This window comes from Eptesicus fuscus, chromosome 12, assembly GCF_027574615.1.
Source record: "Eptesicus fuscus isolate TK198812 chromosome 12, DD_ASM_mEF_20220401, whole genome shotgun sequence".
NCBI lineage: Eukaryota > Metazoa > Chordata > Mammalia > Chiroptera > Vespertilionidae > Eptesicus > Eptesicus fuscus.
The window spans coordinates 28,914,444-29,022,362 of NC_072484.1; the positions used below are offsets into that span (position 1 = coordinate 28,914,444).

General features: G+C 52.7%; 8 protein-coding genes and 2 pseudogenes across 17 annotated transcripts; 6 read left to right on the forward strand and 4 right to left on the reverse strand.

Moving 5' to 3' along the window:
* Positions 1-782: 782 nt before the first annotated feature.
* Positions 783-4,559, reverse strand: AP5S1 (adaptor related protein complex 5 subunit sigma 1). 3 transcript variants are annotated; one of them, XM_008141049.3, is made up of 3 exons: positions 4,483-4,559; positions 2,481-2,672; positions 783-1,930 (listed from the first exon to the last, which is right to left on the reverse strand). In XM_008141049.3, exons 2-3 carry the CDS (start codon positions 2,654-2,656, stop codon positions 1,504-1,506), a joined length of 603 nt encoding a protein of 200 aa, XP_008139271.1. In that variant the 5' UTR covers positions 2,657-2,672; positions 4,483-4,559; the 3' UTR covers positions 783-1,503. The 3 variants fall into 3 exon arrangements, with proteins under 3 accessions (XP_008139271.1, XP_054579889.1, XP_054579890.1); XM_054723914.1 differs by lacking the exon at positions 4,483-4,559 and adding an exon at positions 4,252-4,294; XM_054723915.1 differs by lacking the exon at positions 4,483-4,559 and adding an exon at positions 4,231-4,256.
* Positions 4,560-7,737: 3,178 nt separating this feature from the next.
* Positions 7,738-7,882, forward strand: LOC114231464 (small nucleolar RNA SNORA48; annotated as a pseudogene).
* An 8,504-nt stretch (positions 7,883-16,386) lies between these two features.
* On the reverse strand, positions 16,387-25,919 carry CDC25B (cell division cycle 25B). Of its 2 annotated transcripts, XM_008141044.3 has the most exons (16): positions 25,647-25,919; positions 24,665-24,774; positions 24,011-24,062; positions 21,793-21,834; positions 21,584-21,620; positions 21,274-21,396; positions 21,049-21,171; positions 20,729-20,860; positions 20,264-20,344; positions 19,995-20,171; positions 19,749-19,844; positions 19,173-19,235; positions 18,952-19,050; positions 18,627-18,760; positions 17,866-17,977; positions 16,387-17,715 (listed from the first exon to the last, which is right to left on the reverse strand). In XM_008141044.3, the coding sequence occupies exons 1-16, from the start codon at positions 25,847-25,849 to the stop codon at positions 17,575-17,577; spliced, it is 1,725 nt and encodes a 574-aa protein (XP_008139266.2). In that variant the 5' UTR covers positions 25,850-25,919; the 3' UTR covers positions 16,387-17,574. The 2 variants fall into 2 exon arrangements, with proteins under 2 accessions (XP_008139266.2, XP_054579824.1); XM_054723849.1 differs by having other exon boundaries at positions 21,049-21,396.
* Positions 25,920-28,897: 2,978 nt separating this feature from the next.
* Positions 28,898-29,290, forward strand: LOC103285843 (ubiquitin-40S ribosomal protein S27a-like; annotated as a pseudogene).
* Positions 29,291-36,109: 6,819 nt separating this feature from the next.
* CENPB (centromere protein B) lies at positions 36,110-39,033 on the forward strand. Its single transcript, XM_008141042.2, has one exon. The coding sequence runs from the start codon at positions 36,382-36,384 to the stop codon at positions 38,203-38,205; it is 1,824 nt and encodes a 607-aa protein (XP_008139264.2). The 5' UTR covers positions 36,110-36,381; the 3' UTR covers positions 38,206-39,033.
* Positions 39,034-42,448: 3,415 nt separating this feature from the next.
* Positions 42,449-46,683, forward strand: SPEF1 (sperm flagellar 1). 3 transcript variants are annotated; one of them, XM_054723862.1, is made up of 9 exons: positions 42,449-42,711; positions 43,800-43,911; positions 44,238-44,394; positions 44,597-44,636; positions 44,767-44,827; positions 44,972-45,095; positions 45,193-45,296; positions 45,562-45,608; positions 46,399-46,683. In XM_054723862.1, the coding sequence occupies exons 1-9, from the start codon at positions 42,603-42,605 to the stop codon at positions 46,401-46,403; spliced, it is 759 nt and encodes a 252-aa protein (XP_054579837.1). In that variant the 5' UTR covers positions 42,449-42,602; the 3' UTR covers positions 46,404-46,683. The 3 variants fall into 3 exon arrangements, with proteins under 3 accessions (XP_054579837.1, XP_028000536.1, XP_008139263.1); XM_028144735.2 differs by having other exon boundaries at positions 45,562-46,683; XM_008141041.3 differs by lacking the exon at positions 46,399-46,683 and having other exon boundaries at positions 45,193-45,622.
* Positions 46,684-48,860: 2,177 nt separating this feature from the next.
* Positions 48,861-49,058, reverse strand: LOC103285636 (40S ribosomal protein S29-like). The gene has a single exon (XM_054724453.1). The coding sequence runs from the start codon at positions 49,029-49,031 to the stop codon at positions 48,861-48,863; it is 171 nt and encodes a 56-aa protein (XP_054580428.1). The 5' UTR covers positions 49,032-49,058.
* A 5,315-nt stretch (positions 49,059-54,373) lies between these two features.
* On the forward strand, positions 54,374-67,944 carry ADISSP (adipose secreted signaling protein). 5 transcript variants are annotated; one of them, XM_028144733.2, is made up of 7 exons: positions 55,153-55,207; positions 59,837-59,858; positions 61,478-61,593; positions 62,923-63,065; positions 65,860-65,998; positions 66,868-66,990; positions 67,255-67,944. In XM_028144733.2, the coding sequence occupies exons 3-7, from the start codon at positions 61,575-61,577 to the stop codon at positions 67,353-67,355; spliced, it is 525 nt and encodes a 174-aa protein (XP_028000534.1). In that variant the 5' UTR covers positions 55,153-55,207; positions 59,837-59,858; positions 61,478-61,574; the 3' UTR covers positions 67,356-67,944. The 5 variants fall into 5 exon arrangements, with proteins under 5 accessions (XP_054580137.1, XP_008139262.1, XP_028000534.1 ...); XM_054724163.1 differs by lacking the exon at positions 59,837-59,858 and adding an exon at positions 56,338-56,400 and having other exon boundaries at positions 55,159-55,207; XM_054724162.1 differs by lacking the exons at positions 55,153-55,207; positions 59,837-59,858 and adding an exon at positions 54,374-54,438.
* Positions 67,945-69,212: 1,268 nt separating this feature from the next.
* Positions 69,213-88,655, reverse strand: HSPA12B (heat shock protein family A (Hsp70) member 12B). The gene is made up of 13 exons (XM_008141037.3): positions 88,546-88,655; positions 83,145-83,204; positions 80,598-80,695; positions 79,450-79,574; positions 76,751-76,937; positions 76,295-76,399; positions 75,902-76,018; positions 73,879-74,053; positions 72,952-73,038; positions 72,406-72,510; positions 72,042-72,300; positions 70,466-70,569; positions 69,213-69,874 (listed from the first exon to the last, which is right to left on the reverse strand). Exons 2-13 carry the CDS (start codon positions 83,185-83,187, stop codon positions 69,213-69,215), a joined length of 2,067 nt encoding a protein of 688 aa, XP_008139259.2. The 5' UTR covers positions 83,188-83,204; positions 88,546-88,655.
* Positions 88,656-103,651: 14,996 nt separating this feature from the next.
* On the forward strand, positions 103,652-103,983 carry LOC103285633 (40S ribosomal protein S21). Its single transcript, XM_008141035.3, has one exon. The coding sequence runs from the start codon at positions 103,652-103,654 to the stop codon at positions 103,973-103,975; it is 324 nt and encodes a 107-aa protein (XP_008139257.2). The 3' UTR covers positions 103,976-103,983.
* Positions 103,984-107,919: the final 3,936 nt, after the last annotated feature.

Here is a 107,919-nt window from a genome sequence, read left to right on the forward strand (position 1 = left end):
GGATATGCATTACTTCAATTCACAGGAATGGAGGGTGAAATTGTCACTGGGTTGTGCCACATTATTAATCTTTAAACTTCCATTAACTTTCTTGTATTCTCCCCAACATATCCTCTCACACAGGGAGGTTGAACTCTTCCAGAGAAGATAGCTAAGCCTGCAGCCTAGAACCAGATAAGGAACCCAAGGACCACAGCAAAGAAACTGGTCTGTGCCTTGGCCAGATGGCTCAGTTGGTTTGAACATCGTCCTATACACCACATTGATCATTGACGTTTCTCTTTTCTTTCTTTCTCTCTCTCTCTCTCAAAATCAATAAAAGCATATCCTTGGGTGAAGATTAAAAAAAACACTGGTAAGCGCCGGAAAATTTCAAGATGGCATCTGAAACCCCTTCCCACGTAACCTTTGACAAACTTTCCTTCATGCCAGGGATGGAAACCTAACATTAAAATGATACATGCAATGTATGGCTAGGCATGTTCCAAGCATGTTTGGGAACTGTGCATACTCCCTTGGCAATCCCAGAACCCTCCACCCTTCCTTGGGAATCTTTGTCCCTGAGCCTGCCTAACTACTCCCCCTCCCAAACCCTTTAAGACTGTCCTCGGGGAGGGAGGGAATAGAGGTGGAAGAGGGCATAGAGGAGATTAATGGTGATGGCAAAAATAAAAATAATAAAATAAAATAAAACTTTTCTAACTCTCCAGAATTGGGGAGAAGGGATCTTTTGAGCACAACTCGTCCTTCTCAATTCCTTGGCCAAAGAATAAACTCTCTGATCTACTTTACAGAACAGTTTCATTTTATTGGCGCAAGCAACACTGAGCAGAACCACCACGATCTTGGGTCCCTGACGCACAGGGGTCAGTGACAAAATCATATAGTTGGTGCTTTTAATTCAAAATGAGGAAGATAACATCATCCAGGCCAGATTTCTTGTACCCACCTGATGGCACCTTCTCTCCCTGCAGACGAGGGAAGCCCGTGATTATCTTGAGGCTGCTTGGCGAGCAGGGACTGAGCCCAAAAGGACCTACAGAGTCCCCCTCAATGACTGACATATTTGTGAAGTGTGGTGGAGCTGAGGCTCAGACTCCTTTGTATTGTGATGACATATTGTGGGTTTGGGAAAAGAACATGGGCCGAGTTCCAGGCCGCTGATCCTCACCACCCCAGCACTTGGAGCTGGTGCACTGTAGAGGACTGGCGGGTGGGGATGGGAGAAAGTGGAGTCAAGGACAAGAGGGGCTGACCTTGGTAGCAGTCTGAATAAGTCATGAGGCACCTCCAGGAACAGAATGTTCTGTGCTTCTTCCCCTCGACCTTCTGCCCTGCCCCCTTTTCTGCCAGCTTGTCCCATCCACTTGTCCTGGGTGTGGCAGCACACCAGAGCTGGGAGCAGGCTGGGTAGGAGGTAGATGCCAAGTTTTAACAGGTTGTGTGTCTCAACATCCTTGTCCTTCCTCAATGCCCTCTCGCAAAGTCCCATTCAGTGAGGGGTCAGCGGGGCAAGGCAGCACTGAATTCCTTCTCCAGACTCTGGACAAACTGGTCATTGAGGAAGAGCAGCTGACCATGGGGCAGGAAGCGGGTGAGGATGCCCTCGATTCGGTCAGCCCGCAGCAGGAGATTGGTGCCAGGGGTCAGCAGCCGGAGGTGGTCGAGGAGAAGGCGTGCCAGCAGCCGAAGTGTGTTCTCTGCCAGCAGCAGGTTCTCGTGGGCATCCAGCACCAGGGCGAAGCCTAAGGAGAGCACTCCCAGCCACACCACTGTCCGAGGCTCCCGGAAAGGGTCCCCTGCTTCCAGGCGGAAGGCCCCTCGTGGGGCCTCGTGCAGGGGCATCGGCTCATCTGAGGGCTGGGGCTGCAGGTCCGTGGGAGGCCTGCCGGACGCCTGCTGCTGCAGCCGGCACATGGACTCCACCTGCCTGGGGAGAGTGGGTGGGTCACCGACTTCTGTCATCCTCCTGACCATCCTTGGAGCTGGGAGCTGCCATTATCCCCATATCTCAGATGTAGAAACTGAGCCCCAAAGGTTCACTCAGGACTCTTGGGACTCTTGTTGCAGGGGATTTGCTCTCTTGGCTCCCCTGCATTTGCCCACATGGTTCACAGCCATGTGGACCCCACCCACAATGGACTAATGGACTGTAACTAGCCTAATGCTGCGCCGGACCCAGCTCCGCCATGGAACGGAAACTCTGGACACTGCCCTTGCTTCTAGCTCTGCTGAATCCCCAGCTGCCCCTCTTCCTGGACTGGATGAAGGGAAATGGGATCTTGGGAATGCAGGGATGTAATTCCACGTAAATGAAAATTACTCATTCTCCTGGGCGAGCCTCAGAAAATTATTTTTGTCAAGAGATCCTAAGGACCCGTCCCCCAGCACCCAGTGAGGAAAGGGATCCCCCACTTCCACCAGGATGGTGGACACTCCACTTCCACCAATAACAGAGCTATACTAGGTTGTGCAGTTACCTGGCCACGGCCAAAATCTGCTCCTTGCGGAGGAGCCTGTCCCTCTCAGCACCGTGTGGTCGTGGGTCATCAGGTGAATTCTCGGCACCGAAGACACAGGAGTAGAGCACTCGGCAAAGGCCCGAATCCTCTGCCTGTGGGGCCCTCAAGGTGTGGATGAGGAAAGCGTGGACCATGGCTCCAGGGTGGGTGCTACAGGGAAGCCAAACACCTCAGTGAGATGAGTGTGAAACCCCCGACAGGGGAGGCAACCACAGAAAGGGTCTGGCCTAGCAAGGTCTGGAAGTATGTATGGAGGCTGGTGTGGCTGGTCACTCGTCCTCCTCAGCCATCCAAGACACAGCCCCAGCCTCTGAGTAACAGTCTGGTCAGCACCACCTCTGCCCATAACAGCCTGGTGGTGAAGAAATCTGACAATCTCAAATTCAGTTCTGCAAAATAACTGGCCAGGAATCTGCAAAAGTGTCAAAGTCATGAGAGTCAAGGGAAGCTGGAGAGCTGCTCCAGACTGAAAGAGACTAAAGAGACTAAAGAGAAGGCAAAGTATGTTCCTGGATGGGATCCTGAGCCAAGAAAAAGGTAGTTTCAATAAAGGGCATTATTAGGACAACTGGAAGCATTTAAATATAGACTATATGTTAGATAATAGTTTTGATCAATATCTCTTGATTTTGAACACTGGGTAATGTCCTTCTTCTTAGAGAATACACACTTACACTTGGCCGGTATGGCTCAGTGATTTGAGCATGGATCAGTGAACCAGGAGGTCATGGTTGGATTCCTGGTTAGGGCACATGTCCAGGGTTGCAGGCCAGATCTCTAGTAGGGGGGTGTGCAGGAGACAGCCAATCAATGATTCTCTCTCATCACTGATGTTTTTAACTCTCCCTTCCTCTCTGAAATCAATAAAAATATGTTAAAAAGGAAAATACACACTGATATACCTCTAAACATAGAGGTAAAGGGGCATCACATCTGTAACTAACTTAATTATCACGGGGGATACAGGAGTTCTTTATTTTTTTAATCCTCACCTGAGGATATTTTTCCATTGCTTTTCAAAAAAAGTGAAAAGGAGGAAGGGAGGGGGAGGGAGACGGAGGGGAGAGAGATAAAACTTTGATGTGAGAGAGAAACATCAATTGGTTGCCTTCCCATGCGCCCTAGCAGGTGTGTGGGGGGCACAGAACCTGCACCTGGTACCTGCCCTTGGCCCGGAATGGAACCTGCGACCCTCCCATGGGCGGGTCCACACCACGGGGGCCGCTGAATCACACCAGCCAGGGCACGGGAGTGCTTTACTTAAAAATTCTTAAAATTTGAGATTATTTCAAAATAAAGACTAAATACTAATGATGATGATCATGGTTATGATGGTGTCTGACTGGCTCAATAGCCAGCCAGGGTTCAAAGGCAGTGGGTACACAGTATACAGATATTTGTAGATAAGTATAAATAGAACATCAAGTTATTTATTTTTCTTATTCTTACGATATGTTTATTATTTATTTGTTTTGTTTTAAGAGAGAGGAAGGGAGAGAGAAAAACATCCATGGGCTGCCTCCTGCACGCCCCTAACTGGGGATGGAGCCCACACCCCAGGCATGTGCCCTGACCGGAAACCAACCCGTGACCTCCTGGTTCATGGGTCAAAGCTCAACCACTGAGCAACACTGGCTGGGCAAGATCTCAAATTGGTCACACATTTAGAAGGTTCGCGAAGGCGCTCTCAGAACCGGAGCCCGCTGACCTGGTGCTGACCTCCACTGACCTTCTAACCAGAAGAAGAACGCGTCATCAACCCTCGCCATGGCGTTTCTCCCCTAGAGAAAAGGTAGCAGCCAAGACCCTTTACGTCACTGCCTCGCGCAACCCTGCAGCACAGTGCATTTTGGGGGTTGTAGTTCCTTGCTCCAGTCGGCCAGGGCTAAGCGGGGGCATCCTCCCGTGAGTATGCTACCCCTTCAGCCCCCTGCCGCTGTCCTCAAGGCGTCGCACTTACCCTTCTTTCTGCTGCCGCAGTCTTCTAACAGGCCGCTACGCTGGCGGGGGAGCAATGGCGGCTGCGCGGCCTGTAGGCGCCTGCGCACAAGAGTCGCGGGCGCGGGCGCGTGCACGAGGGTGACGGGCGTAGGGTGCGGCGCTCCCTACGCCAGGCGGGGGCGTTCCAGGCGTTCCCACTTCTGGACATCCGGCGCGGGTGACCTTCCTAATCCCACGTAAGACTCCGTGCTCCGAGCTCCCGGCGTTGCCCACGCCCGTCACTCCTGGACGGGCTGTGCAGGGATCGTCCACTGGCTCCGGTGGCCGCGAGGGGGCGCAGCAACCCGTCCTGTGGACCTTGAGGAAGAGGCTGGGTGGCCGAGTCATCGCCAGAGGGCGGGGTTCTCACTCCCAGGGTCTCTGCCCGCCCTGGGCTGTGAGGCTGGCGGGACCTGAACGTGGAGCCCGAGTTCTCAAACAGACCAATATGCGTGGGAATCACTGGGACGTCAGATAAAATGCAGATCAGTGGTTGAGCGTGGACCTATGAACCAGGAGGTCATGGTTCGATTCCCGGTTGGGGTGGGATGCAGCTGGATCTCCAGTGTGGGGCTTGCAGGAAGCAGCCAGTCAATGAATGATTCTCTTGTCATTGATATTTCTATCTCTCTCTCCCTCTCCCTTCCTCTCTGAAATCAATAAAAACAAATTTTTAAAAATGCAGATTCCTGCCGAAACCGGTTTGGCTCAGTGGATAGAGCGTGGGCCTGCGGACTGAAAGGTCCCAGGTTCGATTCCAGTCAAGGGCATGTACCTTGGTTACGGGCACATCCCCAGTAGGGGGTGTGCAAGAGGCAGCTGACTGATGTTTCTCTCTCATCGATGTTTCTGACTCTATCCCTCTCTCTTCCTCTCTGTAAAAAATCAATAAAATATATTAAAAAATAAAATAAAATGCAGATTCCTGGAAATTATGACTAGGGGGAAATACGCATATTTGTGCGGTTTAGGGTGTGGTTTTGGCTTGTGGTTCCTGCAGTGGGTTAAAACTAGGGTTCCGTTTGGAGTAGAATGATTCAAATTCTGGTCCCAGCTGTGTCACCAGCTGTGTGTCCCTGGCAGGTCAGTCACTTGGTTGGGCCCCAGTGAAGTCCATAGGATTTAGTAGGCTGACCAGTCTCCCTTTCACACTCCCACCTCTAACAAGCTCCCTCCTTGTCATCAAAGGCATCGTGAAGAGGCTTATACCTTAAACTTGAAAGGAACACAACCCAATGCCAGCTTCCAGAGCCCTGCGTGGAGTAAAAGCCCCCCTGGGGGCTTGGCGGAGAGGTGTGTGGGGCCCCACAAGGTGTCTTGGGTCTCAGTGCCAGCCTAGGGTACTCTCCCTACACAAATACACACTCCTTTTCTTTACCTCTTGGCATGTGAACTGCTGGCGCCTCCCCGGCTGTGTCCCAGTGTTCTATTTCTCAAAACCAACACACACCCCTCACCCCCCACGCTGGCTGTTCCCTCAGCCTGGAAGGCTCTTTCCTCTCCTTTTTATCCTTCAACATGTGCTCAGACCAAAACTTAGGGAAGCCTTCCTGTCCAAACAACCCATTGGCCTTCAGGTGTCCCTTTTGCACCCAGGGTCAGCCTATGGTCGTGAAGTCTCTGATGGGGATCCAGCCTGACTGTGGCACTCAGCTAGGGCCATGCACAAGGAAGGCCTGGAGCCAACCCAAACACAGTCCTTGACAACTGAAAAAATGAAGGACAGGGCGCCAGGGCCCTCCAAGGGCATGCACTCTGGGCCCTTCTGGCCATAGGCCTGGGCAGGGGCCACTGAAGGGAGTCTGGAGGGGTGAGCAGGGCATGTGGGCATTTTGACCACAAGTACAACACACAAACTTATTTGTGGATGGAGGGGCAGGCCCAGAGGGTGTGGGGCCTCAGCCATAAGGCTGGGGTGATGTTGGCTCCGTTCCTGATCCCAAGTCCCTATCACTCTCCGCCAGGACTCGTGTCTGCCAGCTGATTACAGCAGAGAGCTGGCAAAGGGCTCTGGTCACTGGGGGCCGCCTGGCATCTGGAATACAGTATATCGGCCTCTGTCTACTCCTCAGGCAGTGAGTCCAGTCCAAGTCCCAGGCCACTGGGGGGCCGGCCTGTGTGAGGTGCATGGAGGAAACCACAGGGAGAAGCTGGTCTGAACCACTATGCTTAAGTCAGCGGGGGACCCAGATGAGGTGGTGTCCAGATAAGTGGGGCAGTCTCAGGTGCCATTCCTGACTTTTTAACCCCTCAGCCAGCTTATGCCCCTGAGATCAAAAGCCATGTGCTCCCTGGCCAGTGTGGCTCAGCTGGTTGGAGTGTCATCCCATACACCAAAAGGTGGCATGTTCGATTCATGGTCAGGGCACATACCCAGGTTGAGAGTTTGATGCCTGGTCAGGGCAAGTGCAGGAGGCAACCAATGGATGTGGCAACGTTTCTCTTTCTCTCTCTCTTTCCTTCCTCCCTTCTTCTATCCATCCCTCCCCCCTTCCTTTCTCTAAAATCAATTAAAAACAAACAAACAAAAAAATAGCCACAGGGGCATAACTCCTTAAAAAAAAAAAGCCTCCCAGCTGGTGTGGCTCAGTGATTGAGCATCTACCCATGAACCAAGAGGTGACTGGTTCCATTCCTGATCAGGGCACATGCCTGGGTTGCAGGCTCCATCCCCAGTAGGGGACGTTTAGGAGGCAGCTGATTGATGATGTTTCTCTCTCATCAATGTTTCTGTCGCTCTATCCCTCCCCCTTCCTCTCTTTAAAAAAATCAATGAAAACATATCTATATATATAAGAGCCTAAGTGACCATTACGACTGAACGACCAGAACCGCCGGTCGGCCAGTCGCTATGATGCACACTGACCACCAGGGGGCAGACGCTCAATGCAGGAGCTGCCCCCTGGTGGTCAGTGTTCTCCCACAGGGGGCGCGCTGCTCAGCCAAAAGCCGGGCTCACGGCTGGCTAGTGCAGCTACGGCAGCGGGAGCCTCTCCCTCCTCCGTGGCAGCACTACTGAGCAGTGGTGGCAGGTGCAGCGGGCCGGGATGAACACGAGTGGCGCAGCGCCAGCTCGGGCCCCTCCCTGGCCGCCTGCTGCTTGGTGCACTGTTACATCCCCCAAGGGGTCCTGGATTGCGTGCGAGAGGGTGCAGGCCAGGCTGAGGGACCACTCCCCTTCCCGTGCATGAATCCGTGCACCGGGCCTCTAGCTTAAAAATAAAAAGCCATGTGCATCCCCTGGCAATGGGCAAGGAGACACCTGATTGCTGGTGTGGCTCTTATATCTGCCAGGGGCAGAGCAGATGTACAGTCCTTAGTTCCTCCTAGCTTGATGCCTCTGTTGGTGGCCAGAGCTGTTTCATGCCTGGGACACATTAAAAAAACACGAAACAAAAAGAGCCATGTGCTGAGGACAGTGAGGCAGGAAAGAGCCTGGGTCGCTGAGACACACAGAGCCTTCTTATTGTTTATTTTCATTGATTTCAGAAAGGAAGAGAGAGAGAGAGAAAGAGAGAGAGAGAGAGAGAGAGAGAGAGAGAGAGAGAGAGAAACATCCATGAGGAGAATCATGGATCAGCTGCCTCCTGCACGCCCCCTACTGGGGATCGAGCCCACAACCCGGGCATGTGCCCTTGACCAGGAATCGAACCCTGACCTCCTGGTTCACAGGTCGACGCTCAACCACTGAGCCACACCGGCCGGGCCACAGAGCCTTCTTGCTAAGTGAGGAACACATACTTCAGTTTCGTTCAACTGCTGTGTGGGGCTTCTATTATATGCAGCCTATCTCCTTCCCAAGTGAGGCAGCATGTGAAGTGGGCAGGATGAAGCTTGGCACTTAGTAAATCAATAAATTTTGGCAAATTTTTTTTAAAAATTGATTTCAGAGAGGAAGGGAGAGGGAGAGAGAAATATCTATGATGAAAGAATCATTGACCAGCTGCCTCCTGCACGCCCCCTACTGGGGATTGAGCCCGCAACCCGGTCATGTGCCCTGGCAGGGAATCGAACCCAGGGCCCTTCAGTCCGTAGGCCTGCACTCTATCCACTGAGCCAAACTGGCCAGGGCAAATTTTGGCAACGATTAATCCGAAGGCAGAACAGGAAAGCGGAGCTAAAGCAGGTGGGGCCTTCTGGTTTGGTGGCAGCCCAGAGCAGGGGGATGGATCGGCTGAACTTTCCAGTTCTTCGTGGGGTTACAAGACCTCTGAAGAAAAATGGAGCCGTCTGAGTGATGAGGGCAATGTGTGTGCATGTTTATGTGTGTGAGGCTTTTATAGTGATTACCCTAGAGACTGGGGTGGGGCCAGGCCCACAGTTAATAATAGAGATGTGGGTTTGTGGGATATGCATAGATGGGTGTGTGTGTGAGAGAGACAGACAGACAAGCGAAGGAAGAAAAGTAAAATTAAATAAAGCACAACAAAAAAGTTAAAGGAGCCTGCAGGAAGCAGACAGATGGCTGGATTTGAGGCCTGTGCCACCTGCCTAAATGTGACGGGGGGGGGGGAAGGGGGGGGCAGAGGGCGCGGGCACACCTTCCTGTCATTTTCCCTCCTCTCCCTCTGGCTGTGGGCAGAGGGGACTATAGCCTCACTCCCCAGCCCTGCTCTTCCCAGTGGTTTTCTGAGTTTGGCGGAGTGCCTGCAGCCCCTCACATTGGCCCCTTCCCCACACCCTGGCCCTCCTCTGTTCTCTACCCAGATCTCTACCCAGGCCTGCCCCATAGTGGCCGGCAGCCTGGTGTTTGCCTCTTCTGGTTCCCTTGGTGTCACCACTAGGATGACGGTCACTGACTCGATTTGGAAAGCAGGTTCTATCCCCCACCTACCCAAGCACAGCAGGGTCCTGCACCCCTGGTGGGCAGCCTGGCTTGGGAAGTTCTGCTGCTTCTCCCAGGCATGAGGACCAAGCCCAGGTCCCACTTACACATCTCCAGACGCAGGATATCCCTATTGGTTGTTGACAGCTGGAAACCCTTATCTTTGTAGACCCCAAGACTTCAGGCCATACCAGTCAAGCCACTGCCTACTTCTGGACGTGTGGAGAGCAATTAGGTGGAATCTGCCAGCCTCAGGCAATGGATTTTTGATTGATTTCCTGTTAAGGCTATTTAGGCATTTCTGGAAGGTAAAAGCAGGAAACTAGGAGGGAGACCGGGCCTGCTTTTTAGAGAATACAGGCTAGCTAAGACTTAGTGGATATGGTTGCCCTAGAATAAAGGGGACCAAAATTGGGCAAGACTTCTCCCTCATTCTCCTCCCACTCCCTGAACCAGCTCAGAGATGACATTGCCCTGTGTGAGCAGCCTCCCGTGGGCCACCCCGATGGCTTCTCCTCTGTCACCAACAAAACCCCCATTCACAGCCTTCTGTTATTCAGACTTGTGCAGTAGGCTTCCTGCCTTCTACTTACAGTGGCTGGATTTTTCTCCTGTAACCCATCACCCATGAGCTTTTCCACGTATAGAAAGGTGAGAAAACACCCAGGCTGTCCCCATTTTTAAAATTAAATGTTTTGGGATGCATCCTTTTACCTGTCTGATCCCCACATGCCCTTGTCAGTGGTCAGCAAACTCATTAGTCAACAGAGACAAATATCAACAGTACAACAATTGAAATTTCTTTTGAGAGCCAAATTTTTTTAAACTTAAACTTCTTCTAACGCCGCTTCTTCAAAATAGACTCGCCCAGGCCGTGGTATTTTGTGGAAGAGCCACACTCAAGGGGCCAAAGAGCCACATGTGGCTCGTGAGCCGCGGTTTGCCGACCACTGCCCTAAGTAATAACAGCCATAGCAGACTCTTATATGGCACTTGCTGTAGGAGACCCTGTTCTGAGTGTTTTGCACACACCAACTCATTTGATCTAACCCACAACCCTTTGAAGGAGGGGCTTTATTTATTTATTTTTTATAAATATATTTTTATTGATTTCAGAGAGGAAGGGAGAGGGAGAGATAGAAACATCAATGATGAGAGAGAATCATTGATTGGCTTCCTCCTGCACGCCCCCTACTGGGGTTTGAGCCTACAACCCGGACATGTGCCCTGACCAGGAATCGAACCGTGACCTCCCGGTTCATAGGTTGACACTCAACCACTGAGCCATGCTGGCTGGGCAGTCCGGGTTTTATTATCGCCATTTTACAGATGAGGAAACTGAGGCATAGCAAGATCAAGTAACTTTCACGATGTTACACATGTGCAGAGGCAGGTGTTCATGTCAAAAGAGATTGATTTTACTCTGTGCCTTCCCCTCCCTTTGGGTTTCCCCTTCTTCCCCTGTTCCCTCAGGGTCACCTTGGAGGCGGGCTTAGCTCCTGCTCCCAGCTCCTGGAGGCCATAAGCTTAGACTACTTACCCCCCACACCCCAAGCCTGGGAACTTCTTCCTGCCCAGATTGGTGACTTCCTTACCCAGTGCTCCCAGGCCCAACCCAGGAAGCTCCCTCCCAGCCCTCCCCTCCGTGAGCCCCGGCGCCTATGGAAGCAGTCTTGGCTGGGCCCCAGGAGGACTCGTCCAAGTGTGATTGGCCCTTTCAAACGGCCTCGTCTTGCTTCCTGCAGGGCTGAGAGCCAGGAGGCCCCACGAGGTGGCTCAGGCCCAGACATGTGAGGCCCATTCCCCTCCCGCTGCCCCAGGCATGCTGACTCAGAGCCTGGCAGCTGCCGTGGCCACCCCTCTCAGGGGTGTGTGTGCAGTGTGGGCTGGGTGGGGCAGAAGCAATCCCCGCAGCGATGCCTGACACCCACACACATTCCTGTGGGAGTTGGGTGGGATTGCTTCTTACCTTCTGTCCCGTCACCCACTGTCTTCTTTACACAATAGCCTGTGAATAATAACTTCCCATCATCCAACATTCTCTAGGCCTGACTCTCATGGCTGCAAAACAGCCACTTCTCCATCATTACTGAACTTCCCTCTCCTGATTGTTTCCAGATCCCACGTGGCCATGGACCTCCTTGTCTAAACACCCTTCTGCACCAACAGTTTATTGCCTCTGGAAAGTACGGTGCCTGTGTGTTCCGTTCCAGGGATAAAGACTTTTTAGAAAATCACAAGTTTTCTAGATGGTTGTGAACTGTCAGTGGATGGATACAAGCCAGTGACACACAGCCAATTAACTTCAGAGTCACTGTAGCTTTTTAAAAGACTCTGATGAGAAAAAAAAAAAAATCAAGGCTAACATTTCGATATAGGAGAGTCAGAAAACAGACTGGGCCTGTGATGCACCAGCCCCGCTTCTGCCAGGCCATGGCTTGTAGAGTCAGCCTTGACAACAGAGTTCTTTGCTGTGTGCAACAATTAAATTCTCTGGTTAAGAGAGAGAGATTAAAAGTCATAAGTTTTTATGAGAATGTGAAGCAGCAGAACTCTCAGACACTGCAGGTGAGTATAGTAACCCTGGAGAACTGTGTGGAAAATACTACAGCTGAACATACACACTATAACCCAGCAATTCCACTCCTGGGTATATTTTCAGTACAATTGAAATAGTCCCAAATAATCCATGGAGGGCAGAATGAAAATGACCTATATTTCGATTGTGGTGAGGTTACACAACGGTGTGCATTGGTCAGAACTCATAGAACTGTACACTCAAAAGGGTGAATTTGACTGCATATAAATTATATCCTAATTAAAAAAAATTACTGCCTGGCCGGCATGGCTCAGTGGTTGAACATCAACCTATGTACCAGGAGGCCGCAGTTTGATTCCTGGTCAGGGGACATGCCTGGGTTGCAGGCTCGATCTCTGGGGGCATGCAGGAGGCAGCCAATCAATGGTTTTCTCTCATCATTGATGTTTCTATCTCTCCCTCTCTTCCTCTCTGAAATCAATAAAATATATTTTTTAAAATGTATTGATTGATTTTAGAGAGAGAGGGAGAGAAACATTAGTATGTTGTTCCACTTATTTATGCATTCATTGGTTGATTCTTGTATGTGCCCTGACCAGGGATTAAACCCACAACCTTGAAATATTGGGATGCCATTCTTATCAACTGAGCTACCCGGCTTAGTGCTGTATCTTAATTTTTTAATTTAAAAGTCATAAAAGAAAAGTAGAATGAATTCAATTTAGGAGTATCCTATATAATAAAAGGCTAATATGCAAATTGACCCAACAGCAGAATGACTGGTCACTATGATGCGCACTGACCACCAGGGGGCAGACGCTTAACACAGGAGCTGCCCCCTGGTGGTCAGTGTGCTCCCACAGGGGAAGCGCTGCTCAGCCAGAAGCCAGGCTCATGGCTGGCGAGTGCAGTGGTGATGGCAGGAACCTCTCCCACCTCTGGTGCAGGCGGGCAGTAAGGAGCGAGAGGTTCCGGACTGTGAGAACCCCGGACTGCGAAAGGGATGTCTGACTGCTGGCTTAGGCCTGATCCCTGGGATCGGGGCTAAGTTAGCAGGTGGACATCCCCTGAGGGGTCCTGGACTGCGAGAGGGTGCAAGCCGGGCTGAGGGACCCGCCACCCAGTGCACAAATCTCGTGCACTGGGCCTCTAGTATTCATATAATGGAATACTACACAGTGATGAATAAAGTACTGCTAAAGGAAACATGGATGGGTCTCAAAATTATTATGCTGAGTGAAAAAGAGTAAGACACAAAAGAGTAAGAACTCTATGATTTCACATATATGAACAGGTGAAACTTAGTGAACTCTATACGATTTCACAGCTCTAGAACAGGTGAAACTAACCTGTCATAGCAGTCAGAATAGTGGTGACCTCAGAATTCAGGTAACTGGGAGGGACCATGAAGAAACCTGGGATTGGAGACACTCCTGTACCTTGAGCTGTGTGGTGGTTCTTCAGGTCTCTGCTCTATGCTTAACATGTGTGCCCTCGAGGAAATGTTGACTATTCAACTCACACATACACACACACACACACACACACACACACACACACGAGAAAAAAACATTATTATTATTTTTAAAATATATTTTATTGATTTTCTACAGAGAGGAAGAGAGAGGGATAGAGAGTTAGAAACATCGATGAGAGAGAAACATCGATCAGCTGCCTCCTGCACACCCCCCACTGGGGATGTGCCCGCAACCAAGGTACATGCCCCTGACCGGAATCGAACCTGGGACCCTTGAGTCCGCAGGCCGACGCTCTATCCACTGAGCCAAACCGGCTTCGGCGAGAAAAAACATTATTTTGTCCTGGCCGGTGTGGGTGTGGCTAAGTTGGTTGTGCGTCGTCCTTTGCATCAGAAGGTGGTTGTGAACTGTCAGTGGATGGATACACAGGGAGGGTATCCAATCATTCAATACTGGGTTCTATTCCTGGGCAGGGCAAATGCCTGGCTTCCTGTCTGGATCCCCAGTAAAGGATGTGCAGGAAGCAGCTGATGGATGTTTCTCTCTCACATTGATGTTCCTATCTCTCTCTCCCGCTCCCTTCCCTTCTCTCTAAAATCAATTAAAAAACAACAACATTATTTTAATTTTATTATTTTTTTAGTATGAGTGTATGTGTATTAAAGCTGGGGACAGTGAAACAAGGGCTTAGCATAGAAGAAGCAACAGGAGAGCCGAGGCTGGGCTGCTTTAGCTCACTGGGAAGTCAGAGAAAAGGGAGTCTTGGAGACAGGTTCAGGGGGTTAGCCCAGGTCAAGCTGCCATTGCCCACCGCTTCCCAGTGTCCCTTAGAGTTTAGGCGATGCATGCCTCGGGGGAGAGGAGAGAAGGAAGGGAATGGCACAGGCACATTCCCCAGCGGGAGAGCGCACTGAAAACCTTATTTTTTAAAATTGCCATTGCAAGTTACCTGGAGAGCAATTCAGATGATGCCCAGACCCTGGGCCTGCCCACTGACTTGGCTAGGCCTGGCACAGGCCAGATTTCCACTTGCGCCCAACCGCATGCAGCTCTTTAACCACGTGAACCGGCCGCACAAGGTTCCTTGCAGACTAGAATTCCTGCCCCACCCTGGCCCAAGCAAAACAGCCTTTAAAATTGGCCAGCAGCCCAGGATTTAAACCACTTCCTTGTCTGATCCTCTTCCCTTTATGAGCGTCCGGGAAGAAAGTTAAAGCTTCTCTTGCTGGAGGGTTGGGGGATTGGGCACCTCTGCTTCATCCCTTGAACTTCCCAGAATCAGAAAGGACCCTGGCCTGATTTGGAAAGGTGAACCCCGCCCCCAGGCTCAGGCCTGCACGGTCCTCAGGGTAGATGCCAGCACCAGGGCCTTCTCTTGTGGAAGTTTTGTCTCCTGGCTTGCCCCAACCCCCTCCCTGCCCTCCTCGTCTGTTTCCCCTGGAAAATGAACTGAAAACTGACCTGGTGAGCTTGAGATAATATATAAGAGTGTCTGGAGCAGACTAAATGCCCCGTGACTGCAGTTATGACTCCGATGGTGGATTATGAGGGCAGACATGGCTGTGCATGTCAGCACCTGGCACACAGCCTGGGCTTTGTTAGACACTCAGTGCCCGTTGCTCCCTCCTCCCCATGTGGTCTGATCCAGACTGATGGAGTGGGAAGAGTACACTCAGAGCAGAAGCCAGGCAGCCCAGCCCCACCCCCCTGACTGCTCTGGGACCAAGGCAGGAAGTGAGGAGACCGTCCTGGATTGCTGGAACACCTACTTTGCTTATATCTGCTGTGTGACCTGGAGCAAGTGAGTGCCTTCTCTGGGCAACGTTGCCTTCCTCCTCTGTAAAACCAGAGAGGGGGAATCAGGAGACCATCTGAGCACTTAGGGTGGGGCAGAAAATTCTCAGCAGGATAATGCTCAGGGCTCACTCTTTTTCTCAGGGGCCTGCACAGCTGTTTCTCCGTTTCTGGGGCAAGCCCCCTCACCCAGATAAATGTTGGCCTTTGTGTCAGCTGCCTGCTTGGTGGATAGGGGGGCATTCTGGAGTCTTCATGGCCCCACACTCCCTGAGCAGAGGCCCAGTCTCCAGGTACCTACACACACACCTGTTGTGTCCTTGCAGGGGGATCTGGAGCAGGAGTAAAAACCAATCCTTTAGGTATAACAAACTTGGAGGTCAAGCCGAAGACAGGGCAAGTGTCCTTTAGACTCAGCCTTGGAACCTGGAGTCCCTTCTAATTGCTAGAAATAGCCTCCATTTACCCATCCGCAAAACAGAGTGAATAATCATCCCACCACCTACTTCAGGAGGTAGATGAACTTCCACAGAAAGTGGTAATGACTCCTGCCCTGTGTATACTCTGTATCAGACAACATCTTATGTGTACATTTGCAAAGGAGTCCCTGCAATCACCAACAGCTCACATTGTGGTGGTGGTGAGGGGTGGGGGTTGGGGGGAGGAGGGAGAGTTAACAGAGCAGTGGTATTCCCAGAGGATTTCCTGAGACACCAGGTTTGGGCCTGGGACCGATTCTACCAGATTGCGGCTTTCCCCATTTGCTGATCTTGAACTTAACATCTCCTGGGTGGTGGAAGCTCTGTTGGGCACTGGGGATACTGAGGAAATCCATTTCCCTGACAGGGCAATGGATGGGTAAGTTGGTAGGCTTCTGGGAGTGACAATTGGAATTGAGTCTTACAAGAGGAATAACAGATAAGGGAGAGCCTTTCTGAGGGTGGTGCAACAGAACCAAAGGCAAGGAACTGTGAAGAGCAAGGTATGGAGCGTTTTGTCAGAGGGGAGCAATGAGACTGGTGAGTAATGAGTTCTAGAGGAGTGATGGGTTTACTCTTGCCTTCTTGGTTCTAAGTTTAGGAAGGCTGCCTGAGTAGCCAGATGAGGGGAAAAGTCTCAGCAAGACTTGGGAAGACAGCATGAGGCAGCCTCCCCAGTAGTCTTCCAGCTCCAATCTGCCCATCTGCCTCTGCCCTATCCCACCATCAGCACCTGCCATGATCTTGTCAAGGGCTCCACAGAACAGAAAGCTGGTTGCTCAACTTGTTCAGCGCTTTATTGAAACAAGGCCCTAACAGATGACTCATCAGGGCCTTCAAGCACAGCCCTCCCCACATCCTGAGATTAAAAAGTCAGAGGTGGTTCTGTCCTTGGTTTAGCTGCTACCTCAACATTTCCTCTTGAATATTTTCCAACCTTAAAATGTAAAGATTTTGTCCAGAAAGACACGTACATACGCCTGCCGAAGGCTGTCAGGCTCACTGAAATGCTTCCACCCAGTGGTTTATGTGCAAGGCATCGTGCATCTATAGGTCTCCATCCATTTGTCCATCCATCTGTTCCTTCATGACAAGACAGCAGCAAGTTCTCACAAGTCAGGCCCCAGGGTTCACAGCAGTGGGGGCTGGGCTTCCAGTGAGGTTAAGGTCGCAGGCCTTAGCCCTCACCCAGGGGCCCCTGCATATAACATCCCTTTCCGAGGCAACAGAAGACAGGCCAAGTGGGTAATTAAGGTTTGAGTCTATAACCTCAACTGGAACCGGGAGAGCCTAATGGGTAACTTCTAGTGGGTCAGCCCTCCCTTCAGGTGACCGCTTGACTGCCTGTGGACGTCCTGAGATGGGCAAAGAAATCAGACAGACAAATCAAGCACGCAGGTAACACTGAAACAGGAAGAGGAAGAGCTTATGTCTGTGCTGGAGGTGCACGTAAGGAGGGACAGGAAAGAGGGAACACGCAGACACACGTAGGAGTGCTACTGGGGGCCAGGGCACAGTGCTGCTCCCAGGGCAGGGAGGAGTGCGGCTCTGACCCACCTTGGGGCTGTGGTTTCCCTCAGCCTCGAACATACAAAGCCCCTAGAGGAAAGGGGACTTTTCTGGACACAGGAAGACAAAGTGTTAACCCAAACAAGCAAGAAAAAAATGCAAAAAGGTTCCTGTTGGACACAAAATACTTCCTTCGAGCTGGACATAGCCCAATTTCACTGTCAGCGGGCTGGGGTTCTTCCAGGGGCTGGGGTGTTGGTAGAGGGGTGGCACCAGGATATGGAGTATGGTTGGAGTGAGACAAGGGGATCAGGACTGGGGCGGATGGACAGGACACCCTCACTGTCCTGGGGCCTCCAGCAGATCCTCAGTATTACAGGCCTCTGGGTAGCTGATGCCCAGGCCACTCGGGGCAACGAAGTGGGTGGGTGAGTCCGTGGCTGGCCTCTCACTGGTCCTGCAGGCGGCTGCAGAGCTCCCTCCGGCTCCGCTCCCCAGCCCAGCTGCGCGTCTTGAGGCGGAAGGTCCTCAGCTTGTCCTTGAAGGCCTCGTGGTTCATGGGCCGATAGTCCTGGGGTTCACAGAAGGTCTAGGGCAGGATGGGAGAGGTCAATCAATATGGGGGAATGGGCCATGGGGGGGCAGCCCTCCCTTCTTCTCTTAGGGTGTTGCCTGGCCAAGCCCTTTCCTTGTAGTCCCACCCTCCCCCAGAGGCTGTGGCCAGCCCTGCCTGCGGTACCGGGTGCTGTGGGAAGAACTCCTTGTAGCCGCCTTTGAGGATGTACATCTCAGGATAGTAGAGGCTGGGGTAGTCATTGATGGTTCGATCTCGCTCCCTGATGAAACGGCACCTGGGACCAATGGGAGTCAGAGCTGGGCATGCGGTAGGGTGGACCTCAGGGAACCTGTTCCCTGCCCACTCCTTTGAGCGCCGTGGAGAACCACAAAAGGCACTTTTCGGTCAGTCTGGCTACTGGGCCCTGAAGAGGCTGCGAGACGGGAGGGAGAAGGAACGCCAAGGCAGCCTCTCTGTTTCCAGAAGGCAGCTGCAGAAGCGCCGTCAGTGTTATCGGGCCTGGACTGGGAAAGGGGAAGCAGAACGAAGAGAAGCTGCCAAAATTCAAGAGATACGTTCAGGAGGCCTGGACAACACTCGGTGAGGGCGAGAGGCGGGGAAAGGAAAGGACCTCTGAACACCAGAAGGGTCACTGTCACTGAGGACTGGGACAGGGTCCTTGGATTTTAAGGACACTGCTGAAGGCTTGGAATCAGATTTGGGGGCCGGGGGGCGGGGGTTTGACAATGGATAGAGGGTGAGGCTTGATGGGAAGGACTGTAAGAGGGAGACAGGGGGAGGGTGCCATGCACAGGAAGCAGGGATGAGGTCTGCGTCAGGCAGTCAGGTGAGACAAGAGGCCCAAGCCAAGGAGGGGCTGGGCCCAGGCTCTTGGCCATAGGACGGCTCCAGCACCCACAAGCTCGGGTGGAGCTGGGACTCACATGCGGGGCCCACGTTCAGATGAGAATTCACAGTGGAAAATGAGGATGATTCTCTTGTCCAGGCCACAGGGTGTGATGGGGCTCTGCAGCAGGAACGTCTCGGCGTCCTGTTCCAGGGGCAGGTTCACAGCAGTCTGCAGAGTAGCTGGGGGTCAGGCCACTGCCCTGGGCCTGGCTGGCAGACCCCGCCCCTATGCAGCTCCCATCTTTCAAGAGGGTGACCCCACCTCTTGCTGGGCAGGACCCTTCCCCACGAGAGGGCGCCCCCACGGATGAAGGATAGAACTGGTGGGTCTTCAGCACCTCTCCCGTCACCCTGCCTCACCTTGATGTGCCCGCCTTCATACTCGTAGGGGTATCTGCAGTCCACAATCACAAACCTCTCCACGATGTTGCTGAACTTGCCCATCAGCAGGGCCACCATCTGTAGGAGGCCACGGAGGTGGGTTCCAGCAGGTCAGGGGCTGGCTCCTCACCCTACCCTGCCCAGCGCTTGCAGCCTGATCTCAGCGAAGGCTCACAGGCGAACAGCTCATCTGCACATACCGTTTCTGGTGAGATGTACTTGAGGTCTTGGTGCTTCCCATCCACAGTCTGTAGGAGGAAGGCCTGCAGTGAAGCGGGGGGAGAGAGAGCGTGAGAAGGAGAAGAGGAAGAAGGTGAAATGGGGAAGATGAGGAGCACGGGAAGGATGGAGTTTCGTTCCCAAGCCCAGAGGCCACACCTGATTTGACCTTCAAATTCAGCTCTGATTCCCATAGCAACTAAGAGGAGCCTTTTGGGTCTGATGCCCCAGGAACAACCTTCCAAGGGGAAATGAAGGGGAGCAAAAGCAATGGACTCCTGCCTCTACCTCCAGTTCTGCCAGGCCCGGGAATGAGGCCCGAGGAGGGTCAAGCTAGACGTCCGTTTGGAAGTGTTTTCCAAGGTGGAGACACCACTGATGCGTGGACACAGGTGAGACAGTCAGGAGAGTAGAGTCCGGGTGAGAGTAAAGGACGATAGTATGCAAAGGACAGAGCAAAGGGGCCTCTGGGGAGAGAGGATGGCACGGAAGCGGCTGCTGGGCTCGGGGGCTCCAGTCGGCAAGCGGTGGAGCCTGAGGGTCTTGCCAGCTGGTACCTTCGAGTAATCCCCAATCAGCTCGCGGTGGTCACTATCCAGGATGTTCTCAATCTCGTCGTGACACAAGGACTTGGAGCGAAGGACACGGGCTTTCTGTGAGATAGATGGCAGCCAAGATCAGGGGGGAAGCTGCCCTTCCAGGCCCAGTCTGGCTGGTACCCCCCTGGCCTGCACCCTGGCTGAGAAGGGCTTGCAGGGTAGACAGGGAAGGTGGCAGCCCCGCCCCAGGAGGAGGGCTCTCACAGGTTCCTCGGCCTCCTGCTGCTCCTCCAGAGGGGTCACACTCCTCCTCCGCTTGCTCTGTATGGGCAGGTCCCTGTCCTGGGGTCGCTCGAGTCTCTTGAGGATGGGCCGGATCACACCACAGGGCATGGACGGAGAGCGGAAGAGCCGCTGGCACTTGCTGTACATGATGAAGTCCTGGCAAGGGCAGTAGGTCGGGGGTCAGAGTGCTCAGCTCCTGCTTTCCCCCAATCCCACCTGGAAGGTAGGGGGCCACCCCAGAAACTCACCTGCTCCTCCTCCTTTTCCAAAGTCTGGACCAGTGGGGCACTAATGAGGCTCTCCATGCCCGGAGGAACTGAATCATCGTCCTGAAGCCAAATCAACAAGGATATGGGTCACACCCACAGGCACAGGCCAAATTCCTCAGGCCCCAGTCCTCCAGCGCAGCCTTCTCTGGCCTTGCCAGCACCTCCACACAGGGCAGCCCCCCAGAACCAGGAGAGGGCAGGGCCCCTTCACTGCTGGAGCTTGCACAGAACCGTGAGAAGCCGAGCAGGGGCGCATTCCCTCCGCCCTGCCCATCCTCCCCTCCGTGCAGCACCAGCCACCTGCTCTTCTCTGATTGGCCAGAGGTCAGGCTGTGACCCAGTTACCTCAGATCTTCTGACATTGGGATGGAGCTCAGAGCTCTCCGCTTTGGGACATCCCAGGGAGGGAGATGTAGGGGGCCCTGATGGAGCAAGACTTCTTACCTTTAAGTCATTCTCCAGGATGTCCACAAACCCGTCATCTTCGTCGGGAACCCCCTTGGTGGGGGTCAGGGGGAAGCGCTGGGCCAGGGGACTCAGCTCCTCAACTTCCATCCTCCGCTCAGGGGTGAGACACTTGTATGGGTGACGAACAGATGCAGGCTCCTCAGTGGTGGGGACCCAAGGCAGTCCCCACCCCTATCCTTCTGATAAAAGGTTCCCCTGCCTCAGGCTCAGAATCACCCTCCCATCACCAGGCTGCCTTCGGGGGCACCTGCCCTGTGTGCATGCCTGCCCTGCAAGGGTCGGCTCTCCCGATGTACCATCAAGTCGGGGGCCGAGCTGGGCCTCTGGGCAAAGGCTTCTCTGCGGTTGGCCCACTCGGCCAGAGCATGGGCGTGGTTGGGATGGGTGGGCTTCCATGGCATCTTGAAGACAAATCCATCCTGTGGGCGGGGGGAGGTGGCGTCATCAAATGCCAGAGAACCACCCCAGCATGCCCCGTTCTCTCCCTGGAGAGTTCCCATCCTGGCCTGCGGGAAGCGTACATTCTCCTTATCCTCCTCAGAGCTGTGGGCGGTTTGGTCAGGAGCCTCGCTCTTCTTCCAGCTGCCGGGCGCTTGGGCATTGGTGATGTTCCGTAGCACAGGGCTGTGGCCCAGAAGCCTCACCTGGGGAGCCAGAGGGGGCAGCAGGTACTGAAGGTTACATTTCTCTGGCACCAGCCCAGGCCCTACCTTCTCCCATCCCTCCCCTGAATCCCCCTGCTCACCCATTCACCCCCCAAACCCCACCTCCCATAGCCAGACCAGGAGTTGGGCCTTAGAACCCTCCTGCCCTTCCTCAGAGGGCACCCACCGGCAAGGACTGGAAGCGTCGGATGGTGAACTGCTTGCTGCAGAAGGAAACAGGGACACGTCAGGGCTGGAGAGTCTGGGACTGTCATGGCGAGCATGCAGGATGCCCCTCCACCAGAGCCCTGAGCACCCTGCCCATGCCAGTGGGGGCAGAGGTAGCCTATGGAGGGTAGACCACCGGAGCCTGTAAGGGGAAGCCCAAGCGCTTACCTTCGAACGAACCGGCTAGCTGCCTGGATGGCCTGTTCAAACCTAGGAGAGAGAAGGGTCCCATGCAGCCCACCTCCCACTACAGCCCAACACCCACCAGCAGCATCAGGTCCCCCGTCCACAAGACCTAAGGACCAGGGCTAAGGACAGTGGAGAGGGGAAGTAGGAAGAATGTCAACTATCTGGGGACCCAGATATTGAGGAGGGGGAAGATGAGAGTCAGCCTGGGATTTTAAAGGCTCCCTGAATGGAAGAGGGCCTAGAGAATGGCAGCAATGGAGACAGCTGGGGTAGGTCAAAAGGTGGCTGAGCGTTACCCAGACAACGGTCATGCCAGCCTGCCCACAGGCCTTCCACCTGTATGCAAATCACCTCAGTGGGGCCATATGGCCGCCAGGAAAGGCATTCATCCATCCCATGATGACAGGCCTTGGCTCACACTGTGGGTGTCTCCAGGGCCTGGATGCCAGGAAGGCTGGGCTTCCCTCCCCTGGTGTGGGGCTCTCTGGGTTCCCCCCAGGATAGCGGCCTGGTTTAGTGTACCCTTGGATCAGCCAGTTTGCCATGCCAGACCCCCTAGTGACAAATGTGTAGGGTTACACCCTCTTCTCCCTCCTATGGAATTTTTCAGGACCCAGCCTCTGTCACACCCCCTCCTTCTGCCTGAGGAGAGGCCAGCAGGCAAGGAATTCCAACAGATGTTCCTTTTGAGGCAGGAGCACAAGCTTGTGTAGATAGTCCCCCTCCCCCAGCTATGTTACCAGAGACCACCTGCCATGCAGGGCTTTGTGCATCTATGCGTACATTCACACACACTCGCTCTCTCTCTCATACACACACTCACACGCTTCTTTCTGAGAAACTGTGTAACCGTCAAAGCAGGTGCCGGAGGGGGGGGTGCGGGGGGGGGACGACTGAGGACTAAAATGTCAGGGGGTTGGGCCCCAAGGTGTGGGCAGGTGTCTGTGCCCAGACAACCTGACATCAGGGATGACCAATTTCATAGGCTTGGTCTCCAATCTGCACCTGAGCCTTGGGGTAAAGCAGGGACAGCCCGTTGCCACCAAAACCTAACTTGCAGGCCCTCCACCCAATTCTCTTCTCGTTTCCTGTTTGTGAACAAACCCTGTAGCCCAGCCTAGTCTGATCAAAGGCAGTGGGAGGAAAAACAGCCACTGCCCTAAACTCAAAGCCATAGTCCCCCAGCCCAGGCTGGGGATGCCCAGCTGTTCTCACTAATGCCTGGCAGCTGCTCTCCCTCCTGAGGCTTGAACAGCTGGATAGGACAGCTGTGCTCTAGAAAGTACTACTCCTGCCCCACAACCAAGGGGGTGGGATCTAGCCCACCAGCTCCCTCTCCAGGCCACCTCTCAAAGAGCCTGGTCCAGGGGTGGACAAGAGGGCCAAGTGTCACTAAAGCCAGAAGTTGCTGATAGGATGGCTGAGGGACAAACCAGCCTGTAGCAACTATTTTGTTTGACCTAGAGTGATAAAAGTTTTGAATTAGTTGGACCATATTTAAAAATTGTGATATTTCACACACATACACACACACATATGTACAGGCAGAAAGGAAAACAGGACACATACCAACCTATCTACCCTAATAAAAGAGAAATATGCAAATTGAGCATACCTCCGCTATGACCACCAGCCAATCAGGAGCAAGTATGCAAATTAACCCAACAAACATGGCGGCTTAATTTGCATACACAGGCGTGGAGTGGCCGGGCAGGGCGGGATGCCTGCTGTTAGGGGGAGGGTGGGGGGCGGAGGGAGCTACAGGAGCGGTGCTCCAGCCCGGAGCGAAGACTTGCAGGCTCCCGGGAGGTGGCCAGGAGCGAAGACTTGCAAAGGCTCCCGGATGGCCAGGAGCGAAGCCAGGGGAAGGAAGGCCTATTCTTGCACGAATCTTCGTGCAACGGGCCTCTAGTATTCCCATAAGGGTTGACTGGCATCAAGTACCTGCTGCTCCCAGAGGCCGCTATCCCCACCACCCTGGCCCTGAGCCTACTCTCAGATGCTCCTGTGAGAACAGACCCTTCTCCGAGACAGGGAACAAGATCCCAGAACTTAGGAAAGTCAATTAGTCCCCCCATATGGGGATCCAGAGGGGTCTGTCCAATCTCCCAGGCTCCCCCAGTGAGTTTACGCTACACCTGGGACTCCCAAAGGCAGGTGCCAAATCCTGTAGTGGGGATCCCTCTTCTTTACTCACGTCTGCTCCGCCATCTGGGGGTCCATGGGGCTGGGAGAATCCATGCAGAGCCCTGAGGGGACAGAGTGCTTTGGTTTGAAAGTAGTGCCATTTTCTGTATACCTTCCCCCACCATGTCCCAACCCTATTCAGAGAAGGAAAAAACTGTTTCTATTTTAAATCTTGACACATTACAAAATGAAGCAAAACCCACCCATGGACCCCAACAGCTGAGCCTGTCCCCCAAATGTACAGGGCTCCACTCCCTATTTACTATGAAAACACTTCTACATGGTTTGTAAATCAAAACTTTGTTAAGCATTTTTCTTGAACTGGTTTAAGATCATTTGTTCTGGGAGAGATAACAGCTTTTTAAAAGGAAAATATTATAGCTGGGGGCAAGTGGGTGTTATAAAAGAACCAGCTTTCCGTTCTAATGCCTCCCAGGTGGGGCTGTGGTTCAGGGCCTTTGGTTTTAAATCGGTGAGATCTCATCTCCTGCAGAGGGCCCCGCCCAACCACCCCGGTTCTGCCTGGATGTGGTGAGCCCAGCCAGAGGAGGGCAGGGGAGGCTTCTCAGGCCCCCGGGTTGTTGGAAGGACCTTAGTCTGATTGGCAGGGAAATGAGGAGGCTCAGGCAGCCCCGCAAAGTCCCCTGGCACCCCTGGGCCTCACCTGCATCAGAAGATTCAGAGGACTCAGACGACAGGGAGGATGCAGACGCTCGCCGCGGGGACAGGGATAGGCATGTGAGCAGGCTGCCTACCTGACTCTTTGGGGCCTCTCTGGGAAGGGAGCAGGGACCCAGGGAAGTAGAAAGGTAAATGTGGGGTTCAAGGGCTGGCTGGCCCATGTTCCCACCAGCCACCCACTTCTGAAGGGCCCATCCAGCCTCTGCGCTGCCCCGGGGTAGGTGATGGCATGGAAAAGCTGCCCTCTTCTCTGCAGGCAGGCTCCCAGTGGCCCTCAGTGTCTTCCCTTGGTTGGTTGGTTTAAGAAAGCTCCTCCAGGGTACAGGGGGAGGTGAGCCCAAGACCAGAGGAAGGAGCTGGGCTGGGGATCATCCTGGGGGTGGGGCAGGAGAGCAGCCTGGAGGGTCTTTGAGCTCCTACCCATCCACAAGCCTTCCTATGGGGACAGCCAAGACTTGGGTTTCTGTTGCTGAGAGGACAACCCAGCCCGGACCCTGTAGGTAACTCAGGGAGCAGGACCAGCGTTTAACCCTTTAACCCCCAGGAAAGAACCAGGGGTAGAGGGAGCAGGGGCAATGGTCCTAGGAGAACTGGATTGCTCTGCCACCTAGTTACCCCTCCAGGCTCACGATCCCCTGCCTGGGGCAAAATGGTGGAGATATGGGCAATAGGGAGGCAGCATGGTGGAGGCACACTGAGGGAGGAGGAGGAGAAGGAGGAGGAGGAGGGGAAAAGGAGGATCTTCAGAGTCTTGTGCCGAACAAGAACAGGTCACCTAGAGAGTGTAAGCAGCACAGTCCTGGCCTCGCCGCCCTTGTCCCGGGTCCCCAAAGCAGGCTCTACCTGGGATGCCTCCTTACTCGCCTCTCGGATTCGGATCCCATGCGGGGTTCCCCAGGAGGCCCGGGACCAACACCCCAGTGCCGACCTCTCACCCCACACCCGGCCTCCTCGGGACGCCCTACCTGCCGAGCCCAGCGAGGTCGTGCATGGTCTGGGTGAGGGTGGCGACCGGCGAGAAGGTGGCCGCGCGCTCCGGGGACCCCAAGAGGCCCTGAGCTCCCAGCCGGAGGCCCGGGAGGTGGCTCGGACGCTCGGCGCCCCCGCGCACGCCGGCGGGACTGAGAGCGGGGCTCGGTGAGGCGGGGTCCGGCGGCAGCAGCTCCATCGCGCTGGGGCCCGCGGAGGCTGGCCGGGGGGCCGGGACACCCCCAAACGCCGGGCACAGCTGGTCCGGACCCGGTGGGGAGCGGGCCTGGGGTGGAGGCGGCGGGGAGGGAGGAAAGCGGGGCCGGAGCGAGGGAGGCGAGGGAGGAGAGGGAAGCGGGGAGGGCGGGGAGGGTGGAGGGCGCGGGGACCAGCCTCCCGTGCGGGGAGCCTCTAGCCGCAGCTGCCACCTCTGCTCCTTATATATTCGAAAAATAACAGCGGCCGCGCCGCCGGACGCCACCAATCCGGGCGCGGGTTAGAGGAGGGCGGGCCCGAGGGCGGGACCCGCGGGGGGAAGGCGCGGAGGCCGGCCCAGCCCGGCCCGCTCAGTTTCGGGCTTCGGTGGAAGCGGAGGAATTGGGGTTTCTCCCAGGCCCCACCCCCCGCACCCCACCCCTGAAGTCAGGGCCTGAGGATCCTGGCTTCCCAGATCCGGTGTCTCGGGATGTGGTTTGGAGTGACCCCGAGCGGAGAGGGTCCCGGGGGGGAGCCACAGCCCTTTAGACGGCCTGGGGGGTGGGGTGGGGGGGACCCCGCAGTTTAATGTCATTGACAAGCACCGCTGGGCAGTGAGGGCACCGCCCCAGGAGTGTGCCGAACGCAGCGGCACTAGGGGGCTGTGTCCGCCGCTTTACAGGTGGGGCCATTGAGGTGTGAAGTTCACGGACGCATCAAAGCGCGCGGCTGGGCCACTGGGGGAGCCGAGATTCTCCCCGGGCACCTCTGCCCGCGCAGCTCCCCTGCCCCAGGCAGGCGGCCCCAAAGCCCAGTTCCCTCCAGGAGCCCCCAGCGGAGGAGGTGGGCCCGCGGTGGGGCCAACGCGTAACTGATGGGCGCTTCCGGGGTGGGGGTCCAGGTTCGAGGTGACGCCACGGGGTCCAGGTTTCTCTGGCTGCGCCAGAGGAGGCTCTGATGGTTGGTCTGGCCGCGGGTTCTGGGGGCGAGAGCCAAGGAGGGTGACCGGTGACCGGTGACCTCAAAACCCAGTTGTGGAAGTATCTCCCGTCCGTTGATGGTTTGACTAACGTGGTGCCAATGGGCATCCCATTGTTTAATGGGCGTTTCTTTGATCATCTGGGAGGCGGAATTTGTCACTAGTTTAAACTGAGCATCTTCTAATGATCTAGTCACCTTCCAGCGAGCCCGCTTTCCTGGAATGAGGCAGGAAGGCTGTACCCCAAATCAAGGGGGCGACCCGCCGCTAGTGCATCCTGTCTTCCCCGGGAAGAGGCGGTCTTGCTGGGAGGGGCAGGCGCCTCCGGCAGGCACGAGCTGCAGCCTTCCCCCTTTCCGTGTAGCTCCAACCACCCGACCCTGGCGGCAAAAGGGAGGGCTGGCAGTGGGGGCTGGGGCCCTTCAGGGAACAGACGGGAGAGGAAGGGGATGGGAAGACCCAGTCCCACCTCAGAGGGGTGACCTGGGAGGGGATCATGACCCTTCTCTCAACATTTTGCCTAGCTCCTGTGCGGTGCCAGGAGCTCTGCTGTGTGCTGGGCAGGAAGGCTGAAGTTCCAGGTCAAGAGTCCAGCTCCGAACCACCAAGATTCAAGGCTGTGACTGCCCTGGGAGCCTCCCACCCAAAAGACCAGAAATTAAACTGCCCTGAGGGTTTCATTGTCAGAATCAGCCCAGCAGGGGTTACCCACACTTTGCTTCTACAGGGTGTGCAGAGGTGGTGGGAGTAGGCCGGGAGAGGGCTGTTCTATTCCAGTCCCTTGAGTTCCCACAGTCCGGTCACCTCTGGGCCAGTGGAGAGGAGCCAGGACCACAGAGAGGTCATTCCAGAGCATCCCACCCAGCAGCTCTGTGTGTCTTCCTGCATCTCCTTTTGCCAATTAGATGTGTTAAAAAACAACAACAACAACAACAAAAAACACCTAGTCAATAAAAATAAGCTAAAAGAAATTGCAGCCCTAGCTGGTGTGGCTCAGTGGATAGAGCATGGGCCTGCAGACTGAAGGGTCTCGGGTTCAATTCCGGTCAAGGGCACATGCCTGGGTTGCAGGCTTGATCCCCAGTAGGGGGCATGCAGAAGGCAGCCTATCAATGATTCCCTCTCATCTTTGATGTGTCTATCTCTCTCAACCTTTCCCTTTCTCTCTGAAATCAATAAAAACATATTAAAAAAAAAGAAAAGAAATTGCAGCCCTGGCCGGGTGGCTCAGTTGGCTGGAGCATTGTCCTGTACACCAAAAGATTTCAGGTTCAATTGCAGGTCAGGGCATATACTAAGGTCCAGGTTCGATGCTCGATTGGGGCATGTATGGGAAGCAGCCAATCCATTGATGTTTCTCTCTCTCCCCATCCCCCCTTCCTCTCTCTCTAAAAAGATCAGTGAATACGTCATCTGGTGAGGATTAAAAAAAAAAAAAGCAATTGCAAACAACATAGTTAGAGGATCAACTCCTCCCATCCAGCCACACTCTGGGCAGAAAGCTCTGTCTTCCCGTGGAAAGGAATGACCTGGCAGCAGACTGTACACATCAAACACTGGGCTTGGTTAAGGGGTGTGGCATGACCCCAGCGCGCTGCCAGAGAGGAGGAAAAATTACCACATGCTTGTAAAATCCTGCTTCTTCAAGCCTGTTAACAAACAGCATCTTCTTGGTGGGACTAATTTTTCTGGTACCTTTTTTTGGGGGTCATGGATTGTGACATCTTAAGTGGTTTCTTTTTTTTTTTTAAATCCTCATCCGAGGATATGTTTTCTTTTTAAATTATTATTATTGAGTTTTAGAGAGAGAAGAAGGGAGAGAGAAAGAAACATCAGTGAGAGAGAAACATCTAAGGGTTGCCTCCTGTATGTGCCTTGACTGGGGATTGAACCTGCAACCTTTTGCTGTCCAGGACGCCACTCCAATAACTTAGTCACCCGGCCAGGGCAACATGTTAAATGATTTTTAAAAATTGGTACATGGGCTGCGGCGGCGGCAGTCCCAGGAACCCTGTGGGCCTGCACCGCGCTCTTCCTTTCCCATCAGGCATCTGTGGTGGAGTCGCCGTCAAGATGCAGATTTTCATGAAGACCATCACTCTGGAGGTTGAACCCTCGGATACGATAGAAAATGTAAAGGCCAAGATCCAGGATAAGGAAGGAATTCCTCCTGACCAGCAAAGACTGATCTTTGCTGGCAAGCACCTGGAAGATGGACGTACTTTGTCTGACTACAACATTCAACATTCATCTTGTGTTGAAACTTCGTGGTGGTGCTAAGAAAAGGGAGATGTCTTACACCACTCCCAAGAAGAATAAGGGTAAGAGAAAGAAGGTGAAGCTGGCTGTCCTGAAATGCTACAACGTGGATGAGAATGGCAAAATCAGTCTCCTTCGTCGAGAGTGCCCTTCAGATGAATGTGGCCAGACACTCCGACAGACATTATTATGGCAAATGTTGTCTGACCTATTGCTTCAACAGAAGACAAGTAATTGTATTTGGGTTAGTAAAAGACATGAACTAACATTTAAAAAAAAATTGGCACATGGTGCCAAAAATTCAGACCAAGGATAAAATTTAACTGGTACAAAAAAGGTAGTGATAATTCAATCTCCCTCCCCAGAGGCAGCCTCTATTATAAATTTGTTGCATCATCTGTAACAGTCCAAGCCAATAGAAACATAATGGGAAGCACAAATATGAGTCACATATGTAATTCAAAACGTTTTAGTAGCCACATTGAAAATTAAAAAGAAACATAAAACTTTATTATTTTACTTAATTTAATGTATTAAAAATATTATTTCAACATATTAACATAAACATTATTATTGATACATTTTATATACTTTTTTCTGGTACCAAGTCTTCAAAGCCCAATGTACATTTTACACTCACAGCACATCTCAACTTGGACTTGAAATGTACATTTCAAGCTCTGGATAGTCACATATGAGATTAGTGGCTACCATAGTGAACAGGGCAGGTCTATACATTTACAAGCATATGTATGCCCATATTTTTATAAATATACAAACAGGATATGAAACATTGTTTTACATCTTGCTTTCTCTATTTTACTTGGAGATAGATCTATATTAGTACCATCATGATATATATTTATTCAATTCCCTAATGTGGAACATTTAGGTTATTAGTTTTTGCAATGATGCAGAAAGTATGCATTGCATGAATTCCTAAAGCGGAAAGGCTGGAAAGTATGGACCTTATTCATTGAAATCTCATGTTCTCTTTCCTCAGTCTCATTTCCTCAAGTTGACTGAGCTACTGAAGAGCAGGGACCATGTCTTCTACCTCTCCACCCTTCTCCCAGCACCTCAAATAGGCTCCAGCCCCAGGTTGGCCTCTGACCCCAATATTCCACTTCTAGGGATTTCTCTTAAGGATATGATAAAAGTACACACCGATGTATGTCTGTTCATTGAGTCATTTTTAATAACAACAAAACACGGAGCATACGGTGGGTGTCCTTCAATATGGAAACAGGCAATGAGGGTGCAATACCTGTGTAATACCTGCAGCCTTTATTTAAAAAAAAATATTTTTATTGATTTCAGAGAGGAAGGGAAAGGGAGAGAGACAGAAACATCAATGATGAGAAAGAATCATAGATCGGCTGCCTCCTGCACGTCCCCCACTGGGGATTGAGCCCTCAACCTGGGCATGTGCCCTTGACTGGAATCGAGCCCGGGACCTTTCAGTTCACAGGCTGGCGCTCTATCCACTGAGCCAAACCAGCCAGGGCAACGTGCAGCCTTTAAAGAGAACAGGCACCCGACTGGCATGGCTCAGTGGTTGAGCATCGACCTATGAACCAGGAGGTCACCGTTTGATTCCCAGTCAGGGCACATGCCTGGGTTGTGGGCTTGATCCCCAGTACAGGAGGCAGCCAATCAATAGTTTTCTCTAATCATTGATGTTTCTATCTCTCTCCCTCTCTCCCTTCCTCTCTGAAATCAATAAAAATGTATTTAAAAAAGAAGAAGAAGAAGAAGAAGAGGCACTGGAGGGTAGGGATGCCTGGTACCCTGCTGGGCCCAATAAGTAATTGAATGATGACATGTGGAGCTCCTGGAAAATGGTATTTAGAAGAAAGGGTTCCTAAAATAAAAGAAGTTTGAAACTCACTGATGTAGATATTTATTGACATGAAAAGATGTTCACAATATTGGCTACAAAATATTACGCTAAATGTGATCCTATTAATAACAATATGCACAGACAAGTGTCCTTTAAAGATATTCTCTGAGTGGTGGAATTAAAGGTGATTAAATGTTGCCCTAGTCAGTTTGGCTCAGGGGATAGAGCATCAGCCTGTGGACCAAAGGGTCCTGAGTTCGATTCCAGTCAAGGGCATGTACCTTGGTTGCAGGCTCCTCCCAGGCCTGGGGCCCTGCTCAGGGCTCCTGCAGGAGACAACCAATTGATGTGTTTCTCTGTCTCTCCCCCCCTCTCTCTTCCATTCTCTCTAAAAATCAATGGAAAAATATCCTTGGGTGAGGATTAACAAAAACAAACAAACAAAAATAAATAAATAAAGCTGATTAACTGTTTTTATCCTCAAAAATTTCTATATTTTCCAAAGGACAGGTATGATTTTTATTTATTTTTTCTGGCTTTTTTTTTTTTTTTCAGAGAGAAGAAGGGAGAGGAAGAGAGAGATAGAAACATCAATGATGAGAGAGAATCAATGATCGGCTGCCTCCTGTATGCCCGCTGCCAGAAATGAGCCTGCAACCTGGCATGTGACTTGACCCTAATCAAACGGGATTAAGCCCAACCAACTGAGCCACACCCATCAGGGCTCCTTTTCACTGCAAAGGGACTGTTAGTACTTGCTTATTGAAGAAAACTTGGAAAGTTCAGAAAGGTACTGGGGGAAAAAAAGCCCACCCACAGAGCAATCACCCAAACACCCATTGATAAGCCAGGATGGGTGAGGAGCAGGAGGGACATACGTCACATGGATGAAATCTCCAAAATGTAGCAAGGTTTCCTGAAGATGTGTGGAAAGGAATCCTCAGACAGGTGGCCCTACATTCACCTTTGCACAGGGACCATACACCCATTCTGGGCCAAGCACCGATCTGACCTGCATATGGAAAAGTCCCCCAGGTTTTCTTCTGGATCTTGTGATTAGAGGAATATTTTTTTCTAGCTCAGGGGTGGGAATGGGCTCTCTAAGTAAGATAGAAAACCCAGAAGCATGACAGGAAAAACTGATAAGCTTGCCTACTTAAAGATGTAAAACTTCTCATATCTAAGACTCCATAGACTATGTTAAAGGACAAATGTAGGATATATCTGCAATATACTTAAAGATTTTGTTCAGAGATGAAGAGCCCCTAAGAGTCAACAAAAAAACCCCACAAATATAAGGGATACATGAGCAAAGCTCTGACTAGAAAATCTACAGGATTCAAATGGCCAGTGCACACATGAAACGAGAAATGCACACTAACCAGCAGGGAGTGACGCTCTCTTCCCTGGGCTTCCAGAGCACCGTACAGGCTTGGTTTTCCTCCTACATTTCAGCTGTTCTTCATGAGTTTCCCTTTTTAAAAAAGAAAATGTTGCCCTGGCTGGTTTGGCTCAGTGGACAGAGCGTCAGCCTGCCGACTGAAGGGTCCCAGGTTCGATCCCGGTTAAGGGCGCATGCCTGGGTTGCGGGCCCGATCCCCAGTGTGGGGTGTGCAGGAGGCGGCCAATCAATGGTTCTCTCTCATCATTAATGTTTCTATCTCTCTCTCCCTTCCTTTCTGAAATTAATAAAAAACATTTTTTAAAAAAAAGAAAATATTGCCTGGCCGGTGTGGCTCAGTAGTTGAACCAGGAGGTCACGGGTTGATTCTCAATCAGAGAACATGGCAGGGTTTTGGACTTGATCCCCAGTAGGGTGTGTGCAAGAGGCAGCTGATTGATGTTTCTCTCTCATCACTGATGTTTTCTATCTCTCCCTCTGCCTTCTTCTCTCTGAAGTCAATAAAAACATTTTAAAAATTATTATTATTATTATTTTTTAAATATATTTTATTGATTTTTTACAGAGAGGAAGAGAGAGGGATAGAAAGTCAGAAACATCGATGAGAGAGAAACATCCATCAGCTGTCTCTTGCACACCCCCTACTGGGGATGTGCCCGCAACCAAGGTACATGCCCTCAACCGGAATCGAACCTGGGACCCTTGAGTCCGAAGGCCGACGCTCTATCCACTGAGCCAAACCGGTTTCGGCAAAAAATTATTTTTAATGAATAAGAATATATTATTGCCCTGTCAGTGTTTCTCAGTGGTTAGCATTGTCCACGCATCAAAGGGTCTCAGGTTTGATTCCCAGTCAAGGGCATGAACCTGAGTTGCAGGTTCAATCCCGGCTCTGGGCATGTGTGGGAGGCAACCAATTAATGTGTCTCTCATCAATACTTCTCTCTCTCTCTCTCTCTCTCTCTCTCTCTCTCTCTCTCCCCCCTCCCTCCCTTCCACTCTCTCTAAAGATGAATGGAAAAAATATTCTTGGGTGATTAACAATATCCTATATAATAAAAGGTAATATGCAAATAGACCGAACAGCAGAACAACTGAACAAACAAAGCATAATATGCTAATGATATGCTAAGGCTGATCAACTGCTCGCTATGCATGCACTGACCACCAGGGGCAGATGCTCTGACCAGGAGGTTAGCTTGCTGCTGGGGTCCAGCCCAATCGGGAACTGAGCAAGATGGGCTGGACCCACCCTGGAGCCCTCCCGTGTTCCCTCCTCAGCCCAAAAGTGCACAGGTGGGGTCCCTCAGCCTGGCCTGTGCCCTCTCGCAATCTGGGACCCCTCGGGGGATGTTGGAGAGCCAGTTTCAGCCCGATGCCCCAGGCCACTCCCCTTGGGAGGGCACCAGATGCAGGGCTCATGGCTCCCAATCGGGACTGATTGGGTGAGAGACCACGGCAGGCACAGTGGGGCCAGGATGAGCGGGAGCGGCAGGTAGGAGCTGCAGGTGGCATTGGACTGTGGGTTTGTGGGTTTCTGCCCGATCCCTGCAGGCTACCCAGAAGGACTCCATCTGTGCATGAATTTGTGTACCGGGCCTCTAGTGTGTGTGTGTGTGTGTGTGTGTGTGTGTGTGTATAATTAAAGTATAGTTGACATACAATATTATATTAGTTTCAGGTGTACAACATAGTAATTTGACATTTATGTACCTTTAAAAATATATATTTTTATTGATTTCAGAGAAGAGGGAGAGGGAGAGAGAGACAGAAACATCAATGATGAGAGAGAATCATTGATAGGCTGCCTCTTGCATGGCCCCTACTGGGGATCAGCCCGAAACCTGGGCATGTGCCCTGACTGGGAATCAAACTGTGACCTCCTTGTTCATAGGTCAAGGCTCAACCATTTAGCCATGCCGGCCTGGCGACATTTACGTACTTTATGATGTGAATACCACAATAAGTCTAGTAACCATCTGTTACCATACAAAGTTATTATATATATTATTAGCTATTTTCCCTATACTGTACATTACATCCCTATGACTTATTTATTTTATAACTGGAAGTTTGTACCTCTTATTCTCCACCCCTTTCACCCACCACCACCCACTCTCCTCTCCTCTGGCAACCATCATTTTGTTCTCTGTATCTATGAATCTGTTTCTGTTTTGTTTATCCACTTGTTTTGTTTCTTAGGTTCCACATATAAATGAAATCATATGGTATTTGTCTTTGATTTATTTCAGCATAATACCCCTCTACATCCATCCATGTTGTCATAAATGGCTAGCTTTCGTTCTTTTTTATGTAATGTCTTAGCAGTATTCCATTGTATACATATACCACATCTCCTGCATCTCATAAGTTTCTTGCTAGTTCTTTCTTGAGCCCTTAACCTTGGAGAGCCCCGGGCACAGTCCTTGGTTCTCTTTTCTTCTTTGTTACATCCACTCACTTGAAGCATCATCCAGCTCCAGGTCCTCACTCAGGCTGTCTGCCTGGAGGCCACAGCCTTCCTCTCTACCTACTCCTCATGTTAGTCTACGAGTTGTTGTTGTTTTTAATTGATTTCAGAGAGGAAGGGAGAGGGAGAGGGAGATAGAAACATCAATGATGAGGAAGAATCATTGATTGGCTGCCTCCTGCACACCTCACATTGGGGACTGAGCCTGCAACCCGGGCATGTGCGTGACTTCCTGGTTCATATGTCCATGCTCAACCAGTTGGGTAGTCTGAGTTTTTGATTGCTTGTTTGTTTTATTGATTTGAGAGAGAGAGAGAGTGAAAGAGAGGAGAGAGAGAGAAACATCGATAATGTGAGAGAGAAACATTGATTAGCTGCCTCTAGAATGCACCCCGATCATGGATGGAACCTTCGAACTTTCAGTGTACTGGACAATGCTCCAACCAACTGAGCCACACCCCAGGGCGCTCTAAGAGGTTTTTTAAAATCCTGTAGTACATTCAATGTTTTAAGAACTTCATTTTTATGTGGTTGGTTCAGGAACAAGAGGTTTCAGGGATTCATGTGTACATGTATGCCTATGTATATACATGATGTTATTTTTGCAGGTACAAACACATTTATGCAAGTGACACACTGAGATGTTATCAGTGTTTATGGATGGTGGGATCACCATCAAATAGATTTAAAACTGGTGTTGCTATTATAAACGTGTAACAATAAGCTACATAGATTCTAGTTCATCCATAATTGGAACAATATACAACCATTAAAAAGCATGTTGGCAATACTTTACCGATATGGCAACATTCTAATCACTCGATGCCAGGTAAAATTGGAGGAGATGCCAGAGATGCAGTCTAATACAGTCTGATGGCAGTTTTATGCAATACATTTTTAAAATAGAAAATTGCATGTGCCTAGAGAAAAGACTGGAAGGAAATGCATAAAAATGTTACCTGCGCATCTCTCCAGGTATTGAGTGAAAGGTGAATTCTAGTTTCCTGTATTTTTCAGTTTCCGCCAAAAACGTGGATTATTTTTACCTCAATAAAACACAAAACACAGTTGTTAATCTTTACAAGCAGCAAATCGCTGCCCACCCGGCTCAGTGGCCAGGCACGGAGCCCCCGTCCCCAGGTCACCGGGATCCCGAGCGCTGGCGGGTCCAGCAGGCCGCAGCGCCCTCCGGCGGTGCGTCCAGGGTGGCAGGGAGGAGGGTGGGCACGGAGGACGAGGAGGCGGTGCCGGGCGTCCCCGCGCTTCCCGCGAGATCCCCTCGCCCGCTCCGCCCCGCTCGCCGCGCTCCCCGCGCCTCGCCACTTCCTGCCTTCGGTGCCCGCGCCACCCGCCCTTGTCCGCGCTCGCCGCCTGCTGCCCGCCGCCCGGCGCCGCGCCCGCCGGCGCCCCCGAAGGTGTCCCCGGCCCGGCCGGGTTGCCACCCTGCCGGCTGCCCCGCGAGCCGCTTTGTCTCGGGCGGGGCGCGCGGGAGAGGCCGCCAGGTGCCCCCCGCCGCGGGCCCGGGCCCCCCGCCCCGGGGAGGTGGCGGTGGTGCCCGGCCCCGGGGGGGGGGGCGCGCCGGGATGGGCCCCAAGCGGCGGCAGCTGACGTTCCGGGAGAAGTCGCGGATCATTCAGGAGGTGGAGGAGAACCCGGACCTGCGCAAAGGCGAGATCGCGCGGCGCTTCAACATCCCGCCGTCCACGCTGAGCACCATCCTGAAGAACAAGCGCGCCATCCTGGCGTCGGAGCGCAAGTACGGTGTGGCCTCCACCTGCCGCAAGACCAACAAGCTGTCTCCTTACGACAAGCTCGAGGGGCTGCTCATCGCCTGGTTCCAACAGATCCGCGCTGCTGGTCTGCCCGTGAAGGGCATCATTCTCAAGGAGAAGGCTCTGCGGATAGCCGAGGAGCTGGGCATGGATGACTTTACTGCCTCCAACGGCTGGCTGGACCGCTTCCGCCGGCGCCACGGAGTCGTGTCCTGCAGCGGGGTGGCCCGCGCCCGCTCACGCAGCACTGCCCCCCGAGCCCCAGCAGCGCCCGCCAGCCCACCCGCGGTGCCCTCGGAGGGCAGCGGCGGGAGCACAACGGGCTGGCGCGCTCAGGAGGAGCAGCCGCCTTCGGTGGCCGAGGGCTATGCCTCCCAGGACGTGTTCAGCGCCACGGAGACCAGTTTATGGTACGACTTTCTGCCCGATCAGGCCGCGGGGCTGTGCGGCAGCGATGGACGGGCTCGCAGAGCCACCCAACGCCTGAGTGTGTTGCTGTGCGCCAACGCCGACGGCAGCGAGAAGCTGCCCCCACTGGTGGCCGGCAAGTCAGCCAAGCCCCGTGCTGGCCAAGCTGGCCTGCCCTGCGACTACACCGCCAACTCCAAGGGTGGTGTTACCACCCAGGCCCTGGCCAAGTACCTGAAGGCCCTAGACACCCGCATGGCTGCAGAGTCTCGCCGAGTCCTGCTACTTGCTGGCCGCCTGGCTGCCCAGTCCGTGGATACCTCAGGCCTCCGGCATGTGCAGCTAGCCTTCTTCCCGCCCGGCACTGTGCAGCCCCTGGAGCGGGGAGTTGTCCAACAGGTGAAGGGCCACTATCGCCAGGCTATGCTGCTCAAGGCCATGGCTGCGCTAGAGGGCCAAGATCGGTCAGGCCTGCAGCTGGGCCTCATGGAGGCCCTGCACTTCGTGGCTGCAGCTTGGCAGGCAGTGGAGCCTTCCGACATAGCTGCCTGCTTTCGGGAGGCTGGCTTCGGGGGTGGCCCGAATGCTACCATCACCACTGCCTTCAAGAGCGAGGGAGAGGAGGAGGAGGAGGAGGAGGAGGAGGAAGAAGAAGAGGAAGAGGAGGGAGAAGGGGAGGAGGAGGAGCTAGAGGAGGAGGAGGAGGAAGGGGAGGAAGAGGAGGAAGCAGGGGAAGGAGAGGAGTTGGGGGAGGAGGAGGAGGTGGAAGAGGAGGGTGATGTTGATGACAGTGAGGAAGAGGAAGAGGAAGAGGAGGAGGAGGAGGAGAGCTCCTCTGAAGGCTTGGAGGCAGAGGACTGGGCCCAGGGTGTAGTGGAGGCCGGTGGTAGCTTCGGAGGCTATGGTGCCCAGGAGGAGGCCCAGTACCCTACCCTCCATTTCCTGGAAGGTGAGGCAGACTCTGAGTCGGACAGTGAGGAAGAGGAGGACGATGATGACGACGACGATGATGAAGATGATGAAGATGAGGATGGTGATGAGGTGCCTGTGCCTAGCTTTGGGGAGGCCATGGCTTACTTCGCGATGGTAAAGAGGTACCTGACCTCCTTCCCCATTGATGATCGTGTGCAGAGCCACATCCTCCACTTGGAACACGATCTGGTCCATGTGACCAGGAAGAACCATGCCAGGCAGGCAGGAGTTCGGGGTCTTGGACATCAAAGCTGAGCCACTGGGCCTAGCCATGCCCTCAACCCAGATGTGGCAGCACCAGCCCGGGGCAAAGGACTCTTTGGGCAGCTGCTGTGCATGGAGCCAGAGTAGGGAGCCCCAGATGCTACCATCACTTTAGCGGATGTTCCCCAGGCCCTGTGAACAAGCCCAGTCACCTTGATAGGGCCCAGGGTTGGGGTCAGCCTCACTGCCTGCTTATTGCCTCTTTCTCAGAGTCCTATTTCCTCCCCATTTGCCCCTGAACTTGGGGGACCAGGTGGGGAGCTGTCCGGTGCTACCACACCATGCCATCTGTGGACTAGGCCACAGCAGCCACCAGGGATGGGCCCTGGAGGCTCCCGGCCAGACAGTGCCTCTCCCCTCTGCCGTCCACACCAGGTCTTTGGTGGGGGGGACCCCAAAGCCATTCTGGGAAGGGCTTCAGAGGAAGGTCCAGCCTAGGCCCCTATGAGGCTGGCAGCCCCCCATCCCTGCCCCCAGACCGCCTCAAGAAGCACAGTCTAACCACAGGCTCCTGAGCCTGCCTCTGCCTGCTTTCCCACCTCCCCAGTCCCTTTCTCTGGCCCAGCCCATGCTACTTTGGCCCTTGGTTTTCTTAACAGATTGGAGGTTCCCAAGAGGCCCTCCAGGGGAGCGAAAATGGGCATTTCCCTTGTGGGCAGCTGCAGGCCCCATGCCTCTCCTTCCTCCTGGCAGGGTCCTATCTTGGGCAGGGGGCCTGGGTCTGGGCCCAGAGTCCAGTTGTCCAGCCGCTCCTTTCCCAGTTTGAATTCAATAAATCCGTCCACCCCCTTTTTGTGGGGTGAATGTTTTAACAGCCAAGGGTGCATCATCCTTCATGGTTTTGGGGCTTGCGTCTGTCTTGGGGACACATACTTTCCCAGTTTCCTTTGTTCCTTGCTCTGGTGGGACATGAAAGCAGGTGTTGAGTGAGTGGCCGCAGCCTAGGCCCTGACTAGGGCGAGAGGCCACCTCTGTGTCTAAATGCGACCTAGACTTGGGGAGGAAGGGGTCTTCAGTGCACCTGCCTGGGCATGGCTTTGAGGAAGCCAGGCCTTGTACTGCTTTGGGGTTAGAGAGAAGCTTGGGGTCAGCTGACGGACAGGAGGGAGGGAGCTGCAGTCTCTGTTGGGCTAAACTGAACTATAGGCACCTGGGAACTAGGCCTCGCAAGGCTCATTAAAAGTTGTTGCAGGAGTGGGGCCAGAGGGCAGAAAGAAAGGGGTGTTAGGGAAGCTCCTATGCTCCAGGTTGGAGTTTGAGGGGCATACAGGTACCTCCAGAGGGCGTCTCCAAGCCTAGTGGCTGTCCTTGGGGACAGTGGCAGGAGAAAGGTGATATTACTGGGGAGAGATTGCACCCCCCCCCCAGGAAACTGAAAATGAATTAGCAACTCCCTTTGCGGTACCCTCCAGGAGGCCCCCCAGTCCAAAGGTGAAAACGGGCCCCTTGATGATCCTACCCCCTTTCTTTATTTCAGGGCCAGCCTGGCCTTCCTGGCCCTCCAGCATTGAGGCCTTCGGGCCCCAGCAGTTCCACCTAGTGCAGGGCCTGAGCTTGAGCAGGGCAGGCAGCTCTGGGCCCCAAACCGGTTTTCCCACCTTGGCTAGGGCTGGCATATCACCCCGGTGGTTCCTTCCCCACCCCCACCTCCTTGCAGTTCCTCTCTCCACCCTAGAATGTTAAGGGGGTAAGGGGGGCTATCCAGGTAATCTTGTCTCCTGCCTGCCCGGGGTGTGGTCTCTTCTAGAAAGGCAAGGCCTCTATGTATGATTTTGTTAACGAAGAAACATTCAAATCTAAATAATTTTTGTGAGTTTATTTGAGCCAAATTATTGGGAAGCAGAATATCAACATATTGAGTTAATGCTCCAGAGAATGGCAGTTTTTTGCCTTGTTTTATAAATGACAATCAAAGGAGGAGGCATAAGTGGGTTACATGACATCTATTGGTGGTAGATTAGGGAGGCAGGAGAAAGCAAAGCGGGGAAACCTCTGGGATTGGGTAGAAAGTGAAAGGATAGACACGTGCTTCTTTTTACTTGGGTGGATAGGGATAGTTAGCAGTCAACAATTAACACGATAACAATGAGGGAATTTGTGGTTTCGTCAGGTGCATCGGTTGTGCCCTGAGGGGTCCAGAAAAAAGGGAAGTTACAAAGTTACCCTGACTTTCCAAAGGTATGTTTATCATAGATGCAAAAAGACAATAGGCTCAGTTAAGATCAAAGTTGATCTTTGTCAGGGAATATCCTGGCCCTAGGTCATTACTATTCACCATAGACTGTTTTTTAATTTAAGACGTCTTGACTTCAGACCATCCTTTGTGGTTACTCTAGGTCTCTGAGTTTGCAAGGCCGCCAAGCAGGCCTTGCCTGAGTTAGTCAGGTTAGGGATGTGGCCCCTTTTCATTCACAACTTTAAAACAGACAGTGGAGTCACTGCTCCACCCTTGCCTTTCCGCACTCCGGACACACAGAGATCCCTTCTAGGCCTGGGAAGGCTTTGAAACTAAGTGACAGCAAAAAGTCGTAGGGATTCCCCTCACTGTCATTCTCCCCAGCCCCATCTGTGCCTTGGAGAGGAGACCAGAAAGTCCTGAGGGAGACCAGCCTACCTCCTGGCCTGCTCTGGGGTAAGCAGGTGGGAGCAGTAGCCTTCTCCCCAGGGGGCCCTGGCCAATCCAAGTCCCTTACCTCAAATAACAAGGCAAATCCTTTCCATTTGTCTCCTGCCTATAAGAACACCTCTTTTGCTGCAACTAAGATCACCTCATTTTTTTAAAAAAATATATTTTATTGATTTTTTACAGAGAGGAAGGGAGAGGGATAGAGAGTTAGAAACATCGATGAGAGAGAATCATCGACCAGCTGCCTCCTGCACACCCCCCACTGGGGATGTGCCCGCAACCAATGTACATGCCCTTGACCGGAATCAAACCTGGGACCTTTCAGTCCGCAGGCCGACGCTCTATCCACTGAGCCAAACCGGCTTCGGCAAGATCACCTCATTTTTTAAAAAAATATATACATTTTTTATTGATTTCAGAGAGTAAGGGAGAGAGAGAAAAACCTCAATGATGAGAGAAAAACATTGATTGGCTGTCTCCTGCACGCCCCCTACTGGGGGGATCCAGCCTGCAACCCAGGCATGTGCCTTTGCCCTGAATCAAACCTGGGACCTTTTAGTCCGCAGGCAGGTGCTCTATCCACTGAGCCAAATTGGCTAGGGCAGATCACCTCATTTTTTATAACACCACATCTCACGTGCTGTGCTAAGCACTTTGGATGCCTACAAAGCCCCTAGGAGGTAGGTAAAACCATGAGAAAACAGGCACAGGGAGGGTCCAGTAATGCGCCCAAAGCTACACCGCTAGTGTGGAAGCAAGTGTTCTCCCCCGGATGACCCTTGAAGTTGCTGTTTACTTATACTCTGCGCCCTTTTACTAAGGAAGCACCCGTCTTCCTAATCCTGCGAAAGGTAGCCCTCTTGAAATGGAACTGGTTGCTGAAGTCAATTTCTAACCCATGGAAGAATAGCCTTTTGGATGGAGATGAGGGATGTGGAGTTCTTGCAGCTCTTATATCTATAAACTCCTGTTCCAGCAGTCCCCATACAAATACAGGTCTGTATATACCCTTCCTTTTCTCCTCCCTATTACCCCATTGAAACAAATAGGTGAGGACTATCAGTACTTTACAAAGGAGGTTAATAGGGAGGAGTTAAATGACCTGCCCAAGGCACTGGCCTTGAGCTCTGGTGTTCTCCCTGGGAGTCTGGGTTTTGCACTAAATGCCCCACCAGGATACTGCTGGGACTGGGATGGGGAATGGTGGGGGGCGGCGGGGTAGAGTGGGGATGGACCTGTGAGCACAGAGCTTTGAGGAGGGATCCAGCAAGGAGGTACTATCACGAAGTCCAGATGGGAAGCAGCAGATGCTGCCTTCACTTGGGACTGACCGCTAAATAATCCAGAAGGAGGTCCCAGCCCTGGGGGTGCTGGTGTAGGGTTCTGGGGGCCTGGTTGATTTTGGAAGGACCCAGAGTGAGCCAGTAGCTGGTCCTCAGGTGGCGTGGGCAAAAATTATTTCTTCTTGGGAGACGGGGAAGACAAGGCCACCTATAATCGCCTTTTCAAATCTGGAGGCCTGATAGGAGGTAACCGGGACGAACTACAACTCCCAGAAGCCTCTGCTCTCTGGAGTCAAGGATGGTTGTCATGGTTTCAGAAAACAATATGGCCTCTCCCAGCTGGGACGGGAGTCTCCGGGTTAGAGAGGCAGAAGCGGGTCTGGACGCCCTCGGCGGCGAGGGAGGAGACGCTTGAGCGGCCGTGAGTTTGGGACTGGACGCTGCACGGCTGGATCAGCCTGCCTTTGCCGAGGGTGCTAATGGCGGGCAGTGTGGACGAGGAGGCGCTGCACCAGCTGTACCTGTGGATAGACAACATCCCTCTGTCCCGGCCCAAGAGAAATCTCTCCCGGGACTTCAGTGACGGAGGTGTGCGCCTGTGTATGTCCACATTTCTGTCCTGAATGCACGTGTATAAGGGGTCTTTGTGCAAACATATCGTTATGCTTGTGTACGTGTGTGGTGTGCATGTTTGCGGGGTTGTCTATCTAACTAGGACTTCAATTGCAGAAAAGAGTCTGAGTGTGTGTCAGTGACTCTCTCATGGGACTTAATGACTAAGATGCATATCTGTATATGTATCTTTGCATCTCTGCGTGTGTGCATGCACATTGCTATATTCTATATGTTTATCTCATGGGAGTCAGAGTGTGTGTGTGCTCATATGTGTATTGACACATTTTGTCCTGTATGTATGTAGGGGAGTCTTGTGTGCATATGTGTTGCTTTGTGATTGTGTAGGTGTCTGTGTGTTTAAGATTGTCTCCTGGGATTTTAATGTGTGACTCTTTGTGCTTTCGTGTGTATGTTGGTGACTGTCTCTTGGAACTCCAGTGATGGAAATATGTGTATGTGTCCATCTCTGTGTGTTTGCATGTGTGCTGTATGTGTGCTTGGACATGTGTGTAGTGTGTGTGTGCTATGTGTGTCTGGACAGGTATGTATCCTGTGTATCTACACATTCTATCCTATGTGCATATCTGTAAAGGGATCTTATCAGATATGTCTGTGTGAGTCTGTGACTTTCTCCTGGGACTTTGGTGTTGGAGTGTGTGTGTGTGTGTGTGTGTGTGTGTGTGTGTATCCATAGGAATGCCTAGGATGGAGACCCAGGATCCTGAAGGGCTCCCCTGGAGATCCCTTCTCCATTAGAACATCAGAGACCACAGTTTTCAAATGCCCTGAGCTAATGGGGAAGGAATATAGCCCCTCTGGAGTATGCTGGAGGCTTAGTCTCCAGCTGATCACTGATCTCACTTCCTTTTCCCCACTCTCCCCTGTCCTCTTTCGTCCCTCTCTTCCTATCATCCTTTTCCATTTCCACATCTCCACCTCTCCACTTGGCCCCACCACTCTGCCACCCATGATTCTCCCATTCCACCCATTTGTTCTCTCTTCCCCTTCTCCCTTTCCCATCCCCGCATCTTCCATGTCTGCTCCTACTCCTACTCCTTCAGTCCTGGTTGCAGAAGTCATCAAGTTTTACTTCCCCAAGATGGTGGAGATGCACAATTATGTCCCTGCCAACTCTCTCCAGCAGAAGCTCAGCAACTGGGGTCACCTGAACAGGTAGCAGAATATCTGGGTGCACTAGCAGGATTTCTAGCCCCTACCCTGGGCTCCCCGGAAGGGCTGCCCCAGCCCCTCCACCTCCTATGGTCTGACAGACAGACAGACAGAATTGTCTGGTGACAACATTAAGGGACTCTTCTACTGGGGAGGTGAAAGGTAACTTGGGACACCCAAGAACAGGGCTCAGGTATGGTGCTCTTCCATTCCCCCTGGGCTGTGCACTTAGCCCAGCAACTGCTGCACCCCTTTTCTTCCCCCCACCCCCACCTCCCTCACTTCATTTCCTAAGGACTTGGTCTGCCATCCCCGTGTCTGCCCTCCAGGAAGGTGCTGAACAAGCTGAATTTCTCGGTGCCGGAGGACGTGATGCACCAGATCGTGCAGTGCACCCCGGGCGTGGTGGAGCTGGTTCTCATTCCACTGAGGCAGCGCCTGGAAGAGCGGCGGAGACGCAGGAAGCAGGGCTCGGGCTCCTTACAGGTGCCACCCTACCCAGACTTCTCCTCCCGCTGCTCCGAGGGAGCTTCCCAGCCTGCAGAAAGCCCCCACCTTGGCGATAAGTGTGGAAGAAGGGTGCCTGCTTAAAGGGAGCCTGGCCTGGGGGGCGGTGGGTGGAAGGGACAAGGGGCCCTTTGGGGATGGGCGAGCACGAGCTCACAGTGGACCCCGGGGGTTCTTTTAGGAGCTGGTTCCCCAGGATGGCAGTGGCTACATGGATGTGGGTAAAGTGGCTTTTACTTTTCCTCCCTCCCAGGGGGAGCTTTTTTCCTTTCCTTCCTTGTGGGGAGGGAGGAGGGAAAGACAGGAAAATAGGACTCCAGAAGGGTTACTCCACCACTTACCTCTTCGCAGGTTTGTCCCAGAAGGCCCGAGGGGAAGGTGCCCAGGACCCCCAGGGAGGGGGGCAGCTCAGGTAAGGAAACTGGGGGTTCCTGACCTTACCAGACCAGGTAAGGAGGTAGAGAAGGCAGGAATGGGGGAGGGGAGTGGGGAGACCTGGCCAAAGGGCACTGGAAAGATGAGGGCCAGGCCTCCCCTAAGCTGCTTCCCACCCCAGGGGGGGCCGGCAGCCGGTGCCCCGGCGTCCCGGGTATAGCCAGATGCAGCACGGGGACCCAAGCTTCATCCTCCAGATTGCTGAGAAGGAGCAGGAATTGTTGGCCTCGCAGGAGACTGTGCAGGTGAGAGCCCTGGGAAGTTGCGGGGCCTCGGGGCCTGTGGTGGACCGGATGAGGGCAGTGGGTCCCTGGGTTGACCTCTGCGCGGCTGGCCGCCCAGGTCCTGCAGATGAAGGTGCGGCGCTTGGAGCACCTGCTTCAGCTCAAGAACGTGCGCATCGACGACCTCTCCCGCCGGCTCCAGCAAGCCGAACGGAAGCAGCGGTGAGCTGAGCAGCTGCTCAGGACGTGCGGGGATGCCCCAGTATCTACCAGAGCCCCGAAAAGGCGGACCCGCCCGCAGAACAGCCCACGCACCCACAGAACGCGGGCTAACGGGGCGGGCAGGTGGGCGGATCCAGCTGCTCCTAAGAGCCTCCTGGAGCCCCTCCCTTAGGGTGAGGGTGAGCGTGGTGAGTGGGCGGTGGGACAGGAGCCCTTACATCTGAGCGCGGAACTGAGCCACCTCCTTCCACTCCATCCGGATCAGGAGAATGGACCACTTTCCAGAACCCAGAAACCGTGTGCGGAGACCTGGTGTGTACCCCAAAGCAGTGAGAGACACCAGGGGCTCCACTTTGGAGCTCCCTGTGCTGGGCTTTGGGGGATGGTCCCCCCACTGGGTGCGCACCACTAGAACCGGGTCCCCATCCAGCTGTGAGAACAGTGATGTCTCCATCTAGGCTAGTTCTTTGTGCCCTGGGCCGTGGGGAAGCTGCTCCCGGCAGCTGAGAGAGTCCCTGGCCTCTCCTGGGTGCTCACCTGGGACCCATCTGGAGGCTGGAGGAGGGCAGCTGCTGGAGAGGAAGGGAGGAGGAGTGGGTTCAACCAGGTGTGGGGAGGACCTCTGCTGTGCCTACACCGAATCGCCCTCCCCTCCCATTAGGTATAGTTGAGAATATTTGGGGAATATGGGACAAGGCTGCCCCCATTAAAAGCATTGTGCTCTCTTTCTTGTGCTAACCTTCTCTCTCTGCCTGGATCCTTGTGGGCAGTGAGGTCCTGCCTTCCTTTTGCTGCACCCTTCACCCCTTGAGGGCCTTTTACGCCCAGAATGGGTCATACCTTGTGGGCAGCTGGGCCCTGGGTGGCCACTGCTTTGTAGGTTGATGATACTACATTGTTAAGTCTTTTGCACTAGGAGAGTCTGACTTCTAACTCTGGCCTTACTAGACTGACCCCCAAATCCACCCTTACAGTCTCCTCCAACTATGTCTAAATCCAGATTTCAGATTCTCTCCAAATGTAGCCACATACTCACCCTAAACCATGCCCATGGACTGACTCCTAAATGCGTCCTCTGTATGACTCTCAACCCTGCTCACAGACTGATCCCAAGTTTTATGGACTGAAGACAAGCTTGACTCCCAACCCTGAGTAAGATACCATGGCCATGGTGTGACCCTAACTCTGACCAGTAACATTGAACATTTGTAAATCCTAAACCCCCTACAATTCTGTTCCTAGGCATATATGCAACATATACCCAGGAGAAACTTAAGCTTCGTGTTCTGTGTTCTGGGGCACATGTATAGCAATGTTCATAGCAATACATTTTGTAATAGCAAAAGAAGTGAAAATAACTTGTTTTTGTTATCTGTTACTGTGTAACAAATTATCACCCACTTAAAGGCTTAAAACAGCATTTATTATTTCATATTTTCTGTTGCTCAAGAGTCCAGGGATGGCTTAGCTGGATCCTCTGCCTCAGGGTTTCTCACAAGGCTGCAATCAAAGTGTTAACTAGAGGTGTAGTCTCATCTGAAGGCTTGACTGGGGAGGGACTCACTTCCAAGTTCATTTGGTTGTCGATAGAGTCCAGTTTCTTGTGGACGGTTGGAGTGAGGGCTTCAGTTTCTTGCTGGTTGTTGGCTGGTGGCTGCCCTCATTTCCTCGTCATCCGGTAAGGGAGAGAGTTAGATGCTAGCAAAGTGGAAGTTATAGTCTTATCTAATGCAATTACAGAAGTGACATCCATCACATCTGTCATATTCTATTTATTTGAAATAAGTCAGTAGATCCAGCCAACATTCAAGGGGAGAGGAACACATAGGTTTGAATACCAGGAGGCAGAGATCAATGGAAGCCATTTTAGAAGCTGGCGACAAGGAGGAAAAAGGAACGGAAGATAAAATCTAGGATAGGGGTTACTTCTGAGAGAAAGCAGAGGGCAGAGATGCAAGAGGCACATTAGTAGATATAAGTTATTTGTAATGTTTTAGTTCTTGGGGCAAGTGGTGGGTTTACAAGTGTTCATAAATGGGCTGAAACAAGTTCATAAGTGGGGAGAAACAAGTGTGAGGTTATTTATTGTTCCGAATCATTAAAAACACACATACACACACACACAAGGATTATGTGGTATCCAATTCTATTTACCTGAGTTCCTAAATTATAAAAATAAAAACTGATGACTATTCCTGACCTTGGTCTGTGCTCTTCCCTTGCACTCAGCCTGGTCTTAGGTTAAACACTGGCTTCAGCCTTGTCCTCCGTCTTACCCAAATTAACCGCAGCCTGTACACATATTGACCCAGTCTAGCACTGTTCTCTCTCCATAGTCTGCATTGGGTCTCCAGTGTTCTGTTCTCTAAACCTTTCATCCATGGACCGTATTTGCATGCTCCTGTGTGTGGAGCTGGAAGGAATGGTTTGTAGAGGGGTCTGAGGATCAGGGTGTGGGGTAGGGCATGGTTCTGCCTGACAGGAGCACAATGGAACCAGAATGCAGGTTCAGCGATTGGGGTTACCCCCTTAAGAGTCTGCTGACCTCCATTAGCAGAGGCTAGTCCAGGTCCTGTAGGGTCTTCCTCCTTGAGTCCCCCCACCCTATTCCTACTATCCAGATATGCCTGAGTCTGTTTTAATATCTCAAAACCTTATAGATCAAACACCAAAAGCAGTGGAGAATTTTATTGAATGTTTCTTGGGAACAAATATGAAGGTGGACTACATCTCACATTATGTCTATAACTCATCTTTAAACCTCTCTCTTGTTCTCTAAACTTCCCTTCTGACAGCCTACTACCATATTTCTCCCACTCTGCTCCTCACTCCCCTATCCTTTCTGATCCACACTAAATCAGATTTCTTCTGGTTCATTCATTCATTAACTCCTCAAATGTTTATTGAGTGTCTACTATGTACTAAATACCAGGAACACAAGGATGACTATAAAACATAATTTGTACCCCATTTTCACAATCCTAGAAGGGGAAAGGCACATAAAAAAGCATTTAACATTTTTTGTTACTTAATATTTTGAATGGATCAAACACATCATTATAAAACATACAAACCTGCCTGGTGTGGCTCAGTGGTTGAGTATCGTTGACCCATGCACCAAGAGGTCACAGATTCGAATGCCCTGGTTGCAGGCTCAATCCCTGGTGTGGGGCGTGCAGGAGGCAGCTGATCAATGATTCTCATCATTGATGTTTTTTTCTCTCTCTCTCCCTCTCCCTTCCTCTTTGAAATCAATAAAAATATTAAAAAACATATATTTTTCAAAAACATAAAAAGTGAAAACTCTCCTTGGTCCCCCACACCTCCAATAGATAACCTTTTTCTTTAGTTTTTGCATATTCTTCCATAGCACCTTAATGTGAATACAAGCAAATATGCACATTTATTGTTATCTTACCCCCATCTTTTTTAACATAAAGGGGAAGCAGACTACCCACTCTTTTCTGTATTTTCTGAAGGTTTTTAAAAAATTATTTTACGTACAAAAAGATAGCATTCTGTCATAAGGTAGATGTCTTGAATGACCCATTCATGGGAGTTCACTTAGTCCAACTTAATGAAGCGTATGTCCTTCGCGTACTGACAGAAACACTGGCGACATATGTTGAGGCCGTATTTCCGGATCAGACTGTGGCAGTTTGAGCAGACGTGGCAAGGAGGAGAACCCTGGCTGAGTTTCCTCAGATGGCTCCAGTAGAGTTGCTGGTGACCCATCTTGCTCTCTCTGTAGCAACAAGGCAAAAGGCTCTTTTCTGTATCTTGATTTTCCATTCAACGCGATCTCTTTTAGATATGTGGTGCTCAATGTTATGTGCCAACTGGACTGGGCCACAGGGTGCCCAAATGTTATTCTGGGTGTTTTCTGTGAGGGTGTTTTTGGATGAGATTAACATGTAAATGGATAGTCTGAGTAAAGCAGGTTGTTCTCTCTGGTGTGAGGGGGCCTCTTCCAATCAGTTGAAGAAGGCCTGAATAGAGTAAAAAAGCTATGTCTTCCCTGAGTAAGAGAGAATTCCTCCTGCTTGACAGCCTTTGAACTGGGAGATGGGCTTTTAATTTTTTTTTTTCCTTTGAACTTTAACTGAAGCATGAATTCTTCCTGGGTCTTGAGCCTGCCAGCCTTTGGACTGGAACTAAACCATGGCTCTCCTGGGACTCCAGCTTGCTGACTCATCCTACAGATCTTGCAAGTTGCCAGCCTCCATGATTGCATGAGCTAACTCATCTATCTCTGCCTCCCATTGGTTCTGTTTCTCTGGAGAACCTTGACTAATGCAAGATTTTTCCATAACAGTATGTACATTGAAAACTTCCAAATAAAATTCTATTGTCTGTACCAAGTTTAATCAGTCCTCTATGGACACTTGATTTATTTTTAATCTTTTATTAAGAATACAACAATGAAAAACCTCACACATTCATGATTTAATGTCGTGTACAAGTATATCTGCACAATAAATTCTAGAACTGGGGTTGTTCGGTCAAAGGATACATGTATTTGCCCTGGCTGGTGTGGTTCAGTTGGTTGAGTGTTGTCCTGTGCACTGAAAGGTTGCTGGTTAGATTCTTGGTCAGGGCACATGCCCAGGGGATGTTCAGGAGGCAACCAATCGATGTTTCTCTCTCACATTGATGTTTCTCTCTCTCTCTCTCTCATCAATAAAAACATATTTAAAAAAAGAGTACATGTATTTGCAATCTTGGTAGGTATTGTGAAATTGTCATCTCCAAGGGCATGGTTCAGAGCAAAGGCTGAAGTCTGGTGGCCCATTGCCCTGCTTTGGTTTGCAGTGTTGTGTTTTTAAAAAATTGCTAATTTTTATATTGATGAGGATGTGAAGCTACTGGAACTCTCATACTCTGCTGAGAGTGTAAGTACAGACATTTCAGAACAGTTTGGCAGTTTCATATAAAATTAAGCATATGCCTATGCTATTGTATGAGTCAATCAGAGAAGCAGAAAGAATTTGTTACAGGGACTTGGTGTCAGGTAACTGTTAAAGAGGCTCTGTAGGCTGTTGTTTTGCATCTGATTCTGGAGCTCAAAGTTCACAGGTCAGGCAGTTGGGAAGGGAGGATGGATATAAAGTGGGGAAGAGAACGGATGAGTTGGAATCCATGAGCACAAGCTGTAGCCATTGAGAAAAAACTGGAACTCATGTTAGTTCCCACTGCCTCCAAATTTGATGATTTCGGTGTCGTGCTGGAGAAGTCGGTGCCCTTTCCTATCTGGTCCAGGAGTCAGAGAAGCTGAAGGAGGATCCAGGGCAAGGTGGGGCAGTTATGGGCCTGGGTGCTACCATGTCAATGAGATGAGCCAGCAGATCAGCAACAACATAGATAGGCAGGAGCTCTAGACCTTGCAGGTGTAAAAACCAATATAGCCACTGCTTTTCTTCAAGCCTCCAAATCTCATGCAAAAATGTCTGTTGTGGACCACCCTAATTGGAAACATACAAGAGAATTCTGGGAAATGTAGTTCGTTCTAAATTGGTATATTATAAAACCACCACAGCTATGTTCCAGCAATTCCATTCCTCAATATATACTCAAGAGAAATGCATCCATATGTTTACCAAGACATGTATTAGAATATACACTACAACATACAGTAGTCCCCCCTTATCCACAGGGGTTACCTTCTAAGACCCCCAGAGGACGCCTGAAACCTCGGAGAGTACCAAACCCTACACATACTGTTTTTTCTTACACATACATAGCTATGATAAAAATTAATTTATAAAATTAGGCACAGTAACAGATTAATAACAATAATAACTAATAATAAAATAGGACAATTACAACAATACTAGAGGCCTGGTGCATGAAAATTCATGCACTGGAGGGGGGTCTCTCAGCCTGGCCTGCCCCCTCTCACAGTCTGGGAGCCCTCAGGGGTGGAGGCAACCCGGCAATCAGGGGAAGGCGACACCCCCATCACACTTCTGCTGCTGCCACTGCCGGCAGCGCAAGCCTCGGCTGGTTCTGGTTACCTGAGCCTCAGGTGGCCCTGGGCAGCTGGGAAGCCACCATCTGAGGCTTGCCTGCACCTCGGGCCTGTCCTGGGCGGCTGGGGAGCTGAGGGCAGGTCTGGCCGCACTGTGCACCTGCTGCCCCCCCACCCTGGCTGGGCTGAAAGGACTGGGGGACTCCAGCAGCAGGCAAGTGGCATGCCTGCTGCCCCCTGGGACTGGGGGACTCCGGCGGGGCTGAGGGGACTGAGAGCCATCATCTTGTGGCTATGTGTGCTGCCATCTTTGTGATGGCGTGATGGTCAACTTGCATATTCCCTCTTCATTAGATAGGATACTGTACTAAAAGTTATGTGACGGTGGTCCCTCTGATACCAATTTCAAACAGAGTTGACTACTGTGACTAATGGGTGGGTAGCATATATAGTGTGAATTCACATAATGGGCAGGATGGAGCAGGACAGCACAGGACTTCTTTGTGCACTCAGAATGGTGCACAATTTAAAAATCATGAGCAGTTTATTTTTGGAAATTTCCATTTAATACTATGGGATCATAGTTGATGGCAGGAAACTGAAAACACAAAAAGCTAAATCACAGATCAGAGAAGGACTGCTGTAACACCAGACAGTCCATAGTCAACAGCTAGTCTGTGTTGGAAAGAGCCAGGGATGGATTTGAAGTTAGCTAGAAAGACATAAAAAGGCAGGCCTTGCCTTGTTCTTGAAGGGAGGATGAGTTTTGCCCATGAGAGGAGAGTAGGAAGGGCATTCCAGGTGGGAAGGTAGCATAAGGAAGATATATGAAATCAAATATCTTCACAGATTCAGAAGGCAAAATTAATGTGAGAAGCCCAGTATGGCTCAGTGATCGAGCTTTGATCCATGAACCAGGAGATCACAGTTCAATTCCTGGACAGGGCACATGCCAGGGTTTTGGGCTTGATCCCAAGTAGGGGGTATGCAGGAAGCATCCAATGGATGATTCTCATCATTGATGTTTCTATCTCTCTCTTCCTCTACTTTCCTCTCTGAAATTAATAAAAATTTAAAAGAAAATGAATGTGAGAAAATAGGGATTGGTGGAAACTATGGCAAATTGGTGTGCCAGTCTTTGGTGCCAGGCTGGAATGTGAGTCCATCTTGTTAGATCTTCTGATATTTCAAGAGAAATAGAGGAAGAGGAAGAATAGAAAGAGGGAGGGGAGGAAGAGGAAGAAAAGAAAAATTAGAATTTTTAAAAGCCCACCTGAGCTAAACTAAATACAACTGCAGTTTTGGGCCCACTGTCTGCCAATTTTATAGCTTGAAGAATAGAATAGACATGGGAGTACAATTTTTAGATGAAAAGGGGCCACGTACTAAACCTGACAAGCTCAGGGGAGGCCTGTGTAGTGGCCTTACCTACTCAGAGACCTAAAATAACCACATAGAATGGTCTGAAATGAAAACTTTTTAACTAAAAGCAGTTTATGGTGGGTAGTCAAGTCTTAGGCTAGGCTAGAATCTTCACTGACAAAGGTTAATCTATTTTTTTTCTTTTTTAAAAATACATTTTTATTGATTTCAGAGAGGAATGGAGAGGGAGAGAGAGATAGAAACATCAATGATGAGAGAGAATCATTGATTGGCTGCCTCCTGCACGTCCCCTAGTGGGGATTGAGCCCATAACCTTGACCAGTATCGAACCCAGGACCCTTCGGTCCACAGGATGACGCTCTATCCACTGAGCCAAACCGGCTATGGCACAAAGGTCAATCCTTACCTTAGTAGAGCCTGTTTATTGTCTTTTGGCATCTATGATAACATACCTTTGGAATGTCAAGGTAGTTTCCCTTTTTCTGGACCTCTTTGGGTACAACAACCACACCAGAGCAGAGACCACAAATTCCCTCACTGTTATTATGATAATGGGATTTTTAAAATTTTATTTTTAAAATGTTTTTACTGATTTTTTTTTTTTTTTTGGTTATTTTTAGAGGGAGAGGGAGGGAGCGCGTGTAACATTGATCAGCTGCCTTCTGCATGTCCCTTACTGGGGATCAAGCCAACAACCTGGGCATGTGCCCAAACTGGTAACCTCTCTGTGCGTGGGACAATGCTTAACTAAATGAGCCACATGGTCAGGGCAATCATGAAATTGTTGACTGTTAACTGTCCTGTACCCACCTATGTAAAAGAAGTATGTGTCTATCATTTTACCTTTTATCCAATCCCAGAGGTTCTCTCCCCCCGCCCCCCCCTTTGCTTTGTCCCACCTCCCTAATCTATTACCAATGGATTTCATGTAATCCACTTATGTCTTATCTTTTTATTACAACGTATAAAACTGGGTGCAGAACTGCCATTTTGCGGAGCATTTTTCTCAATCCGTTGAGGTTTTTCTTCCTGGTAATTGTCATCAGTTTGGTTCAAATAAACTCATACAAATTCTCTGCAGGTTTGAACGTTTCTTACTTTGACAAATTGGAGGGGGGAGCATAGTAGAGTGCATGGAACGTGGGATTGGGTAGTGGGAGAGCATCTGGCAGGAGCTAGTGGGCTGGGTGGAAATCTCCCAGTGCCGGCCCCTGTGGACAGCATCTCAAACTCCAGAAGGCACAGGAGTCACCCAAAAATGCTGCTAAAAAGTTTGTGAGGCTCTGCTGGAGACAGTCGCAGAGCAAGGAGCGCTTTGCAGCCGGGTAGGACTCAATGGAGACAATAGCTCAGGAAGATTAGTTTGCCAACAGCGAGCAGACAAAAGCACAGGGTAGGGGCCTTAGAGGCTCCCCAACGGCAGCGATCCGGTCCTTCTGAAAGGAGGCTGCACCTCAGCCGCTCAGGCCATCTCTCCCCTAGTCACGTTTGAAGGAGGGCGCTGCATGCTCTGGCGGGCTCCCTGCGGGCACTTTAGGGACTCTGTCCCGGCGGGGTAAATAGTGTGTGCGTCTCTCAGTGTGTGTGTGTGTGTGTGTGTTCGTGTTCAAGGATAGGAAGGCGGAGGTGCAGCTAGAGCCGCTGAAGACTCTCCCTCCGCTACCCCCAGCCTCTCGTTCCTCTACTCCGGGCAGGCGCCCACAGCCCACCTTGCAGCGCTGAGCTAGGGGCATCCCGCTGCCATGACATCCTGCATCCTGCTGCCATGACGACTGCCTCCTTGGAGACCCGGTACTGAGGCTGCGGTCCCCGGAGGGCCCCTGGTTCTCCCAACCCCCACCCCGCCTGCCTCCTTTGTTCTGGTGTTTATCTCGGCGTGCAGGGCTCCCAGGAGGAGTCTCAGGGCCGCGCCCGACCGCTTCCTTCGAGACAGGGGTTAGGGGTGGGAGGGAAAGAGGCCAAATCCCAGGGTTCGCAGAGCGGCTCCGACACTGGACCTAGAGATGCGCGAACCGATGGCGGAAGCGAGCTAGGGAGCGACTTTCGCGGGCCCCACCTAGCCCTGAGCCCCGCCTTGCGACCGCTGGAGGGGGCAGAGCCTAGGGGAGGCCCTTTCCAAGTGGAGGCAGAGGCGGCAAGTGCAAACTCCGCAGGGGAAGGTGGGGCGCGGGCGGGACCTACTCCTGGCACTCTTCCTTGGCTCTCTCCCTTCCGCCCGACGCTGGCCCCAGGTTAAGTCGGGCGGCCTCGCCGCCTTCATCACAGCACCTCCCGGGGCCCTAAGTGAGGGCTCGCACTGCGCAGCCGCATGGCCCTGCACGTGATGCAGTCGCGCAACGCCCGTTGGCGGTTCTCTGGCGCCCGCTTATTGGTCTGAAGCAATCCTCGCCCCACCCCCTCGGTCCACCAATGGGCGGGGGCGGGGGCGTGCCCGAGCGGCGGGTGGGTGCCACTCTGGGCTCCCTCCTCGTGCTCGGCGTTGAGACCCCCACTGCCGCCGCGATCGCCACTGCCCCCCGCCTCGGTAGTCCGGGCCCGGCCGCGGGGTGCGCCTCGCACGGTAAGACTGCCGCTCCTTCCGCTACCTGCTGGTTCCTCCCCGCTCGCCGAGATGCCCTCCCAGCGGAGCCTGTGTCCTAAGCAGTCGGTGCTCGAGACCCCGTGCGGCTGGGGCGGTGGAGGGGCGCGCCGTTGTCGGGGCCGGGCTGGGGAGGGCTCTCTGGCGTCTGAGCTGGGGAGATGCCCGGCCCCGGGGACGCGGTGACCGTCAGCTAGTGTAGCTGGGGTATTTCTGTGGGACGCTGTCCGGGGCACGTGTGACACTGAGGGCGGGGGCGTCCTGGGGTCAGCGCCATCAGCATCCCCCCACAGCTACAGCCCCTGCCTCGCTGTGTGACCTTGGACGGGCACCCTCTCTGAGCCTCGCGTGCCTCGGCACCCTCAGGTAGCAGGGCGGTGGTGTCGGGGAGTGCGGGCTCCAGAGACTGCGTCAACAGAGGTCTTGGTGGGGAGCGCACAGGATTAGCTTTGAAGACAGAGCCGCTGCCTCACAGACCAGGAGGGGTATGATGGGGAGTTGGGGAAGGCGGGGGGGGGGTCCTTTACCCTCATTTGTCCTCGTTGAGGATGAGAATGGGGCGGGGATGGGGGCGCCAAATCCATGGGGATGGAGGCGGGAGAAGATACAGGGTCCTACACCTGGCCCCCTGGTGCTTCTAGGGACTTGGCCCTGAGGCTGCAGGAGGGAGGGATTCCATTTAGGTTCTGAGCCAGTGTTCCAGTTAAGGAACAGGGGCCCTGCTGCACTGAGAGAGGAGGCACTGGATTGCCTTTCCTCTCGATTCTTGGCATTAGGAAGCTGGAGCAGAACGGAAGAAAGTCAGGGGCAGCTGACCAACCCTGGACCCTGCCTGGCCTTTACTTGTTGGGACCACCAGGGTGTGGCAGGCAGTCTGGACGCTAGAGGGAATCTAAGCACCTTCTAGCTGAGGGATCGGGGTAGGAGGGTTTTGTGGGGAGGGGATGCTGGATAGAGGAAGGCAGCTCTTCTTGGGGAGATAGGAGGGTGTGGCATGATGGATGAGAGAGAGAACACTCATACCTATCCTTACAAGGAAATGGAGTCACATCCAGACTGAGTTGATATAAAACTGCCACAGCCATACCTGACTTCCAGTCTTACCTTTCCAGGCATCGGTCTAAGTATGTGGGTCCCCACTGTGTTCAGTCTTGGTTGGGTCCTGGAGCCAGCAGGTCAGTGGCCCCAATGGGCAATCTTTTTACAAGCTTGAGCAATTAAAAAAAATGTCTTTATTGATTTTAGAGAGAGGAAAGGATGTGGAGAGACAGACACTGATGTGACAAACATCCATCATTTGCCTCCTGCATGCCCCCTACTGGGGATTGAGCTAGAAACCCAAGAAGGTGGCGGGTTCTGGAGCGCCACCTGCCATAGGCCCTCCTTCCCAGTCCGGAGGCTTGGGCCCCAGTGTGGGACAGCCTGGAGTAACAGACAGCACCCAGTGGGGCAGGAGTCGAAGGGGCTGAGAACTCTGGGTTTCTGTGTAACTGTCCATCTGTCCATCTGTCTACTCACTTGTCATTGTCCCTGGGCCTGTTCTTCATGCCAGAGGCTTCATTGGGCCTGGCTGAGCCCTGCCCTGGATAGGGTAACCTTGAAGCAACAATCTCTATAAAGTGAGAGGGACCTGACCTGGCAGCATTCTGTCCTCTAGAAAGAAGTTTCCCCCAATTTCCCCGAGAGTAACTGAGAGCCAAAGAAGCCCTTAAGGCCCTTGTTCTAGCTTTCCAGCCCTCCCCATCCTGTGGCTTGTCCATGGTACCACCCCTGACCTGTTAATAGCCCATCTAAGAAGAGGTGTCATTTTTTTTTTGCTGGGCTGGAGGTATTTTCCAGGATGTACATTCTTCATATCTGCCTTGTGAGTTCCTCTGGTTTTGGGGACAGCAGGCTCCCAGCAGTCTGTTCTCTGGCAATCCCTGGGGACTTGCCTGGCCTGGGAGTGGAGGAGGGGGACAGCAGGATGGAGGTGGAAAGGGGGAGGGAGGCCCCTCAACCCATGAGCTGTATTCTGAGAAGGCTGAAGTCCCGGGGGGCCCACCCTGAGGGCCATTCCTGGCTGTTCCAGGATTGCCTGAAGTCCTCTCTCTCCACAGTGCTTCCCTCAAATTGCCTTTGCCTCAAAAAGCAGGCCTTTGGGGTTTGCTTTTGCAAAAGTGGGGTTGAACTGGGGAGCCTTGTCAGAGCTTCAGACACCAGCTGCACCAAACCCTCTGAGGAAGAGGCCACTGCTTTTTCCTGTGTTACAGATGAGGAGACTGAGGCACAGAGATGTGAAGTAACTTGCCCGGGCAGCCTGAATCTGGACCAGGACTGCTGGGCTTGAGGCATACTCAGGACTTGGCCGGCACAGGAAGGGGCCTCGCAGTTCCCTCAGGCCAGTGCAGCAGGAGGCTGGACACCTTCTCCTCCTGCTTCTGATAAGGAATTGTGTGAAGAGCCTGGCTTCGGGGGACAGCCTCCTGCTGTGAGAAAGGAGGCTTGCTTCTTCCTGGCTCTGGGCCCCGGAAGTCACTTGCCTCCCCCTCTGCTGGTCAGTGCAGGAGATGCAGGTCCTACTCTCTGGCTTTATGCAGGCCCTACCTTTTGGGCTTTCCATGTTAAGGATGGAAAGGGTTGATCACCAGTTGATGGTGGCAAGGCGAGAAGAATGCCTAGTGGGAGGCTATCCTCGGAGATGGGGGAGGGGTGTGCCCTCCAGGGCAGAGGTTGGCTAAGAGAGTGGGGTAGGGCTTTCCTCTTCCTGAAAGCATTTGGTAAGAGTTGCCAAGAGGGCCCAGCCAAGGCCCCGACTTGGGCTCCGCTTAGTTTGGTCATTCATTCATTTAACAAATATGAAGTGAACACAGGTTCTCCCTGCCAGGTGCTGGGAGAGTTTGGCCAAGACAGAGTTTGGCAAAGACAGTTACTGCCCTTGAAAGGTAGGGAACATAGTTATTAAATGATCCCATAAATGAGAAGGGGATCCTTTTAAAGGTGTTTCAGGCCTATGCTGGGATGGGCAGGGGTGTGGTGTCGTGCTACCCTAAGAAAGGTACACTGGGGCTGCGATCCAGGCTAGGGGGACAGGATTGTTCCGGGCAGGCAACATGCAGTGCATTGTGGGGGAAGACAGGGAGGGGGCCCTGCAAGTACTGGGTCAGAGTGTTTTTGTGACGAGTCCCCAGGAGCCTTTGCTGAGCCGCCACTGGTTAAGAGTTTCACCAGGGCCTCCAGGGGAGATGCAGGGATCTTGTGGGCATTGGACAGTCATTCCCCCATGGCTGCAGAGGTGTGGCTGGAACAGCCTCTTCGAAAAGTGGGCAGGTGATCTGGTACCCTTTGCTCGTGGCCATTTTTCACATACTCTGAGTCCATAGCTTCAGAGGGTGGCTGGAGTGGATGGGGTGGGGGTAGGCTTCTCTCCTGGAGCCAGGATCCCTGGGGATAAGCAGACCCAGAGCAGCCCAGGCCAGAGATGATGAGTGGGGGCATAGTAACCCTGCTTGCACTCTGAGTGGGGCCTGGGAGCTAGCCTCCAAGGGGATGGGGATGTGTGCTGGCCTGGCTGTACCTGCTGTGGTGACTCCTGCATTCCTGAGACCCAAGCCTTGCCTTTCCTTGCAGCCTCCTTCAATCAGGGGTTCCTGGCACCCCAGCTGATCACCGTGCCCAGGAGGCAGGGTTGGGGCTGGGTGGATTTCTTGAACTGGGAAGTGGAAAGGGAGGTGAGGCCGGTGCCCAGGCAGCTCAGCACCTGTAAGACTTCCAGTTCATGCCCTCCACTGGCCCAGCCCCTCACTGTGAGGCCACCAATCTGTGGTTTGTTTCCCTTCCTCATTCCCTGGACTAGCTGAGATCATTCGTGGGTCACCCATCTCCCAAATACTTCACTGTGTATCTCTGAAAAATAGGACATACTTCTCTACAGAATCCAATTTCATTATCTCACCAAATAAAATAAGCTCTTATTTCTTAATGTCATCTAAGAACCAGTCCCATTCATACTTTCTAATTATCTCCCAAATGTGTTTTTTATGGGCAGTTAGAAACCCCCTACCCCATTTATTTTTCTTCTTGCAGCTGGTGTAGTGGAAAAAACCAGGTCATTTGTCCCATAGAGTACCCTGCCTTCTTGGTCTCTGTGTGTGTTAATCTAGAACAGCAGTTGGCAGACTTTTTCTGTGAAGGGCCAGATAGTAAATAATTTAGTCTTTGCAAGCTATGTGGTCTCTGTGGCAACTACTCAAACTAGTTTTGTGTTTTGTTTTTTTAATTGCAAAAGCAGTTTCAGACAATATGTAAACAAATGAGTGTGGTTGTGTTCCCATAAAACTTGACAAAAAACAGGCAGTGGTGCTGGCTGGTTGGCTGGAGCTTCCTCCCGTACACTGAAAGGTGGTCAGGACACACCCAGGTTGTGGGTTTGATCCTCGGGCAGGGTGGGCAGGGTGGTTGGGCACCTGCTGGAGGCAGCGGATTGGTATTTCTCTCATTGATGTTTCTGTCTCTCTCTCTCTCTCTCCCCCTATCTCGCTAAAAATCAATCAAAACAAAACAGGCAGCAGCCCTGTAGTCTGTTTTTTGCCCATCCCCTATCTAAAAAACTTCTCTTTATTTTTCTTGCAGTTTGGAAAAAATAACAACACAGGTCAGTTGTTCTAAAGACTATCCTGTTTTCTGGGTGTGTCTCATTGCTTTCTTGTGGAGTCATTTAATTTGTTCCACTAACCTCTGTGTTTTCCATAGGCCAGAAGTTGGAGCTAGGGGCTTGATTAGATGCAAGTTAGACGTTTTGGGCAGGTGCTGTGTCCTTGTCAGTGGTGCTGCCTCACATCAGGAGGTATCAGTGGCCAGGTTCCATTGTGAGTGAGGGGCGATTAACCGGTGCATGACTGGCTGATGTCACATCTCTCCATTGCAAACTTGTGTCATTCCCCTTAAGAACTCTAGGTCATCTGTTGGTGACACGTGAGCATCTGTAAGCATCTACTTCAGCAACCTTTTTCCTCCTGGTTGGTTTACCATCCACTGACTCACTGCCTCCAGCACGAGTTCGGGGTTGCAGAATTACTTGGCATTTGGTCATTTCTTTGTTATTTAATAGCGAGAATTCTTCTGTAAAAAAAGAGCTTTCTTTTAACCACCAGGGCAATTTCATTACGGGAAAGGCCAGGAGATAGGCTGAACTATTTCTCGTTATTGCCAATTTTCAGAGTAAAGAGTTCGGGCATTGTCACTGTCAGTGGTGACAAATGAGGGTTTGGGTTTGTTTGTTTGTTTGGCTTTCTCTCTTCTTTTGTTCCTAATCTCTGTGACTGCTCCAGTTTTATGTATTCCATCTGCTTCCTTCAGTTGCACTCATTATTCTTTTTAAAAAAATGCTTTTATTGATTTCAGCGAGAGGAAGGGAGAGGAAGAAAGGGATAGAAACATTAATGATAAGAATCATCGATCGGCTGCCTCCTGCATAACCCCTACTGGGGATCGAGCCCGAAACCCCAACATGTGCCCTGACTGGGAATTGAACTGTGACTTTCTGATTCATGGATTGCCCAACCATTGAGCCACACGGGCAGGCTCATTATTTGTTTTGATGTTGAGATGATCCCAGCTCAGCCCAAGAGGGCTGGACTGCTCACACAGGCTTCCTGGGCACCTCCGCCGTCCCTGCCTTGAGGCAGCTTGCTTTTGGGGGGCTGAGCTGGGGAGGGCAGTCCCCTTCACAGGCGTCTGTTCTGTATGTGGCCCTGGTCAGTCACCAGTAGGGAAAGCTCCAAGGACACGTCTTATGTAAACCCCCATTCTTGTTCCCCTCTAAGCATACTGTTGACTCTGACCTTTATTGGCTGTATGACCTGAACACTGTGGACTCTGGCTGCAGGAGGGTACACCCTTGGTGTCACCAGCTCTAGAACTGGCTCCTGGAAAGAGCCAAAGAAGTCCCCTCCTTTCCAGACTGCCCTTCCTGTCAGCCTCAGGTGGCCTGGGCACACGCGTTCTGTGCTGGTGCTTTGGCACCCAGAAGCTGCAGCTCTGTGCCTGCCAGTTGGGTCCTGGGTCAATAGGGTGTCTGGCGGGGTGAGGGCTCTTGGTGAATGTGGCGTGTGGGTAGAGGAGTTGGGGGCAGAGCTCCTTGTGCTAGAGGGTGCAGGCAACACTTGGGGTGCTAAAAGCAGCAGGAGTTTGGGTCCTTCCTAAAGGGAGGTCTCTGTTCTCAGGCCATGGGTGGCCCTGATCCCAATGCCTTCCCCACTCCCTATCCTACAGGCTCCTGCTGGTGTCCTTGGAGCATGGGAGGCTGCTGAGCTTAAGCGTCAGGGTCCAGAAGGAGCTGCGTGTCTCCCCCGTGGCAGGGAGGGCATCCATGGCTGCAGCCAACAAGGGTGAGTGCCTTCCTGGCCTGGTGGGGTTTGCAGGGTCTTCCAGCGGGTGCTGGTGAGAGGGGTGTTATTGCCTGTGGGGCCTGCATTGGCTGTGTGTGGGGGTGTGTGTCTGAATGTGAGCACAAATTACATCAGTAATTGCACCAGTGTTTATGCTAGGTCCTAGGGTACACCCAAGCCCTAGCAGGGAATGTGGGGACCCCTTGGTGCGCTGGTCTGTGGAGGTATGTGCCCTCATGTCCCTGTGTTCCAGCCTCTGTGTTGCACTGTGGGGGTTGGGGAGACATGCAGGGCTTGGGTGAGCACTGAGCTTGGCGAGGTGGGTAGAGCCACAGAAAGGAATTTTGGTTTCATTCAGAGTCAGAAGGGCTCCTGGAGGGTTTTAGGCAAGGGAGGCTGGTGAGATTTAAGGGTCAGGTCTGGGATCTCAGCAAAGAATGTGGAAGTGCCAAGATGGCTCCTCTAAGAACCCAGGTCAGGGCTAGGCCAGGCCCTGCACCAGAAGGACTCTAAGTAGGACTCTTGGGAGGCCTTGGGACTGTGGGGGCCAGAGAGGACTGGGGTCATGCTCTTGGTAAGATAGACCTCCCCCAGGATTGGCTCCTGATATCTGCCTGTCTCAACTCCTGCCTCCTGGCTTTGAAGAACCTGAGGGTCTTGTGAAGGGTTACACAGAAGAGGGTATCTCTGGGTAGGGTCCTGGAGGCTCCCCTGGGTTCTCCCATCTTTCCTGCCAGTGATCCGTGATGAGTTAGGGGCAGCGCAGCCTCTCCCAGGTGGTGGGCTCAGTGTGGGGTTTGCCCCCCTTTGTTTTTCCCACTCCCAGACAGGTCCCAAGGAGCCTGTTCCTGTCCTTGCTCCACACCTCGACCAGGTTGGGGTCATCAGGAGGGGCAGTAAGGGACCTCAGGCACAGGCATACCTGGAAGAGAAGGTCCCAGAGATGGGGGGCATGGCCCTGCAGAGGAGAGCCCTGGGCAGGCTTTCTGAGGCCAGGGCTGGGTCTTGGTCCACCTGGGGCTAGGTGAGAGTCTGGAAGACTGTCTCTTCTTGTCTCTGGTGTCAGCCTTATTCCCTCTAAGTGAGGTGTGATATTAGCCAATTCCCGACACCCATTCTTTGGGTATTTTTTGTGGGAGGACTGGGCCTCAAGCCTCATGATCCCCAGAGTCAGGTAGGATGTGGCCTAGCCTTGAAAAGAGTTCAGCCAGCGAGTGCTGGGTGATGTCAGGGGCACTTGCAGGGCCTCAGGGAGCAACAAGGAGGAGTCATTTCCTGGGGGTAGAGGAAGCCCGCAGTCCCTGGAGCCATCTCCCACTCTCGTCCTAGGCAACAAGCCCAGAGTCCGAAGTATCCGCTTTGCAGCCGGCCATGATGCGGAGGGCTCCCAGAGCCACGTCCACTTTGATGAGAAGCTGCATGACTCAGTAGTCATGGTGACCCAGGAGAGTGACAGCAGCTTTCTGGTTAAGGTATGTGCACAGCTCCCCCACCATTAGTCTTACTTCCTCCACCTCCTTCTCAGCCCTGCTTGGCTTCCTGGGCCTGTCAGTTTCACATCCTCTAAGCTGCCTTCATAGACATATCCTTATCCCTCCCTGGGCCTTGGTTTCCCCATCTGTGAAGTGGGAGGTGATGAGATTGCAATGAGATGAATGCATTTAGAATGTCACCTTGAATGAGGTGAGTGGAGTGGAGCCGTTATCATCTGCATCACCCTAATAATAGCAATGGAAGGTGGGTGTCCAGGCTGTGGTGTCGCAGGCTGGGTTCAGGTCCAGGCCTGCTAGTCAGGCTCTGTGACCTTGGCAGTTCACCTCAGCTTCCTGTTCTCTGAAATGAAGACAATTCACATCCCATAGAGTTTGTTCGAGAATAAAATGGAAGAATGTATATATGTTACACAGTTGCGAGACTAACTAATTATGCTAATAACAAGGTATGACTTTATTTTCCTTTTTTGCCAAACCGCTGGCTAATTCATCCCCATGTTTTCTGCTCTTTGGAGCACACCTCCTATTGGTCACACTTCACACACCCTCCAGTGTGGCTTCTCCAACGCTTGGGACACTGTTGGATCCCACAGCCACTTGGGAGGGGCAGGAGAAAGTCTCTGAAGGGAATGGATTGGGGGAAACAGAGAGTGAGGCCCTCAGGTTGGACAATAAACCAGGGCTCCAAAGTTGAGCAGGAATGCCGGGTGAGGGGGAGGGGGCGCATCTGGTCCATCGAGGCCACCCTGAGAAGGGGCCCAGATTCATTCCCATCTCTGCCCAATCCTTGCTCTTTCTCCTAGGACAGTGGTCGGCAAACTCATTAGTCAACAGAGCCAAATATCAACAGTACAACGATTGAAATTTCTTTTGAGAGCCAAATTTTTTAAACTTAAACTTCTTTAACCCCACTTCTTCAAAATAGACTCGCCCAGGTCGTGGTATTTTGTGGAAGAGCCACACTCAAGGGGCCAAAGAGCCGCATGTGGCTCGAGAGCTGCTGTTTGCCGACCACGGTTCTAGGACAACTTCCCCAAGGGAATAAACAGAATGAAATAAAACTTAAAATAGCCCTGGCTGGTTTGGGTTGAGGGTTTGATTCCCAGTCAAGGGCATGTACTTCGGTTGTGGGTTCGATCCACCGCCCTGGTTGGGGCATGTACGGGAGACAACCAATCGATGTGTCTCTCTCACACTGATGTTTCTATCTTTCTCCACCCTCCCTCCCCTTCCACTCTGTCTGAAAATCAGTGGGAAAAATATCCTTGGGTGAAAAAATCTCTCCCTCTCCCCCACTCCCCATTGCAATATCTATTCATTTCTATTACAGAAACTTTGGAAGATAGAGAAAACGATAAAGAAATTTAAAAGTACCCACAATTTTAGAATCTAGAAATAACAATGGTTAATATTTTGATGTGTGTCATTCTAGTTTTTTTTTATAGCTTTGTTTCCATAAACAAAAAGCTGGTATCATAGTGTAACACTGTTTTTTGTTTGCTTCTGTTGTGAACCGTCTCCTGCCCCTGTCAGTAAATCATTTTCCACAAGATTCTACAACTGTATTCCATTATATGTATCATCGTTGATTTAGCTGGCTCCCTATTCCCCGTGTTACTGCTGTTTCTATTTCTCACTGTTATAAAGAGGGCAGTGATGAGTATTTTTTTGCACATCTCTGAGTATTTCCCCTGGAAAATTCTGCAAGTGGTGCAGCTGCATCACAGGTCATCCTTGGCAGTTCCAGCCAGAAAGCTCTCTTGAGAAGTGTGTCCTCCACCTGCAGAGTGCGGGAGCCACACGGACTGAGCTTTATCATGCAGTGGCATCAGCCTGATCCCATTGAAAGGCTAAATGTTCCATGCAGCCAACCCCAACTGGCCCCCAGGGACAGGCCCCTCCGGCCCCTGAGAGCATGAACAGAAGAGTGTGTGTGCATGTGAGCTGTGGGTACAGCATGCACCTCTGTGCCTCCTGGACTGGCACTCGGTCAGCCTACCTGCTCAGCAGCCACCCTGGCTTGTGACCCTTCATACGACTGGAGTTTCCAAGGATGGCATCTCTCCCAGAGGGCATCGGTTGCCAAGCACTGTATGAACAACAGAAATTGCTTGGACCCTGAGTCGGGCCTGTTGGACACAGTGCGCTTTTGCGTGGGCAGGCAGGCATCCATGTTCAGATGCCAGCAGGCAGGCAGAAGCCTGGGTTCAGTGGCTGGTGCCAGGTCTGTGGGCCAGCTCTGGACTGACACAGCTGGTCTCGTGTCAGCTTCTCATTCTATCCCAGCCTTCATCTGTGCAGTTTGTGTTGCCCCATGCCTCCACATGAGTGACTGGAGGACCAGTGTCCCTGACCCAGGGCTATTGGCCCTGGGCAGGTGATAGTAGTGATGGGGGCAGGGGAATGGCCCCTTCTGGGCAGTGGCTGGTACCTTGCTCTGGGCTACTCACGGTAAGTGGGGCCAAGAGGCCTGTAGCCTATCATTTCCTGGCTTCCATTTCCTTGCCTATAAAATGGGCCCCTGAGGAGCTGTGGGGCCCATGAGACAGATGCTGAAGAGTGGCCCAGCTGTGGGGTGAGGTCCTCAGGGAAAGACCTGGAGTCACCGGGCTTGGGGTGTGGACCAGCTGGAGTGGAGGGGGCAGATAGACCCCCTAGGGTCCCCAAGGGAACAGGTGCAAAGGCCCACAGGATCATAGATGGCATGACGCGGGTGGGCCCTGGGGGAGGCTGTAAGTGAAGGTGCTTCCTTCCTCCGCCCTTCCTGCTGCAGGTTGGCTTCCTGAAGATCCTGCACAGGTATGAGATTACCTTCACTCTGCCCTCGGTGCAAAGGCTGAGCAAGGACGTCCGAGAGGCACCTGTCCCCAGCCTGCACCTCAAGCTCCTCAGCATCATGCCTGTCCCAGAAGGTGCGTCCTCTGCTCAGGGTGCTGGAGGCTTGCCTTCCTCCAGCAGGGCCTGGGAGTGAATGGGAGTGAGAACATGGGATGCTCTTTTCCCCCCATGGAGCGGGGACAGGCAACGCAGCAGCCGGGAACATGACGCCTTCTATACGGGCTTACAGTGTGGCAACTTGGCAGGTCCCTTGCCCCAGGCCTCACTCCCTGGACAGAAGCCCATGGACTCACACTGTTGGCCTATGTCTGCCCCATTGCCTGATAGTTCACTCAGCGGGATGATGGGAGCCACTGAGGAGCTGGCTCTGGACCTTCAGACCTCCCTCACTCATGTCCCTCAAGAGAAACCTGCTGGAGCCTTAGGAACTTCATGGCTCCCTCCTAGCCCCCACCTGGGCTTTGGGCTGGGGGCTGCCTCTCCCTACCCTGCTAGCTTCAGCCCCCACCCTCTCCATAGGCTAGGGCGTCAGTTTCACTCTTTTTCCAAGCCCCAGCTTCAGTCACATGTCCCCCCCACCTCCTCATGACCTTACCCTTAAGTGGATTGAGCAAACTCCCTCAGGCCTTTGCCTCTTGCCACTTAATCTGCTCAAGTCCTGGCCTGTCCAGCCCCCTTTCCAATCACTCCCTCTCCCTGCCTGCCTTTCGGGGAATCAGCAGTCCCTCCTCCTGGAAGCCTAAGTTTGACCCTTGGAACCTTAATGGGGTGGCCCACAGGCCTGAGGCATGTAGAGCTCATTGAAGAAGGGGAAATTCCTGACGCCTGTGCCCCAGCCCCAGGGGCACGGGTCCTGGGCCATCCTTGCTCTTTTAGAGGAGGGAGAGGATGAGTACTGGGGGGCAGGGGCTGGAGGCCATGGAGTTGCTGATTGCCCGGACAGGTTACAGCGTCAAGTGTGAGTACACAGCGCACAAGGAAGGTGTCCTCAAGGAGGAGATGCTGCTAGCCTGTGAAGGTGGCACGGGCACCTGTGTGCGAGTGGTGGTGCAGGCCCGCGTCATGGGTGAGAGTGCAGGGCATGCATCTGGCTAGGGGAGGGAAGCGCCTGTTTGGCCAAAAGGGGATTCTGCCTTCCTCCTGTCTGAAAAAGGGATCCTTGCCATGGCTGGGGTTCCCCACCTCCTTGGTGTCTCCACCTCCCCCCATCCCCCACTTCCCCCATCCCCCGCCCCCGGAATAGAGCCCAGAGAGAAGGTAGAGGGGTCCTCTTGGAGTGGGTGGGGCCAGTGGTCCAGCCTGGCTTACTGACTTGAAGCCTGTCTTGCAGACCGGCACCATGGCACTCCCATGCTGCTGGATGGTGTCAAGTGCGTGGGTGCTGAGCTAGAATACGACTCGGAGCACAGCGACTGGCACGGCTTCGACTGAGGCCCACGCCCCGGCCCACCTTGGGGCCCCTCAGCCTTAATCTCCACCTCATCTCCCCAAATGCTGCATGATGGTGTGGCTTCCTCATCTGTCCCTAGGATGGGCATGGGGGTGGTGTGTCTAGGGGCCTCCAAGCTGGGGCCTTGCCCACACCTCACCTCTGCCTTCATTCATGCCACCTCCCTGCCTCTCCTGTGTCTTCCTCTTCCCACTTCCTCCTCTCCATGTGCCTCAGTCTCCTGCGGGAAGAAATGGGTTGAGCCCCCAAGGAGGCTATCTGAGGAGGGGTGGGGGAGGGGGAGGACCTAGGGTGGGTTTTACCTATCCCTCCCCACTTGCAAGCCATAGGAGCTCCAGCCAGGGCCCGGGAGAGGAGGGAGCTGGCTCTGTGATGTCATCATTTCCATTACTGCTGCTGCTGTCTCATTTAAGCCACCTCTCCTGCCTCCTCCCTCTTCCCCACTGCTGTCTATGGTGAGTAGGAGGGAGGTGCAGTTCCCAGCTCCTGCACCCAGGTGTGTGTTACTTGGTTTTTAAACAATGGTTGGGATGAAATCCTAAAGAAATAAAACTTTCAGTGGATACCAGAGACCAGTGGGATTTTTGTTCTTCAGGGTCCTGAGAACGCCCAATCCCTTAGACTATGGGCCAAGGTACAGTTCTGGCCAAGCTCCTACTTTTAGGAGGCAAGGGAACTGTGTGGTATTATAGTCCTAGTCCCCAAAGAGCTATCTACAGTGATGGCATTTTAGGCCTGAGAACAGTTGCCAAGAGAGTTTGAATGGAGAGAGCCCTTCTGCTCAGGCCAGAGAGCGGTCTTATGGAGTGGGGGAGTTCTGTTTGGGATACTTGACAAGGAGACACCAGCATCCTCTTTCTGATCATTCCTAGCCCCATGCACAGCTGAAAGCTTTCTCCCTTTTTTCTGGAACTCAGGCCCCCGCTACTACATAACTGGGGTTCCCTCTTGTGAGGTACCAGCATAAATGCTTTATTGTCACCTTGGGCAGGTAGGGCTGCTCCATGTCCTGGGCGGGCATTAATGGCACATTGAGTTGTCTGGCAGAGCTGAGACAGTCCTTGGTGTCCCCTTTGTCCTCCTAATGTCCCTCCCCCGTTTTGTGGCTGGGATAGGGTTCAAGTGGGTCATTCACAGGTTGCCCTTGGGGCCTTCATCTGTCCCGAAGGAAAGCCCGCCCCCAGCATGCTACCCACATTCCCTCATAAGTGCCTTCACCCTGTACACTTCTCATTAGCCTGCTACTGCCCTTTCTACAATTAACAGTCATACTGGGGTGGTCAGCACCACCCCAGGAAGGCCCTGCCACCCCTGTCCCTCTTGTGTCAGCTTCCAGTCACTTTCCTGTGGTACCGGGCTGCTCTGCCCGCTCCCTGTGTGGGCTGAGCCCACCAATCAGTGCACTGCCCAGTCCCAGCCAACCCCCTTCCTCCTGCTGCCCCTCCGCTATGGGCCTTGCCTGGCCTCTCCCTCCCAACTGCATCCACCCCCCACCCCCAGTTCTGGCCTGGATCCAGTCATCTGGAGCATTCTGCCTTCGGAGTCACGTGTTCCCTATGGGCGTGCCGATCAAGCCTCCTTGACCCCAGTCCTTGGCAGAGCCCTTCAGCCTTACAGTCAGTCTGGGCCTAATCCCAAAGCCAGAGGCTCTGGATGTTTCCCCACCCACCCTCCTGCGACCTCATGTCCCCGGGCAGGAGGGCGGGGTAAGGAGCGCTGACACCAGAACTAGGATGTTTGCGCGCCCCTGCCAGGTCCCTCGCGCCCCGGACCGAAGTGGGCGGGGCCGGACAGAACCTGGCTGGCACCACATCCCCCCCACCCCCACCCCCGCGCCTTCAATTGGAAAGAAAGTCAATGGAGGCTCGCACCGAGCGATTGGTGCTGACGTCGACGGCGGTGACCTTAATTTCGGTGTCGCCAAACTGCATGGCGGCACGGATCTCGCGGCGTCCGGGGGGCGCACCGGCGGCGTCCGGGCCGCCTTCAGCGGGCGCGGGCTCGAGCTCGAGGTTGAGCGCGCCGCACTTGCGCACGCCCGGGTCGGTGATGAAGCGCGCGTCCTCGGCGGCGCAGCAGTACAGGTTGATGAGCACGCGCCGCTGGCCGGGGCGCGCCGGGCAGTAGCTGCGACGCACCTCCTCGCCCAGCGCCACCGACTGCTCGGCGGCCACGAAGCGCTCGAAAACGTCGGTGCACCAGCGGCGGCCGTCGCGGACCAGCAGCTTGTCCGGCGGGTGGCGCCCGTCCACGAAGCGGTTGAGCACGCCCACGCCGTAGGTGAGCGGCGAGCGGCGCACCCGCACCACCCCGGGCGCCTGCCCGAACAGCACGGCGCCCTTGAGGATGGTGAGGCCCACGTCGTGCGGGACCACCACGCGCAGGCCGCGGGGGCCCAGCGCCGCCTGCACCGCGTGCTGCAGCACCGCTGACTCGGCGAAGCCGCCCACCAGGAACAGCAGCTTCACCCCCTGCACCTCCGGCCGCGCCAGCAGCGCCTCTGCGGGATGGGGTGGAGGTGTGGGGGGAAGGAGGAGGAGGGAAGGGGAGAGGGACAGTTTGAGCTGCTGAGGCTGCCACTGCGCGGCCACTGGCACCTCCTCTCCACCTGCCTGGCAATTAGAAACTAGCCATTTCAACTATAAACCGTTGCCCTATTTTGATGAAGAAAAACATTGAGCGCTTTCACTGAGGGCTCTGCCTCCCCAACAATACACCCCTCCCCCCACATGGAGGCCCTGAGGGAAGGATATGCACCTGATAAATGCCTACTGCGCACATGACATTGAGCTCTTTAGATACTTCGGCTCCTTTAAATCCCTGTGATAACAGTTTTGGGAACCCGATACTATCACCCCATTTTATAAATTAGAAAACTGAGGCACCAGAGGTTATTTAACTTGGCAAGACTACACACAATCCCTCCTAGCTCTTATTTCCCAACGCACTGACTCCTCCAGGGTTCCAGACGATTCTGGGTCTCATTCCAGCGTACGGGTGTGTGGGGGTTTCCAGGCACTAACGGAGGCAGTTATTCCCGCATCTGGGTGTGTACGTGGGGGTAATGGAGGACCCAAGCTCCGGCGCTCACCTATGTGTTGGATGATCCCTCTGACTGTGGGCTGGAAGAGCTCGTTCATGGCCTCACAAGACATCCTGAGCATCCCCTGTGAGGACCACTTCACGAAGTTCACGCTGCGGGTGAAGGGGGTACAGGTCCCTATGTCAGGGTCCTGGGTACCCCTGTTGGCCCGAGCCTATGTGCCTGGGCACTGACTGCACCTTAGGTGTTATCCCAATCCCCACGCTCTCCGGGGCTTCAGCCGGGCCTGCTTGTTCCAGGCCTGAAGTTCCGGGAGAGGAGCCTCCCTAGCCTCCTAGCACGGGGTGTGTGTGTGTGTGTGTGTGTGTGTGTGTGTGTGTAGGGGAAAGAGGGGAGAGAAGATAGTCGTGTGTGTGTGTGTGTGTGTGTGTGTGTGTGTGTGTGTGGAGGGGGATAGAGGGGAGAGAAGATAGATGTTGGTGTGTGTGTGTGTGTGTGTGTGTGTGTGGAGGGGGAAAGAGGGGAGAGAAGATAGACGTGTGTGTGTGTGTGTGTGTGTGTGTGTGTCTGGAGGGGGAAGAGGGGAGAGAAGATAGACGTTGTTGTGTGTGTGTGTGTGTGTGTCTGGAGGGGGAAAGAGGGGAGAGAAGATAGACGTTGGTGTGTGTGTGTGTGTGTGTGTGTGTGTGTGTGTGGAGGGGGAAAGAGGGGAGAGAAGATAGACGTTGGTGTGTGTGTGTGTGTGTGTGTGTGTGTGTGGAGGGGAAAGAGGGGAGAGAAGATAGACGTTGGTGTGTGTGTGTGTGTGTGTGTGTGTCTGGAGGGGGAAAGAGGGGAGAGAAGATAGACGTTGGTGTGTGTGTGTGTGTGTGTGTGTGTCTGGAGGGGGAAAGAGGGGAGAGAAGATAGACGGGGTGTGTGTGTGTGTGTGTGTGTGTGTGTGTGTGTCTGGAGGGGGAAAGAGGGGAGAGAAGATAGACGTTGGTGTGTGTGTGTGTGTGTGTGTGTGTGTGTGTGTCTGGAGGGGGAAAGAGGGGAGAGAAGATAGATGTTGGTGTGTGTGTGTGTGTGTGTGTGTGTGTGTAGGGGGAAAGAGGGGAGAGAAGATAGACGTTGGTGTGTGTGTGTGTGTGTGTGTGTCTGGAGGGGGAAGAGGGGAGAGAAGATAGACGTTGGTGTGTGTGTGTGTGTGTGTGTGTGTGTGTAGGGGGAAGAGGGGAGAGAAGATAGACGGTGTGTGTGTGTGTGTGTGTGTGTGTGTGTAGGGGGAAGAGGGGAGAGAAGATAGACGTTGGTGTGTGTGTGTGTGTGTGTGTGTGTGTGTGTAGGGGAAAGAGGGGAGAGAAGATAGACGTTGGTGTGTGTGTGTGTGTGTGTGGAGGGGGAAAGAGGGGAGAGAAGATAGACGTTGGCCCTTTTCCCGAGGCCCAGGATTCCCTTGCTCCACTTGGGGCCGCTTAGTCTAGCTGGGCTACCCATGCGCCGCCCCCTGCTGCAGGGCTGGCTAGAGCGGTGCGAGCTGTGCTTTAGGCTGACTCCCACTGCCCGCTGCGGCCTCCACCCTCCCTTACAGGGCCCTTCCCCAGCCGCACACCCCGCCTGAGCCCATGGCCCCCAGGACCACCTGCTCCTGCGCAGGGCCGTCTCCACGTTGTGGCCTCGCTGCTTGCGGTAGAAGTCGATGAAGGAGAAGGGCAGTGAGATGTTGAGCGCCCCCGCACGGTGAGGGCCTGCCGTGCGTTTGCGGGCTTCGAAGGCGATGGTCAGATCTACCCAGGCTGCTGGCCGTTGCCTTTTGAAGGTGGCAATGAAGTCCACGCCGAAGATACGACCCAGCAGCTGCTCGAAGGCTAGGTCTACGCCCACCGCGCCATAGGGGCCACCTGGGGTGGGGCAGGGGATGAAGGCACCGGTGCAGACATGGCGGCCAGAGGGCATTGGCGGCTGGGTATCAAGGGCTACTGGGTATCAAGGGCCTGGCTACTCACCCGACGCCTTGTAGAGCTCCTTGAGGGTGCCATGGGGCTGCTCCAGCTGGTGCACGGTCAGGTCCACCGTGCCGCCTCCGCAGTCTGCCACCACGTAGCGGTCTCCTGCAGCGGAGCGTGAGCACACTCTCGTGGCCTGCCTTGCACCCTCAGCCCTGCGCCTCCTCCCAACCAGCCTCCAGCCCTGCTCCAAGCAGGTCCTGAGTCCTGCTTGCAGGGGTGGTGATGTGGAGGTGTGAGAGGCTTCAGGTTCTTAAACCTAAGGCCACCGGGTAGGGGCACGAGGTATGTGTATGTGTGGGGTGCGGGGGAGGGGGGATGGTCCAGGGCTCTGCAACTCTGCAAGGAGCATGAGTTAGGGGCACGGTTGTGAGTGGGGTGAGGGTGCAGGTGACTGTGAAGGGACTGCCAGGTTAGATACAGCGGATGTTGGCGGGAGGGGTTTTTAGGAGCTGGAGCCAACTTCCCGAATGTTCCCTTCCAGCCATCAGTGTATAGGGGCCTGGAGGGCCCAAGACATATCCCGCCATCTCCCGGTCTCCCCACCTGCTTGCAACTCTGCCCACAGCTCTCCGACCCCCGACTCCACCAGGAACGTGCGGCTGTGGCGGGACCTTCGCAGCTGCTCGCGGGCTGGGGGTGGAGGGGGAGCCGGACAGTGAGGTTAGAAGGAGGTGTCTCAGCTCCCACACTCAATCCTCGTCCTCCCGCCAACGCCCTCCATCAGCACCTGGAGCAGCCAGCGCTCCTGAAACTCCTGCTCCACTCGTGAATGGCAGAGGGGGTGCTGACCCCCCAAGGGTCTGGAGGAACCTGACGGGATAATCTCCTGCTCTGTCACCGACAGCTGAGGGGAAGTATTTGGCTGCAGGACCAGGGCTCAGGCTGTGGGAAATCAGGGTTGGGAGGGTCTGAAGGAGCAGCGTGTGTGTGCAGGGCAGGTCTCGGGGGACCCAGGGAGCTCAGGGCTTGTACCTCGCCCTGTCACAATAAACAAGGCTGACTAGCTGTCTCAGTGCCTGGTCCTGCAGCGGGAGCTGGGGGCTGATGTGGAGGGTGGAGGGGAGCAGCTGATGTGCCATGAGGGGAGGGGAGGATCCAGGGGTTGTTTAGGGGAAAGCGCCTGAAGACCTCCCCTTGGCTCAGAGCGGGCTGACTTCCTCCTCTGTCAGTACCCAAGCACCCCTCCCCAGGCTAGGCTATCTCCTCAGACCCCAAACTCAGGGCGAGGCTGAGTCCTCCCTCCTCAGACGGTACTCCCCTAGGGCAAGGGGAAACCTCAGGCCTGGGATTGGGCTCCCCCGGGTCACGGCTGTGCCTCCTCATTCCAATTGAACTCCAGGTGGGATATTTCTGCCCTCTCGTGGGCTTCTCCAGAGTAGGGGGTGTGGGGGGCGGGGGGGGGGGGGGGGGGCTCTCCTTCATGCCAGACAAAGCTGAGCTCTGGTCTCAGTGGCCCTGGAGATGGCTCACCTTGCCGGAAGCTGGAGTCGATGGAGCGGCGCTCGCCCAGGCGCCCGCTGCCTGGGGCCCGGCAGCTCAGGTCGAGGAGCTGGTGCAGGCGCAGCTTGCGGCAGTAGACCGAGGCCGCCTCAGGCTCCAGGGCGATGAGCAGTTGCTCTGCAGTCTCTCTGGACACCAGGCCCGCCTGGAGATAGGTTGTGGGCAGGGCCAGGAGCACCATGGGCTGTCACACCTAAGATGGCCCCAGGGCAGGCACCCAGGGCCTGTGGGGCTCCCATCTCCTCCCCATCACCCCCCACCCATGCTAGCCCTTCAGGCCCCTCCATGCTGCACAAATCTGGAGCTGCCCCACAGTTGCCCTGTGAAGAGACCCTAGACAGAGTGAAAACCCAGGGCACCTTGGGATCTGGCCCTCTGAGCTGCCCAGTGTGGCCTGGGCTGCAGCAAGGTCCCCTTCACAGGAGCAGGGCTGGCTGGCCAGCTGGGCACTGGCCGAGGGTGTTAGTGGGGACTCTAGCATAGTGTGTGTGTGGGGGGGGTGGGGGGGTGCGGTGAGTAATGGGCAGACCATCAATCAAATGAGATGGTGGGGACCCCCTTTGGCCCACTGAGCCCTCCTCCTTCACCAGCTGGTGGCACAGTGGCCACAGGCCTCCCCACTCCCAGGAGAACTTTGCTCCTGGGGAATCTCATGTAGGAGGAAGGAAACGCCTAGTGAAATCCCAGGCACCAAGACAGGCCAGTTGGGGGGAGAAAACCATTTGGGAGCTGTTACTTCCTGCATCAGGATGGGGGAATCCCTGTGGAAGGTCTTTTATGATTTTGTGGGATTCCCTGGATTCTGACAGGGTGGGGGGTGGGGCGGGGTAGGTATCCAGACTTCCTGCCAGGGCCAGCCCTTCCTGAGCTGGCAGCCAGGGAACGGTGTGGGAGGAAGCAGAGTGGGTAAACTGGCAGGAGGAGGGGCACTATGGCTGGGGGGGGGGGAGGGCGTGTTTGTTCTAGCTGGGCACAGCCTTGCTTTCATTCTGGTCTTTGCAGGGGGATGCCCACTAGGCTTAGGGTTAGCTTCTTCCAGTGACAAGCATAGGCACCCGGGTGCATGCCTGACCCACTGGGGGCCCTGGTATCCTCCAAGGGGTCTACAGGCAGCCCCGAGACCCCTTTTGTAGGTCCTAGGGTGTCCTCCAAAGCCCCAGGGTCAGGACCGAGAAATGAGCCTTGCTCTGGAAGGCTGTTCCATTTTCTCCCCCCATCTCTACTAGAGAGCGGGTGCCTGAGCTCCACCCATCCTTTCCCCAGACCGTTGAGTATCTCTTACGGTAGGAAAACCAGCGAACACTGGCCCAGACCACCTCCCTTCAGTTTCCTGTGCTCAGGAACTTACAGTGGTTGGGGCTGTGGTGGTGGTGGATTCCTGAAAATACTGATGCTGAATGAAGTGGATGTTCTTAGTGCCCTGCCCCGCAACTGGGAGTGTGGCTGCTATTGGCTCACAGCTGCCCCCTTCTCTGGAGCTGCCCTCAGCCGAATGGGAACCACCTCACTTGGAGAGGATCCCCCTTTCCCCAGGAACCAGTAACAAAAAACTGGCCCCCTTGCCTCACTGTGGCCAACACGGGGGTGCAGTTCTCCCTCCAGAGCTCTCCATGGGGTCAGGCTGAGGTCACACTCCAGTTGAGACCACATCTCAGCTCTTTCTCCTGTCCTGCTCCCCCCACCCCCTTTCTCCTGAGTGTCCTTCAATAGAACAATGCACAGTTCCCATCCTGGGCTCTGCTTTTAGGAAACTGGACTTAAGACACTGGCTAAGCTGGCCTGGGCAGTGCCTCTTGTCCCTCAGTCCTCTGTTCCTGCTGCCACCTCCCTCCCCCAGTGGCAACAAATGGCCAAAATGCCCAGCAAGTAACGGCTGGAGGCCTTCCCACAATGAATCTCTGGTCCCAGGGTGGTGGGGTGAATGAGGGGATGTATGGGATGTATGGGATGGCCCTCCCAAGCGACATCCACTGCTCTGCCGGCATGTCCTCACCAGGTAGGCAGCCTCCCGCATGAACTGCTTGGCGGGCTGTTTCCAGATGGCGGGCACCGTCAGCACCCAGCGCACCGTGTCCTTCTCTGGCAGCGATGGGCACTGCTCCCGCAGCTCCTGGAGCAGGAGGGGCAGTGAGAGGAGCGGCTGGCTTGAGTGGGGTGTCTTCAGCCCTCTGTGGGAGCTGGAAGAACTAATCAAGCCTCAGGAAGAGCTTTCCAGCAGAGTTGGGAAAATCCCTCACACTAACCCCTCCACCAACACCTCTATGGCCCATGCAGGCTCTACCAGACAAGAAGGCAGGGGAGTGGAGAAGATGACCTCTGACCTCCGACAGTGGCAAGGGATGGGCTAAGGGGAAAGGGTGGGCCTGGGGATGGGGCCGCAGCGCACCTGGAGAGCATGCTCCTTGAAGAAGCGCAGGGCGTGGGCGAACACCTCCAGGGCAGGCATTTTCTTTCCATTGACCGCCTCCAGCTGGGTCTTCAAGGTGAGATCCTGGCAGGGACACAGGGCCACTCTGCAGAAGGCCATAGTTCTGCCCCATTTCCTGACGGCCTCTCTCTTAAAATCACCCCGTTTCCTGGTGCTTATCCTCTGGGGCATCGTCCCGCTCGCTCTATAATCTCCCTTTAGTTCTGTCCCCAGCCCCTCTTTAGCCCTGCCTCTCCTCTAACCCTATCCTCACCCTCAGCCACGCCTTCATCCCTTCTTTACTTTCAAGCTCCGTCCTCTTAGCCACCACACCCCGCCCTCCTCTTTGCCCACCCTCCATTGGGCCCGGCCCTTCCCCTCCTGACCCCGCCGCTTCCCTGGCTGGAACTGGTCCTGAGCCGGAATGTGACTCACAGTGGCGCTGTGGATCTTCATCTTGAACTTCTCGAAGTAGAGCCAGTCCCGAGCCTCCTCAGGGTCTAGATCGTGGTAGTAATCACGGGCAGTGTAGCCAAAGCTGTGAAAGGCCCCCTCCGGGGTCAGCAGGAGGCAGGTGGGGGTCTTCTGGTGCGCCACGCCTGGGTCCCCGCCCTCCCATTTCCTGTAGAGACAGGGCTGTCAGTGGGGTCAGCGGCAACCCTCACTTGGGGGGCGGGGAGGGTTGCATAATGGCTTTGGGGTGAGCTGTGTGACCTTGGCAGGCCACTTAGCCTCCCCTAGTCTCAGTCTTCCCTACTGTAAAATGGGAATAATAACAGTACCTGCCTCTTAGGGTTCTTGTGAAAATAAAGACGGGGCTCGGAATCCAGTTAAATCTCCATGAATGATGCTCTTGGATCCTCCCTATACATGGGGCTACGGGATGCACTGGCATTCTGGGTTCCCTTCGTCATTTGACCTCGCCTCTCTGCACCCTTAACATGAAGCAGCAAGCCATCATCCATCCATCTGCCTGGGTCTGGCTTCCTGACGTGTCTCTCCAGCATTCCAACAGAGGCCTTCTCCCAGCCAGCTAGTTCGCCTCGCTCAAGGCCGTCCTCCACAGCCAAGCTCCTTTAAGGCATTCACGACATTCCTATCTGACCCCAGCAATACCCCAGCTGACGGCACCTCTGCCAGGTCCCCCCAAACCTGAATGACATTCCAAACCTCCCTATTCACAGGCACATGCAGACCTCCACCCAGAACTCCCTGCCCAGCTCTCTGACCTGGAAATCTTCCCTGATTTCCTGACTCCTCTAGGCCACGCTTGCCACTGTGGCCCTTTGGGGAAGGTACTGGGAATCCAGGTAGAAGAACAGTATGTGCAAACGCTTAGAGATGTGAAAGAACAGGAGAACTAGCTGTAGGTGAGCTCAAAATGCAGCAGGAGAAAAGACAGGAGTGTTAAGGTCAGCTAAAGAAGAACATCAAATGCCGTGTCGGAATTCTCTCTTGCTGGGGGTTAGGTTGGGGAGTGAAGAGGCATGATCACAGTTGCCTTTAGAAAGGTCACAGGTGTCCATGTAGCAACAGCCTGGAGGGGAGGGAGGACGGAGAATAAAAACCATCCAGGTGAGAGAGGGTGGTGGCCGTGGAGAGAAGTGGATCGTACTCCAGAGATATTAAGGAGACAGAAATGATGGGACTTGGTGGCTGGTAGGGGTGGGGAAGGCTTGGGAGGAGGCCAGGATGTCCCCCAGTGACTTCCTGTGACTGTCACCTCCACAGGACAGAGGCAGTGTCCCTTCATGTGTCCTTGGCTCCAGCATGGGGCGCAGCATGGCCTCAGCTGCTCTGTGCTGACCCTAGGGGGCTGTAAATGCTCAGAGCCTTTGTGGCTTCATGTGGATATGGGGGAGCAGAGAAAGGGGAACGATAGTCCAGGCTCATGAAGATCAAGTCCCTGTATCTGTGGGGCAGTGACCTTACTATCGGTCTCTCCATCCACCCTTCCATCCAGCCTCCGGGGCCCTGGGGATGCTCCTGATCCCCCATTCCAGTCTGGGTTGGGAGCTTTGGGGTCTTCTATAGCTCTACCTATTGGCTGCAGCCCCACTAAGATACACTCTAAGGATCAGGGTCTGCAGGTCTGGAGGGAGTGTTTAAAGAAATGTTTTGTTCAAATAAACTCGACATCAGGATGGATTTTTTGACCATCTCTTTCATAACAACTGTGTGACTCGTGTCAACTCGGTTAGCCCTCTGATCCTTCATGTCCTTGTTTTTCATTTGAGATGTTGGACATAGGAATCTGTTTCTAGGAATCTACTCCATAAAATCCCAGCACAAGTTTTCAAGGAAGGAGATTCCTTGCAGCATTTTTTGTAATAGTGAAAAATTAGAGAACCCCCCCCCCAAAAACAAACAACACACCCAAAACACACACACACACACATAAAAAAAACTATCAGTAGAAGAATGGATACATTTTGAAACATCCATACTATGGAATACTACGCAACTGTTAAAAGGAAAGTGGTAGCTTTATGTATTGACATGAAATGTGTACAAAAGAGTGTTGAAAGTTTAAAATAGGCAAATGAGGCCTGGCCAGTGAGCTCAGTTGGTTGGGCATCGTCCCATGCACCGAAAGGTTGCCAGTTCAATTCTGGTCAAGGCACATGCCCAGGTTTCAGGTTCAATCCCAGTAGGGGGCGTGCAGGAGGCAGTCGATAAATGTTATGCTTTCATATTGATGTTTCTCTCTCCCTCTACCTTCCTCTCTCTCTAAAATCAATAAAAAATAAAAATAAAGAAGACAAATTGTATGATATCCCACTTTTATTTAAAACACACATACACACACATATATTCATACATATATGTGTGTGCATGTGTTTGTAAGCAAGCCCAGATATTTGTGTACTTTCCTGTATGTTTGTTATACCTCAATAAAATGTTTTAAAATTAAAAACAGAGCCCAACGTTTCCTGCAGAGGGCAAGGAACTGCTCCAATGGAGGCTGGGGGCACAGGCCAAGGGCCATCCTCCAAACTTTCACCCCAGAGGGGAGCCCAGACTTGGGGTGGCAGGAGCTCTGAGGGTACCCCATGTCTCCTCAGTGACAGGACTTCTGGGACCAGGCCCAACCCCTCTTCCCCCACCCAGTCTCACAGCCCAGTGGCCCTCACCTCATCATGTGGATGGCCTCAGGGTCACTGGCAAAGCTGAAGGCATAGCCACTGGAAGTGGTACCGAAGTCGATGGCCACCACCACAGAGAAGGAGGCCTGCTGGGGGGCTCGGGCCTCGGGCTTCTGCAAGTGCAAGACCTAGAGTTAGGGAGCAGCCCCAGGGCCAGGCTGGGTGTACATGGGAGCCCCGCCCTTTCCTGGCTGAGGTCCAGCCCATCCCTGGTTCACCTCCTCCCACCTGCCTGCCTGCCTGGGCTCCTCTCCCATCCCAGGCTCCAGGCTGGTCTCGGGAGATGCCAACTGCCTCTCAGGTAGCCCCGCGCAGCTTTTAGCTCAAGCTCCTGCTTTCCTGGCTTCTGGTTCTCTGCCCACCTTCTGTCTGCACAGCCTTAGCCCACCCCCATCTCACACCATGTCACAGCCCGGGTCCAGCTGGGAGCAATTACGCCACTCCTGGCAGCTTCACAGCACGCGGACCTGTGTGTATTTGACCCTGTTGCCCTTTGCAGCCACAGTGACACAACCAGACGGTCGATTTGGTGGCAGAGGAGAGAGGCCCCGTGCACGTGCCCAGAGTGGCCCCTGCCTTCTCCTAGGCCTGGCTCCCTGAGTACAAAGGGGCCCCCAGGCTCGATAATTTGGGTGAGGCTGTCTGGGGTGACATGACCCAGCGAGCTTGGGGGAGGGTTATGTCCTGGATAGTTCAAAGTAGTAATTTCCAAACCATGTATTTTTTAGCAGCGTCTCCCCCCTCCCTCAGGTGGGGCTATACTAGACAGGAGGGGGGTGGGGTAACTCTGGGAGGGCCAGTGCAGACCCTGAAAAAACCATATGCTCAGAAATACGCCCGCCCCAGGCAGGTGAGCGGCAACAGCCCCTGGATGTCATCCTGGAGTGGGTATTTGGGTGTTAATACCGGGGCTCACCTCAACAGAATCGTTACCCCTTAAGTGCAAGGTCGCATAAGGTTAACCCTTCTGCAGAGAGCATGACTGGGGTGTGCTGAGGCAGGAGGCACGGTGGTACCCCCAGCCCTGCCCCGGCCCTGCCAGGTCCTGTTTTCTGGAGCACCGCCCCCCCCCCCCCCCGTAGCCGCCTCCACACCACTCGGGCCACCCACCACACAGATCCCCACGCCAGGCTTACTGGAGACTGCGAGGGTGTGAGGGGGGCAATGCCACAGCTTTCCTGGGTCCTTGGGGAGCCGGGTGGGCTGGGAATGGGGGACCGCTCTGGGCTGGAGCCTGCGAAGAGAGGGGGAGTCATTGTGGCACAATCAGGGTAGGGGGCTGGCAGCTGCGCCCCAGGCCTGGGAGGTTCTCCCATCGGTCCTTGCTGGGCCAAGGCAAGGGTGCCCTGCTGAAGAAGGGGGGTGGGTGGGAGGGGAGGAAGGACGAGACTGAGCAGAGACACCTGAGGCAGGAGCAGGCTGAGGGCTTATTATCGGTTAGAGGTGACCATCCCTGGAGGATGACCCATGCCTCACCTGGGGACTCCTCATCTCCCCCAGCACCCCTCAGACACAGTGGGGGAGGGGAGAGACAGAGAAGCAGTGTGTGGTGGGTTAGACTGAGTACAGATACAGAAGAGCAGGAGAGATGGGGTGGGTGAGCTCCTGCCTGGGGTGGGGTGGAAGGTGGAGAAACCATGAAAGGTGGGGAAGCTCCCCTCCCCCTAGAGTTCAGCCACATGGTTCTCAGAACCTGAGAGAGCAATCCCCTTCTCCTAGTAAAGACCCGTTAAAAGATCTTGCCTGGGAAGTATTAACCCACCCGCCGTATTCACCAGACCTTGCTCCTTCAGATTACCACTTGTTTTGGTCGATGGCACACACACTTTTTGAGCAGCACTTCAAAACGTACAAAGAAGTGGAAAATTGGGTCTCTAAATGGTTTGCCTCAAAACAAGAAAAGTTCTATTGGGACGGTATCCACAAATTACCTGAAAAATGGGGAAATGTGTAGCTAGCAATGGATATTACTTTGAATAAAGCACTTTTAAATAAATAAAGCATTTCTTTGAATAAAGCACTTTTAAATAAATAAAGCATTTCTCTTGAAATTATTGTGTTTCCTTCGATTACAAAATCCATATTAACTGGTTAATAATGCGGATTAGCTGTTAACCGGTTAAAAATTCAGATTGACTATTAACCAGTTAATATTGTGGATTTTGTAATCAAAGAAAACACGATAATTTCAAGAGAAACATCAAAAGTGCTTTATTCAAAGTAATGTCCATCGCTAGCTACACATTTCCCCATCTTTCAGGTAATTTGTGGATACCGTCCCAATAGAACTTTTCCTGTGTTGAGGCAAACCATTCAGAGACCCGATTTTCCACTTCTTCGTACATTTTGAAGTGCTGCTCAGAAAGTGTGTGTGCCATCGATCGGAACAAGTGGTAATCTGAAGAAGCAATACAACAAAATAGCATACATATCAAATCGCATATATATCAACATATGTGTAACTCCATCTATTGAAAAAATCCGCATTATACACCGGTACCCCTAGTACTCCCCCCAAGGGCCAAAGACAGGCCCAGCTGGCTGCCTGTGAGGATCAAGGCAGGGCAGCACCGCCCCAGCCCAGCCCTGAGCTGAGGGGTGTCCATAAAAACAGGAAGTGAATCCCAAGTCATCCCCCCGACCCCCCCCCCCAACAACACATACACATGGAGCCAGCATTGGGGGGCATGGGGCCCCATTGAGCCTCTCTCCCAGGCCCAGGACTGAGCTGAACCTTCAGTGGAAGGAAGCAACACAGCCCCAGAAGGCAGCCCAAAGCCTGGCTTGGAGGCTCAGGCAGCTCAGGGGTCTGTCTGCTGGACATCCCCCAGGCGTGGGCTGGTGGCCTGTCACCACACTCTGGGCTTTGCTAGGGCTCCTGTGAGGGGGACTGGGGCTGCCCTGAGATTCCGGCCTAGGGATGAGGGCATGATGGAGTCTGGCATAAAGAGCCATGGACAAAGCAAACTGTTTGGCTTCAGGCTGAGCCAGGGCCCAGGGCCTGTGCTCCCGCAGCGGCTGCCCTGGCAGCTCCCAGCCCTTCCGGCCTTGGGTACCCTGGGAACATATGTGAGGGGCAGGAAGTGAGGGGGACTCTAGAAAGTGCCTGGACAGGGCTGGGGTCTGTCTTGGGGTGCTGGAGAGGCAGGGACGTTTTGACCACAGCCTCAGGGCTCCCTTTCCTCAGGCGGCCAGCATGGCTTAGGCCCTGCCACCAGCTCCAGCTTGAAGGGCCAAGGCGCTGTGTGGCCTGAGCCTGGGAAGGGAGGCAGGAAGGAAGGCCCAGCCCACCAGGTCTTTGTGAGTGGACTTCCTGAGGAGTGTCCCTCCTGCCTCCTGGCCTCCCGCCCCTGCACACACACACACACACACACACACACACACACACAGAGAATTCTGTGCACATAGACCTACTTGCAGATATACACAGTCTCATACAAGGCCCTGTGCACAGACATCTGCCCACAGCAAACAGATACACACACACACACACACACACACACACACACACACACACACGCACAGGGTCCCATGAACAGATATGTCCTGTGTGCACACAGGAGTGAAGTGTGCACAAACCCTAGCTGCACACACATACTCTCTCAGGAACTTCTGGGAGAGGTACCCCTATCCAGACAAGGGCAAGTGGAGGGTGGGTGGGGGCAAAGGTGAGGGATTCTTACCGATGTACAGCCCCTGCAGGCCCAGCTCCGGGACAGCCAGCATCTCTGCAGGCCCTGAGGCTGTGAACAGGAACAGACACGCAAATGACATTTATTTGTCCCTTTGTTCCCTCATTGAGTGCTTACTTGTTTTATTTATTTATTTTTGGCTGGAGTCTTTTGAAGCAAATACCAGACATCATGTTGTTTCACCTATAAATTCTTCAATATGTTTCTCCAACAGATAGACTGTTAAAAACATTGCCACAGCACCATCATCATGTGTAACAAAATTAATTCCTTAATCTCATCTAATGCTCGGTCCACAGTTCCCAGCCTTTCTCAAAAAGGTCTTTTTTAACAGTTGCTTTGTTGGAATCAGGATGAAAATAAATGTTTTTGGTGCTCACTCTGTGCCAGGTGCTGGGGGACATCAGAGACAGAGCCGGAGAGACACTGTCTCTGCCCCAGGGGCCCACAACCTGGGGGAACTGATTATAATCAGATAAACACCCAAGTGGATTTGAGATTACAAATGATGCAGCCAAGGTCACAGCTGGTTACGAGCGCGGCAGAGAGGAGAGCATGGTAAGGCTGGAGAGAGGGGCTGGCCTGGCCCGGCCCTGCAGGCAGGCCCTCGTGGACCCTATTTTAGATCTGGTTTTACATGAAGGGCAACAGCAAATCTTGAAAGTTTTTAAAAATATATATTTTACTGATTTTTTTACAGAGAGGAAGGGAGAGGGATAGAGAGCTAGAAACATCGATGAGAGAGAAACATCGACCAGCTGCCTCCTGCACACCCTCTACTGGAGATGTGCCCGCAACCAAGGCACATGCCCTTGACCGGAATCGAACCTGGGACCCTTCAGTCCACAGGCCGACGCTCTATCCATTGAGCCAAACCGGTTTTGGCTTGAAAGTGTTTTTTTTTTTTTTTTTAATGTTTTTATTGATTTCAGAGAGGAAAGGAGAGGGAGAGAGAGATAGAGACATCAATGATGAGAGAGAATCATCGATCGGCAGCCTCCTGCAGGTCCCACACTGGGGACTGAGCTCACAACCTGGGCATATGCCCCAACCGGGGCTCAGCCGTGACCTCCTGGTTCATAGGTTGATGCTCAACCACTGAGCTACACCGGTGGGGCAATCTTGAAAGTTTTGAAGCGGCAGAGTGGAGGTGGGGGCATGACCGGATTTACGTTTTTAAAAGTTCCTCTGGCTGTGTGGGGGTGTGGACTGCAGCGGGACAGTATGGAAGCAGAAGCACAATCAGGGCTCCAGGCGACTGATGATGCTCCTGGCCGTGTATCTTGAGACAGAAGTGGATACAATTAAGTTAGAGGTTAAAACCAACAGGGCTGATGGAGGATGGCAGGATCAGATATGGGGATTAAGAAGAAGTTGTCAAGGATGACAGTATCTGACTCAAATTGGCAGAGGGGTGGTCAGATGGAGAACAGCGGAGAAGGGCAAGCTCCCCTGACCCTTACCCTACCCACAGACACAGGCTCGCAGGGCGCAAGGGGCAGTGTTCTGGGTGGAGTTCAGGAACTGCTGAGGGAGCAGACCAAGGAGCCAGAGGATATGTGATCTAGAGGTCAGGGAGAAGCTGAGGTGGAGATGGGGGTCTGGGGGTCACTGGCAGAAAGCAGAGTGGGGGAAGGGAGGGGAAAGGACCCTTCGCATAAAGGCTGACTCCAGGAAGGTGGGCTGGCCCAGGAGACCTAGGTGCCTGCTGTGGTTTCATGGCATCTCAGTTGTTAGACTGGAAACACCTGTTTGAATGGCCCAGGGCTGCATTTTGGTGGAAGGACGAGAAGCGGTGGGAGTCAGGTAAGCCTAGGTGAGGGGAGAGCAGAGGGTAGGCGAATGGAGCTCGCACTTCCAGGAAGATGGCTGAGATCAGGAGCTCATGTATTCGCAGTATCCGGAGGAGCATAAAGCTTAAGGGGAGCTGCCCAAAGCCCACTCCCTCTCTGTAGCCAGGAAGTTTTGCTAATAGAACACCAACAGACACAGGTGGGCACTGTCTTACCCCGTCCCCCCGCCCACATATACACATGCATCCTTGCTAATGCACAGTTCACACAACTCAGCCCCGTCATGCATAGACATGCAGACATGTCCAGGATACTCCCACATGGCCAGCACCATGGAGATTTCCAGATACACTCAATCCTGCTCTCATTGGAGGTGCAAAGTTGGATGTCCAGGAATCAGAATCAGGGGGAAAGACAGGGGCGGGTCACGGGTGTTCACAGAGCAGCTGGGTGATGCCGAGAAAAGGAAAGCAAATAGACAGGGTGGGTACAGGCTTTGAGAGCCAGGGACAGGAGCTCAGTTCAGGGTGATGGAGTGGCATGCTGGAGCTGATCCCCACCAGCTGGCAAAAGCAGATTCTCTACATCTCTTCCCAATTCCACACTCATTGACATCACATTGGCAGCTTGAAATCGGCCATGGTGGGAGCATTTACACCACAGAAATTGGCAAACACTACAAATCAGGGTTTTCTCCCGTTTGCAGTGTTGACTGTAAAACATTTACCAGCACACATTGGATCTAGGCCACAAAGGAGAAGCTGGCAGCCCTATTTGTACATCGTTTCAATTCTTCAGCAAAAACCTATTGAGCATTTCTTTGTGCCAGGTTCTGAGCTAAGTGCCGGAGAAACACTTCGTTGAATGAATGAATGGATTTTCTGGACCAAGGCTATTGTATCTGGAGGAGAAATAATCTAGAACCACCAGGAAAAAAGAGTCAGGGGTCGTCACTCTAAGCTGGTTTCCACGTCCAAATTGAGTGCCTATAATCTCCCCAGCTGTCTGAAGCTGGTCCAGTTACCTCTCATTTCTGAGTGTGTGATTCACTGAGTGCCTTACACTGGGGTCTCAGGGCTGGCAAGGACCTATTATGGCACCTGGGTGGAGTGTATCCTGGTTGCCTCTCTGTGCCCTGGTGCCTTTACTGCAAAATGGGTCACATAGGGGGCTTGTGACGATCAAGTTCAGGTAAAAAAAGGTGGTGGTTGAGCTCTGTCCGGTTTGGATCAGTGGATAGAGCGTCAGCCTGGGGACTGAAGGGTCCCGTTTTCAATTCCAGTCAAGGGCGGTTTGATCCCCAGTGGGGAACGTGCAGGAGGCAGCCAATCAATGATTCTCATTGATGTTTCTCTCTCTCTCTCCCTCTCCCTTCCTCTCTGAAATCAATAAAAATATGTCTTTTAAAAAATAGGTGGTTGACAAAAGGCAGGGAGTTGGACAGATGTGAGTAGTATTCTTTCCCTTCAGAATAGATTCTGAATTTCTCTTCTTAGAAGATTTTGGTCTTACTGAGAGTTTATTGTAGTCATTCTTCATTCTTTAGGGAGGGAGGGAAGACCGGAATCAATTTGTGTTAAAGAAGGAGGATTCAGCCAGCTGGCAGTGCTCAGTGGTTGAGCGTTGACCTATGAACCAGGAGGTCCCGGTTCGATTCTCAGTCAGGGCACATGCCTGGATTGTGGGCTCGATCCCCCAGTGTGGGGCATGCAGGAGGCAGCTGATCAATGATTCTTTCTCATCGTTGATGTTTCTCTCTCTCTCTCCCTCTACCTTCCTCTCTGAAATCAATAAAAAATATTTTTTAAAAAAAGGAGGATCCTGCTGATTCCTTGAGAGGTGGAGGTGGAGGGGGTGGCAGCACTATCTGTCTTCAGGACATGTCCCCCCTCCCCCCCATCATGCACACACACTGAGAAAGATTTAAGGAGAATGATGAACATGGGGCTCAGGACAACCTCAGCTCCCAAAGCTGAGTGTCTGGGCAGAGTCCCTGGCTGGAAGTGGGGTGAGGAAGACGCTGTCCCAGGGGCCTGTTAATTTCAGACTACTGCTGCTTGGGTTTAAGAATCATTGGGTGCGGCAGTTTGATTTACACAGAAAGTAACTTCATTTCCTGACTACAAGCACAGGCTAAACTCTGGCCCCAACCTGACCCCTACCCTACCCACAGACACAGATCCTTAACCCTGCCCATGGACTGACCCATCCTTGCCCATGGACTGACGACCCCTAGCCCTTGACCTCATATCGACCTCTAATCTTCAGCTTCACCATGACTTCTGGCACTGACTTCTACCCAATTGACACGATCAATCAGTCGTTGGGGACAAGGACAGGGTGTGGCTGAGTAGGGACTTGAAACTGGAGACTCCCAACCTAGAGTGTCTCCCCAAATCACAAAGCCTAGGACTTCTTGCCTGATGGAGAGAATTCTCCAAGGATCTATTCCTGGGGTGAAGGTGTCAAGGCTGAGTACCTATGCCTCCCAGAGTGCTGGGGGCACGTGATGTTGCCGGATTTCAGGGCTCCACATGTACCTGTCCTCTGCCCATGAGGACAAAGAGCCCACCCAGATCTGTGCAGGTCCCCTCTCTCTCCCACGTATTTCCGGCTTCTCCCACCCACTGCTCTCTCTCAGCACCTGCCAGCCCTTTAATGGCACAGGACTGGACTCCCGGCAGGCAGAGAGGCCACAGGCATTTCTCTCAAGCCAGAGGGACCAGTGGGAGGCTGCCTCCTTCTGCGCTGGGGCAGGGGTGACAGAAATGGCCCCTCCCGTCTTTCCATGCATCCTGCCCCACCCAGTAGGTCCTCATCATGGGAGCAGCCAGTTCACAAACAACCTCTGTCCCACAGAGCCTGGGCCCTGAAGCCCCTCCCATCCTCTGCCCACCGGTCCCCCCCATCACCGCCTTTACCTTCTGGGGCAACTGGCTGCCTTTGCTCTCACAGGGGGTCCATATTTTAGCGCTCCCTCCCCCCCAGGCTCTCCCCCACACAAGCCTGCTTCACCGACAGGCTCCACCGGCCTGCAGGGAGCCCAGACCCCCCCCACCTGGACCCGGAAGCCGGCCTCACGGAGGAAAACCAGAGTTCCCTGCGCAGGAGGCCAGTCCGCAGGCTGGAACTCTGGCTCCCCGGCCACCCAGCCAGTCTAGAACTTCTGGGACCACAGGTCCCGGGGCTACCGCCCCTCCCTTCCAAGACGCCCCCCAAACACACACACACACACACACACACACACACACACACACGCACGCACACCAGGTATCTACCTCAGGTCTGGGCACCCTGCCCTCCACAAACTGGCCCCTCGAGCAGCCCCCCAGCCTCACCACCCCCACCCCCATCCCACAGCAAGGAGTCTGTCCGGCCCCTCACTCTGCGGAGCGTGGGGGGTCCCATCGCCTGGAGGGGCGCCCACAGCCACAGTCCCGCTGGAGAGAGGGCCTCGCGATCTGTCCCCAGCCCCGCGTCCCGGGCGCAGGAAGTCTGTGGCGGGGTCTCGGCCGACAGCCCCGGACGGGGCAGCCCGGGGTGGAGCGCTGCCCTCTGCGCCTTTCTCCTCCCGGCGAGCCCCCCGCCCCGGGACTCACCTCGGCCCTCCGACAGCGCGGTCTGCCCGCCGCCTCGACCGCGGCCCCACAGCCCGTGGCAGCGCCCTGCGCGGCGTCCGCAGCCCTCGACGTGCCCGTCCCTTCGCCGCCCGCCCGCGCCCCGCGCCGCCCACCCCGCCCGCCGCCCCCTCCCCCAGGCCGGATGGCCGCGCGGCTGCGCCGCCGGGTGGGCCCCGCGCTCTCAGCCCAGATGTGCGAGGCCGGGGCGGGGCCTGCCTGCGCGGGGCCTCCGCCGAGGGGCCCAGCCTGGCCCGGCGTCCAGGGCCCCTCCCTGAGCCTCTCCAGCGCCTGGCGGCCGGCTCCCCAGCAGCCCGGGGGGTGGGGTGGGGGGGCAGGGTGAGGAGGGGCGGGGGAGGGAGGGGAGAGGAATTCCATACCCCTTGTCGGCCTCCTGCGGCTCGGCTGCGGAGGGGCCCCTGCCTGCCCCAACAGGCCCACCTCGGGCTCAGCCCGCGGGGCGAGCTGTATGCTGGGGAGGGAGAGCCCGCCCCAGGCCCCTCACAGTGCCCTGTCCCAGACCCCCCAGTCCCTGTCCCAGACCACCCACCCTGCCATCCCTAGCTTGGTCTCCAAGGGTGAGAGTGACAGGAGGCCAACTGAGGGTGAAGGCAGCCCTTGGGAGTGGGCCTGGCTCTGTCCTGGCTGAAGTCTGAGGCCTAGAGAGAAGGGTGCTCACCGGCTGGGTCCCCACTGCTGGCAGGGGCTCCCCCAGAACTCATCTTCCCTCGGCCAGGAGCACCCGCTTCTTTCCTGTGGGGTGGTACAGACTTCGTCCTGACCTAAGCCAGGTCCTCTTGGGGATGCTGGGATGTGGCCTCCAAAAGGGGGTCTGCAGGGTGGAGACCCCCCTTTTCTAAGCCCCTGTAAGGCAGCTGACTGTGCCCCCCAGGACCTCCTTTTTTTAAAAAATATATGTTTATTGATTTCAGAGAGGAAGGGAGAGGGAGAGAGATATAGAAACATCAACAATGAGAGAGAATCATTGACCAGTTGCCTCCTGCACTGGGGATGGAGCATGTGCCCTAACCAGGAATCGAACCGTGACCTCCTGGTTTATAGGTTGATGTTCCACCACTGAGCTACTCAGGCTGGGCGAGTATTTGTTATTTGATTTGAGAGAGAGAGAGAAACATCAATCCATCACCTCCCATAGGGGATTGGACCCGCAACCTAGGTAAGTGCCCTGACCAAGAATGACCCTGCAACCATCTGAGCCACTGGCAGGGCCCCAGGACCTCCTTGTTCAGGCAGGGCCTGAGCAGGCCCCTTCCCTCCACCAAACGTGCCTCAGAGGCTCAGGGTGGCTCAGCCCAGCTCTCTGCACTAAGGTACCTGGTCTCTGTCTGCTCTCCCAACCCTCTCCCAAGACAAGGCTCCCACAGTTCTCTGAGCATCACAGTTGCCTCCCACTCCAAACCTTTGCAGGGGCCATTTTTCCTCCCTCCTCCTCTCTGCCCAGCTAAAAGGCTCCCCAGCTAAATTGTCACCTCTCCTAGGCTTGTTGTCATTGGCAGGGCCACTGCCCCAGAGCCACCTGCAAGGAGGTTGCGGGGAGGGTGTGTGCTGCACGAGACAATTTTTTAAAAATACATTTTTATTTATTTCAGAGAGGAAGGAAGAGGGAGAGAGAGAAACATCCATGATGAGAGAGAATCATGGATTGGCTGCCTCCTGCAAGTCCCCCATGGGGGATCAAGTCCACAACCTGGGCATGTGCCCTTGAGCGGAATGGAACCTGGGACCTTTCAGTTCGCAGGCCGATGCTCCATCCACTGAGCCAAACTGGCTAGGGCTGCACTAGACAATTTTGGATGTCACTACCTGGCAACCTCCACTGGCTGCTCTGAGTGTGTGTTTGTTGGTGTGGCGGTATGTGTATGTGTGTGGGTATGTGTATGCGTGTGGGTATGCGTGTGGGCATGTGTATGTGTGTGGGTATGTGTATGTGTGTGGGTATGTGTATGTGTGTGGGTATGTGTATGTGTGTGGGTATGTTTGCTTGTATCTGTGACTGTGTGTATATTTATGTTTGTGTTTGAGTGTGTCTCTTGTGGTGTGTGTATTTTAATATTTTTATTTTTAAAATATATTTTTATTGATTTCAGAGAGGAAGGCAGAGGGGGAGAGAGAGAGAAACATCAATGGAGAGAGAGAATCATAGATCAGTTGCTTCCTGCACACCCCCTACTGGGGCTCCAGCCTGCAACCTAGGCATGTGCCCTTGACTAGAATCGACCTGGGACCCTTCAGTCCACAGGCCGACGCTCTATCCACTGACCCAAACCAGCTAGGGCTGTGTGTGAGTGTTTCTATTTGTCTGTCTGTGAGTGTGTAACAAGTGTGTGCTGGCAGGCCTTCCTCTCAGTTCAGAGGTTGAACAAAGCCTGGGAGGATTGAAGTGGGGCTGTCTGTGAGTGTGTGGGGAAGAGGCGCAAGGTCTGGCCCCTCAAATGCAACCTGCCTCTTGTTTTTCCTTTTTCCTCCCAGTTTCCCTCCATCCCCATCTTTAGCTCCACAGATTGGCTCATCTCTGAGGGGCTGGCAGCAGGCTCTGAGCAGGAATGAAAACTCATGGGTGGGGATCTCTGGGCGCCCTCCTGCTTGGCAGCCTTCTGCCCTCCCCCTCCTCCATGTCAGGCCCCCTTAGCTCAGCCTGACCTGGGAGTCTCAGGCCCACACCCTTGGACAGCTTCCAGTCTGACAGAGGACAGCCAATAATCCCCATGAATCCTGCTCCAAGTTAGAGGAGGTTCCAGTCAATTGCCATCAGAAGGTTTGGGCCCAGGTGGGCGTGGACAAGTGTCCTGCAGATCCCCTGCCCTTCACTGTCCTCTCTGTGCTCTTGCACCTCCCTCCTCTTCCCTTGGGCGCCATTGTGGGCCCATCCACTGACCTCAGCGGCTTCCTGCTTCTCCCCATGGCGGCAGCGAGGGGAAGATCAGCCTCTGAGAGTGTCCTCCAGGAGCCGTCTCTCTCTCAGGCCAGGCTCCCTCCTCTGGCCTTTGCTCAGGATCTTCTCCCGTGGATGCCAGTGCTGCCAGCCCTGCTCCTCCAGTCCATCCCTATCATGCAACTGGAGGAGACTTTCAAAGGTGCAAATCTGGCCTGGCCGGCATAACTCTGTGGTTGAGCGTCGACCTATGAACCAGGAGGTCAGGGCTCGCTCCCCAGTGGGGGGCGTGCAGGAGGCAGCCAATCAATGATTCTCTCTCATCAATGATGTTTCTATCTCAATCTCCCTCTCCCTTCCTCTCTGAAACCAATAAAACAATATATATTTTTAAAAAGGTGCAAATCTGGTCCCATTGCTTCACCACTCCCATACTCTCCATAGTTCCCCATTAGCTAAAACAGAAGATCCCAGGTGTGGGCTGCCCTTGACTGACCTCTCAAGCTGCCCTTCCCAGCCCTAACCTCCAGCCCCATCTCCTGCCCCTCCAGCACACCTGCCCCTGTGGTTCTGCTCCGTTGCTCCACCTGGGCCAGTCGTGACCTGCTTGGAGGAAACATCCTTCTCTGTTTGGACACCCAGGGAGAAACTGGCCCTTTGGGTCCTATTGTGGGTGCTGTGTCTTCTCGGAGAGCCCCCCACCATGGTCACCACCAGGTGGGGCCTTTAGGAAGACTCTTTGGGTTTGGGAGGCAGGAGTAAGGCGCTCCTTTCCTGGGGCCCGCTGCCTGGCCTGGCAGCTTTAGGGCAGAGGTGACGTTTGTCTTTAGGAGACGTCATCCCCCCACCTAAGCCTATGTGTGCTGAGGGGCTGTGGAGAAAACTTCTTAGTCTTCTCTCCACCCTGCCCAAGCCTCAGAGCTTGGGGCACATGCATACACACATGAACTCAAGTGCATGAGCATCAGGGGGAGGTTAGATGCCCGCACAGCCTACCTCAGAAAGACGGGTAGGGTGGGCAGAGGTTTAAAAAAAAATATATCTATACTAGAGGCCCGATGCACGAAGATTCGTGCAAGAATGGGCCTTCCTTCCCCTGGCTGCTGGCACTGCCTTCGCTCTGGCTGGAGCTGCCTTTCGACCTTCCCACACTACCGAGAGGCCCAGAGCGGCTGGGGTGGTGCGGAACACCTGCGTCGTCGCCATGTCGAGGACGCAAGCATCCCACCCTGCCCCTGGCAGCTCAGCACCTGTGTATACAAATTAACCCGCCATTTTTGTTGGGTTATTTGCATACTCACTCCTGATTGGCTGGTGGGTGTCACGAAGGTACGGTCAATTAGCTTGTTACTCTTTTATTAGTGTAGATAATAAAAGCCTAAGTGACTATTAGGGCGGAATGACCAGAATGACCGGTTGCGATGATGTGCACTGACCACCGGGGGCAGATGCTCAATGCAGGAGCTGCTCCCTGGTGGTCAATGCGCTCCCACAAGGGGAGTGCCGCTCAGCCAAAAGTCGGGCTTACAGCTGGCGAGCGCAGTGGTGGTGGCGGGAGCCTCTCCCGCCTCTGCGGCAGTGCTAAGGAGCAGCAAGCCTAGTGGTAAGGAGCAAGGGGTCCTGGATTGCGAGAGGGCACAGGCCAGGCTGAGGGACCCCACCCCCCTAGTTCACGAATTTCATGCACCAGGCCTCTGGTATATACAGTATATAGTATATTATTGATTTCAGAGAGAGGAAGGGAGAGAGAGACAGAAACATCAATGATGAGAAAGAATCATTAATGGGCTGCCTCCTGCACGCCCCCTCCTGGGGACCGAACCCATTAACTGCCCTGACCAGGAATCAAACTGCGGCCTCCTGGTTCATAGGTCAATGCTCAAGCACTGAGCTACACCAGCTGGGCATGGGCAGAGGCTTTTTACAGCAGTAGAACCTGTTGACTGTGCCTCATGGTGTGCTGGTACCTAGTTGGGTACCTTACTCTGCCACTTCTGCTGCCACAACGCCCTGTGGGGAGCAGGAGGAGGACTCTCCACCCTCATTCTACAGAGGAGAAAGCTGAGACTTAGGCAGAACAGAGCACAGACCCACGGGCTGTCCCAGAGTCTGTGCTCTTGCCTGGGCCACATGTTGCAGGAGGCTGGTGAGGGGAGGGAGTACCTGGGCACCCAGAGGCAGATCCCCTGGATGGCTGGGGGCAGGAGGTGGGGCTCCTGGGACAGAGGCCTCTAGAGTATTCCTCTATCAGATTCCTGAGGTGTGGGCTTCCTTCCCGGAACTACTCCACCTGCCCCCACCCTGGTGGACTTCCTCTCTCTGGCTCACAGCCTCTGTCTGCATAATGTCCCTCATTGGGGATGGGAATGTGGGAGGCCCTGCCCGTGGCCAGGAGTTCAAGGCTCAGCCTTGGTGGTGCCCTATCTCTACTCTTGCAAGGGCAGCTGGCACCTCCTCCTTCATACAAAGAGGGCCCTGGGGTTCCACCTCCCTAATACCCTGCCCTGTATGACACCCAAAGCACCAGAATCGGCCCCCTATCTAAGAACTCTGCATGGACACTGCCCCACGGGCAGCCCCTTCCCCAGTGTGATGTTATTAGAGTTCCCAGCGGGGGCATGGGGGCGCTTTCTTGGAGGAGGTGGTCCTGATCTGAGCCCTGAAGGATGACTGAGAGAGTTACTCATGTGGGGAAGAGGAAGGGCAGGCCAGCAGAAGGAAGGGTGCAGACAAAGGCATGGGTGGTGGCGTGACCAGGAGGCAGAATGGAATGGACAGCATCAGCAACTCGCCGGATGAGGGGCTGGGTGTGCTTGTGCCTGGTGCTATCTGTGTCTCCTACCTCAGCAGGCACCCTTGGCCCTTTGCTCAGGAAACCCCAACCTGACTTGGGTACCTTCTTGTTGGGGTCTTTGGCCTCTATTCCTGAACCCTGGGAGTTCAGCTTCATTGCACAATTTTCTCTCTGCTCACCCCTTCACTTAGCTCCGGTGACACCTCCCCTTGCCAGCCCCTGCCCCACAGAGTTACCCTCTGCTAGGGTGTGGGGGGACAGAGACCTGGAGGGGAAAGGAAATGTTGGAGGAAGATGATAATTCCACTTCAGTCATGGCAAGTTGGAGGAGATTATGCTGTCTGCCTCATCCCCCATGTCGATTCTCTTTTTCTTAATAATAGAATCGTCTCTGTTTAGCCACGCACATGGCCACCCAGCATAGAGAATAGATTTCCTAGCTTTTCTTGCTGCTGGGCTTGGATGTGTGACTAAGTTCTGGCTAATGAGATATGTTATGTGGTGTCTTCCAGCCTTTAAACACTGCTGCTGGTTGCCCGTTGTTTCTCGTGCCGCATTCTGCTTTTCTGCCTCTTGCTGCCCGGAATGTGGATGGGAGGACTGTAATTCTAACTACCACGTTGGACCATAAGGTTGAGGGACACGCCCTCATGATAGTGTCACAGTGACCAGCAAGGAGACTGGCATGGAGTCGAGTCCCCATGCCAGCCTAGGGCTGTGTGCTTCTAGACTTTTACTTGCGAAAGAAACGCACTCTATTGTTTAGGATACTGTATTTTCCGTCTCTGTTACTCACAGCAGAATGTAATCCTACCTGATTCGACCCCAAGGAGAAATGTTGACGAGGCAGTTGATACACAGATCTGCAGCTCGGAGCAGAGTTTGGAGTTGCGGGTAGAGATTTGGCAGCCGTCCGTATGGAGATGGTAATTGAAGCCACGCGAGGGATGAGATCACCCAGGCAGAGTGTGCCCAAGATAGACAAGTCTAGCTTTTCCACTCAGCTTCATCCACCCCTCCCAACATCATGTCAGGAGGATTCGGTCTCCCCAGAGGCTTCTTGACTTTGATGATGCCGAATTAAGATGGAGGGAGGCTGGGAGAAGATAAAAGGTGTAGAGACTAGGGTTTGGGAAAATTGCTTTGAGGAGTGCTTTTCTTTTTTAAATCTTCATTCGAGGATATGTTTTTATTGATTTTAGAGAGAGAAGAAGGGAGAGAGAGAGAGCGAGAGAGTGAGAGAGCATGCGAGTGAGCTCTGCCCAGTGTGCTCAGTGGTTAGAGCACCGCCCTGCACACTTAAGGGTCGTGGGTTTGATTCCTGGTCAAGGGCATGTACCTGGGTTATGGCTTTGCTCCCTGCCCCTAGTCGGGGAGCGTGTGAGAGGCAACCAGTCCATGTGTCTCTCTCACATCAGGGTTTCTTTCTCTCTCTCCCCTCCCTCTATCGCTTCCATGCTCTCGGAAAAAGCAATGGAAAACAATATCCTCGGGTGAATATAACAGCAACAAAAAAGTTAAAGAGAGAGAGAGAAACCTGAAACCTAAGTATGTGCCCTGACTAGGAATTAAATCCACAACATTATTTGGTTACGGGATGACGCTCCAGCCAACTGAGACACCCAGCCAGGGCATTGAGGACTATTTATGTATTTATGTATTTATGTATGTATGTATGTATGTATGTATGTATGTATTTAAAAACTAGAGGCCCGGTGCATGAAATTCGTGCATGGGAAGGGAGGGGGGTGTTCCTCAGCCGGGACTGCACACTCTCGCAACCTGGGACCACTCGGGGGATGTCCAACTGCTGGTTTAGCCCTGATCCCGCAGGGATCCCTAAACTGGCAGTCGGACATCCCTCTTGTAATCCAGGACCACTGACTCCTAACCACTCACCTGCCTACCTGCCTCATCACCCCTAACCACTCTGCCCGATCACCCCTAACTGCTTGCCTGCCTGCCTGATCACCCCCAAACACTCTGCCTACTTCCTGATTGCCCCTAACCACTCTGCCTGCCTGCTTGATTGCCCCTAACCGCCTCTGCCTTGGCCCCCTCCGCTGCAGCTTCCTCCAGAAGGATGTCCGGAAGGTCATTTGGCTGTCCTGTCTAATTAGCATATTATGCTTTATATATATATATATATATATATATATATATATATATATATATATAAATATTTTTATTGATTTCAGAGAGGAAGGGAAAGGGAGAGAGAGACAGAAACATCAATGATGAGAGGGAATAATCGATTGGCTGCCTCCTGCACACCCCCTACTAGGGATTGAGCCCACAACCTGGGCATGTGCCCTTGACCAGAATTGAACCCAGGACCCTTCAATCCGTAGGCCAACGCTCTATCCACTGAGCAAAACCAGCTAGGGCTAAAAAATATATTTTTATTGATTTCAAAGAGGCAGGGAGAGGGAGAGAGATAGAAACATGAATGATGAGAATCATTGATTGGCTGCCTCTTGCATGCCCTCTCCTGAGCATCAAGCCTGCAACCCAGGCATGTGCCCTGACCAGGAATCAAACCATGACCTCCTGGTTCATAGGTCAACACTCAACCACTGAGCCACACCAGCTAGGCTATCTATTTAAAATTTATTATTATTAAAATGTTTTTATTAATTTTAGAGAGAGAAGTAGGGAGAAGGAGAGAGAGACAAAAACATCACTGACAGACAGAGTGATAGGCTACCTCCTGCATGCCCCCTACTGGGGGACTGAGCCCCAAACCCAGGCATGTGCCTTGACTGGGAAACGAACCAGTGACCTCTTGGTGCACAGGACAACGCTCAGCCAATTGACCCACACTGGCGGGTGAGGAATTTTTAAAGAAAGAATTGTAGAAGTAACTATGGTGTGTAGCAAAGGGGGTCAGAGAAGAAAAGATTTTGTGAGATGTGCCCTTGACTGGAATCCTCTGTGGTCCATCTCTTCTATGGTACTCAAGAAAATACTTGAACTTGAAATATGCGGAAATTACTTTTTGGTTGCTAGACTAGACCTCTTCTGTCATCACCTCACCTGTCCTCTTGGGTGATGGCTTTAGAAGTGTTACCACACAAGTAACAACCCCCTTAGAGCAGCATAGGGAAGGAACACAGGGGCGTGTATGTCATAGAATCTGGGGGCAGAGGAGCGCATCTGGGCTTCACAAGTGCCTGGAACAAGGAACTGGACATCAGCCATCAGCCAGGGAGCTGTTGCCCTGGCCACTTTCTTCCCTCTGTTGCCACGTGGACTCTCTTCTCTGCTGCTCTCTGCATGTCTGCTACATTCTTCTCGTGTTGCAAAATGCCTTTAAAAAAGTTAAGGCTTTATTTATTAAAAAAAATACTTTTATTGATTTTAAGGAGGAAGAGAGAGGGAGAGAGAGAGAGAAACATCAATGATGAGAGAGAATCGTTGATTGGCTGCCTTCTGCACGCCCCACATTGGGGATCGAGCCCACAACCCAGGCATGTGCCCCTGACTGGAATCGAACCCGGGAACCTTTAGTCCACAGGCTGATACTCTATCCACTGAGCCAAACTGGCTAAGGCAAGACTTTATTTTTAAAACACTTTTAGATTTACAGAAAGATTGAGCAGATAGTACAGAGTGTGCCCATCTATCTTTTCCATACAGTTTCCCTATTGTTAACATCTTGGATTGGTGTGGTGTATTTGTTACAATTAATGAACCAATATGATACCTTATTAGCTAAAGGTCATAGTTTACATTAAGGTTCACTCTTTGTGTTACACATCTATGGCTTTTTTTTTTTTTTTTTTTGAGAGGGGAAGGGATAGGAAGAGACAGAGAGAAACATTGATGTGAGAGAGACACATCGATTGGTTACGTCCTGCATGCACTCTGACCATGGCTGGGGAACCTGCCACCGAGGTATGTGCCCTTGACTGGAATCGAACCCAGGACCCTTCAGTCCTTGGGCTGACACTCTACCCACTGACCCAAACCAGCTAGGGCCATATCTATGGGTCTTTACAAATACATATCATAGTTCACCATTACAGTACCATACAGAGTATTTCACTGCCCCAGTTTCTGGCAACCACTGATCTTTGTGCTGTCTCTAAAGTTGTGCCTTTTCCAGAATGTCAAATAGTAGGAATCATACAGGATGTAGCCTTTTCAGCTTGGCTTCTTTCACTTAGTAATCTGCATTCAAGTTTCCTCCATGTCTTTTCATGGCTTTCATAGCTTATTTCCTTTTTATTACTGAATAATATTCCACTGTATGTATGTAACACAATTTATCCACTCAGCGACTGAAGAACAACTTGGTTGCTTTCAGTTTTTTGGAAATTATAAAATAAAGCTGCTATAAACATTCGTGTACAGGGTTTTGTGCAGTCACAAGTTTTCAACTTAGTTGGGTAAATACCCAGAAGCTTGGTTGCTGGATTGTATGGTAAGACGATGTTTAGCTTTGTTAGAAACCGCCAAACAATCTTCCAAAGGGGTTATACCATTTTGTGTTCCCATCAGCAACGAATGAGAGTCCACACTCTGGTCAGCATTTCTGTTGTCAGTGTTCTGGATGGTGACCATTCCAATGGGTGTGTGGTGGGATCTCACTGTTATTTTCATTTGTATTTCCCTAACGACATATGTGGAGCATCTTTTCATTTGCTTATCTGCCACCTGTATATCTTCTTTGGTGAGGTATCTGTTCAGATCTTTTGCCCCTTTTTAATGGGGTTGTTCGATGTCTTATCGTCGAGTTTTAAGAGTTCCTTGTGGTTTTTTTTTGGATACAAGTCCTTTATCAGATATGCGTTTTGCAAATATTTCCCCCCAGACTGTGGTTGTTTTTCATACTCTTAAGAGTTTGCCTTTTATTTGCTTTTTCTTCTCCATGCATGTGATCATCCTACAGCTCCTGAATCTATTTGCCCTTCATTCCAGCCACAGCAGATGCCAAATAGTGTCTCTCATTTCCAGTTCCACATTTTTGGGAGAGATTATTATTTGACCAGTTGGGTGAAGTGGGGAATTAATTATGTCTGGATGGGGTGGTGGCATTCAGGTAGCTGGAAGGGAGGCTGGGAAATGTAACTCCAGCCCCTGCAGTACAAACAGGAAGCCAGGCTAGAAAGAGGTGGGAAGGGAGTGTCTACCTTCCATCAGCACATAGGAGGTGGGCCCTGGGGGTGGGGGTGGGGTGGGGGACTTCTGATAGGGTATAATATGTGTCAGTAAAGAAATTCAACCAGTACAGAATGGGACAAAGCAAAAAACACAAAATTCCCTACACCCAGTTCCACTTCTCAGAACTTTTTCCATTTTGAGCTATTCCAGAGTTTTAACTTCATAGTATTAAATAATATGTTTACCTCTATTTCTCAATTTAGTAACTCAAGAGAGCAACTAATGACAGCTTATAAGATTTAAATCACACTATCTCTCAGCTCCCCCCATGTCCACTCACATTTAAAACATAGTTTTTCTTCCATCAACTTCAGATGGTATTTCTTTAAAAAAAATTAAAAAACAAACAAACATGTTTTTATTGATTTGAGAGAGAGAGGAAGGGCGAGGGAGAGAGATTGAAACATCGATCAGCTGCCTCCTGCATGTCCTGTACTGGGATAAAGCCTGCATCCCCGGCATGTGGCCTGACAGGGAATCAAACCACATGTCCTGACAGGAAATCGAACTGGCAATCTCTTGGTGCATGGGTCAAAGCTCAACAAGCAGAGCCACCCCCCTGGGCCAGACAGTACTTCTTGAGCCCCACCACTATCTAAGGACAATTAGCCCCTCCGTGCCATCTGACACCTTCCTTCCGCACCTCCTCCTAATTTCTGTTGGTTTTATCTTTACATTCCCATGGTCAAAGTTTATAACACTTATATGTTCTGTAATTATAATGAAATCTTCCATTCTTTAGCTTTAGTTTGATTCTAAAAACTGAAAACTAACCAATCACGATGATATAAACATTACTTACTGCAGAACCAAGTCACGAGAAAGCTCCAACCGAGATAGCTCCTCTGCTCTGCGAAGGGGAGTATTTGCTGTCTGGAACGTTAAGGTCAAGTGCAGTCTCTCTCTCTCTCTCTCTCTCTCTCTCTCTCTCTCACTCTCTCTCTCTCTTCCTCCCTCCCTCTTTCCCTCCCCCCCCCTCTCTTTTCCCACAGTCTCTTTTCTTACACTCCACTAATTGCTCAAAATCATGCCTCACATGTGTTTGCTTCATATTTGGCCCCTGGAATAGATTTTGTTGTTTCTGGTTTTCTAATTGCCTTTCTCTTTTCCTTTCTGAGAGAAGAAACAGATGTCATTTTCATTGTGTGGCCGCAAGGTCTACGCGCCATGCACACTTTCCCATGCCCGGCTCCTTGATGCGTGTAGTGACATGTGGTAGCTGTTGTTGTGTTTACCCAGCATTCTTTTTGGGAACTGCTGCTCCCTTAGTCCAATCGTGTGACTTGGGTTGTTTTTCAGTTGCAGTGCCTTTGGGGTGGGCTTACACCCAAGGTCTGGCAGCTTGCCTTGATGGTGACTCATCTGAGGTATGGACACACAACTGAGGCATGGATTAACGGAGTCCTTCTATGGGATTTAATCAGTGAATATTGAGAGAAAGAAACACTCACCCTTTTAGCTTCAGGTAAGGCTTGATTCAGGGGCTCCAATGATGTCATCAAGGATCCAGGGTCACTTTACGTATATCTTTCCTCTGCCCTCAATGTTGTCTTTATCCACTGGCTATTTATCGTGGACTTCCAGCAGGAATAAGTTCCTCTTATGTTGCAAACGGGAGTGGTGGTTGTGGTTGCTAATCCCACCCAACCCAAAGGATTTGAGAATGCTGCAGGGGAATCAGAGTATTTTATTTTATTCACTAAAAGAAGAGTGAATTCATTTTGAACACCCAAATCACAAATGTTCACACTCTTTCCTATTGATTTTTTTTTAAATTTCAGTGATTCCATTTTAAATTTCTAGGAGTTACTTCTTGCTTTATTTTTGTCACTGCCTCTCTTTGTTTTATGAATGTAATAGTATTATACTATTCTTTCAGTTCTTCTGTTCTTTCAGTTATCTATTTCCTCTGGGATCAGTTTGTTCACCTTTTGTTTAGCTTATTAAAGAGGCAGTATAGCTGATAGTTCAGAGTATAATGCAGGAAACAAACTGCCCGAGTTCAGATTCCATCTCTAGCCCCTCACTAGCTGAGCAAACCTCTGCCAAGTTAGGTTACCTTTCTGTGACAGTTTCCTGAAGAGCCAAAAGAACAATAGCATCTAGCTCAGAGGGTCATTAAACGAGTTAAACACTGCCAGGCCTACAGTAAGAACTCAATAGCTATTTGCTATTCTTTTCTTAATCCTCCTCCTTTTCTTGTGTTCTTATTGTTATTATTTTTTTTTCCAGCTTTCTGGTACTACCTGGTGACCAATTCATCTGTATGAACGAGGATCGAGGCTGTTGCTATGGGCATCGATGTAGAGTATTTGCTGTGCTCTGGACTGTTGGTAGTGGGGGGCAGAGAGGTCCATATGGCTATTGCCATCCCTTTGAGGGGTGTTGTTCCCCTAAGACATTGGTCGGCAAACTCATTAGTCAACAGAGCCAAATATCAACAGTACAACGATTGAAATTTCTTTTGAGAGCCAAATTTTTTAAACTTAAACTTCTTCTAACGCCACTTCTTCAAAATAGACTCGCCCAGGCCGTGGTATTTTGTGGCAGAGCCACACTCAAGGGACCAAAAAGCCGCATGTGGCTTGCGAGCTGCAGTTTGCCGACCACGGCCCTAAGAGAACCCACTCCTGTGCTCCATACCTGCTCTGGCCTCTGGGTCAGCTATCTCTCAGGCGTGCTTCGGCCATGGTTTCCTTTGCCCCCATTTGTCCCTCATTGCGATCAGCCCTTTCTCTGTCTTTCAGCAGTCAATCAAAATCCCTGGGCAGTTGATGTACCCACCTCCAGCCATCCTGTCCTCAGCCTATGGGTTTATTTCCTTTTTTCTTTTCCATTCTGTGCTTTCGGTGGCGTTTGAGGGGCCGGGGGTGGTAGAGACATGTTCCCAGTCCACCATCTAGAACTGGAAGTCGGTGCGGTGGCTTAAATGTGTCTAACTCCGTTCAGCTCTGCACAGGTGGGGCCCCTGGGGCAAATGTTCACACTGGACACCCAGAGCCTCAATAAGAAGGAGGACGGGAGGACCCACAACTTGGGCCTTTTTCTTTTCTTTTCTTTTTAAAATAAGCTCCACTTCTTTTTAAAAAAATATATATTTTATTGATTTTTTTACAGAGAGGAAGGGAGAGGGATAGAGAGTTAGAAACATTGATGAGAGAGAAACATCCCCTACTGGGGATATGCCCGCAACCAAGGTACATGCCCTTGACCGGAGTCGAACCTGGGACCCTTCAGTCCACAGGCTGATGCTCTATCCACTGAGCCAAACCGGTTAGGGCAGGCCTTTTTATTTTCTTGTGAGGCCTCTGTGGGCCTCGGTGGGTTATCCCACAGACCTGAAGGCTGGTTTGGGGAGAAGGATGGCCCTTCAGTCTCCCTAAGAACCCCAGAGCCCACAAACTCAGGGAGCAGGAGAGAGCGAGTACTGCATGAACAAGGCAGGAGAGGCAGAGGGAGAGACCACAGGCTGTTGTAGTGACTGAATGAGTACAAATAGGTGTAGCTTTGGGTTAGACTGCACTTTGGGTGGAAGAAGGGAGCACAGCCGTCAGTCACTCTCACTATGCACGCACAGAGCTCATCTTATATTCCAGGCCCTGTGGGGAACCCTTCACACAAGCTGTCTGGAGGACTTTAGGTTCAGGGTGGTTGCGTGACTTCCCCATGATCACACAGGGGTGAATGTCTGCATTTGAACTCAGCTCTATGCAGAGCCCAGGGACTTAACCACTGCTCTGCGGAACTCCCACCTGCCCTGCACTGACCTCAGCAGCATCCAGAACATCTCCCTTAGACTACGTTGCAATAGGGTCTGAAGACAAAGTTGAGGAAGCTGGGGACTCTGCCGCCCTCTGGGGGAGACAGAAGGTTCTGCAGAGAAGCTGTCAAAGCCTAGGGCTGGGATCCCTGTAGATTCAAAAAACGAATGACAGAATTATGGTCCTGATTTCACCATATAAGGGCAGGGCTTTATCTCCCTCACCCCCACTTCTTAGTAATGAGCCCCCTAATAATTACGTGGGCACATCATCTATTGGAATGAAGGCATAAGGCCATGTGATACAGGCAGAAATAAAATGTGTAATTTAAGTAGTGACTGAATGAGTGAAAGTGGGTGTAGCTTTAAAAGATAAGGGTTTGTTCTTTCTTCCGTACTGCTTTCTGGAATTCAGATATAATGGTTGGAAATCAAGCAGCCATCATGGACCGTGAGTGGAAGTAGCTCTTTGAAGATGGCAGAGCAAAACATTAAGAAGGGGTCTAGCCGACGCGCTCGTGGTGGTGGCAGCAGGCACGCCCTCGACGTGCAGAAGGACGCCGGCGGGTTCGTGGACCTGTACGTGCGGCGGAAATGCTCCGCCAGCAACCGCATCATCGGCGCCAAGGACCACGCGTCCATCCAGATGAACGTGGCCGAGGTGGACAAGGTGACAGGCAGGTTCAATGGCCAGTTTAAAACCTATGCTATCTGCGGGGCTATCCGCAGGATGGGTGAGTCAGATGACTCCATTCTCCGACTGGCCAAGGCCGATGGCATCGTCTCAAAGAACTTCTGACTGAAGAGCATCACAGATGTGAAATTTGTCATACATAAATAGTGGAAACATAAAAATAAAAAAAAGACGAAGAAGGGTTCTAGTTTCATGATGATTGAACCATTGCCATATTAGCCTCAGATGCCCACATTTACTTGAGGTATTGAAATACACTTCTATTTTATTTATTTATTTTTTTCTAAAATATATTTTATTGATTTTTTACAGAGAGAGGAAGAGAGAGGGATAGAGAGTTAGAAACATCGATCAGCTGCCTCTTGCACACACCCCACTGGGGATGTGCCCGCAACCAAGGTACATACCCTTGACCAGAATCGAACCTGGGACCCTTGAGTCCGCAGGCCGACGCTCTATCCACTGAGCCAAACCGGCTTCGGCTTCTATTTTATTTAAACCACTGTTATTTTGAGTTTCTTTAGCCAAACTATGTGTTTGTGGGGTTTTTTTTATTTGAAAAAAATTATGCTGGTTTATTCAGGGTTTCACGTCCTTTTATTTTTATTTTTATCAGCACATGAGGTTTGCCCACAGGATAGAGGGGGGGATGACCTGCCATGGCTGGGCTCCCTAACACTACAGATAGGCAGGGGCTGAGATGAAGTGAATTTAAGTTTCAAAAACAAAGAAATGTGTTGTCCCTTGTATCCAGGATTGTTTGGAGCAATTAACATCTGTCCCATATGTCAAGTGCTTGGCACATAGTAGGCCCTCAATAAAGTGGGCTGCAGTATGATAATGGTAACTCTCCCATGCTAGGGTCTCCCCTTTTCTACCTCAGTGGGTGTCCCAGATATCAGGGCCCCTGTGTTCCCTACAACGAGGACCTGCTTCTTGGGGGGTGGGGGGTCCTTCTCAAAGTATCCAGTATGCCATGGGGGTGTGGAGAATCAGCACCTTGGTGTGGGTGCCCTGGAAAGCTCCCCTCCTCCAGGCAATTTCTATTGCCCATTTCAAAGCCAGTAGACTCCATTTATGGATTATATGTCTCTCAGAGTTAAATGTTTGGGACTTCTGCCCTAACCAGTTTGGCTCAGTGGATAGAGCGTCAGCCTGCGGACTGAAGGGTCCCAGGTTTGATTCCGGGCAAGGGCATGTACCTTGGTTGCGGGCACATCCCCAGTAAGGGGTGTGCAGGAGGCAGCTGATCGATGTTTCTCTTTCATCGATGTTTCTAACTCTCTATCCCTCTCGCTTCCTCTTTGTAAAAAAATCAATAAAATATATTTAAAAAAATGTTTGGGACTTCCCACTGTTATAAAGATACTGTGCTCCTGAGATTGCCCAGCTGCACCCTGACCTCCCTGGGTTTGCCTCCTGCCCATTGTCAGGAGGAACAGTGCGCAGAAAGCTCCCCTCCACGCTCAGACTCCCAAAAAAGGCCAAGTGGCCCCAAAGAGAGGGGTGAACAGGTCCTCCATATCCCTCCACTTTGCCTGAGAGGAGGCTGTAGAGTGGCCCCGGGTCCCATTTTTGCTTTTGCTCAACTCCCTTGGTGCCCAGCCTCCTCCTGCCAAGTCTTTCCTGTCCTGGATTGCGAAAGGCCTGCAGCTGCCTCCCCGACCAGCCTCCGGGCTGGACAGTACAGCTGAGGCTTTGGGGAAAGAAGAAGCGGCTCCTGAGGCTGGATCTCCTCTCTCGGGGTGACAGAGCCCCGGGGAGCAGGCAGCACCCGAGCGCCTGGCCCTCCTTCCTGTTCTCCTCGCCTGCGGTTCACCAGCCTTGCAGCCACTTCCCCGTGGAGCAGGTACTCCTATCTCTGGGCCTGGAGGGCGCGTGGAGGGAAGGGAGCAGGGCTGGGCTGAGGTTGGCTGGGGGTCATCTCGGTGTGAGAGCTGGATGCCAAATCAACCCAAGCCCAAGACACTAATCAAAGCTGCACTCCTACCCTAAACCCTTCCACAGCTCCAAATCTTCCCAACCCACATCCTAATCCCAGTCCCATTCCCAATCTCAATCCCAATCCCAATCCCAACCACCATCCTTCCCCATGCAGGCCCCTGAGCCACCCTTATCTCACTCTCCATTGCATCCCAACCCCACCATTTACTAATCACCGGCCTTTACCCTAACCCCCAGCCCATCACTCTCACCTCCATGTCAACCCTGATTCCATTCCAAATCACTGCCTAGCCATCACTTTCACCCCAGCCCAACTGCAGCGCAACCTTCGTCTTCCCCTTGCTCTAAGCCCAGTCCACTCCCCGTCATTTATCATGGCTTCATTCATCTTTGCCCAGCACCGTTCGGCAAAGCTCGGGGAATGGGTGCTCAGGCCGAGAGCATTTATAACCAGGTTAAAAGGTGAAATTTCTGTTGCCCATTTCAAAGCCAATAGACTGCATTTATGGATTATATGTCTCTCAGTGTTAAGTGTTTGGGACTTCCCACTGTTATAAAGACACTGTACTCCTAGGGTTGCCCAGCTGCACCCTGATTTCCTATCAGTGGGCAGAGCACTCCAGCTGGCTGTGTCACCCCGTTTCCCTCCTTCTCCAGCCCGATAGGGAAGTTGGGGAGAAGCCCTGGTCTGAGAAACAGAAACTGAATCCTGCTGAGCTGCCAGCAGTGAAACTGCTTTTACCTTTCCCCCCTAGGCTGGACTTGGCCTTTGGGATCAGAGGTCAGGCACTCAGGATCCCAATCCGCCCTCCTCAGCTGTCCTGGGACACGTGGTCTCACAGAGACTTTACCCGCTCACTGGCTCCCACACAGGCAGCAAACATGGGTGCCCAGCATGTGACAGGCCACCCCATCCCAACCCTGATGCAACCTCTACCATTTCTGGGTAGGAGTGAGGATTTAAAACTGTCTTCAGAGCACCCAAGACCTGGGGATACAAGGATGAACCTCAGGAACTCCCTGAGGTCTGGGGAATAATACTCTCTCAAATGGTCATTGCCTAAGGGGCAGGTTGTTTTAGAGCTGTGCTACTCTCTGCCCCCCAATGTACCCACCCCTTCCCCAAGACCCACAATCATCCCTCTACCACCAGGGGGCACTGGTGCACACCAGGACACAGCTTAACCTAAGCCTTCAGTACCAGACTTCCTTTCTTCTTTCTTAATAATTCTTTATTGTTGAAAGTATTACATATGCGCCCCCCCCTACATTGGCCCCTTCCAGCCCCCGCCCAATCCCCCCAGGCCTTCACTACCCATTGTCCGTGTCCATGGGTCATGCATATATGCATACCAGGTCTTTGGTTGACTACCTCCCCCCCACCCATCCTCCCCCCCACCTTCCCTCTGAGATTCCTCACTCTGTTCCATGCTTCCATGTCTCTGGATCCATTCTGTTCACCACTTTATTTTGTTACTTAAATTCCACATATGAATGAAATCATGTGACACTTGTCTTTTTCTGATTGACTTATTTCACTTAGCTTGATACTCTCCAGGCCCCTCCATGCTGTCTCAGGGGGTTAGAGATTCTTCTTTTTTACTGCTGCATAGTATTCCATGGTGTAAATGTACCACAGCTTTTTTATTCACACGGCTACTGATGGGCACTTGGGCTGTTTCCAGAGCTTAGCTATTGCAATACCAGACTTTCAAACAGAGACAAGGGTCTCCCTGTCAGGGGTTCTTCTTGCCTTTCTTTTTTTTTTTTCCCCAGAAAAGTTCTCTGGGTTGAGATTGATTTTTAGGCTGAGTTATTAAGATGGACTCTGGTGGGACCAACCCTTCGAGTAGTGTGGCTGGGCTAAATTATAGGTGACATCTACATGATGTAATTTTGGGCAGTTCTAGAAAGAGTCCTCCTCTCAAACGTTCCAAAATCCCTGCTCCATTCTGGGAACAGTGTGCTTAAATCCCACCATTCCTCCCGCATTAGGTTCAGCACTGCCCTTTCCAGGGCCCCAGGTGGGAACAGGAAGGGGCGCTGTAGATATCAGCAAGACATGCGCATGTTGTCTTGCTGATGTCCTAGCTGTAGAAGATCTG

What these genes read in the sequence shown, in the direction of transcription:
- AP5S1 (XM_008141049.3), bottom strand. Translation starts at nt 2,656, where the DNA reads ATGGTCCACGCTTTCCTCATCCACACCTTGAGGGCCCCACAGGCAGAG. An exon ending in CAGATTTTGGCCGTGGCCAG is followed by an intron (nt 1,931 to 2,480) that starts GTAACTGCACAA and finishes CACTCTCCCCAG; the next exon opens with GCAGGTGGAGTCCATGTGCC.
- CDC25B (XM_054723849.1), bottom strand. Translation starts at nt 25,849, where the DNA reads ATGGAGCTGCTGCCGCCGGACCCCGCCTCACCGAGCCCCGCTCTCAGT. An exon ending in GCTCGGCCCCCGACTTGATG is followed by an intron (nt 20,861 to 21,048) that starts GTACATCGGGAG and finishes CACCCATACAAG; the next exon opens with TGTCTCACCCCTGAGCGGAG. An exon ending in AGTACATCTCACCAGAAACG is followed by an intron (nt 19,051 to 19,172) that starts GTATGTGCAGAT and finishes GGCCTCCTACAG; the next exon opens with ATGGTGGCCCTGCTGATGGG.
- CENPB (XM_008141042.2), top strand. Translation starts at nt 36,382, where the DNA reads ATGGGCCCCAAGCGGCGGCAGCTGACGTTCCGGGAGAAGTCGCGGATC.
- SPEF1 (XM_028144735.2), top strand. Translation starts at nt 42,603, where the DNA reads ATGGCGGGCAGTGTGGACGAGGAGGCGCTGCACCAGCTGTACCTGTGG. An exon ending in CCTCGCAGGAGACTGTGCAG is followed by an intron (nt 45,096 to 45,192) that starts GTGAGAGCCCTG and finishes CTGGCCGCCCAG; the next exon opens with GTCCTGCAGATGAAGGTGCG. An exon ending in CAAGCCGAACGGAAGCAGCG is followed by an intron (nt 45,297 to 45,561) that starts GTGAGCTGAGCA and finishes CATCCGGATCAG; the next exon opens with GAGAATGGACCACTTTCCAG.
- LOC103285636 (XM_054724453.1), bottom strand. Translation starts at nt 49,031, where the DNA reads ATGGGTCACCAGCAACTCTACTGGAGCCATCTGAGGAAACTCAGCCAG.
- ADISSP (XM_054724162.1), top strand. Translation starts at nt 54,413, where the DNA reads ATGACGACTGCCTCCTTGGAGACCCG. An exon ending in CATCATGCCTGTCCCAGAAG is followed by an intron (nt 65,999 to 66,867) that starts GTGCGTCCTCTG and finishes TTGCCCGGACAG; the next exon opens with GTTACAGCGTCAAGTGTGAG. An exon ending in GGTGCAGGCCCGCGTCATGG is followed by an intron (nt 66,991 to 67,254) that starts GTGAGAGTGCAG and finishes CCTGTCTTGCAG; the next exon opens with ACCGGCACCATGGCACTCCC.
- HSPA12B (XM_008141037.3), bottom strand. Translation starts at nt 83,187, where the DNA reads ATGCTGGCTGTCCCGGAGCTGGGCCTGCAGGGGCTGTACATCG. An exon ending in TCACACCCTCGCAGTCTCCA is followed by an intron (nt 79,575 to 80,597) that starts GTAAGCCTGGCG and finishes TTGCACTTGCAG; the next exon opens with AAGCCCGAGGCCCGAGCCCC. An exon ending in CGACTCCAGCTTCCGGCAAG is followed by an intron (nt 73,039 to 73,878) that starts GTGAGCCATCTC and finishes CTCCACCCCCAG; the next exon opens with CCCGCGAGCAGCTGCGAAGG.
- LOC103285633 (XM_008141035.3), top strand. Translation starts at nt 103,652, where the DNA reads ATGGCAGAGCAAAACATTAAGAAGGGGTCTAGCCGACGCGCTCGTGGT.